At 40.3% G+C, this 105,700-nt stretch overlaps 3 protein-coding genes across 6 annotated transcripts; 1 reads left to right on the top strand and 2 right to left on the bottom strand.

Moving 5' to 3' along the window:
* Positions 1-894: 894 nt before the first annotated feature.
* On the top strand, positions 895-105,234 carry UBAC2 (UBA domain containing 2). The gene is made up of 9 exons (XM_082043315.1): positions 895-1,013; positions 11,205-11,332; positions 16,292-16,411; positions 16,882-16,988; positions 66,173-66,296; positions 68,191-68,238; positions 82,987-83,232; positions 98,293-98,415; positions 101,423-105,234. The coding sequence occupies exons 1-9, from the start codon at positions 983-985 to the stop codon at positions 101,528-101,530; spliced, it is 1,035 nt and encodes a 344-aa protein (XP_081899441.1). The 5' UTR covers positions 895-982; the 3' UTR covers positions 101,531-105,234.
* Positions 18,303-23,365, bottom strand: GPR18 (G protein-coupled receptor 18). Its single transcript, XM_082043316.1, has 2 exons — positions 23,295-23,365; positions 18,303-19,622 (listed from the first exon to the last, which is right to left on the bottom strand). The coding sequence occupies exon 2, from the start codon at positions 19,573-19,575 to the stop codon at positions 18,613-18,615; it is 963 nt and encodes a 320-aa protein (XP_081899442.1). The 5' UTR covers positions 19,576-19,622; positions 23,295-23,365; the 3' UTR covers positions 18,303-18,612.
* On the bottom strand, positions 45,024-56,256 carry LOC309435259 (G-protein coupled receptor 183-like). 4 transcript variants are annotated; one of them, XM_082043311.1, is made up of 3 exons: positions 56,148-56,175; positions 49,288-49,376; positions 45,024-48,447 (listed from the first exon to the last, which is right to left on the bottom strand). In XM_082043311.1, exon 3 carries the CDS (start codon positions 48,408-48,410, stop codon positions 47,343-47,345), a length of 1,068 nt encoding a protein of 355 aa, XP_081899437.1. In that variant the 5' UTR covers positions 48,411-48,447; positions 49,288-49,376; positions 56,148-56,175; the 3' UTR covers positions 45,024-47,342. The 4 variants fall into 4 exon arrangements, with proteins under 4 accessions (XP_081899437.1, XP_081899438.1, XP_081899436.1 ...); XM_082043312.1 differs by lacking the exon at positions 56,148-56,175 and adding an exon at positions 51,378-51,776; XM_082043310.1 differs by lacking the exon at positions 49,288-49,376 and having other exon boundaries at positions 56,148-56,256.
* Positions 105,235-105,700: the final 466 nt, after the last annotated feature.

Genomic DNA, 105,700 nt, shown 5'->3' with positions numbered 1-105,700 from the left:
CTGAGCCTCAGGTGTCAGTAGTTTTCTGAAGTATGAGGAGTCAGGCTTCCTCAAGGCACCTCCCAATTTCAAAGTTAAATAATCTTCATAAAAGCAGGAGTAATTATGTGTAATATGTGTAGGCTAAGTAGCAAGAGAAGGGCAACAAAGCTGGTGAGGGGCCTGGAGCACAAGTCTGATGAGGAGCAGCTGAGGGAACTGGGGCTGTTTAGCCTGGAGAAAAGGAGGCTGAGGGGAGACATTATCGCTGTCTGCAACTACCTGAAAGGAGGTTGTAACATGGAGGGGGCTGGTCTCTTCTCCTAAATAGCAAGCAATACGACAAGAGAAAATGGCCTCAAGTTGCACCAGGGAAGGCTGAGATTGGATATTAGGAAAAATTTCTTCACAGAAAGGGTTGTCAGGCATTGGAACAGGCTGCCCAGGGAAGTGGTGGAGTCACCATCCCTGGAGGTGTTTAAAAGGTGTTTAGACGAGGTTCTTAGGACATGGTTTAGTGCCAGAATTAGGTTATAGTTGGACTCGATGATCCTGAGGGTCTCTTCCAACTGACAAAATTCTATTCCAACTTACGTTTTACCTCGTAACTTTGAAGCACTCTTCCCTGTGCCTCAGGGCCTGCGAGCGCCCTCTGGCAGGAGCAGCCACCACCAGCCGCCCCCAGCCTTACTGTGGGCTAATTAAGAGAATGTATGCCGTCTATAGACGATCGTATCGGCTCCGTCGGGCGGGCGAGGCGGGGTAGGTGAGGAGAGGGGCGTCGGGCCCCATCGTCTCTCCCCCACTCCCTCCCCCGCCCGCCCGGCGGGCCCGGCAGGGGGCGCCGGCCGCTCGTTTGACGGCGGTGTTTGGCCCATCGCGGCCGCCTTACCCGCGCCGTGCCCGGCCCGCCGCGGTTCCTCAGGGTCTGCCCGGCCTCTAGGGGGGAAAGGGGGGGTGGTTCCGCCAGCGGCGCCCGCCGCGGCTGGGCCGGGCCGGCGCCATGTTCACCAGCACCGGCTCCAACGGGCTCTGTGAGTACCGGCCCCGCCGCAGCGCGGGGAGGACGGGGCGGGAAGGGGTGTGTCGGTGTCTCCCCCGCCGCGGGTGGCCCGGCCCTCTCCGTCTGCGGGAGGACGGGACGCTGCCGGGGTGGGGGGCGCCGCCGTGAGGGACCGCACCGGGCGGGGCGGCCGCGCCGTGACCTCTGCGGAAGCCGCGGGGTGGGGGAGGAGGGGACAGGGGCGCTCCCGCCGCCCGGCCTGGGCGCGGCGCTGCTGCTGCTGCTGCCGCCGCCGCCTCCCCCGGGGCAGCCGCTGGCCCCGCTCCCCGCGGTCGCAGCCCGGCCTCGGCTTGACTTTTAAACTCGGGCTTTACGGCGTGTCCCGCGAGGGGCCGCGCCCGGCGGTGCGGGCGCAGGAGGAGCCGCTGCGGCGGTCACAGCGGTGCCTTCGGCCGCGCTCGGGGGGATTCGCTGCCCGGGCTGTGATGCCTGGTCCGGCCGGCGGCAAAGGGGCTGTGCCCGAGGGAGGCGGCCCTGTGCCGGCACGGCCCAGCCCGGGATGTGTGGGTGTATGTATTTACATACCGAGAGATGTATCAGAGAAGAAAAATAACTATCTTTTTAAAGTGAAAAGTAGGTTATTGTTTAAACCACTTTATTGGGAAGACAGATTTAAGGGCAAATATGTTTCCTCTGTTTAACTTAAATTTTACATAGTGCATATAGAATCATAGAATGTCCTGAGTGGGAAGGCACCCACAAGGATCATCGAGTCCAACTCCTGTCCCTGCACAGGACAACCCCACAGTTCACACCATGTGTCTGGAGGCTTGTCCAGTCTCTTCTTGAACACTGTCAGGCTTGGGGCCGTGACACCTCCCTGGGGAGCCTGTTCCAGTGCTGCACCACCCTCTGGGGTGAAGATCCTTATCATGATATCCAGCCTTTTTCTAATGTCTAACCTAATGTCTGTGTCAATCATCTCATATCCCAGCTGCTACCTGAACAGACCTCACAGGCACTGAGGGTCACTGCTGAGCCTGTCTGCAGGATGAAGGGTCTGCTGCGTTCAGAAACAGCAGCTAAGAACTGAGCTGTCTGCTGTGTGGACTTTGGCACTGCAGGTTTCAGAGCAGGCTGGGACATATGATAACCAAAACTTTGCTGACTAACTCATGATTCACACAGAATCCCAATCTGAGTGTAAAAGCACCCTCCAACTAGAGAGGAATAAATCTGGCATTTAAGGAGGAGTATTAGTTGTAGCTGTGTTGCATTTGAGGATTCCCAAGGAAGGGGCGGAGTATTTTTGCAGATGGATCTAATAACACTGTACTTGATTCACAGCTCCTGATTTTTAATTGTTTTCCCCCTAGTAATAGACACTGTAGAAGAACAATGTTGGTGGCATGTGTCTGTGTATAGTTCTATGAGACAGAGATGGGGTGAGAAGTATCCTTGTTTGGCTGAATGGGTGGAAAGTCGTGATCAGTATTTAAAATTTTTTCCAAGATAGGTCGATCAGAAGGATGAGTGGAAAACTGTAGTCATAAGAAATGTATTTGTACTAGGAGAAAAACCTAGACAAGATGTAGTTCTGCAAAAAGTAAATGTTTTACAATTTAATTTTTTTTTCTTCTGGAAAACTGATACAACATACACTCTTACTGAACTCACCTGTTGACCTGAAGTGATGTTTCACATTAAGATGTGGCTGGCACTGACAAACTCTAGTAGAGGCATAGGTGGCAGTGACATAGGCTCACCTCGGGCACAGCTATGGCAGTTTAAGATGTCCCTGTGCCCTCAGACTTCTGTTTCTGCCTTTGAAGCAGAAGTGTCTGCTGAAGTAGCAGCAGGTATGTAGGATTCAGTCACTGATGTGCACAATCTGGTGGTTTAGGCAGTTAATGAATTGGTGCCTGGTGTTTCATCAGGGAAGCGTACATGTCCGTGTTCTGTTCTGCCGCTGGGTCTTGGGAGCAGGAACCTCTGGCAGAAGGGCAGGGACACACAATTGTTGGGGCACTGATGATGGATAAATGAGCCTGTGTCAGAGACTTTAGGTAAAATCAGTAGACACCTGGTTCAACAGTCATAAGAATGGCAGGGCAGATTGAAGGCTTCTGTACCCTAGTGTGCCATCTCTGACAGACTTTTTAACATCTAGAATGTTTTGTTAAAGCCATATCACAACACCATTTGGTAAAAATAATACTAAACTCTTTTTAGCTATATGTATAATAGATCATTTTAAAAAGTGACCCAGTTGTTGATGATATTTCTAGTAGATTAAGGGCTTTAGCATCTGCAGACATTGATGTGGTGGTAAAAATGTCAGAGGCTACTGTATTCTTTTTGTCTTGTTTTCACCGTTCCCTTCTTCAGCAATGGGAAACAAACAACAAATGACCTCAGAGCTCTACTGCATTTTGCTAATGTGATTCTTACTGGGCTTGTTATACAAAATGTTTTAACAAGAATGCCAGAGCCCCTCTTGTCCCCAGATTTCTAGAGGCAAGTCTAGGTTTGGCCTGCTCACCTTTTTAAAAACTTTTTTCTGATTTTGAAGCTGCTTATCAGAACCTAAACAATTATTTAACTTATTTGAAGTATTTTGATTAATGTAAATTCTTCTGCTTAGTTACTTCTTGGAATTGCATTTAATACTTTTCTGAAAGAGATAGCAGAGGAACCAGTGGCTCATAATGGCAGCAGTTGCAGCTGGCTGTAAACTTATTGCTCCATCTGGTGATATTAATCTAGTGAAGGTCGATAGAATCTTGGATGAGGATATTATTGTCCACGTTCTTTGAATTCTTTGTTGTTTATTTCTTCTGCTAATTTTACAATAATCCAAAATAAATAGCAGTGGACTATATAGTATAATTCCAGGAGGTTTTGGAAACAATATAAAGATGAATCTAATAGTCTGTGTTGTCATTAGAGGTCTAAATGAGAGAAGTAACTCAAGAATCCTTATGTTCTCTTTGATTTTGAATTTGATCTATGTACTTGCATCAATGTCCTACAAAGCCTACCTCCTTTTGATTGATACTGCATTGGTCCCTTTTCCCCTTTTTGCATCCTGTCTTTTCAGTGTTTCTAGGCTGCCTCTCTATCTCTTGCTGTTTTGATGAAAATAAAAACTCTTCTTTTAAACTACAGGGAGACTGACATGATTAGGTTATTTTCAAGCTGCTTATTAAGTATGCATTTAAAACTTGTCTTTGACAAGTAGAATAATTTAGTTAGAATATTAAGTTTTGGACATTTTTCATCATATATTATTCCTCTTACTATAAAAATACATGGAACTTTGATTGACCTTATAGTCAATGCTATCTTTTATTATGTCCCAGGCATGGTAACCGTGTGTAATCAAGAGAAGACAGCTTGCAATTCAAATAAAAAGCCTGTGTTTTTGTTAAAATTAAGTTAATGTTTAATATTCCAAAGATTTAATATGACAAAATGTGACAGAAGAGATGACTGAACTTTGGTAGACGGATGTCACTTAGCAGTATACTGATGTACTGTTCCTAGGAAACGTAGGAGGAAGACACCGTAGCTTCATTTTAGCACAATTTATTTATAACATTTATTTGGAAAAGTATTTGTCTGCGTGTTCGGTGTGCATGAACAAATCTTCAGTGAGTAAATGAAAAACTTGAGTATTTTGATTTCATCAAAAAAAGGAGTTCAGCTGTCTATTTGTTTGTGCAGTTTACTGCATTTCCAGTTTTTCAGACCAAGAATTCTGTCGGGTTTCTTAATTCTGAATGCATTTTGCTTTTGTATTATAAGATGGCTCTGACATACTACTACAGACTTAACAGAGTAAGTTTAGCTCACCTAAGCTTTTGTGAAGCCCACTTATCTACTGTAGCTGTCCTGATTGTTGTTGTTCGTCATTCAAGGTAAGGTTGTTTTTTGCATTATTTACAGTTAGTTGATAAAATGGTCCTAAGAAACATCATCTACATGTAGCCATAGATAGACCCTTTGGCTGTTTTTGTTACATAGACCTTTGCTTGGTTGATGGCCAAATTTCATTTCTGCTAAAATACCACTACTATGCTGAACAAACAATGTCTGAAGTTATTAGTGAGTACAAACTATTTCTATATTACTTAGCTTGATATAACTTTATGGATCATCTCTGTACTATGGATGCCAATGGATGCTACACTATGATACGTGGCTACACAGACAAGTTCATTTCACATCCTGGCTCCACAGTTCAGTAAGGTGAATTATATTATCTTCATCTAAGGAATATTCCGAATTTGTCAGTTCATTACCACAGATTCAGCTTCAGGTATTACTCATAAGTTTGTCTGCTTCTGCTGAAGTTAGACTTTCTTGTAAATCATGCTTGGATAGCTGGGCCTGTGTAGTGAAGTCATTGACTGTGTCCATGTGCCTTTTAAGATGTCTCATGACTTTGAGCACTAAAGTTGAGTTCTTGCATAATGTGTTTGTCTAGTATTTCTTATCATAGTTTAAGAGTTTCCTGGTATAAATCCTCTGTCCTACTTGTCCTTTTCTGTGCTTTTTAAAATCAGTGTTTTTAAAATCACATGCATGGGCAAAGAGGTTCTTGAAAAGTGATATTGTAAGAGACATATATAAAAGCAAACCACTCCAACAAACAAACAGTCCAACCCTGGGTGCATGTGAGCCAGTTCTGACAAGTAGGTCCTTTGCTAGCAGGGATATGGTGAATTCCTAATGGAATCAGCATTTGATGACACTGACCAATAACACACCTACTTAGTGTATAACACACAATTTTGGATGAGGAGGTGTGAAAATAAACCTACCTGGTACACGTTACAGCTATGCAATATGGAAGTCAGGAAACAAGGAAGAGCACAATTTAAAAGGACAAAGACAGTTTGCTTTCATTCAGGCAAACTGCTTCTGTTATCTGGAATATTGGAGGAACTGGTGTGCCCTGGGGAAAAAAAAAAAAAAAAAAAGCCAGTTACTCTGGTTAGTAGGAAGCACAGCATGGGCATACTCAAATGACAGAAAACAAAAACCCAGTTGAGTTGACTTGTGAAACTACATTGTGGTGTGTTCAGGAAGGAAGCTGCAGCACCAGGCTTTGAGGAGGAGCTTGTGGGGTGGCCGTGGTGCCCAACCCAGACCAGTTTCTTGTGTTGCAGTCTGCCAGCAACTGGAGTCTCAGGACAAACACTGCTGGAACACTTAGTGGCTCTGCAAAGGTCAACATGAGCACATGAAGGCTGACACTGGGCCAGATGTTTGCTTTACTGTAATGCTGCTTAGCTGTATTTGCTGGTTGTTCTCCAACATGCTGCGTCCCAGGGGCAAAGTATGATATGCAGAAGGCTCTCCGTTATAAGACACCAAGGCTTTTCAAACAACTTAAACCTCTAAGACCAAGACCAAACTTTTCTGCAGACACTGTAATATCCCCTCCCAATATTCTTCATGCCATGTGCAACACTGCACATGAGTATAGTACAAAAACCTTTCAGAGCTGGTCTTTATTAAGGTAAAATCTGAGTTCATGTTTTAAAGCCTTGCTACATCTGGAAAATATCTGACTACTTTGCCTACCGCATACAAGCTACTTCATGTAGTAGTAGAGAATGGAGTCCTTTGAACTTGAGTGCAAGCATTTCTGCTAATGCAACTTATGCTCCTACCTCCCAGTGAACCTTGTAGTGCAGTGCTAGTAATTTGTTAAAAATCCCCAAGGCAACAGGGGAATGCTGTGCTCTTCTGCTTGTGTAACCTGCAAGACTGAACTGTGTTTTGCACAGGCGTCAGGAAAATATTAAAGGTATGTAAGTTGATGCTTTGTGGTATGACTGAAGGAAACATCAAGTATGCATTGAATATATCTGACTTCTGTGCATAACAATATTGTATAGTACAGTGCTATGTGGGAAAACAAATTAGCTTGTATATCAGCATGCCACAGTGCAACTTGGTTCAAAATAATAGCTTGAGTCCTGGGAGCAGCATAGCCACCCCAGTTCAATTAGCCACGCATTATATACCACAAAAAATGTGGCTGTTCTGCTGCTGCGCTGCAGAGCTGGCTCATTTCAACCTAGCATGGGGATCTCCACGTGATGTTGTGGTGTAGCCATACCTGGTATTTCTGACACTGTATGCTAATACTAGTATGGTAATATGCTCTGTGGTTGGGCGGAAGAAGAGGCTGCTCAGTGAGGTATTTTTGTTAACTTTGACCTGTTTCATTTTCTGTTTCTTTTCGAAAGTTCCTTTTAGAACCAAGGGGTTGTTTGTGTGTTTTTGTTTTTGTTTTTTTCCTTTTTGTAGCTCCTCATTCTTTTATACTTTGTGACTTAGGCTAAAACAAGTAGTTTCTAAACAGTAAGTGTATAGGTAACAGTAAGTATAGGTAACTGGTGTGATTATAGTCTTACCTGTGCCTTTTAAAAATAGGTTTAAAATGTTATCACAGTTGGTTTCTTCATTGACTTTCTTGATATATATACTAACATTATTCACTTCTCAGCTTCTGCACTAAGTTTATAAGCCTTTGATGAAAAACTCTTCCTGCGGTGATACTCTTGTTACTGTGTTCACTTGCAGGCATGATGACTATTAACCACCAGAGTACGCTGTGAAGTGACAGTCTGAACACAGGGTCCCCTTCCTGTGCCTGTGCTCTGTGCCTGGACCAGGGGCAAGAGCTGCTCTCCTGACCCAGAATACTTCATTCAATCATGTACTACCTTCAGGAAGCACTAATTTCACTGCTTTTGCAGGGTCCTCTGGTATCGCACTTTTTTTTTTTTTCCCCCAAAGGATGAAATATTGAAAAAATACTTCTAGTGGATTGAACAAACTGTAAAAAAACATATGGTTAAATTCCATCCTACCAGTCAGCACACAGCCTCCTGGTGTCTTCCAAATTCCCCAAGCAGTATTACAGGTGTCTGTATCTCTTGTCATCCTCCCTCCATGGCTTGCTCTCATTTGTTCTCGGCTGCTGTTCAGGGCTCAGCGTGTGGTTATAATAAAGACAAGCTTTTACTTCTCATGTCTAGAGATCACTCCAGTCTCCCAAAGGTACACATTAGTGTCAAGGAAGCACTTAAAAAATACTTTTCAGATTTGAATATCTGACAGTGAGTTTCATCGACCGTTACAATAAAGGACAAGCAAGGTTGTCAAGCATTCAGGAGGAGGTACTAATGCTGTAAATGCTATTTTGGTTTAATGTGTAACAAACCTGCATCGGAAGGGAAAATAGTGGGCAAGAGTTCTTGAAAACTCTGACCATTTTGAAATATCACTTTCGGCTGATAAACCTACTTCAAGTTCTTGGCTAGATTTTGGAATACAGTAGATGAATGTATGCATGATTGCTTAATGCAGAAATAACAATTCTACCCAAAATAGAGATTCCATCAGTGCATTTGGGAAGTACTGCGCATTCGATGTGCATCAGTTGTGGTTTAAAAGATTTGCAGAACTTTTGTATCAGCATTAAAAGGTGGTTCATGCGTGTTTCATGCCATTATAGTAGCCCCCAGTAGGTAATTGGATGAAAGTGGTGTGTCTGTCTCATAGTAGCTGGGTTTGGGAAGTTTGCAGGTGACAGTGGGGGAAAAAAAAAAAGCTGTTATACAGTGTGTTTCATCTGTAGCACTAGTGTAAGCTCAGTAGGGATCCCCACAAAAAAATGTCCTGAGCTAATTTGAGCTTCTGCAGCCACTGTTCATCAGCTGGCGTTAGCAATGAGGTCCTCTTCTAGGTCAATGCTTGAGTCTTGGGCCCAGAATAGCAGTCAGGGGGGTGAAGTTTTTCCCCCCAAAGCCCTTCAGAAACAGTAGCTTGGCTTGGTCTGGCTGCCTGTTCTGACATTCTCATCTGCTCGCTCTCTTCATCTACGACTGGTGAACAGACAGGGAGCAGGAAATAATTTTTTAAAATATAGCTGTTGCTTCTGCCACAACTTTCATACTCTTCTCATTAGTGCAGTGGTGGCTTCTGAAGCTGCAACTACCTGCGCAGCTGTGCCATAAGCCTCTCTCTCTCCGTGATAGACAGTCACAAGTATTCTTTAACTCTGTGTACTTTGAAAGTGGTATTGACAGCCAAAAAAAGTGATGGGTTGTGGAAGAGGAGGATTCATGGGCTTTGTAATGAGTTCAGGGTGGAGTGTGGAGACTTAGAGGTGATTTTCTCATTCATGTCGCATTTTAGGATTAGCCTCAGGTTGCGCAGTGATAGGACAAAGGTTGGGACACTTGCCTGTGAGATTCTGAGGGTAGCTTTGGGGAGAACTTCTCCGTTGCACCAGGGGGAAGCAAAGATCTGTAGCAAAAGCTTGTTCTTTGCTCTTCATCATAGCATGTTTTGCTGGTTGTTACGAAATCACTCTGTTCCCTTAGATTGAAGTTCAGTACGTGTGTTGCAGCACCAATGCTATTACTGCCTGTTGTTGGAAAGAATTGACACTTAAGGAGTAATTTGGGATTGCAAAATTATTCCAAGGTCTTTCAGGTTCGTATTTGATGTATTTTAACTCTTCAGGCTGAAAATGTGAGTTTATCCTTTCATTTTACTTTCTTTACATGGTACAAAGGCACTGTGTTTTTCTCCTCCTTGTGCACGTTTACATTGGTGCTGCCAGTAGACACTGGTACCCAGCATAGGTTCATAATACATGTTTCCATCTTGCACACAGTTCCAAATCCATTGGACTAAAATTTTACTTTCTGAATTTTACCTTTCCATTCAAAGTAAGCAATTTGACTCAGATGTCAGAATGCCTGATTGTCAGTATCTGGGATTGTTAGTCATTTTTGGTCTTGCTGCTTGAGACATTCCACAGCAGTGGGAGGGTTGTTCCTTCACTGGTGACCTTACAGTAGCCCTTTGTAAGGATCTATATGCTGTGGAGTAGCAAAGCAAACTACTGCACTGTACAGTGAAACGCTTTGAAAAAAACACTTCAAGAGATTTATTGTTTATCTGGGAGGGAAGGCTGAGAGGGGATCTTATCAATGCTTACAAATATCTGAAGGGTGGATATCAAGAGGACCAGACTCTTTTCAGGGGTGCCCAACAATAGGATGAGGGGTTGTGGAGTCTTCTTCTCTGGTCATTCAAAACCCACCTGGACACATTCCTGTGTGATCCGCTCTGGGTGAACCTGCTTTAGCAGGTGGATTGGACTAGATCATCTCCAGAGGTCCCTTCCAACCCCAACCATTCTATGATTCTGTGACCTTTCTCAGCTTTACTGGACAAGAATAAACTCATCAACTGTGATGACATTTTTGAGAAGCTTGAGAGTAGAAGTTTCCGTTACTCATGTGATGTTCCCTGTGGGTGACTGTCACATTAATGGGTTGGTTACTTGTGTGGTTTTTCACTTGATGACGTGGTTAAAAATAAGTACTTTTCTTTCATAACAATGTTTAAAGTGTCTAAGCTGAAAGCTAAAAGGAGGCGTGTAAGAAATTCATGAAATAATGTAAATGCATCTGATAGTAAAATAACACATCAAACTTTGGTTCAGAAATATCTACTGTTGTGATTACTCCTTTTGTTCTGATTTAGGCTGTACTTTCATATATCTGTTGTATCCTGGTTATAAAACTGACCTTGTCACATTAAGAAATGTTAATTTAGCTAAGTTAACTATGGGAGCATTGCCTGAGGTTTCAAGTTAATATGTGTGTGCACAGTAACTTTCAGGCAGCTCCAGCTTCTGTTTTCCGTCAATGTTCTACAGTACTCCAATGACTTCAAACTTTTTGTAAGCATCCAACTAAATTAGAGGAATAATTTAAAAAAATAATGTCTGTTTGCATGTCTGTTTGGCCAACAACAAAATGTGAATGTTTTATTTCCTGGAACATGATTGAGCTTTAGGAGGGCAGCATAGGAGGGCGTGACCTCCACAGGTGCAGAGCACTTTGGTTTAATTATGGCCCAACAAATAATTTCATGAGAGAATGATGAAAACAAAATGTCTGATTAATATTTAACTGTCTTTAATATCTCCAAAGGCTTCCTTTGGGTGTTTTGTTTTTCTTACATATTTACAAGTTGTTGACAAATTGGGACATTGTTGAGATAAAAAGTCAAAGTGGTGCCACTGCTATTATGTTTTCCAATCACCTGTTTAAATATGTCACTTTTTAAATGTGATAGATTGTTCTCTAAAATGTTTTTTTGTTTGTTTTTTGTCTTTAAGATAAAGCACCTTTGTCAAAGAGCCTGTTATTAGTCCCAAGTGCCATCTCAATTCTATTGACTCTGCTCTTCCAACATTATCAGAAGTTCTTTGCATATAACCTACAAGCTATAAAAGAGGATTTTCAGGTAAGAATCAGTTGATTTTGTGTGGAAAGAGACTGCGAACTATGCTCTTCTGTGTGATTTCTCCCAGTTTTTTCTCCTCTGGGTCTTTTGCTTTATTCACTGTTGTAGACCAGCTTGTTTTTACCTTTTTTAATGTCACATCAGTAAGCTACTTTTTGGTAAAAGCAAGAAAAACTGATGTGAAAGTATCAACACAGCTTTTCACTTCTTTCTTTTGGCTGGGAAATGATTAGTTTTGTACCATATTTCCTTCCAGATGGTGGCATTTGGAAGTCTGCTGGGAGTGAAGTATGGTTTAACCTATGTACTAATATTAAATAGTTTCATATGAATGTCAGTATGTTATCGTGCTTAGTTTTTGAGGCTGAAGAGGGCTATTATGATCAGCTACTCTGATTGTATATGGTTTATTTTAACAGAGGCCGTAACTTTTGCTCTAACTTCTGCTGTAGTTAGTTGCAGGAAATTAAGATTTACCCATTGAATAGAACTGCTGATTCTAATTTGAAGATTCCAAGTGATGGGGGAGTTTGTCATGCTCCTCAGTAACCTGCTGAATTGGTTGATTATCTTATTAGACTTTTATTGCTTATTCCCAGTTCAAACTAAAATACTTTATCTTTTGGTATTTCATCTTGTAAGGTTTTTTTCCCATCTTAATTAAGAATCCTCTAGTACAGTTGTAATTGTTGAAATAATACCCGGAGAAGTGATTAATAAGTTTTGTGGGGGTTTGGGTTTTTTTTCATTTTCAGAAATGGCAAACTACTGCTCAACAGAGAAGGGTCAGCAGATGTCTCTGTAATTATCTTACCCCACATGTTTTACGGTTAGATCAAAAAAATGTATGAAGTCAACTCTATGTCTTTGAGGATGCCGACTGTAGCCTGGAAGCCTTAAAAGATTATTAGACCTAGCTGGTGATACCCTATGCTGTTGTGCTCGCTGTGATCTTTCTTGTCAAGAACAAGAGCGTCATTATAATCTCATAGATTGCAACTCTGCAAGAGCACTGCTCATATTTTCCAAGTTTCTTGCTAGTGCTGTGCAGCAAAAACACATAAATTAATGTCTGCCTTTTTAAAGTGTTACAACCAAGTGTTTGGGGGGGAGGAAGAGAAAGTGTGAGAAACTATTCAAGTTTAAAATGGAAATTTTGTAGGTTTGTGTTTCTTTTTTTAGTCCAAAAGTAAAAGGTGTTTGTCTCCATAAAGGGGATCCTCAAGAGCAGTGAAGAAACGTGTGTATAATGAAGATCTTGGTGACATTAGAACTATGTATTTTTTAGGCTGGCTAAAGCACAAAGCAATCAGGCTTAGAAGCCTTACACAGCCTATGCAAGGGCTGTTCAGTTAATGTGTATCATGAAATGTTCAGCTACCATCTCACAGCCCTGCCAGTTTGGACTTCAGCAGTAGGGGTACTCAAGGTGCTGGCTGGGTTTCAACACTGGGCATTTAGACATGGGACAACTGCAATGGTGAGGTCCCATTTCTTTCTTCTTGTGCAGTCCTGAGGAAATTGGAGGCTGAAGCATCGGCTGAGACCTAAAGACCTTGAGAAACATGTAAAGTTTAGGTAGTGTGTTGGCACTTGGACTTCCACAGAGGGGAGAACGCCTAGCAGGCTGTGGCTTAGGAAAGGGAGCTGGGAGAGCCAAAGCTTGTGCTGGAGACTAGTGAGAGAGATGAAGGGCAGCAACGAAGTTTTCTTTAAGTACATCTGCAGCAAAAGAAAGGCTTAAGGAAGGTATGGGCCTGATCCTCATTGTGGCAGGAGAACTAGGTGACAAGGAATATGCTGAGGTATTCAATCAGATGTATTTATCAGTACGTTTTTCCTTCAGGCCTCCAAGCAGAGTCTGTGAGAGTAAAGCAGTATCCACCATTGAGAAAAACAGAGTTAGTAATCACTTAACCCAACTGTACGCACAAGTTAATGGAACCAGATGAGTTGCCTCTGAGGGTGCCAGAGAAGCTCAAAATGTGATCGTGAGACTTTCTTTAGCATCTTTGAGAGGTCATGGCAGTTGGTGGAAGTACCCAATAGCTGGAGAAAGGCAAACATCGTGCCTGTCTTTAGGAGGGGCAGGCAGGAGGGTCCAGGTACCATCCAGCCACTCAGCCTTGACTTGGTCCCTAGGAAGGTCACAGATAAAATCTTTTTAGAAGCCATTTCTCAACCCACGCACAAAGGTGACTGGGAGCAGCCAACCAAGGTGAAGTGGACAGATCCTGTGGGTCACAATGGGTTGCACATGTCAGCAACACTTTTTGTGCCCATGGGAGCTTCTCTGATGGTTGAAGACTGCTTGGAAGAGTTGGGATCCACCTAACCAAGTGGGACAAAGCATCTTTGCTAACAGGCAGGCCAGCCTGCTGAGGAGGACTTTAAGTCAGGAACAACACAAGAGGGAGATGACAATCCACAGTCAACTGAGGAGGCAGTGGACTGGGTTAGCCAGCAAAGGATACCGGCTGCTGTGAACAAAAGGGATCTTGTAATCAACAAAACAGGACTGAAAAGGACCTACTTCAAGTGTATGCACATAAATAAGGAAGTGCCTATGGGACAGCGTTATGTGGAACACTCCTATATGTTTTCTGGGAAATCAGCGTGACTGGGTGTCTCTCTGAAGTGTCTGTACCCTAGTGTGTGCTACACAGGGAAGAAATAAGAGGAATTAAAGTCATATGCCGTTACAGGGCTACAATCTCATTGGAGTCACGGAGATGTGGGTTAGTTCATGTGACAAGCGAGCTGCAACAGGCAGGTACAAACTCTTTATGAAGGACAGGCAAGGAGGAGAATTGCTTGTTATGTGAAAGAGCCACAGAACTGCACAGAGCTTTGTATTGGGACATGAAAAAGTTGAGAGTTTATGGGTCAGGATTAGAGGGCAAACCAGCACAGCCAACTTTGATGGTGGTGTGTGCTACGAGCCACCTGATCATGAAGAAGTGTGTGAGGCCTTCTTCAGACACCTGGTTTCAGGTCCTGGCCCTCATAGAGGGCTTTAACCATCCTTATATGTGCTGGGAGGGTAACACAGCAGGGCACAAGAGTCCAGGAGGTTTCTGGAGGGCATTGATAACAGCTTCCTAACCCAGGTGATTGAGGAGCTGATGAGGGGTGATGTTGTGTCTGAACCTCATGCTTAAAAACAAGGAAGAAGAGCTGGCTGGGCATGTGAGGATCAGGGGTAGCATTGGTGTGTGTAAATACCTCATGGGAGGAAGCAAAGAAGAGGGAGCCAGGCCCAGTGAATGGACAAGAGGCAGAGGGCACAAATTGAAATAGAAGTAATTCCATTTAAATAAAGATCTTTTTACTGTAAGACTGATGGAACAGAGGAGCAGTTTCCCCAAAGAAGTTGTGTAGTCTCCATCCTTGGAGACAGTCAAAACCTGGACATGGTCGGTTAACATCCTGCTCTAGCTGACTTTGTTTTCAGTGAGGATGTCAGACTAGATGATGTCCAGAGGTGCCTTCCTACCTCATCTGTACTACAACTCTCTGAAAGCATGCCTCATCAACTGATTGCTTTCTTCCATGAGGCAAGTGGTGCTGTATTGGATTTTGCATACCTTCACTTTAGCAGGGCCTTTAAGCCAGTCTCCCATTGCATCCTTGAAGCCAAACTGGTGAGGTATGTACTGAATAACTGGACAAGAAATGGGTAGAAAATTGGCTGTACTCTCAATGGGATTATGGTCATTAGTGCAAAGTCCATTTGGCAGGTATTAATTAGGGGAGGGCCCCTCAGAGATAAGTACTAGGACTAGTACTATTTAATGTCTTCATTAGTGACCTGGATGATGGGATGGAGTGCAGTCTAAGCAAATATGTAGGTAATCCAAAATTGGTGGTAATGGTCAATATGTTGGAAGGCAGGGCTGCTATTCAGAGGTAACTTGGCAAACCCAAGATGGGAACTGATGGGAACTTCATGATTTGGAAGGTCCTGCAGCTGAGATGGAATAACCCCAGGCTGCAACAGTGCAGGCTTGCAGGAGGTGAGTGTTTGGGAAGTAGCTCTACAGAGCAGGACCTGTAGATCTTGGTGGACAACAGGAGCTAACAGTGCACTCTTGCAGCCAAGAAGGCCAACCATCTCCTGGACTCTGTTAGTGAGACTGTGGCCTGTAGGTCAGGGCAAATGACCCTACTCCTCTAGTTGACACGGTGGTCTAGATGTGGTCTCACAAGTGTCCTGTTCTGGGATCCTCAGTACAAGAAAGATGTGAACAGACTGGAGCTGTTCCACTGGGACAGAGGGTTGGAGCATGTGACATAGAATGAGGGGCTGAGAACTGGGTCTGCGCAGCCTCAAGAAGACAAAGAGGAGACACCTTATTGCTGTCTAGAAGTACCTGATCAGAAGCTGTAGAGAAGCTGGAACCAGACTCTGCTTGGAGGTTCACTGAGGTAGTGGATGCAAGGCGTAACATGGGAAATTGTGCCTAGATGTAAGGAATTTATTTAGTTTTTTAAACCACGGGGGTGGACAAACACTGGCATATGTTACCCAGAGAGGCTGTAGAATCTCCATCCTTGGAGGTGTTCAAGACTCAACTTGGCATGGCCCTGCACAAGCTGATCTTTTTAGAGCTGGACTGGTTGGTATGCGGAAGTCACTTCACAACTTTTTTTTCTGTAATTTTAGAATTTACTAGGGTTGTGATTTCCATTTTTATTTGTAAATGTGAACTAGGGACATAAAAATGTATTTGACTTCATTTAAATAGTAGATTTATTTTAACAGGTAGATCTCCTCCTTGAAAATACTTTATTTTTAAACAGACTTCTTGAATTCTCCGTAACAGTCTTTACTTCCCCTCCTAAATGTACTGCATTTCTGTTATCTGACTTTGGGATTATATTCACTCTCAGCACAAACTCTGTAAAGAATTTACTTGAAGAAAGAGAGGCTTAACATGACAATCTGTTACCTTCTAGATTTGGAGACTTGTATGTGGGAGAACAATATGCCTTGATTTGAAAGACACATTCTGCAGCAGTCTGCTCATTTACAACTTTAGAATATTTGAAAGAAGATATGGCAGCAGAAAATTTTCTGTAAGTTCTAGTTACTTTCTTTTTTAACAGAAGCTATTTTCTACACTCTTTAGAATGTTGTAGTTTTGGATTAATATTGCAGTTCTATTACTAGTATTTTGTAGCTAAACACATGTTAAAGAGTTTTAAAGATAATTTCTTTTCCCTAAATCTTAATTTATGTTGATATTATCTTGCAATCAGTGGATTATTCTAATTAAAGTTTGCAGCTGTATCAGTTGAAAGTTACCAGACCAAGATAATTTAATTTTTGTAACAAATCTAACTCTTCGTTCTTCAGCATCTTGACATGTAGGTCTGTAATTACATTGTCCTACATATTTTGTCTTAATTGAAGTAGTATAGTGGTATTTTGTTTGTTTGTTGGTGGTGGTGTTATTTTTTTCCTTTTTGTTACATTTATTTAGAGATACCTTGAAACCTGATTTTTAAATTGTTGAATTAATTTGAATACAACTTTTTCTTTCCAGTCGTTTTTACTGGGTGCTTGGACACTCTCAGCTTTGTTTGATCTTCTCCTTGTAGAAATCACCCAGTATATGTTTGGCATCACCATCAACAGCTTGCCTTCTGGTTTGTAAGTAGCTTCTAATGGATTGGTTATTTTAGATGTAGTTTCAAGGGATTATTTTGTGCAACTATTAATTTGAAAAACTTTCTTCATGTAACCCTTCAAATGAGATTTAATCCTCCTTTGAACTACGGTGTAAAGGTTCTTGGGGCAAATATTATATTTTTAAACATTTGTTTCCTAGTTGTGATCTGTGGTTAATTAATTTAAAATGTATCCATATAATGATTACTTTCCATTCTGTTAGTCCCGTTTCCACTGTCAGTATGACCGAAACACAGCTTGCTGTGCACAAATTATTACTGCAGTTGGTTTTGTTGAATTTGATAAATTTAAAACTGAAATCAGGTTGGTGCTGATTAGTTTCTTAATTCACAAAGAGAGCACAACTGTAATTCATATCTTTATATTCACTTTTAAATGCGTACGCAGCTATATGCATTTCATGCTGATATTGTGTATATTTGTGTTTCAAAAATTGAGTACTTAGAGCATGTCATTCCATTTAGTGCTTGCATCTGAAGTTCTTACAGCTTTAAGGTATTCAGTGATTCAGTTCCACATAACCTGTATTTGAGATTTTTGTGCCTAATAAGGGATGTACATGTTACGGTAAAACCATAGAGCTTGCAGAGCCTTTGTGGTTAAGCTTCTGACAGGTGAGATCGGCCTTGTACAGACCGGAGTTTCCATGTGTCGCACACTGAGATAATAGTAAAAGTGCTTGGAGTGAGATTTTTAATATTAAACACCATATTAGACTTGTGTATTTCTCACTTTTTAGTGCATATCTTGAAAGTAGCTAAATGCTGATTTAATAAGGAAGAAATGTCACGTGTTTGACATTTTAAAGCTACATTTTTTTGTAGGGTGTGAGTATTCAGAAGGAGCTGAAAGCCTGAGTAGTATTGCAGTTACTCGTGTGTTCTACCTTGAAGTTTGTTGCTGGGACACAGGCTGCCGGTGTGTCTGGACAAATTCAGTATTTTCATCTGTGTAAAAACATACTTTGTGCAAGAGCAAGGTGTAATTACATGTGCACATCATACTCCCAGGGAACTAAAGAACAGTTTGACTATTATACCTTTTGATGGTATTTTTATCTATGACTGCAGAATGTTGTCAGTTACAAAGAAATCTGCATCAAATAAGTTTATGAATGAAATATGAATGTTACTTACATATGCTTTCTCTTTGAGTCACGCTAGCATTGATCTTCAGAGAATGAAGCTGATTTTAGAGGTGTGGGATATACAGGTGTTTCAGGAGCGTTTGGTTGTGCAAATATAAAAAATTATATATTGCATCGTAATTCTTCAGTGTTGCCTGCTTTATTACACTGAAAGTCACTTCTTCATGTCCGACAATATTCACAGTCGTTTGAAATGACAAAAGCATTGGAAAGTTTAACACTAATACTAGGTTTTAGTTCATTTCAGATTTACAAAAGATGTTGAGCAAATATAAAGAAGTGCAATTATTCAGCTTCTCTCATATTTACAGTGCAACAAACATTATCTGTTACTTCTGGCTATACCACATTCTTCAGTGCAGTCAAAATGCTAGAATTCAGAAAAAATTATCACTTGTTTACACTGCAAAAATCCCCTGACATTTTTTTTTAATCTTTCTATATCATTTCACTATTCATATTACTGAGTGATCTTACACTTCCAGTTCGAAAACTTTTCCTGCGCACGCTGCGAAGGTAATTGCGATAAAGGATTACACTGATAACTCTTGCCTGAAATTGTTTAGAAACAATATAGTACAGTATAACATCCAAGCATGTACTGAGATTCATGAGAAAGGTGGTAAAGGCTGCCCAGGGATTATAAGTTGTGTTTTCATTTTGCAACATCAGGAAGGCGAAGCAAGCGTGGAAGGGTACGAAGCAAATGAGTACTTGAGCAATTAGAGTAACTATAATTCTTATGGATCTCTCCTTGGCCTTAGGCTTCAGTTTGGAAGTCCTGCCATGGATAAAATTATAAATAATGACAAGGTAACACCCCATCATGATAAACAAGGGAATCAAAAAGAAAAAAATCAAGCGAGAAAAGTTCAGTGTATTTACTTCCTTTAAATGGATGATATCAAGCATTTTCATGCAGGTGGTGAAATTCGAGGCTTTGTCTGGATCAGATTGTAAAAACAGCAATGGGGACGTTGTTGCGAGGGTCATTACCCAGATTCCAGCGCAAGCCAGCATAGCTTTTTTGGTGTTTTTTAGTTCTTTGACATGTTTGGGCTGGACAATAGCCATAAATCTGTCTACGCTTATGAAAGTGAGCAACCACAGAGCAATGGCTGGATAAAATATAGTGAAAGCACTGATAATCCGACAGAATATATCTCCAAAAGGCCACATTTCTTTCGCATGGTAGATTATCCGAAAAGGCAAGGAAAATATAAAAATTATGTCAAGTAGTGCCACATTCATCATATATACAGTTATAGTTGTTCTCTTCTTGGTAGTGCAGCTAAAAACCCATAGTGCAGTGGCATTCACCAACAATCCCACTGTGAATATAAAACTGTAGAAGACCAGTGATGCAATCCGGTATTCTTCAGGGTGCTGGTTTCCAGACATCCTATTTTAACTGAATTTAGGAACAACTGCTGCACTCCATAAATACCCTGAAAGATAGATAAAATAGGATTATTCTCAGTTGAATAAAAACTTTATTTAAAAACAAAACAAGAAGATTGTTGTAGAATGGGATTTAGTGAAGAGATTATATTGTTTAGCTGTGAAATGTGCTAGCTTTGTTGCTTTTTCTGACTACAAATATGTTCTTGTGCTCTGAAGGAAGTATCTGTTCTGTCAGGCTTGTGAGAAATAGTATTTATAAGATAGTTTTTAATTAAACATGTCTAGTTACTGAAGAGATTTCTTATACAAGGCATCCAAAAGTCAAGATTGACCAGCTATTTCGGTTGTGCTTCAGTTGCTGATAATTGTATTGAAACAGCTGTAGTTGAGGTAAGAAGGAGCTATTTTCTGAAGAAAACATTTCTTCAAGTTGTCCCTGTTGAAAAATTAACGACTAAAAATAGTTATGAGAAAAAATTGAGCATGGCATGTAGTGACATTTGGCTGTGTAAAGTCAAGTATTGATTTTGCGTTTTACCTGTGTAGGAACTACTTAGCTCCCAAAAGAAGAGGTGCATGCTGTTGCTCATAAAAGATATTAAAAAGCTATCTTAACAGCTGTGTAGCTTCTGATACTTTATTTAATCTGAGGGCGTTGGAACCAACCACCTGACATATGAATGAGATTAATAGATTGATAGACTTCCTATTTAAAGAAGTAGAAAGATGGGAATCAGCCCTGTCTCCAATCAGGGCCTATGTGAACTGTATTTTTAGGGGCAAAAGTTGCCGGCTGGCAGCCAGCAGGTCCAGAGCAGAGCTGTGTTGCTTCTTTCAGCTTCTTGGTCATTGGAATTGGACATGTGACATGTCATTATGAAGACTCAGTGATGAGAATCACAGACTGGTTGGGGTTGGAAAGGACTTCTGGAAGTCATCTAGTCCAACCCACCTGCTAAAGCAGGTTCACCCAGAGCAGATCACACAGGAATGTGTCCAGGTGGGTTTTGAATGTCTCCAGAGAAGGAGACTCCACAGCCTCTCTGGGCAGCCTGTTCCAGTGCTCTGGCACCCTCACAGTAAAGAAGTTTCTCCTCATATTCAGATGAAACCTCCTGTGCTTCAGTCTGTGCCTGTTGCCCCTCATTCTGTCGTTGGGCACCACTGAAAGGAGTCTGGTCCCATCCTCTTGACACCCACCCTTGAGATGTTTATAAACACTGATAAGATCCCTTCTCAACCTTCTCTTTTCCAGGCTGAACAGCAGAAAGAGTTTTTATCCTGGTTTCCCTGGCAGCCATTTGAGGATGGCAGACCTTGCCCAGGGATTGCATGGGTGCTCTGGTTAACCTGCACCCCCCCACTTGCCTGGCTCTTGCTGTGGTGACAGTTTGGTGGCTTTGTATGGGAAGGTTCCTCTTGTTTGGCTTTTTACCCAGCCCTGTGGCAGCTTTGTGGAGAGGAGGAGGAAAATGTTGTTTGTTTGGTCTTCCCACTTGTGACAGGCAGCCAAATAACTTTTACAGCATCAGGCACCAAAACTGTTCTCAAGAGCAGAAGAGTGTGTAGTTCTGTGTGTTTTATCTCCAAAAGTGGAGAATGCATTAGAAAAAGGCTTATTGTTACTGCTCATCCATTTTATGCTTTCACTATAATGTTTACCAGGTACTTTTTCAGTGGTATAGGAATACATAGTGGATGAACCAGTGTTTAGTAATCTAGTGTCCTGATCTGACATGGGGAAATACCAGCTGCTTTTGATAAGAGTAACTAACTTAAGTCTAACATATTAAATCTTTCTCCAGGTTAGTTTCTGCCTTGAAATATGAAGTTTTGATTTGCTTGCAATTCTCCAGCTTACAGATATTTAAAAAACTGCATACAAATATCTAGTGCTAAACTTTTGTCTGAAAGATTATTTTTTTTTTAGCTGTTCAAAGCAAAAACGTGTTTTCAAATCAGGATGAGGTCAGAATGTGTAACAGAATTTATGTTTTGTGTGGGAAGAGCTATGCATATAATACTGACAGAAAAATAACTTTGCAGGGCATCTGTCTGAATGCCTCTATAATACCTCACTGTATAAAGGACACTAAAAATAAAAAAAAGGCTGATAGCAGATCTTATTGCGAGGTAGATGGGATGTGCACAAAAGAAAAGTTTTGTAGCATATGCTTGTAGCACAGCTGAAATATTATCTGGCATACTGTCCCACTTTCATTATTGTTGCATAAAATTGTCCAAATATCGCTAAACTCCTTCCCCCCCGCACATTGGAAATGTGCTTTTTTTTTTTCCTCTCGCGCTGGTTTTGTTCTCTCTTGCTAATGGTTGCCTATGACATAGTGCACTACTACCTATCCCAAGATCCTGACTGATTCAGCAGGTAAGTTGAGTAGTAATGTATATAGGATAGGTAGAAGAATTCACTTTTTATAGATGAATGTTAATAAACAGCATGCATTTTGGTTTTGCTTTTCTCTCCTTCGGGCTTGCGCTGATTGTAATCATTTCTGGTCAGGTCTTGTTTCTGCAATAACCAGCAGGCTGGTGTTGATGGGAAGAGGGGAAGCTGAGTCTGGCTTGAATTTATGCAGGAAGACATGTGGTTCCATGGCTTGTTTGCAGGTTGTTTCAGGTTTGTGCCAGTTCTGAGGTATATCAAAGAATGGACATACTGTTTTTTTTTTCAGTTGTTCAGATGCCGTTTACAAACTCTGTGGGTTTAAGTGCATGTCAGTGTTATAATTAGGCAGTTCCCCTAAATTTAATTTTAAAGAATCTAAAATTTAACATTTATCTAGGTAAAAAAAATGGGATTTTTTTTAAAGTGTGTACTTATCTGTCTTTATATGCAAATGCAGATCATCTTATTTTTCATCAGTACTTGTCTGCATGGAGTTCAGGTCAGTATCTCCCAGGTCAGCCCAAGTAGGTCTTTGGGTGCCTCTGACTGGTTTGCCCTAGTTGCCATTTTTCATAATGGGAACATTTACTTGCTGATATTGATTAAAGCACTTGCTGAAGCACTCCTGGACTCACTGGTTTCTGTCTGTCTGTGTTAATTCTGAATGACTACTCTGATGTTAGTCCATATGTTTTGTCAATCTGTTAAATTTTTTAATGAATGTCTAATGGGAGTTGTGAAGACCATCTAGGTACTGTGTACAAGAGCAAAGACTTTCAGAACACAACCAGGATTAGATATTTTCTTCCAGATTCTTGCTATGAGTAAGGCAACAGTGACTCCATTTAAAGGATTGTGTGTGTATCTCTCTTTGCAATCCCCATTTTTTCCTTTGGCTGTCCCTTACGTTTGCTCACGTTTCCCTGAGAAGGACGTGGCTTTCAGTGAAGCACAGAGAGACCAAACCACAAGATCTATCTGGTTTTTAGTTTAACCAAAACAAACGTTTTTCCTTTAGTGATAATGTCCTTGCCAATGCTTTTGGTTATTGCATATTTTTAAATTTAGTGTTAAAATCCTAAACAACAGTATTTATGGTACTGTGCTTTTACAGTTGCAGTCATTTTACTTTAAATGTTATTTATAGAATGCTGCTGATACTTTGAAAGTGCATTAAAGTATTCAATTTATTTTCATTAATTCTAGAATAAATGCCGGTGTTCAGCTTTTGAAGAAAGAAGTCTGTCTTAGCAACATACATAAACATCCAGGTTACTTTGTTAGAGTAGCATAGCGGATTGTTACTCACCTTTTGTGCACTACAGAGTTTCTGCAGAGATGCTCCTTTCATAGTCTCCAATCTAGAAGGTTTAGACTTCCTCTTTGCTCAGCTTCGCTTAACTAAAATAGCTCCTCTTCTCAGGCAGGAAATAATGACGAGATCTAGCTGGTTCTGAACTTTTATTGGTCACACTTAAAAGTTTCTTGCTAGTATTTCACGAACATGCGATGTCTGTGAACTGCTATTTCTAGTACCTTTGAACAGGCAAGCTTTTATAATACTTCCATTGTGGTCAAACTGGGCTGTTGTGCTATGTGTCTTTTCAAAATACATTTTTAAATGTTTGTGGTATAATGAAAGCGTATTTTTGGTGGATGTTTACATGCAAAGGTATCTGCAAGAATATGTATCTTGGTTATGCAAAAGTTTCTAATAATCACAATGTAGATGTATTTACTGTAGAGTGTAATCTGCCTCTTTTTGTAGAAATCCCCTTTTTACTTTTATTGCCTTGGATAGTAGTCACTCTGAAAGTGACAGAAACTTGCTACATTTGAAATGAGAAGTGTGATTCACTCAAATACTGGCTTTGTTTGTGCTTGTACTTACCATATTTTACTAACACAACAGCAGTGTTTCCATAGTTTATTTGCTGTCTAAAATAATAACATGCGATTTTAAGAGCTTTGCAGGAAAGTGCTGCATGAAGAGAGGTTTTATCCTTTATTAAAATAGAGTAAAATCTCTGAACTGTATCACTGCAACAGACATCTTTGGTGAGATTAAAGTATTCACAAACACTACTTTTTCTCCTTGTCAACACGAAAAACAATCCAGCCTTTGAAGGAGCCATTTAGAGGAGCATCATTGTGAATTCTTTGTTGAGTGCTCACTAGCTCCAGGTCTCTGACTGTCAGTCTTCGGGACATGGAAGCACACTATGGAGAGTTTACCTCCCGTGGCTTTTATTTTCCCTCCCCAAATGAAGCAAAAAGATGTGTGTTGAGGAAGGGAACATTAATATTTTGGTCTCCTCCTGGCATGTAGTCAAGAATTTGCATGTGGTGCTAGAAGCAGCAAAATCCTGCAGTTCAGATGTAGCCAGAATGAGGTTTTTATCTGGGGACATCTTTCTTCGCTGCCTGTAAAAGTTATGTAGGTAGGTGATGCTCACTTAGTGCTAAAGGTAACTTCTGTGGAAAACAGCTTCTCTGCTGGAGTCATGTAATTTATCTCAGTTGAATAGGTTTTTGGTAGCGTGTAGGTATTTGCATGGGTCAGTGTGGTTGGTGAAGTCATCACAGGAAGGGACCTGCCTATGGTTCTCAGTGTGTAGATTAATATCTGTAAAAAGTTGGTCTTTCCTGTTTAGGTGAACTAATATCCAACTTAATTTTTGTGATCATTTCAAAGACCTCTTAAATGCAACGAGCTGTAAATCCTCCTCAGACCATCCTATAGATATATAAATCTGTTTAAAGGGGCTTAATATTATCAGTGCTGAAAACTCTTCAGTGGCTTTAGCAAAACAACCCTGGAGCATGCCCCAGCAGGATGAGTCACTCGTACTGTTTTTAAGTCTAGTGAAAGCTCATTAAAATTTGGTGACATATGTATTTTTAAAAGGTTTAAAAAAGAGTGTGAGGCTCCTGGAAGATAATAACTAGGCTTTTGAACTCTTGCAGGAGAGAGTACTTTATTTTTAGCAAAAAAATGTGCAGAAGTCCATTGGTCCCTTCCCACCCGAACATACCAAAACAAGCAAGTGAACAGGCAGTACTCCCTTTAGCTGAAGAGGGAGTACAACAGTAGTTCTGGATTTGGATGGAAACCAGGCAGATGTTGAGGCTGGGATGGGAGAAGCTTCATGCAGTGAACTTGCTGTCTTCTGGGGGGAGGGTTGAAAGGGTGACATTTTATAGCTGTGTCTCATTTTGTCTGAAGAGGGTGGTTGACGTCTTGACCCGACAGGGGAGGTCGTGGCTTGCGAGGGCAGCTGGAACCCAGTCACACTTTAAACTTAGCAGTTTACACAGGGGGTTAACAGCAGCTCAGTGGAGTTTACAGGCACATTAAGCCATGCAGCTAGTTTGCTGTAGTGCAGGAGTGTCAAACTCATTTTCACTGGAGGCCACATCAGCCTCAGGGTTGCCTTCAAAGGCAAGGAGTAGTTATATTTATAGAGTCCTAAAATTGCATTCGGCCCTTTGAGGGCAACCACCTTCATGTACCTGTCAGTCTGTGTCTTGCTTTCACTCAGGCTTTTCACAGCCTGCCTGGTGACGAGGCCACCAAACCACTCTGCTGCCGAGAGGCTGGCGGGCCTTTCCCCTCAGCGTGGAGGGGCAGCTCTGCCTGCCAGCCATCTGCTGAGGTGTTTGCAAGCGTCTGCTAATTCTTGTCTGGGTGCTCAGGCTGGGTGCAGCTGCAGGGTGATCAACATTTGGAGGTGAACACCCCAGAGAAAAGTTGCGCTAACTGTGGTTTGCGAGAGCCAGCGGGCTGCTCTACTGTGCCACATTCCCCTGGCACTTTGGTTTCTGTTGTAGGAAGCACCTGACTCTATTTTTGTTTTGTTCTCCTTCTGTACTCTTTTATCAGCCAGAGAGGAGTGTCTTGCACTGGTTTCCCTCAGATGGGTGAGTACTTCCATCGCTCCAGCTTTTACTGAAATAAACGTTCAGTTCCCTCCAGGGTCTTCTTTTGCTATTTTGAAGTTTGGGGTGTAAAGAAGATTATTTTAGTTGTGTTGTGTTAAAGCCGTTTTTAAGCAGCTAAAAGCTAAGCCAATGTGCTTCAAGTCTGAGTATAAGGCAGAGTGCACGTATTGTCTGTTATGGTACCTTCACTAACTGGCAGTAAGCCTTAGAAGAAATGAGCTTTATCGCTTCCAGCAATGTGAAAGTGCAGCACTGAAGGGACTGTCTTCATGCTGCTGCTTTTGCAGAAGTAATGTATTGCTGGGTCTTTCTCTTTCCATGGTTTTGTCATGGTACAGAAAATTATGTTTTGCTTGTCCACCTACCATGTAATGTAAGCTTTGTCCAGCTGATGCAAAGAAGTTCTGCACACACAGGGGCAGAAGGATCCCCCTCTGCTTCAGTTTGGTAAGGAGAAGGCTTAAGCTTGTGTCCTCCTTCTTCCAAACGTTCCTTCACCTGCACCTATTGTAAAGAAATAACTGAAGCTATTTGCACAGTCCAGTGCACCAGTGGTGCAGGAAGCAACTCTCCCATGTGTTAATTTCACAGTATCACAGTATGTTAGGGATTGGAAGGGACCTCAAAAGATCATCTAGTCCAATCCCCCTGCTGGAGCAGGAACGCCTAGGTGAGGTCGCACAGGAAGGTGTCCAGGCGGGTTTTGAATGTCTCCAGAGAAGGAGACTCCACAACCTCCCTGGGCAGCCTGTTCCAGTGCTCTGTCACCTTACTGAGAAGAAGTTTTTTCTCAAATTTAAGTGGAACCTCTTGTGTTCCAGCTTGATCCCATTACCCCTTGTCCTATCATTGTTTGCCACCGAGAAGAGCCTGGCTCCATCCTCATGGCACTCACCCTTTATATATTTATAAACATTAATAAGGTCACCCCTCAGTCTCCTCTTCTCCAAACTAAAGAGCCCCAGCTCCCTCAGCCTTTCTTCATAAGGGAGATGCTCCACTCCCTTCATCATCTTTGTTGCCCTACGCTGGACCCTCTCCAGCAGTTCCCTGTCCTTCTGGAACTGAGGGGCTTGCTGGCTTGCTGGCTTTACTGGCTTGCTGTTGTGGCTGAGTTAACATGTGGTTACAGGTTGCTGTTCTCAACCTTGGTGAAATTGTGCTTCATTTCTTATTCCCATATTGTGTTGTACCATAGTGAAGGTTTAAGAATAGACTGGTTCAAAGTTGTCATAATGCATAAACTTAGTGCAATTGTTTCCAGTTTTGCCGCATGTGTGTTACTCAGAGGCTGCATCATGGTGTAGCTGAGCCTCCTGTCCAACTCCCCAACCTGCGAGTGACTACAAATGCTGTGTGTGGCAGAGCTGAAGCAATGGGAAAAAGCAGCTGAAGAGAACTGCAGCCTAGTTAGCCATACCTCACGTGGCCCAATTACTGTCACACTTTGCTTTCTCTTCTGTGTTTTGCTAGAATTTGGTATGGTTTGAGGAAAGAGTTCCTGAGTTCTTCCTTTAAAAAAAAAATCAAGAATGAAATTGACATCCCAGGTTTATTCTGGGGTGTGGTGTGTTGGCTTGTTTTGTTTTCCCCGCATCTACAGCTTCCTCACAAGGGGAGGAGGAGGGGCAGACACTGATCTCTTCTCTCTGGTGACCAATGACAGAACCCGAGGGAATGGCAGGAAGATGTGCCAGGGGAGGTTTAGGTTGGACATCAGGAAAAGGTTCTTCCCCCAGAGGGTGGTGCAGCACTGGAACAGGCTCCCCAGGGAGGTGTCACGGCCCCAAGCCTGACAGTGTTCAAGCAGAGACTGGACAAGCCCTCAGACACATGGTGTGAACTGTGGGGTTGTCCTGTGCAGGGACAGGAGTTGGACTTGATGATCCTTGTGGGTCCCTTCCAAATCAGGACATTGCATGATTCTGTGATTCTCTCTTGAACAGCCATGACACACCCTGCGGCACTAAATACCCTAAAAATATACAGTGCATGTGGCCTCCAGTTCACCTGTTCAGCAGCACCAGCCTTTGAAGGAAGCAATACTTCAAAAATTAGTTGAAATGAAAGTTGCATCTCTAAGATGTCCGAGGGTGGGGTAGTGGACTACAGACAGCAGTTTGTTACAAAGCAGCAATCTCTGAATGTATATGGTCTAACATTAGCTCATGGCAAATACCGACACTGCTCCATGCTTGTTGATGAACCTACATTGCCTTTGGCAGATTTCTTAAAACGTTGTATCTGCTTTCCACCTGTGTTCTGTTGTGTTGGGAAGCAGCTTTTTTTCTTCCAGAAGGTACAGTGAGCTATGCAGTGTGTTAGTTGCTCCAGTTTAGAAGTGTCTAGGAGAGCTTTTTCAAGTACTCTTTCCTTACTAAGTATGTAGTACATGATATTTTTAGTATTAAACTGCTCCTTAAAGTCTCAGGTGCGTAGGAGTACTGTTCTGAAACTTGATATGCCTCCCAGGGATAAAGTTAATGTCTTTATTGAGAGCTGCTTAAACTGAGATTCTTTTGATGAAGTCTAGTGCAGAAACAGGTAGAATCATTTTTAATCTTCCAGCATTTAGGAACTTGGACAACCTCTGCTCAGTTACTATCTGGAGTATTATATCAGAAATTAAATAATTAAAAATTGCTACATGTGCTTTAGCATGCCAGTGAAGCGTTTAATCAAAAGTCTGTGAAGTGAGAGTGGGCTGTGCAAGTATTTGAATTAGAATAAGTGCTGCCCTTTAAATTCAAGGGCACCTTGCTGTGTGTTGCATTGCTGTGCGTGTTCCCAGGCCTGGCAGGTAGGTTACTTTGATGAAGTGACCGTCTTCTAATGCTGTTCTGTCCCTGCCACCTGTCTCTGTCACAAATTAACAAACACAGTAATGCATTGGGGTTGTGAAGCTTGGTTTGCTGTGGTGTGGAGTTGAGCTGACATGAGAGAGAGTGTTCAAGATGGTAAAGGGACTGGCGTAATCCAGACACCAGGACAAAGCAGCTCAGTTCATGCCATATCACAGTGGATCGGGTTAGTTAGGATCTCTGCAGGGCAAGGTTGCTTGGTACTTAGGCTCAGCACTGTCCTTGGAGAAGAGGAGGCTGAGAGGGGGTCTTATTTATGCTATAAATATCTCAAGGGTAGGTGTCAAGAGGATGGGACCAGACTCCTTTCAGTGGTCCCCAGTGACAGGATGAGGGGCAACAGGCACAGACTGAAGCACAGGAGGTTCCATCTAAACATGAGGAGAAACTTCTTTACTGTGTGGGTGCCAGAGCACTGGAACAGGCTGCCCAGAGAGGCTGTGGAGTCTCCTTCTCTGGAGACATTCAAAACCCACCTGGACACATTCCTGTGTGATCCGCTCTGGGTGAACTTGTTTTAGCAGGTGGGTTGGAGTAGATGATCTCCAGAGGTCCCTTCCAACCCCAGCCATTCTGTGATTCTATGAAATTAAGAATTTGACTGCGTATGCTTAGTGCACCTGAACACTGGACAAGGCCAGCTGATGCTGTGAGCTGGCAAAGGATGACAGCAGAGCTGGCTGCGAGCAGAGGATTTCAGAGAAGTCGTTGTCTTTGCATGTACAGAGCTGGGTCCTCTCAGAGGACTCTGTAATTTCTGACAAACAAACTACAAAAATATAAACAGATTTTACACACAGGCGTGCATTTTAAAGAGAAAGAGCTGAAATTCCTGAACTTCATCGTGACAAGCCTAGCAAAATAAGGCAGGACATAGATTTCTATTTCAGTAATTTAAGCAGCAAGTTACCTTATGTAGGAACTGTTTTGGTCAAGATAGCTTTAAGAGAGGGTGAGCCAGTGAAGCTGAATAGGGACTTGTGTAGCTACAGTTCTCTGATGTCTCTCATCCTTTGCCTCCAAATCATACTGGCTGTCAGTGCATTTTATTTTTTGTCCTAGAACATCTGGGACATTGCTTTTATTTACTTGTAGCTGAGCTCTGTGCTGTGTGGTGATGTGGGGCACCAGATTCATAGCACTTGCCCAAAATGTAGAAACAGAAGGAAGTACACAGCTTGTTTGGAATAACGTGCAGTGGAGGAAGGAATGGTCATGAAGGTGGAGGGATGTGGGACATCTCTGTCTTCTGTCTTCTAATTTGACAGCATATGGATGTAACCATAAGAACTGTACCAGCAGCCTGTGGCTCACAGTGCTTATTGCTGTGTAGATGACATAGTTTATTTCCAAGATGGTGTGGCCTAAACTGTCAGGGTTATGGGGTTGGTGCTGGGTGTAGCATCTTTTAGTAATGATGCTGGATCTGGCTTCTCTTTACTGCCAGACAGTTCCTGGCCTGATACTTATACTGCCCAATGTGAAGGTGTCTGACATCTGAAAATGGAGCTTAGTCTCCAGTAAGAAACAGTTTTGTGAAACCGTTTTGACTTTTGCTGTGGTTGAGATTAATTACTGTGTCAATGCTGCCATCTACGGATCCTTAGCTAGCACAGCAACAGAACCTTTGAATAGCAGAAATCAGGGATAACGGGGTCATTCCTTTATACACCTGCACTACTTAGTCACATGTGTGGATAAACTGATTATGAAGAGTGAAAACTGTTTCGACACCCTCATGGAAGGGAGGTGCCTCATGGTGTGGAAGGTTTGAGTGTTCCCATAATTGTAGAACTGCAAATTCTGTTGCTACTCAAAGAGTTAGAGTTCACACAGGTCTCTCATTTGCATTTCTTTTTTAACAATATGATACAATTCTGAGAGTGAGTTTTACATGAACACTTTCTTACTTTGTATAGTCTGAATTTACCATGGAAAAGTGACGAACTGAAAGACACCTAGTGGAGGAAGGAAAGAAGGACTGAAAACAACATTTGCTATTCTTTTTTTGGCTTTGTTATATAGCACAAGGATAAAAGCTAAAATTAAAAATTAAGCAGCCCTGTGTTTTTTAAGCCACCCACATCCCAATTTTTTATTTGTCTGATACGTCTCTACCAAAATAAGACACAATAGCAGCCACCTTCTTACCACAACACTTCATTTTTTTTCTGAAGGAGTGGGTGTTTGTGTTCTAAAAGTTTTATGATTAAATTATTTCATGAAAATAAGCAATGCCTTATTTCCTATGTGGGAATATGAAGCCTCCTTTTTAGCTTAACGGTTAACTCTCGAAGGTTATTTTCAGTCTACGTGGGGATGATCAACTCTTAGAAAATTATCTTTTCTTTCTGTCTTTACTGGCAGCTTGTGTTTTTTTCCTCCTTCTCTTCCTCTTTCAGGAAGTAGCAAAACCTTGTTTGTTCCTCATGTTCAACCATACTAAAGGAAGACAGGGGTGTGGAAGTCCCTTTGGAATTTAAAAGGAAATCCTGCATCTAATTGTAGATGTCTGTGCCAAACAATTCTGTGCAAATGAAAATTTTGGCTATTGTTTGCAAATTGGCTTACTGTTGGTGGTGCCCCATGTTACCTGATCTGAATAAAAACAATATTGAAGTAGTCGTTACATCCTAGAAACATTAGTTGTCTCCTGTCTCTAGAAGTTGTACTACAAGCATGGATTGCTACACTCTTTTCGTTTTAAGGGACAGGTGTTCTTTCATACAAGGGATAAAATAGTCCCTTCCATCATGGAATGAACTGCTACCATTCCAATAATGGTCTACAGATCTTTCTTCCCTCTCCTCATATTTTTTGAACAGCTAATCATTTGATTGGGGTAGAGGAAAAAAGGATGAAAAATTGACGAATAATTCTTCAAAGCAGTGGGAGATTTTATTAGTATGGATAGATACTGTGTCTGTCATGTCTTTTTGCAAAATAAAGGGTGTGTTATTGTCCTCTTAGGACGAAGAGGAAGATGGTAACTAAGTAACTTCACAAAGGAGGTCTTGCAGTGACTGGTGCTTGTAATTTCTCTTGATTGACCAAAGTAGTAGATAGAAGTTGAATCATTACTAAGTTCAGTGGTTTTCTGAGGAGGCACAATTTCATGATTGAGACTTTAAAAAACAAGTACACATGAGACAGAAGACTGCGTGTAGATAGTAAAAAAACTAACATGGGTGCTTCACTGAAGAATTAAGAAATTAGAAAATCTATTTTTCAGAGTTAAAGGCTTTTTCAGAGCTTCTGTATAAATAACAAGCTTTTTTGTATGACTTTCTTTTAAAATTTCCTCATAGCTTTTATTTTATGCTTACCAAATACTCTCTTTTTGTTTAGTCATCACTTTGCTTCAGACACCTTGGTCTGTAGTTGTGAAAAAGGGTTATATGGTGGTCTTAATGGGGAAGTATTTTTTGCAAAGAAATCACTTCTCCGCTACAGCTTTTCTATTTTGTTTCTGTTTTGTCATGAACAAGCTAAACAATTTCCTGCCAGCAACTTGGGCTTTAGGATACTTCCAGAGCTCTCTTTGGGAAAAGATGAACTACAGCCACAAATAAAAAGAAAGTGTGAATGGTGTCTTGATGATAGATAGATAGATAGATAGATAGATAGATAGATAGATAGATAGATAGAGCTGTTTTAATTTTCAGGTATTGTTAAGCCAAACTGTGCGAATAAGATGAACATTTGTGCGAATAAGATGAACATTAAAACCTCTCTTTAATAGACCTAAGCCTTTGAAGAAATTATGATGTCCATTAAAATGTACTGATTATAATGTGGTAAGTTATGAGAAGAGATTTTTTCTTTTTACCAAAAAATAAAAAGTAATTTTAAAAATGGCTCAGCCAAAAAATGATGAATATTATTTACTGTAGAAGAGGACTGAGGGGTAGCCAATTACTAGACTGTTCTATAGAATTGGGCTCAAAATCTTGAACAGCGGATGCATGAGTCACATTTCAGTAGTTAGTTCCAACTTATTGTCACTACCATGAAAATGGGCCATAATAAATGAGACAAAAATATCTTATGTGCCTTGCAGCGTCAGTCATCATAAATTGCCATCCTTTGCCTCCGCTCTGCCCAAGCTTTACTCCAAATGCAGTTCCTGATAAAAGATCATCATTTAATGCTGGAATCAGCAGGGAGCTGGGAGTGAAGGCTGTTTTCAGCCCATCACGTAGTGATATGTGTCCTTGATTGCTCAGGTGTGGGCTGGGTGATATTCGTGGTACGTGGGATCAGGAGGCTGGAGAGAAGTGGAGTTCTGTGCTGGAACATGGGAACTCAGCAGCACTGTGAGGGATCCGATGTCGGAAGCTGGTAGGAAAGGCTGGAGCTCTCATTTGCCTGTGATGCCCACCTCTTGCTCCCCAACACAGGCAGTTGTCACATAGTCAAAGTTGTCCACGCAAATGGTTCTGGGAGGCTGATGCTACCCTGTGCCTCACTCTGCACTTCCTTTACACCAGAAACGTGGAACAGCTGAAGTTACGGGAACTGTAAGCTATGGTAGGACTTACACACTTTAGAAAGAAAATATTTCTCACATGAAGAATGGCTACCAAACTAATCACATTCAAAAGCAAATGAAATCATAACTCTTTGAATTCAGGTGCATAACATACCAGGATCCTGGATCACTACTGATCAAATTTGTTTTCTCTAAGGCAAGAAGTTTGTAGAATGAAAATGTGTATATTAGATACAGAGTTAAAAGCCAATCCACATTACAAGTTGGACTCTTCCCACTATAAAGTTCCGCCTTTGAGATTATATGTGTCTCAAGGGCCTCATGAAGTAAGTACCTATCTTAAATCAAGTTGCTCACTCTTGGTTCAGTAGAGTGGCTCATGATTGCCAGCCTACCACAGTAAGTGTCAAGATCCTTAACAACTGCTAGACAGCTCTCTGCTCTTTAGATTCATGAAGATTGGGCTGATCCTCACAGAAACATGAGTTTGATTGCTTCCAGGCTGCACCTGTCCGGGCTTGGAGGGCACTTTTCTCAGGCTGGGATGTATTACCCCCATGTCCTCCTGGACTCTTGGAGCTTCAGTCAGCCACTTGGCAGTATGTCCATACATGATGCTATGCTCATTGCTCTCCTTGCACACAGGCGTAGTTTGAGAGAGTCTGCAGTGGTGGTAAGACACATGCCCTCAGGATTCAAGCCTTTTGTCTTCAACCGTTATCACATATGTTGCCCCAAATTTCTATTACCTAAGCCAGGAACCTTCTCTGATATCTTTGGAGGGACAGAGACCCAGTGTGTTGAATTTCCCTGTCTGTGTACCAGACATGCAACAGCTTCAGACTAGATAGGCTAGGGGATCCTTTTGTTCATCAAGGTTCAACTTATTCAAATAGTGATAGCTGACAGTACCATGGTATATTATGCAGATGTGAAGGGTGACACATCACCCTCTTGCATTGGTTAGGGATGTCAATCATTTGGTGGAACTTACTTTACTTATTGGCAAATTATTGAGTGGGATTTTGAATGCTTAAGTCAGATATGTCACAAGCAGGAAATCTGAGATGATTTCTCAGTGCTATTTTTAAAAATGTTTTCCTCTGTTCTGGAGCCAGTCAGACATGAGGCCACCTTTTCCAGTTTTCTGACGACACAGATAGATCTGGCAGGATGCAGATGAGTTAGTTGTAATGGCCCCATTCCATCTGAGAGGCAGCTTTCATTCAAGACTGGCTCAGCTAACAATGCAGTCACCCCCCCATCTGCTTCTTTGTGTTTTGTCATTGCTTTCTGCCCTGGGAATAACTTTTGGGATTGGTAAAGCACTACCATTAAACCCTGGTAAGAAACAGTCCACCAAGAAGCAGCGCTTATTCTCTTGAAGTTCTTAGACTGATATTCCCTGTAGTGTGAGACAAAATACTATTCTGTGTTTTAAAACTTTTTCCTTTTTTTTTTTTTTTTTTCTTTTTTACATGTTTACTTATGTGTCTTGTACACTTAAGAAAATTCATTCAGTTCCATAAAGGGATACTCAACAGTAATCTCTATGCTTTTCTGTGGAAAGCTTTTCTGTCACATGTCACCATGAGTTTTACCAAAGTCTCGATGAGAGAGTTGGTTTTGTTTGTTCATTTTGTCTTGACTTAGTGATCGTTTTCCATAATGGGATGTTAATTTGGTGCTGTTTTTCCTCACACTATGGCTCTTTGAGCCTATGGTCACCAGTTCTTTTCACCTTTTGATGAAGATAGTGTTTTGGTAGCTGTGTGCTCTGCCGGAAGTGTGAAAGAAGATTCAAGCCCATGTGGCTGAAGCAGAATAAAGTTCTGTGCTTCCTCTCTTTTCAAGATTCTCCTCAGAATTAATCTCAGATTCCTACATAATTTGTCAGAAAATCAGCCTGCTGGTGTTTCATCCAAACCCTCATATTTCTAGAACTGGAAAACCTCTGTATGTACCTCCAGGATGCTGAATATGCTTTTTTTTTTTTTTTTTTTTAATATTTATAAAGACTGTTTAGGAGGGTTTTTTGCTGCTTTGGTGCAATAACTGTCACTGTGCTGAGTGTCATAGTGAACAGCAGGCTGCGAGACAATGGAGGAAGGGGTAAACACCAGGTGTGATCCTCAGTGTCCACAGTGGAATCACAAAGGAGTATTTCCACTCCAGAAATAAAAATGGAAGTTTTCTTTGCACCTTAGTGTTCACAGTTCACAGTTCACAGTATGTTTGGGATTGGAAGGGACCTCAAAAGATCATCTAGTCCAATCCCCCTGCTGGAGCAGGAACACCTAGATGAGGTCGCACAGGAACATGTCCAGGCGGGTTTTGAATGTCTCCAGAGAAGGAGACTCCACCACTTCCCTGGGCAGCCTGTTCCAGTGCTCTGTCACCCTTACTGAGAAGAAGTTTTTTCTCAAATTTAAGTGGAACCTCTTGTGTTCCAGCTTGATCCCATTACCCCTTGTCCTATCATTGTTTGCCACCGAGAAGAGCCTGGCTCCATCCCCATGGCACTCACCCTTTATATATTTATAAACATTAATAAGGTCCCCCCTTAGTCTCCTCTTCTCCAAACTAAAGAGACCCAGCTCCCTCAGCCTTTCCTCATAAGGGAGATGCTCCACTCCCTTAATCATCTTGGTTGCCCTACGCTGGACCCTCTTCAGCAGTTCCCTGTCCTTCTGGAACTGAGGGGCCCAGAACTGGACACAATATTCCAGATGTGGTCTCACCAGGGTGGAGTAGAGGGGAAGGAGGACCTCTCTCGATCTACTAACCACCCCCCTTCTAATACACCCCAGGATGCCATTGGCCTTCCTGGCCACAAGGGCACAGTGCTGGCTCATGGTCATCCTGTTGTCCACCAGGACCCCCAGGTCCCTTTCCCCTACACTGCTCTCTAATATGTAATCTCCCAACCTATACTGGAACCTGGGGTTGTTCCTGCCCAGGTGCAGGACTCTACACTTGCCCTTGTTAAATTTCATTAGGTTATTCCCCGCCCAACTCTCCAGCCTGTCCAGGTCCTGCTGGATGGCAGCACAGCCCTCCGGCGTGTCAGCCACTCCTCCCAGCTTGGTGTCATCAGCAAACTTGCTGATAGTACACTCAATTCCCTCGTCCAAATCGTTAATGAATATATTGAATAATACTGGCCCCAGCACTGACCCCTGAGGCACTCCACTAGATACTGGCCTCCAACTACACTCCGCACCATTGACTACCACTCTCTGGCTTCTCTCCCTAAGCCAGTTTGCAACCCACCTCACTACTCTATTGTCTAGACCACACCTCCTCAACTTAGCTGTGAGGATGCTGTGGGAGACTGTGTCAAAGGCTTTACTGAAGTCAAGGTAGACAACATCCACCGCTCTGCCATCATCCATCCACCTTGTTACATTCTCATAAAGTGAAAGTGGTGCTTTGGCTACATGCTTGAGACAGCATTTGCAGTAGCTGTTGTACAGTCTGATCTCACCCTGAGCACTACGTTTGTTCTTCAAGTAACTTCTTTGGGCTGCGATTAAGAGAGATGAGTGTTTGCAGTAATTCCAGAGAACGTTCACTCAAATATCCCATCAAAGGAAAAGAAGGACTACTTGCTTTTAACTGGAGATTGGGATGTGTTGTCTACATGCATATTTTTGTCTTCTCATCTACTTCTACTTCTGAACTCTTTGTGTTAGAAGTCTGAGATGGGCAAATGGGAGAGGATGTGCTTCACTCCTTCCACACTATGTTCAACCAACAAGCGGAGTAGACAGTCAGGAGTCCACCTTACCCTCCTGGTGAGGAGCCATTTCCTAATGTCCAATCTGAACTTCACCTGACACAGCTTCCTTCCATTTCCTCCTGTCCTGTCACTGGTCACCAGAGATCAGCACCTCCCCCTCTGCTGTCCACTTGAGGAAGGTGTAGACTGTGGTGAGGTTGCTCCTCAGCCTTCTCTTCTCCACGCTGAACAAACCAAGTGACCTCAGCTGTTCCTTGTAAGTCTTGTCCTTGAGGATTTTCACCATCTCGGTTGTCCTCCTCTGGCCACACTTTAATAGTTCAATGTTAAAACTGAAAAAAAAAGTTAAAACTGAACGCAAATGAGAAGAACTACTTGTGATGTTGCCCACAGTATTTCTTTTGCTTGGTTTTGTTATCAAAAGCTAACAGGTGTTTTTGGGAAGCACATATAAAAGTACTCAAATAGTAAAATCTAAGTTTTCAAATTTGTCTTGAACAAATAAAGCACAAGTTTATTTAGCTTCTGAGGTATTCGTGGGTTTTTAGCACTGGCATTTATGCTTTTATGTATGAAGCACAGAAATCACTAAAAATGTTCAACCATTTTTCTCAAGTTCATGTAGCATTAATTGGTTTTTATATTTTTGTGTGTTTGTTGCCATCCTGAACACCCTAAAAGGTTGGAGTTTTTTCAAATTCATATTTTAATTCCTTGGTTTCTTAAAACCAGTGCTTGATTACAGGTTTTCTCAGAGTGAGCACTGCTTGATTGTCTCACAGGTTTTATGTTCTCCATGACTAGGAATTTGCTTGCATTTTTTTTCTTTTATTATTCTCCACAGAGCCTTATCATTAGTTTGTCCACTTTCATTCTGCTTGTAACAAAAAATCATTCATTTAAGTTTTTAAACTTAGTCACTTTCATATTTTTTATTTGAAAGAATACCTTTTTTTGGAGAAAAATAATTACCACTCATCTTTTGTTCTGCTTGTGTTGGTGGTTGGAAAAGTGATAAATAAAATACAAAGTATTTTGTACCAAGGAGATGACAGTTCTTTATGGATCCCAATAAGAAAGGCACAAATACCTGCAAGGCAGGTAGCTATTCATTAATAGCCCAGAAAATCTGACAGCAAATTATTGAATCTGACATCCCTTCTGATGCTGGCAGCCCTGAGGAGATACGGCTGGACTTCTGGTCAGGGACAGCACATAATGTAAGATCCCATCCACGGCGAGGTTCACCAGCTCTGAGATCACTCGTGTTTCTTCCAGGGTCTTGCTAAGTACAGCTTCATCAGGCACTGACAGCAATCAAGCCTGGAGTGCGGGTGATACAGTCTCTTATTCTTCTCTCGTTAGTAAAGCCACAGTCCTAGAACAGCTGTGTCTAATATTTCACATGGATGAGACAATGCACTGTATGTATGCTTATGTTTAAATATACATTGACTACATGTACGTTGACTAATTTTGTATTGACTACGCATACGTTGATTAATTATACTATTGATTAGATATGCCTTGCTTAAGAAGCAGTCACATAGTATCCATGATACAGAGACGTACACCTGGGTGAGTGGTCATGTGGATCACTAACTCTTCACAGAATAAGCATCCACCGCTGGCTACTACAGCAGATAAACAAATCATTATTGGTAAAGTTGGTTCTGCAATTGCAAACATTTTGGTTCAAATTACTGCCTGTTTTCTGATTCCTTATGGATCAAGAAGTATTGCTCTTCTAAGCACAGATCATTGAACTGAAGTAGAAATTCCTTTATAGTTCTGAGGTGCATCCTGCTGGTAGGCCCTGACATTCTTCCCCTCCCACCTGGCCACTGCTGTCATCCTCCGGTGTGTGGAAGAGCCCTGTTGCGAGCAGCTGTGCTATATTGTCAGATTATATGAAGTGTAAATCATAATTCTTACTTGTTTAGACCTTTTTTTGAGATGCTGACAAAGCTGGATAATGCTGTGGAGAGAGAACAGCAAAAACTTCTTCCACCAAGATGTCTGTGGCCAGTGAGGGATACTTGTTTCCTGTTTTGTTTGTGACTGAAAAGTGAGACTTTGTGAAAGAGCATTAGAATCGGATTTCTGAGAAGTAATTTCAGAATTCTAGCTTCATCATTATGACTTTTTTGTTGTTGTTGTTAAACTTGTGAAGACCTTATCTAGACTGAATGACAATTAGACTTCCTCTGTAGTTAAAATACGTTACAGTGCTAACTCTTTATTGATATCCGTTCCAAGAATCTTTCTTTATGGGCATTTTTAATTAAAATTCACATAATTAATCATGTTATTTCAGCAGGAATTTGCAATTTGCAGCACAAGAAGCACTGCAAAGGGCTATATGATAGCAGTGGTGTTTGGCTGCTTAAACGGAGATGCTGAGCTGTATGGTGTCTCTATACCACCAGCAATCACAGCATTAGGAAGGCAGGGCTGTAACCAGGGGAATTACTTTTTCCAAAATCAGCTTCCACATGCAGTGTAAGATTGGAGGAAATGTAAAGAGGCCTTTAATGTAAGCGGTAAAATCAGTTCAGACAACTGGAGGTATTTCCCTGACCCTGGGCTCTCAGTCTCCGGTGGTCCTCACCTAGTTGTCCTCAGCCATGAGCTTGGCCTTTGTAGATTTGCCCAGCTATAGGCAGCTCTCCTGGCAGATGGAGGAACTCCTCCTAACCAAGGGCATGGGATGCAGGTGCTGGTCAAATGGCTGGAACCAGTGCAGCAGAAAATCAAGGAGAGGTGAAGAGATGGCCCGGCTGTGCCCAGAACTGGAGGCTGCTCGTTCTGCAGTCGTCCCCAACATTTGTGGTCACCAGTTCTGCTTGCCAGTGCTCAGTGGTATCTGAGCATGCTAATTTTAGAGCTGCTGCTCTAGCTTGTGGGTTAAGAGGAGTTAAAGATGAAAGATCCTTCGTTTAATGAAATTAATGTCTTATGCCAGTAAATTTGGATGGCTTGATTTTTCCTCCTCTCAACAAAACTGAGACACTTTCTTCCAGTTCACATTTGTAATAGTGACATACAATGTATTGTCTTCTTGCAGGTTTATATCTAGGTGTCCTGTCTGATAATTTATGTCAGTTTTTGTCTAGAACAAAGCCACTAGGAGAAATCCATGAGATGTTGTTAAGTATCAGGGATATGAATGTGAAGCTTTGCCCTCTATCCCTCTTTTAGCATAAATAACGTTATTATGTATGTGTCCTAGAAGCTAGCCCTTACACCCCAGATGGGTTTGCCCCTGTCTGAGTGAAGGAGTAAGATTCTGATGGGTGTTGGGGTGTTTTTGGGGTTTTGAGTAGCTGGTGTCATGAATACACTGTATTTATAATATTTTTTGAAGGCCAAAGGAGGAGAATTGTCCTGAAGTCGCCTTTAGTCTCATAACTTCAGGAGTCTCCAGTTGTCTCTTTTTGTCAAAAATGCCTCACACATGCAGCTGACAGGGGTGCTTCATCTCTTCCTGTCCAACTGGGTACGATGATCTGTCGCAGTCACTTCTAGACAGAATTACTGTAACTTTCCATACTTAGAAATCGTGATATTAAGGTTTCATTAAGTTCTTAGCCCCTTAGTAGCAGCAGCTGCTGATAAAACACTATCTGGCTCCTTTGTAGGCTAATAAGTTGAGAATAATCAGTTTTCAGCATCTCTATATTTAAAGTAGGCTGCCTTGGAGTGCCTTCTGCTAACTAACCACAACTTCCCTCGAAAGTTACGTGCCACAGGAAGGATGAAACTGCTAAGTCTAGCTTATTAAAGGGAGGAACATAGCTCTCTTTGTGCATGGTATAAGATAATGTATACTTTTCTAGAGGGGATAGGATAACCACAAATGTTGCTGCCTTCAGAACAGGTGCAAAACTTGCTTTTTTAGTTTAGCACTTTGCACAACATCTGTCATAACTGAGGAAAAGAAAAGAGGAAGAGGAGAAACTCGTATTTTGCACTGAGGGAAAATGAATATAGCTTTTTGGAAAGAAATCTAGGCCATGTCTTGACCTCTATTTTAGGAGGATGCTAAAGACAGCATTTTGATAAGGGCTTAAGTAGAGGACAGTGATAGAAGATTTTAAAGTTACATAATTTGCTAGTTTTACTGCGAGGCCATTGAGTTTCATATTTCTTTCTTCTCTAGCTTAAAGATTTGACCAAATTTGTTAGTCATAGAAGGATGCAGGTTGAAAGGAGCCTCTGGAGAATGTGTTGTCCAGTGCTGGTAGTGGCAATTTAATCAGGGCTGTGTCCAGTCAAGTGCTGAGTATCTCTAAGGACAAAGATTTCCCAACCTTTCTGTGCAACCTTTCACAAAGTCTGACTAACCTCATGGTGAAAGAAGGCTTCCTAATGTTTAATTGTTCCTTGCTGCATCTTGTGCCCATTACTGTGTGTTGCCATCTTTTCTGTACTCCTTCCTAGTAGGCAGTTGAAGGCAGTGATAACATCCCCTCTCAGTCTTGCCTGAGCTCTCACCCTCTCCTCGAGGAGCATGTGCTGCAGCATCTTCATTGTTTTTGGTGGCCTTCTGCTGGACTTGTTCCAGTATGTTGGTATCTTTCTTGTACTGGGAAGCCCAAAACTGGGTACAGGACTCCAGGTATGATCTCACAGTACTGAATGGAGGGGAAAGATTGTTTCCCTCAGTGTTCTTTCTAACATGGTCCTGTGTATGTTTGGCTGTGAGGTCACACTACTGACTCCTCTTGGACTTGTCCACCAGAGCCCAGACCTTTTTTTGGCAAGCTTCTTTCAAACCAGGCAATGCCCAGCCTACCCGGTTCTGTGGGGTTATTCTGTCTCAGGTGAAGGGCTTTGCATTTGATTTTGCTGAACTTCACGAGGTGCCTGTGAGCCCATTTTTCTAGCCCATTGAGGTCCTGTTCTTCTTTATTTAAGGCGTCTGAGCAAGTTTGTCCAAACTTGGCAGCTATGGGGCAAGATCCCCATTTTGAGACTTTCCTGTATGCTACTGTGGTAGGAAAAGCAGACCAGTGCGCTGTGAATCCCCCACGTATAGAGATACCGTATTATTTTCTGTCACCCAGCTCAAACACAGTTGGATTTCCATTCTTCCTTTGCACTTACCTTCTTCCCTGCCCCTCTAATTTGGATGAAGTGGTGAACGGCTTCGATTTGACTGTTCATAGGAGAAGAGAGCAGATGGCTTGAAGGAAGAGGACTTGATATAGGTCTGTTAAATCACGAGTAGTATGGACAGAGTAAATAGGGAGTGACTGTGTTCACTCCTTTCTAGTACAAGAACCCCAACACTTCAAATGAAACTAACAGGTGTCACAAGAAAACGGCTCCACACACCATGGGTGTTAGTTAGGCTGTGGACCTTCTTGTGGCAAGATGCTGCAGGCACAGACATTTTCAGTTCAAAAAGGGACCAAACAGGCTGATAGAAGAAAAATTGACTGAGGACTGCCATGTACAAGATGAGACATCTGCCTCAGAATTCTGAAGTTAGACATTGCAGAAAGCCAAGAGAATATTCAGAGGGGGGAAAAAAAATGAGGAAATATGTCTGAGCATTTCCTACCATAGCCTTAGTCTGCAGCTTAGCCAAGAACGTATTAGGAAATATTTCACTCAGATGAATTTGATGTTTTTCTAGTGATTCTTGGTGTCCATTGACCTTGTCTGTGTTGAGCCAGCACAGTGGGATGCTGCTAAGACACAAACCTTAGTTTGTTTGTCTTGGGTTCTTCCCCTGCTCTGTACCACAGACATGGAAATAGGAGAGGCAGAGAATGTTGCTGCTTTTCAGTTCCTCCAAAACTGGTCGTGTAATGTGAAGCTTTTCTTCTCCTTCTCTTTCGCCCTCTATTTTTCTTATGTTGCAGGTTGTCTCATCATTTTCTTGGAGTCTTTTCATTCCTTGCTTACCTGAAAGCTTTTGAATTTCAGAACAATGTTAATCCTTAATGTAACATCTGTTAAAACAAAAAAAATCTCAGTTTTTTTCTTTATGCTAGTGGGCTTGCTGGTTTAAGAGGACTCATTAACCATCTTCAGGAATTGCGTTATTTGTGGTAGCATGTTTGCCATTTCAGACAGTCACTATTACTGTCTTTTACTGTCTTTTGCTTGGAGATGATCATGTTGCTGACGAGTTCCTCATCTGCAGAGCTTTCAGGGTCAGAGTCAGGCAGCAATACCTTGAGGAATACCTGTCTTCTTCTGCTGGGACTCTAAGCCACAGGAGATTGTGTTCTCTATCTCCACACTTCCAATGAGGCTTCAACACCTTCAGGCTCAAGGTGGCTGAGGAAACCCATCTGAGTCCTTAGTTTTGCATTCTCAGTGAAACAAAAGGTGAACACAAGCCATGTTCTTTTGCTGGAAAAGTGCATCTGTTGGGGATTTTTCACATGATGCACCTTCACTTGGTCATGTGTTCTACAACAGGTGTCTATACAGCTTTCTTTTCGGGACTTAAACAGAGACAGCCAAAATATACCATTTGACCCCCTACCATGATTTTTATTTCTATGCACCCTTGTCACATTCCCTACCAGATAAGATTTGAGAGAAATGTCAGCAGTGGACACTTAGTCTCGTTGGAGTCCTCTTAGGAACTGCTCTAGACCTATCCTCCAAAGTGTAGAATTAAAAGATAATCTATCGTTTTGTCATGAGATGCTAACTGGACTTCACCCTCCAAATAGAGACACAATTTCTCTAAAGAACTTAAGTCAGATCTTCATGATGAGCAAGCCATTTCAACCAGCTGCTACTTATCTGTTGTTTTATTTAATTGTGAAAAGGGTGAATGAGCTCCTGGTCTGTATGACCATTTCCCAGCCTTTTATGTAGAAGGAGGCCTTTCCTAGAATGTATCTCATTTTCTTTTGCAAAGCTTATACTGTTTTGGCCACATGTTGCATGGTGTGGTGTGCTCATGTCTTTTAAGACAGACACATTTGTTATACTGTAAATTTGTTGTATAGGTACTAGAGAGAGTTCAGAGAAGGGTAACAAAGCTGGAATAGGGTCTGGAGCACAAGTCTGATGAGGAGCAGCTGAGGGAACTGGGGCTGTTTAGCCTCGAGAAAAGGAGGCTGAGGGGAGACCTTATCACCCTCTACAACTACCTGAAAGGAGGTTGTAGCATGGAGGAGGTTGGTCTCTTCTCCCAAATAACAAGTGATAGGACAAGAAGAAATGACCTCAAGTTGCTCCAGGGAAGGTTGAGATTGGATATTAGGAAAATTTCTTCACAGAAGGGGTTGTGAAGCATTGGAACAGGCTGCCCAGGGAAGTGGTTGAGTCACCATTCCTGGAGGTGTTTAAAAGACGTGTAGATGAGGTTCTTAGGGACACGGTTTAGGTTGAGTTAGGTTATGGTTGGAATTGATGGTCTTAAGGGTCTTTTCCAGCCAAAATGATTCTATAATTCTGTATACTCAGTGTCAGAGGGGAAAAGAGATACCAGGTGTGGCTTAACCCACTTTATTTGTGTCTGTGCAGCATGTAGGAGGAGAGGGACCTGAGGTGTACCACTGCAGGTAACTGCTATCATAAAAATTCTCCAAAAGACAGCACTGGGGGAAGAGTACCAGCAGGATGAATGGATAAGAGTATCTTGAAGAAAATCAGTTGTTGGTGAACACCTGCATATTTTCAATATTACTGCTCTCCTTTGCTCCCATGCAGCAGCTTGTTACTGTGTCTCTGGTGCTTCTTACCAGGCCCACAGCACAGCTGGGAGAAGAAGCAGGACAGATGTTCTCTAAACTTCAATGCAGTGTCCCCCTCCAACTGAAACCACCATCACAATGACTTCTGGCAGTTTCAGATAAGCAGAGAGAGAAGAGGCTCCTCTGATACGAGTGTGCATGGGCAGTGAGTTCACGCTGACAAGGAGTGAGGGGAAGCAGCGGCATCAGCTGCTGCAGCTATAAATTGTCACTGTGTGTCTGTGCCTTTAGAACTCTTGTCAGGAAGCTGAGCTTATCTTAGCTTTTAAAGGTTTTTAATTTATTGGTTTCTTCAACATTTGAGAAACATCACAATAAGGAGTAAAAAAAAAATAGCTTTTCTCAAACCCGTATCTAACTGGACCAACAGGCTCATTAGAGCAAATGCAGTATTTTGATGTGAAGTTAGCTGTTTGAGAATGTTGATGTGATTTAAAAACAAAGTCTAAATTTTAAAAGAATAGAAATGTTAATGTGAGAAAACAGGGATAGAGAAAGATTTTTCTAATACAGATCCTCAGTTTGTTTCCACTTAAAAGACAGTAGATATCTGCATTATGTGGTGCTGTAATATATATATTTGAGTTGTATTTTACAGACAAATATCAAAAAGAATTTTTGCCTTTAAGGTTTTATAATTGCAGTTAGATGAAACACATATCAAAATTAAAAAAAATACAATAGTAGAATAAAATGAGCTTGTACTGGTGTGATATTAATAATACATATATTTTATTTCTACAGTTTCTAGGTATTCATGAGTGGTCTGTCCGTGGTTTTATCAAGTTACTTGTTTACTCCAATGGGGCAAATTCTTAAATAATATTTTAAAATAGTTTATTAAAAAGCCAACAAGAACAGAACTGCTATAGCATAGAGATTTAAGTAGAACTTTTGTTAAAAATTAGTTTTCTTACTCTGTTTTCCTGTAGCTGCATAGTGTCTTTTGTATTAGAAACTCAATTTTGACAGTCTTAAGTGGTATGAAAAACAGGGTATTTTGCATTTTCTTTCCCATAAGAAAGTAATCGTGAATTTAATGTTTCCGTACTGCTGTTCAGATATGACCCTTCTATGTTTGTAGGTAGGTGGAGGTCAAAACGTGAGGAAGGAAGGCATTGCAAAGATGACAAATGTAACTACGTTTGTTTGACTTCAGTACAACCTCAATGCCAGAGATATACAGCTGCAATGAATAACGTTTATTCTGACATCTGGCATAGCTTTTACCAGTAATTATCAGGCACTCCTTAATCTTCCTTTTCCATCACAGCCTCATGGTGCAATTACCAAGTTGTGTTGGCAGGTGAAGGCGTATTAACAAGATAGAAGACAAAAGACAGCGGGGCTGGGAATAAAGTAGGGAAGGAAACAGACACACGACGGAAGGGCACGACAGCAGGAACCCAGGGCTTGCATCCTGGAAACTCAACCAGCATTGAGCTGATTCCAGCAGGATGTGTTTAAGTCATCTGGCGTCTTTGCTGGCCCAGTTTTGGTGTGCCCAAAAGGATCCCAGATACGTTGCATGAAGGCGTGATGGGAAAGGTTGTTCTTTCCCAGCTGATCCCACTGTTCTCATTTATTAGTCTCTTGGGTAAACAGTTAACAAGAGGTGGCCATCTCACACCAGCGGAATTAACCCATTAAATTACTTTTTTGGTGACGTCAACTGTGAACTCTTATTCCTGTTTCTAAAACGTTTGTCTTGTGTTCATGTCTGACTTCTGAGAACCTGTATCACTGCTTTTTTAACTGAAATGGTACAGTTTTCATATTACAGTCTCCAACTTATTTTTTGTGTTTATAAATAATTTATATACAACTAGATTAGAGACTTTTTACAATACACACTAGAAAGAAAAGTTCTCCTTTAGGAAAACGAGTAAAGAGATAATACACTTGGCAAAGGTGAGTGATTTAACATGTGGGAGATACTCAGTGTTGGGGAGAACGAAACAGTTCGTTAACTTTTCGCCTGTTACATTTGGCAATGTTATTTATGTAACTTGGACAATAAGACAATTCATGCTCCAAATACTGTAAAATGCAGTTTCACCTACAAAGGTCTATAAGCACTTGTGATAGTCAAACGTGCACAGAAGTTGTCCATTTTATCTCAAAGTTTGATTCCTTTGCTTGTATGACTTGGCTAACAAAGCCATGGCTGTTGTTGGAGCTCAGCGAGAGGTCCTGCAATTTTCAGATGTTCTAGTTTTAGTCAGTCTGAACTGTAAGCTATTTTTGTTTAATCCTTTCTCAGACACCCAGTTAAAATGTGAATCAAGTCTTTGCTTGAGTTAATAACATCCAGGCATACGCATGTGCAATATGGAATTTGAACCTTCACAGTGGTGCGTCTTTCCTGGAAAAAAATAATGAGATCAGTCAAAATGATACAGCTAGGAAATTATAATGCTGATTTTTCCTGCTGCCCTGTGACAATTCTGTTTCAATGCAACATCTGTCTTTGATTTCCTGACATCCTGAGGAACAGAATCTTACTTAAGCTGCTGTACAGGGAGCACTCAGAGTTTTTACTGTGGACCATGGATTTTTAAGCTTGCTCCACTGCGGCGTACCACAGACTTTATTTTTCAGGTAGCTTTCCATTGGAAGATTTTGCCAGTACCGTCATCTGCGTTTCTCCCACGTCACGTGAGCTTTCTTCGTGATGTGACCTGACAGCGCTTGAAATTGATACACTCACTTGTCGTCTCAGTATTTTCATTACAGTTCTCTTGTATCCTTTGCATGCAAAGAAATAGATGAAGGGATCTAGGCAGCAGTTAAAATTCATCAGAAACACGGTAAAATGGAGTGACTTCTGGAAAATTTTGGTTTCAGTGCACGAGGGCTCATTCTGAAGCTTCCTAATCATGTGTTGTATGATTGCAACATGATAAGGGGTAAAGCAGATGATGAACACTATAATTACAAATATGATTGTATTGATGGCTTTTTTGTTTATCCCTGATTTTTCAGTCAGTGGATTTTCCTTAGCTGTTTGAAAAAGTTTGCAGCTAATTTGTGAGTAACAAAATAATATAATCCCCAGGGGAATGAGGTACCCTACTAAACAGGCAGCAAGAAGTATAAATGGTAGATGTGGTATTTTTTCAAAGTTTGGATATTCCATACACGTAGTCCTTTCTCCTTCTTCCTGTGACATGGGTTGTATGAGCAATGGGAAAGTCTGACTAAATACAAGAAACCAGATGAAGACACAAATGCCTTTGGCGTACTTAACCCTTCGGATCTTGTATCGGAAGGGGTGGACAACAGCAAAAAACCTGTCGATGCTCAGGCATGTCATGAAGTTTACACCTGCGTAGGTGTTGATGTAGAACAAGAGCGCGGTTATTCGACATAAAGCTTCTCCGAAGGGCCAGTGGAATCCCAAGGCATAGTAGATTATCCTCGTCGGCAGGGCAATGCAGAACAGGAGGTCGGAGAAGACGAGGTTTGTTGAATAGAGGGTAGTGGAGTTGATTTTCTTTCTGTTTTTAAAAATGACGGTGAGTGCAATGGTGTTTCCAAGCACCCCAAGAATTAAGATGGAGCTGTAGAAGACAGGCAGGAGGATCTGTGCTGTGTCTTTGTGCTCATATAAGTCACAGGTGGAAGTATTTGCCTGAGAGGCTGTGAAAGTGTCCATGTCTGTAACCACTGTTGTTGCAGGAAGCTCAGTAGACCTAACATGAAAAAAAAAAAAGGGAACATTTTGTAATAAAAGTAGATAAGCTTCTCCGGCATAACAACGGCCAACCTCTGTTGCAAAAAGCAAGATTGTGAAAAACTGAAATGAAACTTCATTATGGTGAAATAATTTTCAATCTCCTTCCAAAAACAAACAAACAAAAAGACGGCCCTTTTTGGCCTTTCTGTTTTGATCCCAGTTCCTTCTCTCCTGAAAGATATCAGACAGGGGGCAAAATAACAAACCAAGGATGTAATGTATTTGGAAAGTGAAGTTTATAGATGGTCAGGAGGTGAGAGACCATTTAAAGCAATCTGAGGGGAAAAAGGAGTCTGAAGAAACCACATGATAAAGTATCATATGCGGTCCCCAAGGGTCAGGCAAGCAGATGTGTTTCAGTTAATTTTTAGGGAGTTTTTTTTCCAAACAATTCATGTTGTAATGGTTAAACTTGCTTTGAGAAACTAATTTTCTTCAGCATTCTTATCATATTGGCATTACAGTAATTCAGCTTGTTTATTACTAGTTTTAAGAATTGGCTTTTGGAATCTATTTCAAATATTGTTACATACATAAATTCTTAAGATTGCTACTTTAGTCACTCTTTAGTGGTGCTGCAAAAGAGAGATAAACCAGCTGAAATATTTCACACGTTGTCAATTTAGTAGATTTGAGAAATTGTTTGACCTGCACAGTCAGAAGTAGCATGGAAGAGCTGCAAAGTGGAGGGGATTGGGGGACCTAACATGTAAAAAATGATCCACCAGAATTTGAGAAATGGAACGGACTGTTGATATTGCTTCCAGTGCAAAAGGTTTCTTAGGTGTGTTGTTACCTGGCAGTTGTGTAGTGGAAGCATAAATGTCAGAAAGGATCCGGCATCTGATGTTAGTCCTTGAGCAGCTCTTCTGCAGAGTGGTGCGTCTTAGAGGCAACATTTATGGATTAAAACAGCAGGCAAATGAGGGTTACTTCTGCTCTAATGCAAAATACTCTATGGAGATAAAAGCTGTTGTAACCTGAGTTTTAAGTCTTAACTGGTCCCTTTATTTAAAATATCTAGGTTATTTGTGAGGATCTGCCTTTCAACACACAATATTTACAAACAACTGGTAGCCTGTTGTACCTTAAAGAATTCTTTCTGGAAAATACCTCTGAAGGGTTTTAAGCTACACATTTCAGAAAGTGTTGATTCTCCTTTTCTTAACTTGTGAAAGCATTAAAAGGTTAGGATCTTCTTTCATGTTTTGAGGAGATTGTCCTACTTACTTCAGGTTCTTCACAATTAATGTGACCTGCAACTTGTACTGTATTATAAGCCAGTCTGATCAGATTTCTGGCCAAGTTAGCAGGGATGCATAAGGTTCTTTGTTAACAGTAAACCTGCGGATAATGGATTATATGTATTAAAATACATAAATGAATTATATTATATATGTTTAAGGAAGAAATTTAGCATCCAGATAGTATATTAAGTCTACATTTTCTGTGTTGCACAGGCAGTGGAAAAGACAGGTGAGTGATTTCCAACTGATGGATGAAAAATGTTCTTATTCTTAGATACCCATGAAGTATGTACCATGTGTCAGGAGGTGGAGATACTGCATTCAGGGTTGGAAATCAAATCTGAAGTGGGAGTTTTGTGGTTTGAGGAAGGGAATTAAACTGGTAAAATAGCAACTCCAGCTGTAGTGCACATTTAAGAATGTCTGAAATTTTATATTGGTTAATTCCACATTGGCCACAGTATCTTGGCGTTAGTGTGTTTGATGATTGATTAGTACAGTCATTATTACCCTGAGGATAGTTCTGGTAGACTTTCCTCCTGTTTCATCTTTTCCCTTATAGAAGTGTGTAGGATGGCTCTTGTTTTACGTAAGTATAACAGATTGCTTTTTGCAAAAAATGGTGTGGGCTTGTGTAGGCACCTGGATAAAAGTCAGTGAGGTATTTTGTTTTGTTATTTAAATGCTTCTGCTTACTTGTTCACACTCCCAGGATGATATCTATCCCCTACTCATGTCTTCCTTAAAATTTAGCTAAAATAATTTCTTAACTGTATGTGAAGAAGAATAATCTGAGATTTATGGTAAACAGGTCTGTTGCAGTAACTAGATACAGCATACTAACTGCATAATTTTATTTTCACTGAATAGTTGTAATAGTTTTGGTTCATAAATAACATGCATAGTTGTCATGTCCATTCATTTATTTTTCTATTAATGTTTGTAAATTGTAGAATATCTGTTATACAAACACGTTTAACTACAGTTTAGGAAAAATTCAGTGAAATGCTATTTTTTCTACATTGAGAGTAGAATTTTATAAAATGCATGTTACCTAATTTTGTGCCATGAAGTCGGATCCTTAATGAATTAAATTAATCCAGAGCCTGTTGTTGCTCAAAATAGGATGCTCACCCTCGCATAAAACCATGGCTATATTGACAGGGAGTCCTAGCTGAGAGGGTTTGTGCCTACCCACAGTGTTAGCATGGACATACACGCGGTGCAGGTCCATAGCAGGACGAACTGGCCACAGAGGGATGAGAAGAAAGCTGGAGGACCACAACTCATGGGTCTCCAGGGCAGTGTGCACGTCAGCTAAGCTGTGCTCCTTGACAGAGGATGGCAGCAGACTGATGGGAGTCAGTCCTGGGGAGGGAAAGTGCTCTTTTTGATCCTCTTATCCCCAAAATATTCTGGCTGTTAATGTAGGGAGCACATTTTATAATACTCTGAGTGAGCATTAGTATTTTCTCTATATGTGGGTGTGTATGGGCATGTTTTTGAGCAGTCACCATAGTGTCTAGGTGCTGTATTACTTGAATATATTTGACAAAAAAATAAACGGAGGTACTGTATCTGGTTTGGGGCCCAAACAGATGATAAAGTTGCTACCATGTGACAACTTAATGCGCATCACCTGAGCTATAGTAACTTCTTTGTACATCTGAGCTCTTGTTGTTGTTGGATGAACGCCATTTGCCTCAGCGGGTATTTCACCTTTTCTTATCAATCTAGAACAGAACCGCATTTTAAAAAATACTTTCTCCCTAAAACGTGTCTAGACTATTAAGTAAGACAAGACTTTTGTTGGGTTTTTTTGTTTGTTTTATCCTATTCCTTGTGTCAGGTTGTAATGTCTGTGAAAAAAACAACAGCAGACCAATTTTGCATACTTCTTGTGTGTTTTGCATTCTTGGAGCAAAAATGGATGATGTTACTGTTTTACTGCTGCAAACCTTACACTAGCTGGACTTGATTCCTACTGATTTTAATGATCTGTGTGTCTGAATACCTTATGAGAAGGTGGCCAGTTACTGTCCTGAATCCAGATGTACCACTGGAGCTAACCTCCAGAATCACTACCAAAATGTTCGCTCTTCTAGGTTGTTGGATTAAATACCCCTCCCCATCAGCCTTCCGAGTTCATTATTTATACTATTTTGAAGTGTATACTTGAAAAAAGCCAAAAATATTAATTTACCTTACCAAGTTAATAGTTTTAGAAAACATTGCCAGTTTTTTTTGGCATAGAGGTACATGCAGAATTTTAGGCATAAAGTAAAATTGCTGTCTTCATAATAAGTATGGTAAAGGTTGTTCAGGTTTTTGTTTTCTGAGTCTGCAGACACACAATAGTCAGTGACCCAGAACACTTACTTATTTAATGTGACCTGCTGTATGACCCAGGTTATATTATTATTTTAGTTATTTGTGTATTAATTCCACCAACTTTTCATTTAAAGGAAATTTTCCAAAGTGCTGTTTGGTCTTGATTTGGAGAACTGAAGAGAAAGTGAATTAGCCATTTGTACTGTAGTTTTTGGTCAATCAACCTCCATATTAAAAAACATGGATGTCTCACATTTTTTTCTTGAGCCTTTCCCCTTTATACAATCTCATGGTTTTAGCAATTCAAAGCAAATTTCTCACCACAAGGCAACATAGTCTCGTGATGTCTGTTCTAAGCCCAGCTTAGTCCCACACAGGAGATGGGGCTGCAGATGCTTCTTGGCACTGGTGTGAGTGAGCATGCTCACCACTACGTCCCTGCTTTTTCTGCTCAGTTCATGAGGTATCTGAGATAAAATTGTGTAGCATCACACTGGGAGCTTGTGAAGTTAGTTCACTGTGATGCCAGAGCCCTCCTCAGATTCACTGTGTCCCAGGATATCTCCACTCTAGGGGCATAGTCATTGCTCTCTGCTTCCACCTGGCAGGACCTTACTCCTGGGAGAGTTTTAAATTAATTGTAATATTATGCCCAGGCTTGCAAGCAGTGCAGGTTGTTCTTTATTGTTCCCTCACTTGCTATTTTTAAGTCTCAGCGTTGTATTTGTTTTCTGACTACCAATGGTGGAAAAAAAAAAGGTTTTCTTTAGTCAATTACTTTATGAGATTTGTTAGCTCACCAAGCTTTTCCTCTGTTCTCTGCACTTTCTTGGTATTTGATAGCCATGGCATCCACTCAGGGAAAAAAATTACAGTACCATGTCAAGCTGCTTACAAAATCTGGCATATCTGAAATCTGTGTAGGTGCCTTTCTAAGCCAATTTTGTAATCTCATCAAGGCAGGAAAATAAGCTGTTTTAGGAGACTGGTTTTCTGCGGAAGCATTTGGCTGGCATTATTCGTTTGTTTTACATTTATACTGCAGTATGCAAGAGCCCAGCTCAGAGCAGAGTCCCTGCTGCAAAAGGTGTTTGATGAACAGATCAGTGGCTCCAGTCTGGATGTGCTACATAATCCAAAGCCCTGGTTCATAGAGATATTCATGTATGACAAGCTTTATATGTAGTATAGTAGTGTTACATACATCTATTAACAAGCATAGACTTAAGCTGTGAGCCAGCAATTGCAGTGTTGCAAACTTTGATTACATGGGTTTGGATTCTGTGCAAGCAGCGATACAAAGCTCTCTCTGTGCTAATGAGTTTTCTTCTTGTCCTCATCTCCTGATTTTGCTGAAGGAGCACCATCTGTGTTTTCAGCAGAACAGGGAACATGCAGAAGGCTTCAACTGTGTATTGTAATCCTATGTGTGATTTGTCTGTCTTCATAATTTTCATTCTTTGGAGATGAATCCCCGGTCCATCTGTCCAGTAGCTAATTTAAGAGGGATGCTAATTAAATTCTTGGAAAGGCACGGCAGATCATTAGAAAGATCTCTCCTGACTCAATACATAATATGGTTTAGTCACTTTGAGATGGACAATATTTCTTTAACAAACAGTATTGGGGAATAATGTTGTTTATGTATGCATAAGGAACATAAGTGATTGTAAAAGAATGTTTGGGAAAGAGACTTCTCTTGCCCTGCAATGCCTGACCTGCGGATTTACTGAGCTTACAGTCCTCTATAGGTATAAGCTGTGTATGTCCTACAGAGTTTAAAAACAGTAGAAGATAGGAAATATGCAGTGTGGTGCTTGTGCAGGCTTATTTTTTTCCTTAATCTCTGAAATAAATTGTTTTCTGTTGGCCATCATATTCACTGTTTGAATTTCTAATTTACCATACAAGTAATCTTCATTGTAGTGTTTTCTCTGTTTGAGAAAAAAAGCTTGATTCCACTAAGCTATGTCTGTTAAAACATATGCTTTCTAAGTTGCATAGTAGAACGCTTTGTTAATATACAAAGAATGTATAGCTAATCTACATATATCTACGTGTATGTATTGGCAGCTTGGGAACTACACGTGGTTTAACAAAAGCTGAGGCAAGAGACAGGCGTGTCTTGAAGCTTCCTGTTTCTTTCTAATACTTTAACACCCATACACTTTTAGTGCTTTACCTTAATTTACCTTTTTTCAAAAGCCACTGAGTTTTGTGTCCTAAATTACAATGAGTGGGGCTGATGATCTGAAAACTGAATCCTCAGGCTGTAACCCACAGTTAATTTTAGTGAGAGAGTTTCTAGGCAAGTGCTTTTATTCTTCCTTGGTAGAGACCCAAATTTGTTGGAGCACTAAATTTGTACGCCACACTTCAGAGAACCCAAAGTGTGCATTTCGTGAAGTAAATTCTCTTGCTGATGGCTATGAAGAATTACAATTTTCTTTAAGGGCTTAACAGAATTTGCAGATGCACACACTGTAGGATCTTTATGGTCCTGCTTTTATCTATTGCTGTGTACTTTGCAAAGTTGTGTGACAGTTATACTTGGCGCCCAAAACTAGCAGAAGCTGCAGTCAGTGAAATGGAAATAAAGAAGTTGAGTTGAAATGCTGCATAACTAAAGAAAAAGTGGAAGTCATTTGAAGAGTACATGTCTTGCTCTTATCTGTTGGATCTCTGTTTCCAAATGTGATCTGTCCTATGAAGAGTGTGAGAACAATCTGACATAAATCATCCCTGCCAAAGATGCGTGTTAATGTGAAGAGCCGTGCTGGTGGTGAGATGATTAACTTCCCTTCAGGTTCCTTGCCTTAGTATTCTAAATGTAAAAAGGAGAGAGCCTAAAATATAGCAAATAAACAAAAGAAAAACCTGAGCCACTGACAATGACATTCTTGCTAGCAATAGAAAAAACTGTCAAATAAGAGTTTGTATCTTACTGATACGAAAAAATGCACACCTTTTGTATTACTATTTTTTTTTCTGGGCGATATGGAACCTGTACAGTCTTGAATTTTAGGGATTGCAACATCATAACTTTACCTTAATTTATTATTTGTTACATGTATACAGCCTTTCAAGCAGAAAGATAGGAGATTTGAGCTCTTAAAGACTAATTGACAGGTAATTTTTCAGTCCACTTATCTCTCTTCAAGAGGAGCCATGAGAACATTAGACAGAACTCTTGTATTCTGTGCTCAAAGGCATGCATACCGTAAGCTAAATGACAGGTGAGTTCTCATCTGTTAAACAACCTATATTTTTTGCCAGTATAATATGAAAAATAGATCTTTTTGAATTGGGAAGATGGATAAAAATCATATCATGTGTAATACTTTTTTAGCTTTGTGGTATTGAGATCAATAATTGGGAGAAAGATACTTGGTGATTGTGATTGAGAAAAAGAATTCCTTCTAAAAACTTTGACGGAAATACGTGTCAGAAGGTAAAGGAGGATTTAGCTCATAAAACTTTGAATTCTTAAAATATTCTCTTGCAATATTTAGATGTGAAGAGAGTGACCGAGGAGCTTTTGAGCTGTTAATGAGGGCTGTTCCATAGACAAGGAGACAAGGAGCGTATGTGATGCAGCAAGCTCTGCATTCACAACTATAGCACAGATTCATTTTAAGGCTCTCTCCTACTATTAAGAGTATTCTGTGAGGTTCAGTGAATGGCTTAAGAGCTGCAGTGCTCCACTTACTACTTGTCCAGTAGTTATTTCTGCATTAGTATAGTTCTAGTTACTATTACTAAAAAAATTGTCTAAGCTAATGCAGTATCAAACATTTCCCTGTGATTGTCAAAGGCTGTATTATAAGAAAAGTCTTGAAATAACTTGTTGATGCTGTGGGTCAACAAATCCTTTAAATAAAAATTAAGTGGCAGAATATTAATATATCAGCATAAAATACCACAGACTTGTCTTCCACGAGCCTTGTCTTTTCCACCCAAAGATTATTTATCCTTCCTGCCGCATGAAAATATTCAGTATAATGCAGAAGATAAATAATCTTTCTGGAATTGTTCTCTGTTGCAGTGAAAAGAAAAAGTTAATGCTTTCTGTACTTACATATCTGTGGCTTCTTGGATCCTCTGAGCAGTTAAGGGCATTAGCAGGATGGCTTGACTGCGAAAGTTTACTCTTGCACATTGTTTTCAAGAGTGATTACGTGAGTCTTTTGTGGGAGGGGTAGATTTTTTTCAAGTGCTTAAAAAAAAACCCCTTGTTGTATGCTGGTCTTGATTTGCTGCCTACTGTTTTATAGGATGTGAAAGCATCTATTTTTAATCCCTTTACAATTAGTCAGTTCAAGGAGAGTAATCAGAAACTACCCTCCCATCTCCCCTCTGAAGTTATGCATTACTGACTTTCATAGAAGGGACTTTACCCAGAGGTTTACTTGACTAATTGTTGACCGACTAAAATTCCTGAGTTTAAACTTTGTTTATATGCCATTTGCATTGTAAAATAGCTTAAATTTAGTTCACAGCAAAGAGCTGTGTGGTCAGTACGTTCTTTAGAACTGCTTCTTACCGATCAGATCTGACACAGCACAAGAAAACCTCAGAACTGAGCATACTGAGGTGCTGTGTAAAAACAGGCATCTCGACAGCCCGTGTACATTCCCAGCACTGTTTAGCGTCGTAATGATGAGGCTTTACAGAAATGCTCTTTGAATATATATGAGGGAGTTGAAGAACTCCGGAGGTTTCGGAGATTAATGAGGATGTGTGCCTTTGTAAGCTGTTTATTGCATTTTGAGCTAAGATAGCAATAATAATAATGATAATACACATGTAAGGTAAATACATTACAGATAAAAAGCTTTTAAAACACAAATCTGGTTCCCCTAAAATGATATTGATAAGAATAGGTGGTCAGCGAATGGGAAAGGAATGGGACGTCAAATTGTGAGGTAACCTGTTGCTGGAATAACCTTTTTTTCTGGGTAAAGAACGTTGATCGAAGAGTTAAATTGTGTGTTTGTTAAGAGGGTTTTGGAGATCAGAGATAGATGGAAAGTCCTGTTTGTTTGCTGTTAGAGGCTGTGGTTGAGAGCTACCTGGGATTTTCCCTGAAAACTCATACTGATCGTTCATGACTGCAAAGGACTATTTATCTGTAAAGCAGCCTCATTTAGTGGCCTGATTTTAAAGAAGTAGGCACAGTGATGCTGTTTTTGGCGGATCTGACCCATGCTGGGGGTGGACTGGCTCTTTGGCAACGCAAGGGCTGCGTTCACAGCACAAGGGTTTGCTGGAGGTGTGCAGAGATACCATCTCACCTAACACGACCATCTCACCAGAAAGCCTAAAGTAAATGCAGATCTAGTGACAAAGTTGAACTTTACTAAATGTACCTTGCCTTATGAGAAGTGGGTTTTGCTATAGCAGAATGAAGTAGAGCCTTGTGAGCTGCTTTCTGTGCCTACTTGGAGCATTTAGTTGGCACTATACGCTGATTTTTCTGGTGCTGAACCCCCAGCTCAGACATGGCTTGATTCCCCTTCAATGCCAGGGAGCTGAAGGGCTCAATCTAGGACTTTCAGCCCCTCCGTTTTTTTGGGGTGTTTATCTTCTAACGTCAGATGCAGAAAGTCTTTGAGAGATCTTACTGGTCTTATTCTGGACTTTTTCCTTTCTTGGTTTTGAATTATTTTTTAATTATTCAGATTGTCACAGAATAGCATCTCTTTAAATGAAGTAATGAGAATTGAAGAGTGTTTTAAAGAAAATGTCACAGTGAACTTGCTTCATATGTACACAGAGTACTACTGTAATGTATTCCCTCTCCAGCAGCAAAATTATGTAGTAGAAATGGTAAAATTTGAGATTTATGGACATGTAGTAGTCTTTGCTCAAGGGCTAACATTAGTACTGCACCTACATCATAAAGGAAATGTTTCTTTCAGAATAGTCCTACCATTATAAAATGATGCCGGTGTGTGTTTCCTGCTCTGATCTGATAAAATATTGTCTTCCTTTGATTAAGATACATTACTAGATTGTCCCTTTTGCGTCCCACTGATGTATTAGCTACCAGTACAACATGATGTGATGTTAATTGCTTGAGCGAACTGATACAGGTTGCATTTTTTCACTTGCTATTTATCCTTCTAGCTATCTGGTTTTTTGTTCTTACACAGCTGCTGTTTCTCCAATATCTGCTTGACTGTCCCAGGATTTGAACATTCAAACCAAGAAATGGCGTGTATCAAAAACTGATAAATGTTTGGTTTCGCCATTTGTGTAAAAAAGCTTACTGGTTTGCTTTGGCATGCGGGAGAGTAACATGTAAATTAATATACTAATTTGTTGCTGTGGATTTGGTGACATCAAAGCAATGAAGTTAATATTTTGACCAGTATGTTATGATGCCTGTGATGATTTATTTTCTGTCTGCTTACTTAGTCCCTACTCTATTTGAGCAGTTTACAAATGGTACTGGTTTTAGCTTTACAATTCCATAGCTAGAGAGCTACTACCCAAGGTAAGAAATCACTTCTGAATTACACAGGGTGTTTATGGATCAACCAGAAATTGAATCCAGCCTGCCTGTTTGTTAACTGCAAAACTGCCCTTCCTTCCAAAACTAACTCAATTTCTTGGGAAACATGTCAGGTGTCTAGAACTAACCCATAGCTGAATCCTGTCTTTTTTTGTGGACAAACACGATTTCTCAAGTGGCTTGAGTTAGAGGCACAGTAAGTGATGACTCACCAGTGAGTCATAGTAACTGCACAGGCCAAATAGAATGTGCTGGCTTAATCTAGTTGAAGAAGTAGAGATTAAACACCCAAATTAAATGAACTTGGGACACTAAAAATTTCAATACAGCTGTTGAACTGTACTTCCTCCACAAAATACTTCTCCAAGTCCTTTCACCATTTCCTCATGCCTCCATATGTCTTCTGCCTCACTCCAGTGGCTGTGCTAGATTTAGTTCAGTATGGGATTTACTGGGAGCCTCTGCTTCTTAGAAACTGTTCAGAAACTCTGCAACATCTAGTTGACATTAATGATAAATAGTTGTCCCTGTCAGTTGTGGTGCAGGGTTTGGTCAGCGATTCCTATGATTTCATCTGTGTCTCCATACTTAGGCCCTCACATGAATGGCAGCATGCTAATCATATATTAAATAAATGGCAAGGAATTGGAGTTTAAAAAAATATGTATCTTTGTAGTGCTATAAGCTGAATAATTCTTTGAGGGTCTGCAGTAATTGCTTGTCTGAGGGCAGCATATAGTGAATGCCTGACTAAAGAAATTTTATATTGTATATTGCAGCAGGCTGGTAGAATAGAAATAGTCAAGTACTGTTACATCAGCTTTGCACAGCAAAGGTTTAGAGGAGATAAGGTGAACTGATCTCTTTAGAAAAAGCTAAAGAATAATTATTATATATGTTATCTCATTAATGATGAATAAATTAAAACTGAAATTGGAAGAAAGATTCTAGCCAGTAGAAGAGGAAAGGTCTGGATTAGCTCACCAATGGGAAGGGGGAAAGGTACTTGAAACTTCTTGTCAATGGAGCTGAGCAGTTTATGGAATAAATTGTTGAATAAACTTGGCATTAAAAACTAAAGCTTTTGTTAGGAGAGGTAGATGTCTGACTTGTGTCTTCAAAAGGAGATTGTAAAGCATTTGGTCTGTTTGTTGGTTGGTTTCATATTTTAACAACTGCAAAGTTGCAGTGATTCCACTGAGATATCCAAGAACGGGAGGAACTTTTCCCTCAAGTTTTGTCTTGGGTGTTTTGGGGTATTTTGGTTTGTTGTTTGTTTGGTTTGTGGGTTTTTTTTTTTTTCCACTTTCTTCCTGCATTCCTGTGAAATATTGGCAGTTAGAAACATGAATATCGGGTAACGTCCCCTAATGGTTTTGCTGCTATCGAGAGGCCTCAGGCGCGGGGGTGTCCTGCTCATGTGTAGCAAAGGGGTTGGGTGCAATAGGTGGTTTCTTTGAGTCCTGGGCTCCACCAGGCAGAGAATCCCAACTATCAAGCGTGGTTGAATTCCAGGGAGTTACCTAATTTTGAGGAATGTAGCCTGTAGGAGCGCAGAGCAGTGAAGGAACTTGGTAACTTGAATTACAAGCACACCATTCGCGTGCTCTGTGTTATCTGCAGCTGCTTTTATAACTGATATTTTTAGTCCTCAAAAAAAATATGTGGTGGTGAATTTGTCAGGTTAATGTTTTTACAAAGAATTTAAATGAAGAAAAATACAACACCACAGTTACTAAGTGTAGTGAGTCATTCTGAATAAAATAACAGGATATTTCTGCAAATTTAATCCCACAGAACTTCCATTGACAACAGCACATGTTTTTGCAGAAGTAACATTTAGCTTTTTACCCATTTGTCCATACATTGTAGAACCTTTTTTTCTGTATTTTATGCACATATTTACTAATGTTACAATGTTTTCTTTTAATCTGCATTTAATATTCACCTTTTAAACTTTAAGTAGCTTTTTTCTCTTGTGAGAAGTACTTGCCTCTGATCTTTCTTCTCTGCCAGTAGTTTCTACATCTCTGGCTTATTTTTTTCAAAGTTGTTTTTTCTTCAGGTTGTTTTTTTCTATGTGCAAAACCAATCTCATCTCTTTATACTATGTAAAATGTTCCCATCTGGTCTGCTGTGTTTCTTTCTCACTGCAAATGTTGAAATTTAACATGCTTGTCGAAATCAGGGTATGATTGTTGTAGAACCTGCTATTACAGTACAACTTCTGCATGGACATGGTGTCTATACAGAGGGTTCAAACTCTAGAATTTAATTTTTCAGGTTTTAGCATTTTCTGTTTTGTCTGAAAATTTTATTTTCTAACCCACATAGCTGCAATTAACTTCCTAAACATGAAGTGGGCATAAACTCAATTTAAAGTCAGCATGTATTTGTGTCTATGGCCCTTCTTTGCATACAGATATCTCAAGTTTCTAGTAAAAGTTAATCATGGCACTTGAAAGGACATTCCTGGTATTCGCATAATATAATGAACAAGGGGCCAGGACAAAGGTATCTGGAAGAGGAGAGAAGGTAGAGGAAAGGAGATTAAAAGGGATGAAGGGAAAAGCAAAAATAAGATTAAAAGAGAGAAGTGAAGGAAACTGCTGCAGTGATTATGAGCTTCAGAAAGAAGGCCTTGGATATTTACAGAGTAAAAGAGTAGCTTAGGTTTGACAGGGCCTCTGGCAGTCATCTAGTTCAAACCTGGGTTCGAAGCACAGCCAACAAGAAGAGGTCACAGAGATACAAGAACAGGCTGTATCTCTGAGAATGTAGGTTCTAGCTCTGGGCAACCTGGTACTGGACCATCATTACCCCCTAGCTGGACTTATTCCAGTATGTCAATGCTTTTCTTGAAGTGAGGAGCCCAAAAGTGGACACAGTGATTCAGGTTCAGGCTCAGAAGTGCTGAACAATCATGTTTCCTGGCCCAGTGACCACATGTATTTGTGTCTATGGCCCTTCTTCGCATACAGATAACGCAGCCTTGTATGCGACTGGCCTTTCCTGCAAGGGCGAACTGCTGATTGACATCCAATGGATTCTCCAGCTCCTTGTCTGCAAATCTGTTTTCTAGCTTGTTTATACCATTGTGAAGGGTTATTCCAACCCAGGTGGAAGACTCTGCGGTTGCTTTTGTTGAACTCCGTAAAGTTCTTGTCAACCCATTTCTCCAGCCTGTCAAAGACTATCTGAATGCAGCCCTGCTCTCCAAAGTATTAACTGCTCCATCCAATTTTATGTCATTCCCCAACTTGCTGAGAGTGCACTCTGTCCCGTCACCCAGGTTGTTCATAAAGACAATAAATAGCGTTGGCCCCAGTGTGGATCCCTGAGGGAAGCTGCAAGTAACTGGCAGCCGCTTGGACTTTGTGCTGCTCATCAGAACCCTTTGAGTCTGGCCTTGCAGCCAGTTTTCCTTCAGTCTGCTTATCCAGTCCACATCTCCTGAGTTTTTCTTCAAGGACACAAGAGGAGGCTGAGTCCATCCTGAAGTCAGAGCGTACAACAATCACTGCCTTCCCCTTCCTTGTCCACAGTGCCAGAGTCACCCTTGGTAAAGCGATATGGTAATGGCTTCTGGGAGATTTGCTCTGTAACTTTCTGAGGGACAGAGCTGAGGCTTGCAGCTACCTGAATCCTTGCCGTCCTTAAAGATGGGTGTGACATTGGCATTTTTCCAGTTATGAGGCATCTGCCCTGATCCCCACAATGTTTCATCTCCTTCAGTGCCCTGAGGAGCATCCCATCTGGTCCTGTTGACTCCTGTATGGCCAGTTGGGCTCAAGAGCTTTCTGACTGTCCTCCTTTGCAGCAAGTGTTGTTGCTCCAGTCCCACAGGGACCTGGGAGCCCAGAAGGCAAAACTAACCAGTAAAAACTGAGGCCAAAAAAAGGCACTGGGTACCTTGTCTTTTTCCGTGTCCTTTGTCACTAGGTCCCTTTTTCCACCAGGCAGGGGGTCCACATTTTCCTTAGCCATCCTTGTGTTGTCCCTTACTGTGTCAGTCATATTCTAGTGTTGTTTCATAGATAACTCCTCTGAAAGACCTTCTGTAGATCAGCAGCATCTCAGAATAGGTATTATAAAATAAGGCATGAATAATGCGTGGAAAATTCTGAAGGCAACATAAAAGGTTAATTGAAATTTTCCAAGTACAGAATTATATAGTGAAGGTTGAGGGCAAAAGTTTAAAATTAATAGGAACCAGTTTTTACACAGTGGATTCACCTGTACAAATGAGTTTCACAAAATATTTTGGAAGGCACTAGTTTTGACATTTTAAAAAAAGATACCTGAATGGGTATTTGTCTAATGCATATTTACACTAGGTATGAACTCTGTCTAAAAAACCCCAAAAGTGATGTCTTTGGAGGCGCACATCTGTGGTGCCCATGAACTTACTGTTTTAGGACAAAAGGTCTATCACTAAGTTTCCTCTAGGTTGTCAGGTACCGAGCAGCATCAGACAACTGGACTTTGAATTACACGGATCACTATCCCATATGGGGGTGGTGCTTTCTGTGGTCTTTGTTGACACTAACTGTGAATATTAACATTTAAGGAGCCTTTTAACTTTCTCTACTCTCTTTTTAAAATACACTTGCAGTTATGGGAAATTCCTTTTTGTACTTTCCCATCTTATGATTGAGCACACTTTTGCATGTAAAATGTCTGTGTCTGAGTCACTGTTTATCACAGGAAGAATAAAACCTGAAAAGCATGCCACAGTTTTGTTACTCTCTCAGGTCATTTGGTAAGAGTAGAAGTAAATAATTGAAAATTACTTTGCTAAAAAGGGAAAAGATTTTGCTTTTTTGTTCTCTCTTCACTTATAAAACCTGATTTACTTCAATTAATGTTGTCTACAATTGAAGCACTTCTAATGAAGGATTATTTTTCTATCGACTCTTCCAACTTAACTTGAATTTATTCTAAGAATGTGTTGTGTGTCTCTTTTGGTTTTGTAAGAAGGACTATATGCAAAATTGAACATTTTTCAGTAGTTCCTGAGTTAGCATTCTCTAGACATTCAAGTGCATCTGACTGTGTTAAACTGATGGTACTAAGAATGTTTCTGTAATTAAACTGTATTTAAGTCCTCAGAGAGGAAGCTTTTCAGTAAGCTGAACTTCAAATACAACAAACAAAATGATAATGAAATGCTCTTAAGCCACAGCCCATTAAATGCGTAAAAATAATATTTGAAGGTTTTTTTTCATGGCTGTGGGTGTCACATTTGGCAGTTATTCAGGAAATGTGGGGTTTAGTATTCAGACCATCATTTCATGTAGTATTACTCCTATCCATACATCAGGGTGTCAAACTCATTTTCAGTGGGGGCCACATCAGCCTGCCGGTTGCCTTCAAAGGGCCGGATGTAATTTTAGGACTGGATAAATGTAGGAGTAGTTACATTTTACGTGAATTAATAACGCAACATTCAGATCTTGCCAACTGTTCTTGGCATTTAGCTCTGCACCTCAGTTTTGAGGTGCTTCCTGTTCCCTCTTTTCCTTTCAAGTTTCAGGCCTGAAAACTGTTGATTAGAGTTACCGTTCGAAACTTAGATCACATAAGGACTGGCCTTTAAAACATTTGTACACAACGTAATTTTTGCTATGCCTTAAATACATTGAATCTTTATTCTTTTAATGTCAGAACACTGCTCACTGCAGAAGAGAAAGTCCTCTAATCTTGATCTTCTGTAATTATAACATCTTCAGGGAATGGAAAGTCCTTTACTAGTATTTTTACATTTTACATACACGTAAGTACTCTACATTTATCCAGTCCTAAAATTACATCCAGCCCTTTGAAGGCGACCACCAGGCTGATGTGGCCCCCAGTGAAAATGAGTTTGACACCCCTGCCATAGTTCCTTCAGAAGGAAAATGTATTTTTCAGTGAACACTTCAAGTTATTTGGGTCCTGGTTTGGGCTGTTGGCAGAATTCCCGCTGTGCATCATAGTAAGTTCCCTTTCGTGTAAAGGCCCATGGAAACTGCAACTGTTGAAAGCTTTCAGAACCTGGTGAGCAGTGAAAAATCACCCGTTGCAGTGTCCCACGCCTGTTGGACACACGGCAGCTCCGAACCATGGGCGAGGGTTCAGCTGGGGGACACGTGCCCTTTGCAGATGCCCCCGCTTCCTGCTGCCTGCAGCTTGCTGCCCGCAGGTCACTGCCACTGCGGCTCTGCCTGTGCAACGGGCCATTTCTACCCTGAAGTGACTTTTTTTTATTTCCCCTCCTCCATCTTAGGAAATATTTTTCTTGTAGAATCTCCTATATCCATGCTTTTGGCATTGATTCTGCTGTGGCCTTGCCTGTTGTTTATAATATAGGGTTTAGTTTTCTGGGTGTTTTGAGAGGAACACAGGCTTTGTATCTGCCCTTCAGAGGAGGGACACGAAGCTGGTGAGGGGCCTGGAGCACAAGTCTGATGAGGAGCAGCTGAGGGAACTGGGGCTGTTTAACTTGGAGAAAAGGAGGCTGAGGGGAGACCTGATTGCTGTCTGCAACTACCTGAAAGGAGGTTGTAGCATGGAGGGGGTTGGTCTCTTCTCCCAAATAACAAGTGATAGGACAAGAGGAAATGGCCTCAAGTTGCACCAGGGGAGGTTTAGATTGGATATTAGGAACAATTTCTTCATGGAAAGGGTTGTCAGGCATTGGAACAGGCTGCCCAGGGAAGTGATGGAGTCACCATCCCTGGAGGTGTTTAAAAGACACGTAGATGAGGTTCTTAGGGACATGGTTTAGTGCCAGAGTTAGGTTGACAGTTGGACTCTATGATCTTAAGGGTCTTTTCCAACCAAAGTGATTCTGTGATTTTATATGGATGAAATGCACTGTTGTGTGTTCACAAGCTTAATCAAGCTATCTGGTCATTGTAAAAGGTGCTTGGGTCTTAAATTCTACGAAACTTCTTCCAATTAGGATTTAGAAATTGAATAAACATCTTGTGCTGTGATTAAGGTGAGGACCCTAAGAAAGTTAGTTATTTGTAGGGCCGTGGAACTCCATGGCAAAGGGAAATTAAACCACATGGTCAATATTCTCATCTTAGATACTGCAGTATATTGGCAGTCCTCTAACACCTTACACATAAGTGAATATGAAGCTTAACTTGATAGGTGAAGTGGTTTCCATGACCTTTAGGGACAGGTATAACCTTTACCATTTGTGCACTTGGATCAAAGTGGTTTTGTTCTGATGCAGGAGACAATGGCTGTTCTTTGTGTGTATTATATATTACAGAAGCAGTCTGCTATTAGGCTAAGTATGTTGCCTTCTCTCCTACCTCCAGTCCTAAACATCTGGAAATACGATACTTTTGTTCACCTATTTCTTCTTTACAAGGATATTTGCCAAAGACTAGCAGTTCATTATTTGCTAATTAATCTGTTATCCTGAATGCCACAACTTGCCTGATAATTACTTCCCAAGAAAGACCTTTGTTTGCAAGGTGGTAATATATTTTGATTGTTATGTACTTAGGATTAATTACTTTTTATTCTTTTACACTACTGTTGCCAGTATCATTCTTATTAACCATCTGTATCTTTTCTTTTTGCAGTTTGGGTCCTGTGTTTGCTCTGTTTGTACCATTTTATTCCTCCATTCCAAGAGTGCAGGTGACACAAGTATTAGGCCATTTTTCTATCACAAACAAGACACTGGTCTATATATTGGGTTTACAGGTATGGTGTGTACTTGCTTGTTTATTTTTTAATGAATTACTGATGTAATAGTATTTCTGTATGTTCATCTATGAATTTTGATGCTTCCATGAGTATGATTTTATGTATGTTTAGCTAGTGACTGTCCCATCAACTAAAATATTGAAAAATGTGTTGCTAGTATACATTTCTATATGCTGAAGTGGTGGGCAAATGATCTGTTCTTCTCTTGTCTTCTTCTGTCTTGATTCTCTTACACAGGAAAATATAATAGTAAATTCTGCAAATTTTTTTGGTCAGTGAAATGAACTAGATGAAAATAGATGAAAACAGAACCTGATGCTAAGGCATATGTATCTTTATCCTTCCTAATTTGCTTTTATTCTTGATTTTGTTTGTTTTCCCCTTGTTTATTAGAGCTCAAACAAAGCTATAGAATACTGTATTTTTCTATGGTAAGGCTGTCAGTAAATAATCAAGATTTTGTCTGAATTCCACTTCTGTATAAATTAATATTGTTTGTATATCGAGCATTACCATGTGACAAGTAATTTTAAATACTTGAATGTAGAGCATAGCAATATAATGTAGTATTATGTTACATATGAGTGGAAAAATAGAGGTACTTGGTACAGAAAGGCAAAAAACCCCAATAGCCTAGAAATGAATATCCACTCATGTCACAACCTGAATTATGAAACAGGAGACATGCAAACTTATGAGAAATTGTACTAATTTTTATATATTCCAGAGACTCTAAAATAGCTCTAAGACGAGCAACGGAAAGCACCATGGTTATATGAAGTGTGGTAGACAGCATTTTAGAATGAATGATCAGTTTCAGCATATTGACTTGTGCTCCACGTGAACATTTCATTGATTCATTGTGCTCTTCAGCCTTTGGATTTCTTCAGTTTCTGCTTCAGCACCTTGTTTTCTCAATCTTTCAGAAATCTTATTTCCTCTCTTGTGAAACCATCAATACCTTTGTTATTCCAGTCTTTGGGAAAGCCCTGATTTGTCTGAGCTCTTTCCCATCATGTCCTTTGCCTTTTGCCTTCACACACACCTCTGACGCAGAGCGCTGCTGTTCCTGGTCGCTGTATCTTTGCTGCATCTCTCCCAGCTGCGTACAGAAACACTGCTGCTGTCACACAAACGCTGTGGGAAAAAATCATTTGCCTCCTCCTCGTTTGTCAACTCTACCCTTATCTCAAGTCACTTTTTCCATAGTCAGAAGTCTAGAGGGAAGGTGTTCTCATGATTCAGTCAGCATCGTGCAGAACGAACTTAGTAACCAGTATCAGTCTTAATTTTCAGCCCATTTTTCCAGTTGGTAATAACCTTCTCCAGGTGATTAATCGCTTACTTTACTAGAAATGATGGGCTGCCTTGTTGGCTCATCAGGATTTTTCGTTTAAGTTCACTCTGACCTTTTCTGTGATTTCACGTCAACAAATGTGCCTATGGGTGAGAACTCGATTTCTTCAATTTTGATGCTCAAGCTTAGTCTCTCCATGACTGCACATCAGAGTGCTTCACTTACACTGCCTGACTGGCTTGGAACTCTTCTCCTGTCGCTGCTGAGTCATTTCCTTTGCTTCAGTCTGTCTTTCAGACTTGTTTTTCTGTGCAGCCTATAACTGACATCCTGTTATACTTAGTATGCTATATGAAAATAAAATGTATTGTTCTATAGAAGGAGAACAATTGTTGGATCCCTGTGTTTTTTCCACTTATGCTGCTTCTGGAATACATCTTTTATTAATGTTAAGCTGAATTTTCAGAGAAAGAAATGTCTGACTTTTCCCTTGTTACGATAAGTACATAGCCAATTATAATATTGCAGCATAGTAGCTCAGACAACAACAGCTATGTAAAATTAAAATTTTAAATCACTGCTTTTGTCTTCTAGCTCTTAACCTCTGGTTCCTACATCTGGATTTTAGCCTTAAGTGGACTGGTAAGTCTTACTATTTTAAAAATTGTCTGTTGCTTATTATACAATCAGTGCAGTATATTTGGACTCAAAAAGAACAGGAAACAGTGACTCGTGTTTTTATTTTTAATGATAAGTAGAGAGTTTTCATCTTTAACTTCCAAAGGTGTAAAGCACTGGCTGTCTGGTGATAAATGGACAGACAACAAAAGTCATGGTTAATATTTACAGGCTGCTTTCTGACCCCCTGAAATTAATTTTACTGCCATGGATATAGCTTTAGACCCATAACTATAAATGAGACTATTGAGGAAATGGTAGAAATATTTACCCTATTTTTTCCTCAGTTTTCAGCAAGCCTCAAGGTTTTATTCTAGGAATCAGATTTTAACAACTTTGCTGTGAGGATTTTTCATGTTTTGCTGGTCTCCTAGGACACCTGTGTTATAGCTGTTTCTCACTATGGTAATGGCAGTAAGGGTGCAAAATCACTTTCTTCACGCCAGTCAGATAAAGTCGGTGTGGTCTGTCCTTAGCACTTAGTGCTAAAACAGATTGTACTAAATCTTCCAGATTGTTAGATACTGGTAAGCTTTTTTAAAAGTTTTACCAATTTATAAATTAGGAGCTCAGACTCAGATTTCTCAGCCCAAAATATTGTCAGCTTTCAAACAGTGAAAGTGTCACCTCTTCAGAGAAACTCATTTTTAAGTTGATGCAACCTTAAGAAGAACTTAAATAGTGCCCTTGCTATTTAGAACCTACTAATTTGAATTTGTATTGAGCTCACAGCGAAATGCCAGTGGACACTTCATGCTTTACTGCTATAACTCAGTAGTTTGGTCTCTTACCATTTGCATTGACTGTTCCAAAATATTCTGTGAGCTCACAGGGCAACTAACAGGAGTGGCAAAGCAGTAAATGGTGCGGTTTGCTCAGCAATTTGGTCTGACCATAAATGTCAATTAAAACAGTGCGAGTAACAAACCAGAATTTCTCTCTTCTGGAGATCAGCCCAGGCCTCAGTGCCTGTCTGAGGATCTGTGACTTCCTCCAAATGCTCTGCCCTTCCTGTTGCTCTTCTGGCTCTTTTAATAGCCCTTCCTTTTGAACAGGTGTTCATTAGAGAGGGAAGGAAAGGAAAGGCATTTTAACTCCGTCTTTCCTGGTGACAGGAACTTTATGGGCCTACAAGAAAGACGGGACAGACTTTTTACCAAGGCCTGTAGTGACAGGACAAGGGGCAACACTTTTAAACTAAAACAGGATAGATTGAGACTAGATATAAGGGAAAAATTTTTTACAATGAGGGCGGTAAAACACTGACACAGGATACCCAGAGAGGTGGTAGATGCCCCATCCCTGGAGACATTCAGGTCCAGCCTGGATGGGGCTCTGAGCAACCTGATCTAGTTGAAGATGTCCCTGCTCATTGCAGGGGGTTGGACTAGATGACCTTTGAAGGTCCCTTCCAACCCAAACTATTCTATGTATACTTGGTTATAAGTATGTGTGTGTATATATATTATACACATTTATATATGTCAGAAAGACTTAGAACAGCTGAAATATTTTTTTCGTGTTATATTATGCAGTTCTTATTCTAATTCTCTTTTTATGTACAATTTTATACAGCTGTATAATGCAACTTTCTTAGGATTCTGTTTCATAAATACCCTTTTTTTAATTGCAGATTGACCATATGTTTTACACAAGTGCAAGTCCATAGGAATAAATTGAACTTTCTCTGTGTTATGGAAATGCTTAAAAAATCATTTGAAGTTTTCATATTGTTTCAGTCAGCATTAATTAAGCCATCATCAATGATGATGTGTTTTCAGTCTCGTTTTTTCTGCAGCAAGCTGGGAGCTGCACTCTACTATTTTGTACTAAGTGCAATTTGGAAAGAAGTTCATGTTACGAATTTCAGCACTTTTTTTGCAGTGCATATCTGTCACACTTCTGTGAATAAGAAGTCACTTTTTCTCCTCTGTTAGAAATTATAATTTGGTACCTTTTGAGAAAACTTGATAAATGAGTAAAGTTTCACAGTGTGTTAAATAATCTGAAGAGGGATATGAAATACAGTGAAGGCACCTTTTAGCAGTACAAGTGTATATATTTGATAACATATATGTACAACTACAGAAATACGTAGGTTGTCAAATCAATGTTAAGTCATTCCGACAACCTATGTATTTTTTAACTTCTTAGTGTTCTTGACGTTTTCTAACATACTGCATCTTTGGTGAATCAAATTTTTGTGTATTCATACAAAAAGGCTGAGTAAATGCATGAGCAGCAAGTCAGCTAGGTGTGATATTTAGTCAGTAGTTCATTGCCTGTTGGACACTTCACTTTCTGTATTTTTAGCTCTAAAGATCGCTGAGACACTCATATGACTGTACATGATGCTGTTCTGCAATTCAGCTTTTGTAGCACTTCTGCTTATGTGGAACGTTAACATGTGGACGGTGCCGGCATGATTTCTGAATTGTTGTCAGTTTCCACTTTCTCTTCACCATCTTCCCCATTTAGGCGTATTCAAATTCTCACAATCTATATTATAACATTTAATGAACTCTCTTAGACCAAACAGGAGATGACTTTCCAGGTAGGAGATGTGGCACTGGAGACAGATTTTTGTGTTAATCCTTGCTAATGCTGCTGGACTTTCCTGTGAATTCCAGGCAGGGTATAGAGCGACTGGGAATTGTACCGCCTTGAGTTCTTGTTTTCAGTGGTTTTGATCATCACAGAAACGTGTTTGTGTGTGCGTATGTGCTTGCGTGTGTGTGTGAGCCTATGTATGCCAGCAGGCATTGATGTCATGTGCCTGGTGACAGGGAATTCTAGACAATTTGTGGTTTGACACTGGGTTGTTCTCAGTTGCGGAGATTACAGCACATGTTTTGTTATTGGAATACAAAAAATCTGCTGTGTCTGTCTTTGCCATAAGGTATCTCTTCCTAGGTCTCTGATTTTGAATCAACATAGGAATACAGACTTGAAGGCAGGTTCTTTACTCTCCAGATGAAACTACAGTACCTCTCAATCATCATTCTTTCAGTATGTCATTGTGGGCCTGGTAATTTCAGTTGCTGCTATGCTGTGTAAAACATGCTGTTTAAATACATGATGCTTATTTACAAAGAAGGGAGAATTTAAGAAGCAGACTGTAAACAAATTCACCAATCTGATATTATCAGTAACCTACAATGTTGTTCTTAGAATTTATGAGACTAATTTAGTTTCTTTTGATTTATTTTGCCAGGAGTATACCATACTTGGTACATACAGTCCAGATTTGTTTCTTATGATAAGAGGTTTTTTACATCATAGAATTAGGAAACTTCATATAGAGATGCAGATGTGTCATGAAAGTCGTATAACCTCTTTCCATTTGCCTTTAGCCAGAAACTCTTTCAATAGTTGTTTACAGAAGTGCTTCCATATAATGTGTATTGCTCAATTTAGTAAAGGCCAGAAACAGTTTCCCTACCTATTTTTTTTTTTGTTTAAAATGGTTAAAACACCTTAGAAAACGGTATCCACTTGAATGTTTTGTTGGACACATATATATCAACACATCTTCTCTCCCTTTTTTCAACCCCTTGAAAATCTCTTGGGTTCTCAGCATACATTTGTCATTGCTATACTCTTGCTGGACTGAAATTTGAGGAGCATGTCAGGGCTCACTCAGTCATAGCTACAGCAAACCTGCTGCAAGAAGTAAGCTCAGGTTGGTACCAGCTGATGAGATATGTGCACTGAGACACGCAGTTCCCTCCACTCACTAGTATCATGTCATCATACAGATCTCATGCCAGGGTTTCTGTTAACCAGGGAGCTAGGGCTATATTTCTTCAGGGAAAGGTATTTTTCAGGCCCTTTCTGTGATTTTACTGTTTTAGACTCTTTTCTTCTTATCTAGTATCATTTGTTTATTTGTTTGCAAGGTGATCTGCATTGCATAAAGTTCAACATTTGGAATATCCCAAGTCTTCTGTGAGCTGCCTTGAATTTGGGTAGAGTTCAGTTCAAACCATCAGCAAGTTTGCTGATGACACCAAGCTGGGAGGAGTGGCTGACACGCCAGAAGGCTGTGCTGCCATCCAGCGAGACCTGGACAGGCTGGAGAGTTGGGTGGGGAAAAATTTAATGAAATATAACAGGGGCAAGTGTAGAGTCTTACATCTGGGTAGGAACAACCCCAGGTTCCAGTATAAGTTGGGGAATGACCTATTAGAGAGCAGCGTAGGGGAAAGGGACCTGGGGGTCCTGGTGGACAACAGGATGACCATGAGCCAGCACTGTGCCCTTGTGGCCAGGAAAGCCAATGGCATCCTGGGGTGTATTAGAAGGGGGGTGGTTAGTAGGTCCAGAGAGGTTCTCCTTCCCCTCTACTCTGCCCTGGTGAGACCACACCTGGAATATTGTGTCCAGTTCTGGGCCCCTCAGTTCCAGAAGGACAGGGAACTGCTGGAGAGAGTCCAGCGCAGGGCAACAAAGATGATTAAGGGAGTGGAGCACATCCCTTATGAGGAAAGGCTGAGGGAGCTGGGGCTCTTTAGCTTGGAGAAGAGGAGACTGAGGGATGACCTCATTAATGTTTATAAATATGTAAAGGGTGAGTGTCACAAGGATGAAGCCAGGCTCTTCTTGGTGACAACCAACAGTAGGACAAGGGGTAGTGGATTCAAACTGGAACACAAGAGGTTCCACTTAAATATGAGAAGGAACTTCTTCTCAGTGAGGGTGCCAAAGCACTGGAACAGGCTCCCTGGCAGTTGTGGAGTCTCCTTCTCTGGAGACATTCAAAACCCACCTGGACACATTCCTGTGTAACCTCATCTAGGTGTTCCTGCTCCGGCAGGGGGATTGGACTAGATGATCTTTTGAGGTCCCTTCCAATCCCTAACATTCTGTGATTCTGTGAAACTGAAACTGTCTTAACTTTACAAATGCTGGTTTCTAAAACCTTGTTTACTTTGCAGATTTTACTAAGCCAAATGCAACAACCTTCTGCATTGTTTCGATGCTATACCGTGATTTGCTTTTCTCAGACTGTATGAAAAGTTGGGCTTCTTATAGTCTAGATGTTGAAAAACTGTAGAGAATCTGTAATTTAGAGCATGTACTTTAAAGGCTTAAGGTTAAGACAAAGTTCAGACAGTGTTCAGTGCTTGGTTATAATTTCAGTTCTGATTTTTGAGTGCTTTAGTTCTTCTTCATAATTTTGAAGTTGCTAACTTGGTTTTACATAGACGACACATATCTGTTGTTAAATGCTTAGGTTTGTACTTTGGATTGTTTCGAGTTCTTTTGTTAAGAACTTTATTCATCCTTTCTGTTTGTTATTCATTCGGCTGAGGTGTTTCTCTATAGCCAATTCCTGTCCTTTAGGATCACCATGTATAGGATAAGAAGTGATTGGGCTGGGGAATGAAATATTTAACCAGACTTCAGCGTTTTTTTAGTTCTTGTCTTGAAAATAACATTATATAGTTAATATCCAATGGGATCTAAGAATCACTGACTTTCTTGCTGTTGTTTTTCCTTTTCCACATCTTTCTGAAGTGATTTTGAACAATCCTTAATGAATTATTTTTGTTGTTTAAAAAAATGCCTTGAAGGGAATGCAGAAGCATTTGTGTTACTGCACAGTGCAGTATTCACACTTAAAATATCATCCCTTCTTCATACTTAAAATTAGTATTAAATATGTGTGGAATTTCTTGAAGAGAATTGCTGATCAGAGCCAGATAACATAGTATGCAGTTACCTCCACATTCACGTCCTGCCGTGTGTTCCTCTTCATCCTCCACTTAGTCTGGACGTGCTCCAGTCATTCACGTTTAGTCTTATATAGATCTTGAGTCAATGTCAAGGTATGATATTCCTTGAATTCTCTGTAATAGTTTAATTATAAATAGTGACTCAGGTAAACCTAATTACATCTAGATAAATGTCTTGTGGTAGTGCTTTGGTGACATGGAAGAGTCAGTCAACTAGGATTGAGTTTGGGTAATTTAAAAAATATATGAAAGCTATGCATTAATTGTTTTATGCTGTTGATTTATAGCTAGGCAATATTTTAATTGTAGTTAATAAAGTTAATTATTTGCAATAACTGAAATCACATTTTTAGTTCATGGTTTTAAAGTTGGAATTATGAAAAGGTATAGTGAAGCCAAAACTTATTAGAAGTATGAAATTTAAATAGAACAATATAAAGAAGTAATTAAATGGTCTGTTGCTGTTTTGAATATTGTTATTACGTGAAGTAAAATCTAATGCACTCAACATTAATAACGCTTTAAAAAAACCTCTCATTGCTGTAGTATTTTTTCATCTTGAGCTTTTTTTCACCCCAATGCCTGGTAACCGACTGCTTCACAGTGCATTTCTGACTGGAAAAAATGACACAAAAGGAGGATATCCCTAAGGGTATCTTTTAAACAGTTTTATAAATATATTGTAGCCTTCTCATTGATTTTTTTTCTTTTTTAAGTTTAAGTCTATAGTTTTGTGGAAGCGTTGGGTAATCACAGCAGGACATATTTTTTATAATTTTCAGTAGCAAGAGACATAATTTTTAGAAGAAATAACTGAAGAAAATTTAAATAAATCCAAGACCGCTGATTATTTAGAGGTTTCCTGGTCGTGTCTTGTCTTTAATCGCAACTAGTATTTGAGCCTTTGGGTTTGCAACTGGTTTGCAACCAGTGAGCCTGGTTGGAGCTGGAACTGCCGCTGTCTGTTCAGCTAAGGCTGACCGTACACGCCAGGTACAGTGACCCAAAACATCATTTTCAGTGTCATTGACCACACCATCAAGAAATCCCATTAAACATCCCATGGGTGTTGCTCTGTAGGTCTGCTGGGCTGCTCTGCCAACTTCATGAGCTGGGCTTTCTAGCTCAGGCCTGAGCACCACACTAGGACACTTGCATGGATCCTGTTTTGCCTGTCAGCAAAGGTCCTATATACACATCTACCCATGTCACAAAGTGCTACACAGGTCTTTATTCTGTAGTTGCATCATATCACACATTACTGTGGATTCTGTTCTAAAAACTGCAACAAAAGGATTTACCATATTAAAAATATGAATAAAAATATTGACCAGAATACAGTTTTAAGACCTGATATTCAAATTAAACACTAATCCTTTTTGGGATTGTATGGATAACCACAGCTTTTTTTCAAGAAAGTTTGTAAAGACACAGAAAGTATTACCCCCACTTTTGTTTTCTTTTTTCTTCTTGTCAGTGTTTCTTGAAGTCCCAGCTCAAGGAGTCAGGAGCTTTTGGGGAATGTCAGCTTTCCTAGTAGTAGAATAAGCTTTTAATCCTTGTGCAAACTACTGCTTCAAAATCAAAATAACATCCCAAAGGCTTAGAAATCATAAAGCAAATGAAAAAAAAAAAAAAAAAACCACAACAAAAAACCAAAACACCAAAAAAAACCCACCCACCCACAAAAAACCCCACCACAACAAAAAAAAAAACCCAACAAAAACTAATGCCGAAAACTCATTGTGATTTTAAGACAATCTAGCTAGTCACTTTTTGGAACTTGAGTTGTGATTTCTAAATATTTGACATTAATTTTACTGTATATATATCAGAAGTGTTGCTAATACTAGTGAGACTATTCACTTATTTAAAAATCTGCATGTGCTGAAGTATTTTCCTAAATGAAAATACATATTTTATGTGTAACCAGTGTGGCTCCCCTTTGCTGATAGTGCTTCCCACTAGAGACCTGGTAGTAAGACAGTTCATAGAGTCACTGAGGTTGACATCTAGTCTAGTGCTCTTCTCATGCAGGGCCACCCAGAGCCAGTTTCCCAGGGCCATGTCCTGATGTCTTTTAAATATCTCCAAGGATGGAGACTCTGCCACCTCCCTGGGCAGCCTCAGCATGTGGGTTGTGAAGTGCACAGCCAGAAATAAGAAAGGAAAAGCAATAGAAGAACAGAGATTAGGGAATGAAAAAAGCAGCATTGTCTGTTTGTCTGTCCTAACTTTAGGGCAGGTGCAGATACCCATACCTAAGCTAACAGATATGCTGAATCCCACCCAAAACTCATGTGAGGTATCTGCACATGGGCAATAGTCAATATTCAGTTGACTGACTGTAGTGTGCTTAATTTGAGATCACAGAACCACAGAATGTCAGGCATTGGAAGGGACCTCGAAAGATCATCCAGTCCAATCCCCCTGCCGGAGCAGGAACACCTAGATGAGGTTACACAGGAAGGCGTCCAGGTGGGTTTTGAATGTCTCCAGAGAAGGAGACTCCACAACCTCCCTGGGCAGCCTGTTCCAGTGCCCTGGCATCCTCACTGAGAAGAAGTTTCTCCTCATTTTTAAGTGGAACCTCCTGTGTTCCAGTTTGCACCCATTGCCCCTTGTCCTATCATTGGTTGTCACCGAGAAGAGCCTGGCTCCATCCTCGTGACACTCACCCTTTATATATTTGTAAACATTAATAAAGTCACCCCTTCTCACATTTAGGTGGAACCTCTTGTGTTCCAGTTTGTACCCATTGCCCCTTATCATTGGTTGTCACCAAGAAGAGCCTGGCTCCATCCTCGTGACACTCACCATATGCATATTTATAAACCTGAATGACGTCACCCCTCAGTCTCCTCCAAGCTAAATGTCTCCACATTCTACTGACTGTATTGACTTGATTTTCTCTGTGCTGGGAGCTTGAACACCTTGCTCCTGTCAACTGACGAAGCTGACAACACTCCTACATCAATTAAAGCATCTGAAAAGGAAACTCTTGATTCATCTGTCATACAGGGGATGTTAATGTGGAAGTGAGGCTGTAACTATTTGGGAGAGATGTAGATATTACCAGATATTTCTTCTTCCTGGAAGAAGGAGAACGTAGTGGGAAAGGAGGAGAGAAGGTAATAACTTGTCAGAAGATACTTTCTCTTCTACATCCACAGCTTCCGAGATCCTGTAGAAAAATGGCTTTTAGTTTTCAGTTTGAATTTCACTTCAGAGTTTTCAGTTTCTCTCTCAGCTCTGAGGAAGAGTTTGTGTGCCCACAGTCTGGTCTTCTTGTCAGCTCTGCCACCTGGTTCAGTAAAAGGTAGATTGCTTCTCTCAAGCTTGTCTGGCCTGTACCTGTACACCGTCATGGCTGCAATGGTACCATTGTTTAGAGAGGGAAGCCATGAGAGAAATTCACCTCTGTGTGCATTATACTTTGGAGACCTCTGCCATAGGATGAGTCACGTCTTAGCAGTGCCCATTTTTTGACTATGAAACCAACTTTAAACAACCAGCTCACACGTAGGCTTGTAAAAAACAGATGTCTACATTTGAGCTGATAAATCCAATCATGTTCTCTTATGTAAAGAAGTTTGGTTAACAATACGAGGATGGTCACCTGCAGAGCTCTAGCAGAGACCCAAGGGAACCTGTCCTTAGGCCACAAGTGCAAGTTCAGTGTAGATGTACTGTGCTGAAATGGCAGTACAGTCATGCTTGTGCATACACAGAGAATGACTGACATCTAGTAATGGTTGCCTCTGACCAATGAAGACAGCATTGATGGACTCTGAAGAAAATAATATCTGGAAAGTTTATGAGCCCAGTCATCTGAGAAGGAAATTGAAGAGAATTATTTTTTTATTATTATTATTATCTTATTTTTCTGTAAGCTAACTATTGCAAAAGGCTGTTGATAGTTTTAGTGGATATTTCCGCAAAGAAAACCCAAACAAAACAATCTGTTGTGGTACAGTTACGCTGCAGACTATCACTGCAAGTTGAAAATGCATGTGTAGTGATTTTATTTGTTGTGTGGTTTTCACACGATCTCTCTCGGTTTGATAAATGTTTTTTTCTGCTGGAGTTGAGTACAGAATCCCAACACAAACTTTAACCCCTTGTTTTGATTCTAGTTGTATACAATTCAGAGCATAGAATCATATAATTGTTTTGACTGGAAGAGGCCATCAGGATCATCGAGTCCAACCATAACCTAACTCTGGCACTAAACCATGCCCCTAAGAACCTCGTCTAAATGCATTTTAAACACCTCCAGGGATGGTGACTCCACCACTTCCCTGAGCAGCCTGTTCCAGTGCTTCGCAAACATCTCCATGAAGAATTTTTTTCCTTAAATAAATAAATAAAATACTGCCGTTAAAGCAGATAAAATAGGTATAAAATCATCACTTCATCTTAAGAATACTACTGTTTGCTTTCAGTTTGTTGATATCTGAAAATAAGAGTCTTCAACACATATAATGGATATATTGAAATTATTCAGAACAAAATAATTGAGTATTTGCTGACATATAATTCTGTCAAGTTCTCACCATTAGGCAAAACAATTTTCAATGTCTACTGTGTTTTTTTGTTTGATATCCTTTTTTAATGTTAATCAAGTACAGTGGTTTTAATTATCTCCATAAGTAGTGGAGCATATTTATCATGTAAAATATTGAGGAGCTTCCATGTTTGGTTTACCTAATGCAAAAGAGAAACTAGAGCTACTTCCTTTTTCTAAAAAGTGTATGACTTTGGAGGGACATGAGGGAAGGGGAGAGGAAGTTGAGCTTTCTACAGGGGTGAGGAGAGGTTAGGAAATTTTGTATGAAGGACCAGTACTAAGCTGTGATCTTAAGAAACTGAAAAAATGTAAGCACACTTTTTTCCTGCAGCACGCCAGATAAATGCCAGCATACTTCGTTTCCTCTACGTAGCATTTTGTATATGATACGATATTGTGGATGAGGTTGTAGGATATGATGGTGTGACCATCAGAAAACGACCAAGATGCCTTTTATTAATATGTTGCCAGCCAGAAATTCTCCATTCTGCCAGTGTGAACTTAACTGCAGCATCTTTCTGTGGTGATTTTTCAGAGCCTAAGAAACTCTGGGGGCTCATCTATTTGGGGGAGGTAGCCCTTTAACCTGATGTATAGTGTTGAAGCTGGGATATAATGAGATCGCCTTGTCTTCATTGGGTAAAAAAAGTTAGTTTACTTTCTTAAACACTAGAAATTCACTACATGTCTGTAACAAAAATGGTGTAAAAAAATTACTTTATACTTTTTCAAAGCTTGTTTTCTTAAAAAAAACCAACCAAACATATATATATAAAGTTCTGCATATGAACCAGCCAAAGAGGAAGTTCTTTGGAAATACTTGACATTAAGATGGATGTATGACACTAAACCAGACTGAATCATGAGACTATTTTAACTACAAATGTCTCCATTCTTGGTTTATTGGAAATATGCAAATAGATGTCTCTTCCTCACTAGATGAAACGTCTTGAAAATTTGTTAAAACCAAGCACGACATTTAAAGTTTCTTATATTTCTATCTAATAGCTTTGTAACTGGAGTAGTAAATTAAGGGAAAGAGGAAGGGGAATGGCACTGAAATCCTGAGGGATGTGGAGGTGACAAGGTGAATTGCCAGTGTACCCTTGATGCTCTTCATGGCTGAGTCTGTCCCTCCATCCGTTTGCACTTGTGAAACCTGCAGCCTCACACAATTGCTCTGAACAATTACTGGTCCACAGTTAGTTTCTTGGCAATTCTGTAGAAGGTACACTGCTAGTCCCACACACAGTTTTGTCTTGTTCCTTCACCAGGTGCTTTTTATTTTAGATTTTACTGTGAAGTTTATATTGTCGAACTTATCAACTCCCTGGTCTGTGAGCACAGAAATCCACACATTTGAGTTCTGCAGTGAGTTTCTGTCAAAGGCAGGACAAGGAGGGGCCAGGACAGGAGTCTCCTGTTGAGGAGCAGCAAGGAGAGAGAAGACAGCCCGTTTCAAGTGGTGCCTTGGCTATAGAGACCAGGAAAACTGCTCCAGTGAGCTCAGTAAAGCTAGGAAGGCAGGTAAGAGCCATGTGTGTGAGTCTCACAGGCAGTGCTAAATGACACTCTCCATTATAGCAGTGTCCATAAATGTTTAGCCTTATAAAGCCTTTTCTTCTGATTAAATGCTCAAGAATTAGTTGTTCTCTACAGCTACCTGAAAGGAGGTTGTAATGAGATGAGTCTCAGTCTCTTTGCCCAAATAGGACAAGAGGAAACGGCCTCAAGTTGCACCAGGAGAGGTTCAGGTTGGATATTAGGAAAAAATTCTTTATGGAAAAGGTTGTCAGGCATTGGAACAGGCTGCCCAGGGAAGTGGTGGAGTCACCATCCCTGGAGGTGTTTAAAAGACATGTAGACATGACACTTAGGGACACGGCTTAGCAGTGCATTTGGCAGTGCTAGGTTGACAGTTGGACTAAATGATCTTAAGGGTCTTTTCCAACCTAAACGATTCTGTGATTCTATGACTAGCTACCTCTACTTAGAAAAATATGAGAATGCTTTTATTGTACAACTACTAGTTGGTGCTTGCAGGACGCTTTCCCTTCTGAGACAAACAAGTCCCAGAGTATTGACACTAAAGACATGCTGCTGCTGTCTCTTTGCTGTGTTTTCTATCTTGAATTGATAAGAGCGATTCTGTTTGTGGTTAATGTGTTCAGGCATGTGGCAAGATTTGTTATATGTTCAGGGAGATGTAGATTTTCCTATCACCGCTTGCTTTGTTTTGTTCTTGTGACTTTTTGAACCCGTTCAAGATTTACGGTGCTCTGAAAACATTAGATCTTGACAAAGGCCTGTAGGTGATAAGAGTGGCAGAGCTGGGTAGCTGGGAGGGACGTTTGGAAGCAATGGGGGAATACTGGTGTGATGTTGGACAAAGTAGTGTGAGCAGGAGCCCCTTCCCTGCCTGGTTACACCAGTGCAACCACGAATGCAAAATTCCTGGGACCAAATAGGGGGGCTGGCTCCACAGCCTAGCCATACAGGGTGGGAGGAAGATAATCTGTGGGTTCTGGTGCTGCTTGTGCATTTTGCGTCTCAGAAATCATCAGATTAAATGTATACATAATATTTGCAACCTGGTTCAATAATTTTTGCTCCCAAAAAAATTACCTACAATGTAGGTTTTCTTGAGTGAGGAGCCTGTGTTTGTAGCTCTCTCGGCACGAGGTCGTCACCTTCTGAGGGACCTTCTTGCTAGGGAGATGCCTCAAGTACTGCATACAAGAAGTAGATTAATTGTAGAAGTTATATGAATTTTCTGTCACTGATTCTTTGGCGATTATAGTTCTAGCTTAGTTTCCAGCTGATGTGCGCGAGTTTTGGTCGTGGGCTTACAGTCATCTGGAACAGTTTCACTAGAGCTGAGGGAAGGAATTTCTGAGATCATGAAGAAGCTTCAGTTCCAGTGCTCTGTCATTCCTGAAGTCTGATCACAACTTTTCTTTGAATACATGATTTTTTTTTGTTAAAGTTAGCCTTCACTTTAATGCCAAAGATTATGGCCTTCCTCTCATCCCATCCCATTTACCTCATTCCTCATAGCATGAAAAGTTTGAAAGGGGGTAAGAGCAGTTTAAAACTGCGTTTGGTGTTACATCCAACCCTGAGAGCAGTCCTAAAATGAAAGTTGAATAAAATGAAAATCAGTGTTTCCCAAAGCAGAATGTATTTTTGCTAAAAGTCTCATTATCTCACTTGGATAATTAACAATAACCTTGTGAATAATCTGAAAAATATCCCCTTCCCAAAGAATGTTGCATTTTCTTATACCTTCTCCCTTTGTATATGTAGCAATGCATTTAGTATGTTTAAACAAATGTCAGTAAGAGAAAATAAATATTCCCAAATAAATAACTGAGATGTGGAGTTTCTACATTGCTTCTAGTGTAATCACATTGTTTGGGTACATGTACAGATTTTGGGGTGTTCATATCTCTTCCTGTTCATTTCACTCTGTTGTCATAGCATCATTCTTGTGGCATAACAGACAATAAATAGTTACAAATACTGAAATGTGGCATAAAGCAGAATGCAGACTGGGAGTTTGTGCAAGAACTTGGGCCTTCCTGCTGGACCACTTTGGGCTCAAGTACTTCAGAATGGTTGGGTGTTGACTGTAGGTCATTTAATGGGACACATGGATTTCAGTTGCTCCTCCTGAATCTGAAATACAGTTGAGCCCCAAGGCAAGCACGAGTGTGAACGCAGGGAATGGGGTTTTTTCTTACAGATGGGAGAAGCGCATCACAAAGACTGTCTTTTTCAGCATCACAGTTTTTAATTAACTGGGTTTTGAACCTTTGTTGTTTTTTTTTTTCCTAGAAGGTAGATGGAATCCCTTTGGAAGAAGTCCGTGCATACTCTTAGATTTAACTTCAAATTAGATATTTTGTGTTTGGTTTTACTAGAAGGAGAGACTTGGGTGGTGAGGGCAGAAGCCTTCAGAGGGTTGTTTTTTAAAGAGTGTTTACAATGCTTCAGCATCTTCAGGGCAGCCTTAATCAGCTCAGGTCAGCATGCAGCGTACCCTGACCAGTTCCTTTACTAGAAATGAAAATTTTGTTTGAATTTTGACCTGTTTGAGAAACAGTTGCATGGTTTGGGCTTCAGTTGTGAAACAAACAAAAAACCCCAAGCAGCTTTCTGAGTCACAGGCGATGCAGTACACAGATTTTAAAAAGTAATAGTCTGTAGTTGTGAGGAAGTTGGAGGTAAAGAAATCCCCTGTTCTTTCTCTGACTCTTGACTGAGAACTCTGGGTAAATACAATAAAAAGTGCTGTAAAAAAAGAAAGACCAACTGCTGTCAGTAGCTAAATACAAAGTAAATTTGGTGTATTTGAGTTGGGTTTGTTTGTTTTTTCTTTTAACTTTTCTTTTTTGGTTTTAGGTTTCTGGGATTTGCTACAATAACAGTATATTAAAAGTTCATCGAATTCTTTGTGTACCCAGCTGGGTAGCAAAGGTATTTTCTTGGACTCTTGAACCAATCTTCTCATCTGCGGAACCAACGAATGAAGTTCGAGTGGGAATGGGAGCAACAGTTGACATCCAGAGGCAGCAGAGAATGGAGCTACTGGATCGTCAAATCATGATGTCTCAGGTTGCCCAAATGAGGCGGCAAAGGCAGCAGCAGGTACTGATATACATTCTGTAAGGATTATGTTAAGTTATGGATAAAATATATTCTTGACTCATATATCTTCTGTGGTTCCCGTTTCTTAAAAATAGGTATTTCTTTATTCTTCTCAATTGATCTTTCATACACTGTTGTACTTCTGATAGCCATGTGGGTGTTTATGTAGCTTTGTATGATAAAACTGCTTCACAAGCAGTAGGCAGAATGTTAGACAGTCCTGTAAGCAAATCAGTACTTCTCACATTCTTTCACCAAAAATGTGGCTGAAAGGTAAAGTGGTTGCCTCTCGGTGGTATTTAATAGGAGCCATTGTGGAAAGTTAGGAAGTCAAAATGCTCCTTACTCTTCTGAGTATTTGTGTGGTTAGCATCCTTTTCAGAGAGGCTGAAAATTGTCTGCATAACTCCCTTGTTTGCAGATGTGCTTTGGATAAGGTTGTTTCTTTTAAGAAAGTGCAGCAATTATATTCTCCGACTTTCTTACATAAATAAACCACGGGGGTTTTCTGTTTGCCACATTTGATGCCCCTGTTTTATTTGTTTATTGAATAAAATAGCAGAGCCTTTTCACTTTCTCTGTTTTAGTCAAACCAGCAAATGCAGATATTCACATACTTGGTGTTATAGGGCAGTAGAACAAGGCAGATGGTGTCTCAATTCACTCATTCCTGTATCTTAGATATATGGGTCCATCAAACCTAACATACAACACAGGCCTTGGGTTGCTCTGTGTGAACATGAACTGCTCATAATTTAATTGCAGCCTGGCAATTTGATGTCTTTTCTGAGTTTCCTCTGTCTGAAACACCACTCTGTACTGATACACAAGTTCTCTCTGGGTTCGAACTAGTGTAGTGCAAGTAGCTGTAGCTGCGTTACCATTAATATGTTAATATGAGGTGTGATGGCACAAAGCTTTGTCCAACAACTGGACTATGAATTTTTTTTCCAGTCCCTGATAACATGATTCTGTTTTCCATGATTTCTTAACACTTCAGTCTGATGGCATCGTTCTGCAGGTGGAAAGATCCTAATCTACGTTTCTCTATTCCCATTAGAACATTAATCAGTTTTAATGTAAGAACTGAACTAGAAGTTACTCAATTCTTGAACATTGCCATCGTAATAGAAAATGAATTGAAAGTGTCTGTTGGGCTACAAGCTGCAAAGTTGGCAGCCAAGTTTCTACCGATAGGAGGAAAAAACCAGTTCCAGTTATAAAGGGCAATCTCTATAATATATCTTTAATTGCAAAAAATGGTAAATAAGTTCAGAACAGTAGATGATAAAAGAAGAGTTGATAACATTTTCTTCTCATCTTCTGCTTTCCTTAGGCTATGAACAATGAAAGTGGAAAAACGTCTTTTCATGTTTGACTTCAAATAGAGTTCCTTAAAAAGGTGGAGGGGTTTAAGTAAAATAAATGAACATTGTTTGAACATCAGTGAGATGCTTCCCTTTACAAGCTGCTGAAACACTTTCAAGTTACTTTCATGTTTGGCCTTCAACTTAAGCACAACGTTTAGTTAACTGGTAGTGCTAATCTGTGAAACCAGTGATCGGGAGGTGATGGGATTCATGTACGAATGTTTCAAAGAGGCTCTTCAGAAAAGTTGTGTCATGAAAGCTTTCAACCAGGCTTTGATTTAAGGGCTCGCTCACAGAATTTACTGGCCGTCAAGTAAATCATGAAAAGGATCATTGAAAAATGTTGAAATGTAGTGGTAAAAATGAAAAATAGGCTAATTTCAATATCAAAATAATATTTTACAACTTGGAAACTTTTTCTGGATTTCTGTACTTGGACAATTCATTTGCCTTTAGAGGCTTGGAAAGGTATAATTTGAAGACAGTGGAGTTGAACAGATCGCATTACAGATGGAATTTATATGATAATTTTACCTGTGGGAGTGAAGCTGGTAAAGAGTGCAGATCAGCTTCTTAGGGAGTAGGTTTTTTTTTTTGTGAAACTGAAACTAATAAAAGCTGCGAAGGTATTTGTCAGTCACCAAATATGGCTTTGAATTATATTCTCAGAGAATGTTATGGAGATTTCTGGATTCCCAATATGCTGTCTGTAGGTAATGTGCCATGGGTGAGATAAATCAACGTTTTCTTTCCTGCTTTCCATTTTGTTTGGTGAGGAAAGCAAACTTTAACTTTCTTCTGTGTGACATAGTGCAATAATTTTATTTAGCTGCCTCTTGAGAACGTGCTCTGCTCCTCCTACTCCTTTACTCTTCAGTTCATCTGTTTGAGAAAAGAGACAATTGGTAGCGATATGGAAGGAGAACATGAACATGATAGGTGGTTTTAGTGGTGTTCCACTGTCTGGGCAATGCAGCAAACTGTGTTCTGGCCATAAGGCTCTTTTCTTAAAAAAGGCACTTTTTGTAGTACGCTTATTCTTCAAGTCTTTGCAAACAATTCTGAAGAGTGTGAGCCTGACAGGTTATGCAAACCAACACAAAAAGAGTTAAAGTTAAAAAAAAATTAAAAACTAAGACATTTTTCTCATAAGTTGTTTTTACTGTACCTCCAAGATACTGGAATATAAATAATTTTTATCTTCCTTTTTTTCTGCTGTTCTCTGAGCTATTTTATCCAAAGCAAAAGTTACTTTGGGTGCTTTATTAAAAAACAAACAAACAAACAAAAAACACACACACACACAAATATTTCCTGGCAACACTTTGAGTTTTACCTTTGCCAGTCTTTCTCAAGCTGAAATGTTCTGGTCTGGAGGAGCCTGAAGCACCAAGCTTTGTGTTTGAGTGCTGGCTTGTCAGACACCCATAACTTCGAGGAGTAGGTTGAGTATGTGGTAGAATTTGAACATAAACCACCGACTTCATTATTTGATGTACCTCATTTTAGCCCCTGAATGTTCAGTGATACTGTGTCTGAATGTGTTGTTAGAAACTGAAAAAATTATCTGATGTTGCTAGTTTCTCAGGGGAGTGTGGTTACATGGTGACTGATTTTCGCCTTGGTTTCTAGTTGCTGTGGATACAGCTCTTAAACAGATGGTAGGGTGGATGTTGAAATTTTTTTGTTCTTTTTTTTTTCTTCCACGGATAATCCTGAGAAATTATGAACTTGTCACAAGTGGAGAATAACTGAGCATAACCTGCATGCACCTTTTGAGGTAGTAGAATAAAGTGTGTGGCACGTGTATTCATTCCCTCAGAAAATACCAGCTTGCTATTTTGTTACTGCTTTAAAAACCTTAGTTTCTTAGTTCTTTTCTTTACCAGTCATTTGTCTACTTTTCTAATTTAAATAATATATCCTATTTTGGTTGTGGTTTTTGGTGTTTTGGTTTATATTTTGGATTGGGGGGGGGGTGTTTGGTTTTTTTGTTTGTTTGTTTTCCCATTAATCTGATGTCTTTATCCCCTTCATATCCATTTCACGTTTTGATTCCCCATTATGCCATTTTCCTCCCACATTTTTATCGCCTCTTCCCCTTCTTCTCCATTGTTTCCCATACGTTGTGTTTATTTCTGTACTAAATCCTTCTTCATTTTAAGGGAAGTTCTCTCCCATCATGTCTCACCATCACTAATCATTTGCTGATGTATCGAGAAGCTCATAGGATTTTAGGGATGGATGCCACTTGCCTTTCATTCAGACAAGATGTTGTTGAGGTCTTTGGGCACTATTTTATCCTCTTGATACTATAACACCCATGAATGTTTTGGTCTTCCTGTCCTGGATTTTCTATTTCTTGATCTCTTTCATTTCCCATCATTTTCTAAAGCTTGTATTTCTGTAACCCAAATGAAAACCCAGGTGGGAAAAGGGAAGCAACTGCTGTGTCTGTGGTAGCAGGGGGTCAACTTGACTTTCACTTCCTATTGAGAAACTTGGAGGGAGGCTGGCAGATAACCAAACTGCAAATAGATAACAGAGGAATCAGGCATAGATGACATTGACAACACTGTTGTCACTAAAGACAGATATGCAGAAGGTGGTGGCAAGTTGCAGAAAAGGCGGTCAGCACCTTCTGTTGGCAACTAAATACCACTTCTTCTTTGAATGCTCATCCCTGTGCCCATTTGGAGGGGCACAAAGCATTTATTCTTTCATTCATGCTGAGCATGTTGGAGACACCATATTGCCTGCTTCTTGGTTTCTCCTAAGTTTCTTGGCTCGGAAAGGAGCTTCACCAGGTTGTGATAAGCCTACAGCCATATATGAAAATCTTTACTTCATTACCTCTTTTCTACCCCATCTTCCACTTTAAGCTTATTTTGTCTTTTCCCTCCTGTTTCTTTGTTCTTCTGTTCTAGCTGCCATTACTTTTCACTGAAGCCAGACTCTCTTTTGATTCATATCACAAGGCATCTCTATTTGAGATTCGTCTACTTGCAAAGACCAGACACGTTCTGTGGGCAGGCACACTGAGTGTCTTTATTGTTATGGGGGGGCGGGTCTCATATCCTGAGAAATGTGCAAGTTTCACATTTTGTCAACTAAGGAATGTGAGCCTAGATTGCTGATTTACCTCTGGTTATACCTAAGCAGTAAACTCCTGACCTTGGAAAAAAATAAATTAATGGAGTGCAGGCCTTCCTGGCACAAGAATTCCTCAGGAATGTTATCCTCATTAATGGTGGGAGAAAAAAAAATCCTTCAGTGAATATACTCTCAGACAGTCCGTTTCTGCCTTCTCAAAGACGTTTAAGAACCAGACTTAAGCATGTTCTTGAGCTGTCCCACTGGCACTGAGAGATGCTACTTTGGTGAAGTCTTCTTGAATAACTTCAGAAGTTTGAATACTAGCAACAAGTCCTTTAAACAGAGATTTTGAGCCCTGAAGACTTTCTGAAACCTTTTTACATTGCCGGGTCCATATAAACTCTTGCTGTCTCAGCCACAACTTTGGATGGAAGCAGCTTGTTCATACTGTTCCACGAATGTATGTATTATTGTCAGGAGGTAATCTACCCAGCTGCTTTACTATGTACACATACGCAGGCACGTAACAAGAAGAGCCAGGGGCCATGAATGCATTGCAAAGAGCAGGTTTTATTTTAGTTACCTCTCTACTGGGGGATCTCCGAAGTAGCACCTGAGCTCCCAGGCAGAGGTGACACAGGCGGGGACGCAGGCGCTGGTCAGTTCAGCCCTGCTGGAAGATCACTGGGCCTGCTGAGCTCGCCTGTATTTCAAGGCTTCAGGCAGGCACAGCTTCCCGCTCTTCCTCACAACAAAGCAGAAATCTCAGATATAGTGGTAAGTTGTCTAGAGTTTCTCACAGGCCTATGTTATCTAACACAGAGGTTCTACTCATCAAGCACACAAGGTCAGTAAAACAATTAGTGTGATGTATGTGCTTTTTCTACAGACAGGTGGAAGTCACTCGAGCGTATTTACATTTCATTAATCTCCTCGCCAAATCTTCCGCTATATTCCCATACATTTACCTGAATTAATGGCTGAGATATTCAGTCAAGCATTAACGCCAAGTTTTTTTCTCTGATAAGGTCTCCCTTCCAACTAGTTTGTGTTACCTAAGGCTACTTTGGGATTTTGTGGCATAATTGGATAGAAACTGCCTTTAGCAACCTTGCCATACACTTCCAAGACAACTACACATAGGGTACCAATAGCATAAAAAAGTTCTTTGAGCTCAGACTCCCGAGATGTGAGTGTACAGTAGCTGACAACATACTTTAAAGACTTATGTTAACTGAAAATGATTTACAGGTTTATTTCAGCCCATGAATGAAGCATGGATGATGCAGCAATAACCATTGTGCCTAAATTTAGACTTGGCATTCCTTCATTCTTCCCTTGCCCTGCGTGCCGATGTACGTGTGGACACACCCGAAGCCTTTCTTTGAAATCACAGACAGCTTCTGTTTTTGTAGAGAAAACAGTATCTTTTCCTTCAGACCTCAGTGAGTCTTTAACTCATCCTTTGCTTTTGTAGACTCTTCTAGCATTTTCAAATATTGATTATTCTCTGTAAATGTTTAATAATATTTTCTTTCTGTTGAGAATAAGCCTGGTTTTGTTTCAGAAGGGGAGTTTTACTCTTTGAGTATAAAAACTATACACTGCTGATGTTGGCATGTGTGAACTGGGTTTTTTTGCTGTTTCATATCAGTAACATTGCTGCAGCAGTTGATAATGTAGTGCTATTTAGGGATTTCTGTTTTCTTCTTCTGTAAAATTTTTTTTCCATGGATTCTAGGTGTGAAATTAGAAATGCTGAATTTCCAGGGTGCTGACCCAGGTTATTTCCTCTACAGACTTACCACTTCATTTTTCCATCTTTTTTCATGGAGATTGGCAATTCCACAAGCTGACAGACACTAGTAGAGTAAACTGCTTGTGTCTCATTAACAGCCAGTTGTCTCAGTCACAAAGCTGTCTCTGACTCCTACTCCTCAGTAGCACCCCACTCACACATTGAACTGTCGTTTTTTTCTTGGACTGGAACTATGAAATTCTCTTTCTGTCTGACTGGGCTTTTGAGCTATAGTCTTGGAGTTCGGTTTGATGTTTGTAATCAGTTTCCCTATAGAAGCAGTGGTTGATACAGTGGTTGGACAACTTCCTAAAGCAAAATACCGTTTTATTTCAAAGCAAATAATTTTTGGAGAAATAAAGTATGTTTATTCTCCTCTGTGATTGTTCTATGTTCTCTTCCTCTGACAATTTAACTTCAGGCAGTTGCCCATAAAAAGCTCCTGTACAGATCTCCCCAAGAGTTTCCATAGTATTTATTTCTCTGTTGTCTGATCAATTCCTGTTTATGGAAGGCAAGTTTCTTTTTAGCTGTACCTGTCACAGAATCACAGAATCACAGAATGGACTGATTTTGAACATGGGGCAAATAAGACATCCAGTTTGGGGCTGATTGGTTATTGAATTCCAGGGCTGCTTCTGTTGTCCTTCCAGTCTTCACTGAGTCTTGATGAGCCATTTCTGTTTCCTAGTGTCATCTTCTATAGCATGTGGTAACCAACAAGCATGTAGTTCACATAATAAGTGGTCCATCATTCAGGTTTTCTGATTAGAACTCTGATATTGGCACATCACAACCACAGGCTGGTTTCACCAATTGTTCCTTAATGCACTGTCTTAAGAGGCAGAATAGATAGAAAAGTTTCACCTAACAGTGTTCCAAGTATGACACCTTGTATGCTGACTTTGGAGTGTCAACAAAAGAAGGCTGCTCCTATTTTCCACCTAAGATAGAACTTGAATTTCAAAATGGGATGCTAATATCTTTTTTGTTTTCCCTACATCATCATGGACTAGTCCTTTGTATACTCAAGTATGTGTTTATGCTAGTATGTTGGAGAATTTGGGTTTGAGTTTTCTTTGTGCCCAGTGTTTGTTATCTCAGCTTGTCAAATCAAAACCATTTTGGAACACATTTTTCACTTTTGTTTCAGCCTCTACTTATTCCCCTTTGGAAAGGTTTGTGCACAGGAGATGAATGAAGGATTATCTGTTTAATAATCATGCTTTAATAACAGTCCACTGTCACCAGTCAGCGTCCAAAGAGCCATGTAGTAAGGCTTAGAACTGTCTCTGTTTTGTGTAAAAAGTCTAAAATGGAGCTAACAGATTGTTCCCCAAGTACAGACACCGTGTTCATGCTGGTGGACCTGCCTTCAGCATTTGGCACACTGCACACCCCCGTACAACAATCTCACTCAGCAAGCATTGAATGCCCAATATAAAACCAGCTCCAAATCGTGTCATTCCTTTAAAGTTCAAGTGATTATTACGATGGACAGTTTCACCTCTTGCTAAGCATTCACGTGTAAAGGTTCATTTTTAATAATGGGAGCTTGCTTTTCAGTATATACTTGGGATTTCTGTGACAAGCCCTATTGCCAGTAGCATGACATGGATGTGTGTTTTCAACTGACGTAGCCATGGCCTTATCTGTGATGTCACAGCACCAGGGAGAGCCCAGTTTGGATGAAGAATGAGAGTGAAACTGGGAAATTTGGAAATTTGGAGAAGCAAGTGCTTTGAAAAGATGGTTGAAGACCTGCATCTGCTGTCCAGGGAAAATCCAAATCCCCATTTATTAATGCAAACAGAGACTGAGAATTCTGATCCACACTTCCCTCATGTTTGATGAATGAATACCATCAGTTCTCCAAAAGTCTGACTCTTTCAGTGTTCTGAGCTAACCGCTGGGTTTTGGGAACACCTACGCAGCTCTTCACTTGCTGCCAACCAGTCGTGTGTCCAAGTCACAGCAGCTCTCCCTGCTGTGGGTGACAAGCTGTGGGCTACAAGGCCAAGTGCTTGGGCATGCACGAGTACGCGAGGAAGTGTTTGCAATTCTCTGTGTCTCCCTGGAATGCAGAGCCCCCCGTTCCCACCTCACCTCCACGGAGCAGATGTGCCGGCCTCTTGGAATTTCTGGCTTCTGCTGCTGTGAAGGCATCACGCCTGTGCCAAACTCCCTTCCATTGTCCCTCATGCAGCTTCGGAGGTCCGATAAGGGATTCCTCCTAGATTTCAAAGGAAATAGCTGATCAGGCTTTCAGAAAAGACCACATGTGGATTTCTGAATTTCTGTGGTACGTGAGCTCCTCCGGGACAATGCTGGCATCAAAGTTCAGGATGCAGCAACCAAGAGTTGGAGACAGAGCCTTTTGGCTAAAGAGGCTTGTCTGTAGGATAAATTTCCAGATTGGAATATCATTAGAAATTGCTGGAGTGCTTGGCTTGGTGAAAAATTCTTTCTGTCATTAAGAACAATGCTCAAAACGCTAATACATTGCTACCCTCTTTCAAAAGAAGGAAGTTATAAAAAAAAAAAAATCTGACAGAAAAAAACAGAAGACTTTTGTCCTCAAAAAAAAAGAAGCAGGCTAGACACTTGAATGACTCCTGGCAATTTCACCATTCCCGTTGATCTTTCTTACACAGTGTTCGGGGCAGCAGTTATCATCATATCATTCATGGCTACTCTTTTTCTTCGTTTATATCATCATTATGCATTCTTTGGGGTCCATAGTTTGTAGAAAAATTTATCTCTGGAAAGCAAAAAGTGTTTCTTGCTTTCAGTACTTTCTTTTAAAAATGAAGCTTTATATGAAAGAAGTACGAGAATGTTTACATCTGTAGCAAGTAATGGCTCCTATGCAGAGTAGCAAACTTTAAAAATATTACTTTAAAAGATGAAATGCAAAGCAATTTCCTTTTTTTTTCTTTCTCTGTGGTTGTTATGTTAAGAAAAGGTGAACAGGACAGATATCAGGAGGTGCTTCCTGTTTGTGCAAACAGATGGTGAGTTGGCATTAACCATATATGTGAGATAACATTATCAAAATATCTTAACCACATGCAGCATTTTAAAGAGGACTTTCATAAAGCTTTTTCTCTCATTTCTTTTTAAATTAATGCAATTAAAATGTGCAGATGGGACAGCTACGTAACTGCATTTTAGTTAACTGTCCATTTTTAATTGTCAAGCTTTGAATAAGAAGTGCTTTTACAAAGTATACCATGGCACAGGTATTTATATAGGAAAAAGGTAGAGCTGCCTTTTCAAAAAGAGAGGAAGGAGATTACATGAAAAGAAGTGGCGTAATTGGGGTTTTAGCAAGCCATACAACCAAACACATTTGCTAGCTCTAGACTGGTATGAATATCTATCTCTTCCTTATTCTGCAGGAAAGGAGAATACTCCTTTCCTTCTAAACAGTATTGTCCCAGACACCATAAAAAAAAAAAAGACAGACATCAAGGATGTGACCTCATAAGGCACAATTTCAGTACGTAAAGCCCTGGCAGCTATTCAAGAATAAGTCATCAATATGGCATTTCCTTACAACCTTTTCTGTGATGAAGAGCTGCCATCTTTCCATTCCTTAACCCAGTCCATTCTATAATCTCACTCTTTGGTCATCTAAACTTGTGACTGGTCTGTCGTCTTCCCGTAACAGAAGTTCCAACATCACCGGTGTTCTCCTAATCCACTTCTAGTACTGGTTATCAGAGACTGATTAAATGGTCTCCTTGGTATGTCTTCTGTCAGGCAGTAACAAAGAATTTGCAATCAACCAGTTCACCCAGACTTGGCACTGCTAAAACCAAAAGGAACTGATTTTTTTTTGTTTGTTAAAAAATTACAAGTTTAGGAGTAAGGGAAGGGAAAAGACTTATAAGCCTTTCTTAGATGTGTCCATTACCCTTCTAGTCAACTAATTAATGCATCAGACTTTTGTCAAGTGTTTTTCCCCATGACATGTGGAAGACTCTGTTGTAGACAGAAATAAGGACCCTGTTACCAATTTTTATAAAGTGTTTTTTTGAATGATAGTCTATAGACTGAACTTTTCAGTGCTTGTCTCTCAGCACAGCAGTCAGGACTTCCAAACCAGACTTTCTGGTTAACACCATGAAAATGAGTATGACAGCTGGCAGTGGAGACCAGGAATTCTTCATAGCATCCCACTGCAGGGATTGGGACCAGTGCATGCAAGCTGATGGGAACCTTCTGACTCTTCACTACAGTGAGCTTGGTGCTGTTTCTACACCGTAAGCAGAGAAGGCCTCCTCAAGCCTCTCATCTTGCAGCACAAAGCAATGGAAGCATCAAATATGCAAAAAACCCTTTTGCTATAGTAAATCTTGCAGCATTCACACAACAGGACATGGAAAAATTGGACTAAGGAAGCAGACGTGAAGCTGCATGAATAACATGACAAGTGACTTCTGTCCAGAGCGCTGAATGGGGGAAGGTGTTGGTTTATGTCGTGTCCCTGAGTGCACTGACAGGCTCTCTGTGCTGAGGGCCAGCTCTGGTGCAGTACAGCTCTTCACCCTTAGAGCAGACTTGTGTGAGAAGGAGCTCTTGGTAGAAATACCTGTGAGAAGCCTTGTTGGGGCCTCACCCTCTTTGACCAGAGTTGCTTTTAAGTTCAGGTCTTTGCCCTTGGTCCTTGCTTTGTGAATCACAGAACAGTTGGGGTTGGAAGGGACCTCTGGAGATCATCTAATCCAACCCACCTGCTAAAGCAGGTTCACCCAGAGCAGATCACACAGGAATGTGTCCAGGTGGGTTTTGAATGTCTCCAGGAAGGAGACTCCACAACCTCTCTGGGCAACCAGCGCTCTGACACCCTCAAAGTAAATAAACACATCCTCAAAGTAAAGATATGCATATGTCAACTGATGAATCTCCCTCCCTGCACCTGACCCCTGCATTTGACTTCTAGGCTTGATCTTACACCTGCCTGGTGATCTGGAGTTTTAGCTGACCGTGGTTACTGTCACCGGACCTGCTTTGCTCTTCTCACTTGGCTCTTGTGGGAATACAGCATGTTCCATTGAGGCCACTGTCTCTGCTTGTCTCGTTGTCACCCTTGGCTCTCAGCTTGCCTTTCTTCTTGGATCAGCACCTGCACTTGCTGCTCCCTGACACTTTTAAGATTCAGGACAAAGGAAGATGTCACCTGAGATTGTCTCAGTGTGTCTTGCACCTGAGTGTTTCGGTTGTGGAAACTGGCTCTGGATGTAGGAGACTTAATGCATCCTCCTTACCTAGTCCTGAGTCATGTTAAATCCCAGCCCCCAAACCATTTAGTATTGAACTTAATTCTTCCTATAACACACCGACAAACCAGAATCACAGAAGAACTGCCTGGATTTCATTAGATGGATTAGACTGGCCAACACTTGTCACTGAAGGTGCTGCTCATCTTCATGGGTTAATTATTAGCTCCTTTTCTGCCTGTGTTTTGTAGCACTCCAGAGAGCTCTGTCATCTGAGACAAGGCTCCTGTGGAGGGTAAGAGATGGGAGTGAGCTCATCTGTGCCATTGGGTGCTAGTGCCAGGGTTCAAGTATATTGTAAAATGCATAAATATTCTTTACTGATTCCCCTGTAAGGAATCTCAGATGATTTAGAAGCATTGCTTAAATAAATTCTTCATATTGGGTATCTTCATATGAAATCATCCTGACTTCTGGTAGAGTCAGTGTGTTAACACAATCAAAACCCATAAATCATCATAAAATTATTATGGGGAGGTCTGCAAAATAATTTCTGTGAGGCAAGGCAGAATATTGGTCTTGAAATATCCTTCTGCACATTTTTTTAAATGGAATTTGCAATATTTACCTAATTTAAGACATTTTTTGCTGTTTTCTTTGGGTCAAATTAAAATTCACAGCTCTTTGTATATTTCTGTGGGGATAGTTAAGGTTGTCTGAAAGTCTTTCCACAGTCACCATCCACACTTGGTCTCCGCCGTCTGTGGATCTGAGACGTAAGCTACACTTTCTAATTTCTCCTTCCCTTTACTCTATGGGATTGGCCACAGTACCAGTCCCATAATTCCTGCTGCGGTTCCCTGAATCTCTGCTCTTTTGAGCCCGACTGTGTGCATGTCCATTATGAAATCAGAAGCAAGTCTTTGAGGGGAAACAATTTTCTTGTAGTCAAGATAAAGAAGCCTAATGTGCCTGGTTTTGGCGTAGCTTGTGAAGTAATACACAGATGAGAGTGGAACCTAATGTTGGGATTAATCCTAAACATAAGTGTTGACGTAATATTAAGAGTTTCAGCATTTGACACTTATTCTTGTGTGCTGGATGTTATTACCTCATTAATATAGTTAAGAACTGATGGGTTATGTTTGTCACAGTTTCCAAAGGTAGTTGAAATACTCTGAGGGCAACTTTTTACAACTATTTTGATCTCATTTGTCCAGTCTGTTATTTCTGGGAAAAGTTTAGCAGTCTTCACATGGAATTCTTCTGAATACAGCAATCCACATCTGTAATTTATCAGTATGTCTGCTGTAAACCTTCGAAACTAAATAGTTACCTTTGTAAGGAATCTGCATATTTAATGGAAGGTAATGGATTCTATGTACATTAATTTTAAAAGTATTGTAAGTTCAGGGTAATTAAATAGACAAGGCTCTTTGTAATGTTAGGGGACAGTGCACGGGACGAGGAAGATGCAAAACCAAACTGGATTAGGCAGCTCAGTATTGAGGCTGCGAGCACAGCTGGGAAGGTACATTTATTTCAGTCTTCAGATACACTGGAATGCTGCTAAATTAATACGTTTATTGTAGATTTTATATTTCATATACATTGTGTGACTTCTGGTGTTTCAAAGGAATGTGTCATAGTGCTGTTGGCATTTTTCAATTTACCGATTTAATGTGAATGACCCGTGGAAGTGCTATTTTCTCCTCCTCAGGTCTTTTCAAAAGAATAAAAACAGGCAAAGCAGCATTAGTGCAGTGTTCTTGCTGAACTATAGAGCTTAGTAGACTTTGAGAAGTTCAAAGTTAATGAATTAAAGCTCAACATAATTTTGAGTTAGGGGAAATTAGAGATGGGGAAGTACAGGGTGTGATTTTCCAATACCACAGAGTAGTGCACTGGTGTCAGTAGAAGGTCTGAGATCCCTCTCTGTGTTTAAACTACAAACCAATTCTCCTTTTTATTACACTACACTGTCTGGCTAACGCAAGGCTTATACAGAAGCTTCTGGTTAAAAACTCATGACTTTTAAGCAAATGTTTTATACAGTATGCAAAATAGAAAGGTAAATATGTAATAATTTTTTAAATTCAAAATCACCAATAGTGGAAACTATGTCTTGAAAAACAGCGATGACTCCTAGCTATTGCACATCTTCACAGGGAAAAATGTACGATAGTACATAAGGGACTGGAACACTTCATAAGCTCAAGTTTGACATCTCATGACTCCTCAAATGCTTTTTTCAGTGTGTTATTGCACTGCCCCCTGTGGTGTCTGGGCTGTGGGTCTCCTCTGGAGAGAAAGGAAGAAAACAAAGGAAAGGGCAGGAAAACTAAATAATATTTTTTAATTGTATTTTTGGTCTAGGAGCAGGTTTAGCTGCTGCTGATCTGATTGAGCAGAGAGCAGTAAATGCTCTAAGGGTACATAAAGGCAGGAAGAGCCCTTGCTGAGGGAGAAAAGAAAAAAGTCTCTTAAGAGGAAGGTCTTCTGAGAAACAACGGTATAGAACTAAAATAGAGCAAGTAGAGGAAGGAAGTCCATGTCCTATATATACAGAAAGGGAGGGGGATCTTTTCCATAGTAACGGAGGGAGCAGGGGAGGAGGAAAAGAACAACACAAACTGCAAAAGACATTTTAACAAATTGTATAGAAAAGAGAGATTTGAGGTTTGCTCTTCTTCTCCACTTGCAAGTCCTGTGGTTTTGATGTGATACAAAATCCCTTAAAAATGTTTGTTTAAGCTAATAAAATGAGGACTAATGATTTCAGGACAATTATAAAGCTTCTACTTTAGTATTTGTACTTTATACTCTAAATGCCTTATTATTACAAGACTTGAAGCTTGGCTGTTGAAAGAAAGTTTCAGTTCCATGACTTACACCATATACACATTACTGTTACGTATTTATGTTATTGCTATGTAGTGACAAAATGTTTTGGCACTGGAATACGGCCAGATTTTGCCATGGTATTTAATACACAGATGTTAGGTGAGGTGGTCTGTGTGTGTGTAACAGCTGCATTGGTATCTCAGAAGTAATCACTTGTACGGAAATCTCAGGTATCCTTAAGGTTGGGTTTGTTCTGAGTTTCCTGATGTGGTTTTGCCGATGCACTGAGAATTGTATTTTGCCTTTTCCCCCCACTTACTCCTTGCCCACTTTCTCCTGGGTTAACTCCAGCCGCAGTCTTGCAAAACACTTGCGGGACCCGCTGTTGCATCTCTTGCCAGGTAAATCCCTGCTGGCAAAGGGAGAAATCCTTCAGCCTCAGAAATCCAGCACTATAGTAAACCAAGTCTTTCACAAGGGATGTGAAACCTCTTTTCCTCCTTCTGTCAGCGCTTTTCCTTAACGTACAGTGATTACTTCTACCACCTAGTAAATCGGTGACTAGTCCCAGTTTTGACTTTGTAAGAGACTGCAGCAGTTTTTGTTGTTTAAAATACAGCATTTTACTCAAACGTTTGCCTTTCGTACTATGTGGGATGGATGTCTTTTTTGTTTTAACATATCTGTAGTTCTTTTTGCAAAGACTGACAGCTGTGTCTGGTTTCAGGGTGGGATGATTAACTGGAATAGACTGTTTCCTCCTTTACGTCATAGACATAATGCGAATTATCAAGATCATCGCCCATCTGAACAAGACACACCTCCACCTACTGAGGTTTCTGAAGAGCAGGTAAACATTTTTCTATTTTTAAATGGCATTAAAGAACCGGTTAGGAATTACCCCTTTTTATCGTCTTTTGGCAGAGTTTCTTAAATGTTCTCCATAGCAGCACAAACTAGAATATCAGATAACAGCCACAATACAGAGACAGAGAATTGTCATTACCATCCAAACCAGAGTTAAAAATCAACTTGGGAGGTTTTGCTATTATGTGTAACTGACTTTTGTATTTAAAGATGAGGTAGTTTCACCAGTGGGTGCTATTCAAATCTGATAAAATAAATGTTTCAAAGAAGGAAGAATGACAAATTGTTTTCGTTATTTCTCTTGAAGACGTGCAAGTTTTCCTTCACTGACATTTCCAGCTTGTTTCCAATTCAGTCATGTAATTTTTTTGAAATAAGAATGTTATGCCAGCTGTGGACTGCAACACACACCTGGTGTAAAACTTGGATGTTTCCCTCAATAATGGGGTTGACTGATGTAACATACTGGTACCACAGAGAAGTTTGTGTCTTTTCTGTCAAGTGTAGATTTAGACTTACTGTGTGAATTTAGCCTTTTAGACTTTTGTTGGCAGTTCTTAAAAGAGAGGATGATTTACTAGGAAATTTAAAAATTTAAGATTAGTTTTATTTCTGTATTCAGGTTCTCCAGGTTGTAGACTGTCTGCAGTTAGCTCTATTTGGCCATATTCTAGTCTAAGTTTTCTGCTGCCCTGGAATGAGAGTAGGTTTCAAGGGTGAGTTTTTCTTGCCCTTTTTCCTTTTTCCACACTTGCTAGCACCACACTGTCATTTCAAGTTAGTTTGAAATGACATTGTCCTAAACAGAAATCTTTGCTGTGATCTGATTTCTAGTTTTGATTCAATGTTAGGTTCAAAATTGTAACTACATCGGTGGTTTTGACTGCAAAACCTGCTTGGCTACTTATAGGGCAGGGGCGGGGAAAAAAAGGCATCAGGGAGGGAAATATAAAAAGAAAAACCCCACACCAAAGAACACCTTCTGAGACAGACCCTAGAACTTAATTAACTTACTTTTGGCTGGCCTGAATGCCTGCTCAGTGCTAGGTATGGAGTGAACCAAAAGATTTCCCTGCTGGGTTGGTTTGTTTATTTGTTTTATTGGCAAATTCTGCTTATGCGAGCTTTTATTGTTGAGCTGGAAATGCTGGATTCTTACCCAAAGTCTTTAGGCCTCGATATACGAAAGCAATGTATGCTTATATTTTCTCATGCACTGAAGGTGTAGAGCTCATTGCTGTCATTTGCAATGCTGTCTTGTTACCCTGCAAAGAAAAACATAATTTAAGCACCTTTGATTTCTCAGGACTGTACTAATAACTGCACAAATTGTCTTAGAATGGCAGAAACACAAGGTTTTCTTCTGTTCTTCATATTAAAATTCGCAAGCATTTGTAACACTTTTTGTTACAAAAATCTCTGCATTTCTTGTGGGTTTTCTAGCACCTTAAATTACCGTTACCAGTACACATTTCTGTTTCCTGGAGCTGGATTCAGTTCCTGTGGTTAAAATATACTCAGATGAAAAGAGCTTTTTGTTGTTACAGTCTGTTCCCTGTGATAGATATTGCTGGATATCTCTGTAAATGGGAATACTGCAATTCCATCCACCACTTCTTAAGGTTAGAATTCATGGCAACTGCAGTAAAAACCTTTCTGCTGAAATGTATTTCTGTGGTTAGCTTTTATTCCGCTGCCTGCCCTTTTTCTCATAAAAAACACAACCTTAGATGAAAAATCAGACACAGGAAACTTCAGAAAGTTGCAGGTTATGAAATCCAGTCTTTGCAGAGGTGTTAAAAGTGACAATTCATTTCTCTCTCTACCAGAAGGTGAGAAACTGACACTAGGTTGTAGGCGTGGGGGAGAAGAGGCAAGTGCACAAAGCTGATCGGTACCATATTTGATACTGTGGCAGCCAAGGTAGCCATTTTCAAACATTTTTTAATGGTGTATTTCGATTAAGAGAATGAGGACCCCCACCTCTGGGCACACTTGGCAGTAGTGTATTTCTCAGTAAGCCGCCAAAGCAGCGCAGGTTAAAAACACTGAAAGTTCTGGAGGTGTCTTAGAGGACGGGGAGCTTACTTTTAATGGCACCTTTCTTTTAAAAGGCATTTAAAGTGCTTTCAGTACTAGTGCGTGTAGCTTTTGCACCCTGGGAAGAGGCCTCCAGAGATGGGCAGGAGCAGCGGTGGCTACCGGCCAGCTCCTGGAGCCCAGGACTTCCAGATTCAGGAGTTCTGGTGTGTGGTCACAGGCCACTTGGAGCAGGCTGGGGAATGCTTTCTGCTGCCAGAGGCCACCATTAATTTTATGTGCTGCTCCCTGGCCCCCATCCCACCCCAGCTCCCCCCCCAGACCTTGTTCTTCCCCTCTCTGGAAGATTAATTATAAAAGTGAATGAGTTATATGGTGACTTTCAGTCATATGTAATTGAGAATTGTAGATTTTAAAGCTACTTTAGACTGGAATTTAACCATAAATTAAATGTGGTTATACCTACATTGCTTTTCACGTGTGGTAATTTGAATATCTGTTGGCACAGAGCAAAAAGGTTAGGTGTCGAGTACATGATATTATAAAGAGGGATGGTCAAGTGGTTAGTGATGACCCAAATCACTGTCTTAATATGCTTTTTTCGAGGTAATTCTTGCATTAAATGTCATTAACTTTCACTGTTGTGAGAAAATTTAGAGGATAGTTGTCAAGTGTGGTGCCATACTTTCTGTTTTACTCTTTTTTCACAACTGGACCAGCTAGGAAAATAGAGGTGTGGCATTTCCAGCAAACAGCTGGTTTTGAATAAACTCTCAGAAAGCAGTTATTTCTGTGGCACTGTTTTCAAGCAGGTTACTCTGTGGAAAGGTAAGCTTTGAGACAGCCTGATCAGTGGGAAGGTGATCTCTGACACCCTTAACATGACCAGTGCCCTCTCAGCATGAATAAAACTCTGGTCTCAAAGCAGCGTTATGTTATTTCTTTTCCAGGTTGCGCGACTTATGGAAATGGGATTTTCCAGGGGAGATGCTCTAGAAGCTCTGAGGGCTTCCAATAATGACTTAAATGTAGCCACTAATTTTCTGCTGCAGCACTGATGGTTTTCGGTGTGAAGGAACCTCACTCGATGGGCTTGTGCATCTGAAAGGGGATCAAAGCCACCTGCTGGACGGACTCACGAAGGTCGTCCCCACAAGAATGTCAGAAAAGAGAAACCGGCTCCGCGTGACTGGTGATTCAAAGCGATGTTAACGGATGACGTGAACTGTTCCCAAGCCTTCAGATGACTTGCTGGTTTCTAGTCTGGTTATCCTTTTCAAAGTAACGTTAGTTTCTACTTATTACTGGATATCACCTAAATTTATTTTTAAAAGTAGGTGGGTTTTTTTCTTGTAAATCCTTGTTAGACATATTATCAGACATAATGACTAGGAAAAGAAGCTCCAACAACCACAAGTTGATTTACCTATCAAGAAAAATCGTATTTTCTTCCTTTACCGGTCTAATTTCTCTAGCTTACATGTTATTTTACAGTACTTGATTTTTGATTACAGTAATAAGAGGTTTGAAGATCACTTCATTTTCAATTCAGCAAAGGATTAGGGGACTACATTGTCATTCTTCAGAAAGTTTTATTAATGCCTGTAATATTTTATTTCTTGAATTCCTTTTTAAATAATGTTGTCATTCAGCACATAACACACAGATAGGATGCGAGAAAATTCACGTGTGTATTGCAGGATACGGTAAGTGACCACTGTAAATTTAAAATTTTTACAAACTGAATTAGTTGCTATTCAGATACAGGTCATGAAGATATTCGCTGGAAGCAATAAAGGTGAATTGAATGGTACAGTAAGATCAGAACTGAAATTATTCGAATGATTTCCATGTCTGATTCAGACAGACTTCTGTAATGGTGGATGTATGGTCAATGTCCTATGTGCTGGTTTCATTTTTTGAGCTGGCTACATACTGTCTTAAAATTATAAAGACCTAACTTTTCTATATATAGTTCTAGTTTTCTACTGTCAGAGATGTGGATGATGCTGCATCAGCTGAATCCTCACTGTCTGAAGCAACTTACTGTTGATCACGACTGGAATATTGACATGAAGGGTGATTCAGGCTAACACAGGAGGTAACAGAATGCTAATGCCAATGTAGTACAATATTGGGTTAGAAGTTTAGATTGATAAATAAACTTACTTGGCTTGACTCTCAGAAGCTATCAGTATTAGCACCTTAGGAGTTTCAGGAGGTGGCATGGAGAGAGGTGAACATCTCTGTAAAACCAAGATGAAGTAATGTGAGATTCCAAACTGTGACTTCGTGAAACCAATCTACATATGTATCTCAAGCATTTAATGTATGTTTCTGTATGCATTTTGTTTGTACATTGTGTGTACCTATGTGTCTGTTTATATACACACAGGCATAATTAATACATATGTACATTTAGAATAAGATACAAGTCATTGAAAGCATAACAAAAGCAATAGGAGGTACAAGGGGGAGGAGGTAAAAGAATACAGGAGAGAGAAGGATGTTTTAAACATCCACATGAACATGTGTGCACCAAAGAACAGACTTGCACAGTCTCTCTTGACCTGGAAAATATACTAGGAAATTACAGGACAAGCTTTAGGGAGAGGGAGATACCTTTCTTTTTTTTTTTTATTTTTTAATTGACTGATAAAACTGAAACAAAGTCCCTCAGACATTCAAGTCCTTATCCAGAAATGTCAAATTTGTGCAGCTTTCTGCACATGACATAATTTTTAATAAAGTCAGTGTCCCGTATGTATTTTTTAGTGTTTTCCAGTGGGTGAGATAAGGGGATTTTGGAATTACTGTGTCTGTTCCTGGGCTGTGATCAACCTCCTTCAGGGTTTGGCTTGATGCTGTGATCACATTACTTAGGCAGGGTCTGCTTTTTCAATTGAAAGGTTTTGTTGGTGTGAAGCTGAGTGGCTCTGTGTGTGTATAGGCAAAGGACATTTCTGTATCCAGAGGCCTCTGGACACCTGCTGTCTTACAAGAGAAAAAAAAAACCCTATAGTAATTTGTATACGGAAACTAGTTAAATGTTTTGAAACAAGTACAGATTTTAATTTTTAATCATACAGATTCTTCCTTCACAAATATGTTATTGAAAGTAGCAATAAAAACTAGTGGATTCCTTCAGAAGTCAAATTTTTATGTAGGAAATAAAGGTCCATCTAGCCCAGGGTAGATTTAATATGACCTGTGCCCTTTCAGACATTATAGAATCCTAGAATGTCTTGAGTTGGAAGGGACCCACAAGGATCATCGAGTCCAACTCCTGTCCCTGCACAGGACAACCCCACAGTTCACACCATGTGTCTGAGGGCATTGCCCTGCTCTAGGGACAAGCACAAAGCACATTTATTCCTTGGAATTTTAAAATATGTTGAGTGGCATCCAGGACACGCAAGTGGATAGTCTCCAAGTCTAAATTGTTTCTTGCCATATCTCTACAGGGAGTATCAAAATGTCACAGTTCTGTGGAAAACCCCATTTTGCGAAATATGGTCAAACAGAAGGGGTAAAATTCAGGTCTGGTGATGTCAGCTGAAAACTCCCTTTGACATCTGTGAGAATGGTTTTTGCTCAAAAGACTTCCAGGGTTGTGATTTCCAATTAAAAAAAAAAATTTAAAAAATAGAAGTGGTAAAAGGAGGAGTCTCGGATACCGTTGAACACAGTTCCTGTTTCGTGCAAGAACCATAGCAGAAAAATTCACACGTTAGAGCTGGAAAACAATTTGGTTTCCCCAAATTGGGGAAACTTTCGTGGACAATTTCTGTGAACGTGAGGAGCTTGTTCTTCACAGCCTACACAGTGTTTGTCTGATACATTTTTGAATGTCTCATCACACAGTTTCTGGTTTTTATGTGACCCAACATTATTTTTTTAGGCAGCCAGAGAATGCAGAATACTTTTCTACAGAGAAGATTTTAAGTCCTAAGGAAATTCACGCTGGTTTTAGTATTTGGTATTTGGTATTTTGAAATAAAAGTAATTGCTGCTGTTAAAAATTTTCTGCTAGATTAGGAATGTTGTCTTTTCAGACAACATTGGAGTCATTTATTGGGGACTTTCCTAGACAGTTATGTGATACTCTGAAATACACCCACAGTGAAGTTTGTATTTGTGGAAATCTGCCTGATAAGCTGCCAGGTTCTCAAGCCCTAACTTTTTTGCTAAGACGCAGAATGGTTGGGCTCCATACTTCCCAAAACCATTTTCCTCTCCCAAAACAAGTGTTAAAGGTTGCCCGCTACTTACATGCGCACGTGGACCGACACAATTGATTCGTGTACCGACCTGTGCTGTCCAGCACTTGTCGGTGCCTTGGTGAACATGTGATGGAGAAAAGGTCTCGTTATTTTTGTCTGAAACAGAAGAACAAGCAAGCAAAGCCTATTGCAAGGTGCTGGGCAAATGGCAACGTTTTTTGGCTCTCCTGTTTGTGTATGTGTGTATATATATACATATATGTGTATATGCATATATATGTGTGTATACATATGTATATATACAGAGAGTGAGCATATTTATGTATTGATTTGATGAATTTAACTGGAGCTAAAGGTTTGTTGAAGAAAATTAAAAGTCTGTATTCAAAGACTTCCATCTCTCAAACGTGTGCATTTGGAATACATATGCAGTTTTCAAGGCATCCAAATTTGAAAACACTCAGAACTACAGTTCTTGTGATGTAGAGGAACTGTGTCTCTTTGAAGATAAATAAATGCACAGTATTCATTTGAACTAATAGTTTCTTTGATACATGAGTGCATTTAATTTCTTGTGTGTTCTTCCGTGTGGAAAACTTAAATGAGATTAGTTGTCTTTAACTGTGTAGCCACAGTAATACACATTTTCTGTAAGTCTAAATACTATTTTTTTAGGAGAATCACATGAACACACAAACACTGTATGTGTTTATATGTATGCATGCATGCATGCATATTTCATTGTGCTTATTTAAAACATAGAGGGTTTGGGTTAATTTTTAGTAGGATTGCATTCCTCCTCCTGCCACATATAGAGGTCTGCTTTGACCATGGAAAGTCCACTCTTAATTGAAACTCAAAGAGGGTATGTGCCACCAATAGTTTCCAGTCTAAATAAAAGACAAGAAACCGATGATAGGAGCAGAAGAACCATACGACCTGAAGAATGGGTGCGACTGGTGAGAATCTCAGCGAATGAGTAGTTTGGCTATTGTAATTTGATTT

This window comes from Streptopelia decaocto, assembly GCF_964273445.1.
Source record: "Streptopelia decaocto genome assembly, chromosome: 1".
NCBI classification, from domain to species: domain Eukaryota; kingdom Metazoa; phylum Chordata; class Aves; order Columbiformes; family Columbidae; genus Streptopelia; species Streptopelia decaocto.
Note: the sequence above shows the minus strand (reverse complement) of the source record. Positions and strands in the feature narration are given on the sequence as shown.

What these genes read in the sequence shown, in the direction of transcription:
- LOC309435259 (XM_082043310.1), bottom strand. Translation starts at nt 56,188, where the DNA reads ATGCCCTTAACTGCTCAGAGGATCCAAGAAGCCACAGATAT. An exon ending in ATCCAAGAAGCCACAGATAT is followed by an intron (nt 48,448 to 56,147) that starts GTAAGTACAGAA and finishes TTTTCATGTTAG; the next exon opens with GTCTACTGAGCTTCCTGCAA.
- GPR18 (XM_082043316.1), bottom strand. Translation starts at nt 19,575, where the DNA reads ATGTCTGGAAACCAGCACCCTGAAGAATACCGGATTGCATCACTGGTC.
- UBAC2 (XM_082043315.1), top strand. Translation starts at nt 983, where the DNA reads ATGTTCACCAGCACCGGCTCCAACGGGCTCT. An exon ending in ATGGCAGCAGAAAATTTTCT is followed by an intron (nt 16,412 to 16,881) that starts GTAAGTTCTAGT and finishes TTTTCTTTCCAG; the next exon opens with TCGTTTTTACTGGGTGCTTG. An exon ending in TCTATATATTGGGTTTACAG is followed by an intron (nt 66,297 to 68,190) that starts GTATGGTGTGTA and finishes TTTGTCTTCTAG; the next exon opens with CTCTTAACCTCTGGTTCCTA.